At 39.9% G+C, this 133,649-nt stretch overlaps 3 protein-coding genes across 7 annotated transcripts; 1 reads left to right on the forward strand and 2 right to left on the reverse strand.

The window, feature by feature from the left end:
- Window positions 1-610: 610 nt before the first annotated feature.
- QRSL1 (glutaminyl-tRNA amidotransferase subunit QRSL1) lies at window positions 611-14,698 on the reverse strand. Of its 2 annotated transcripts, XM_080389830.1 has the most exons (11): window positions 14,572-14,698; window positions 14,218-14,377; window positions 12,967-13,065; window positions 11,457-11,553; window positions 9,556-9,732; window positions 7,097-7,272; window positions 6,853-6,965; window positions 5,141-5,333; window positions 4,635-4,752; window positions 1,522-1,727; window positions 611-1,038 (listed from the first exon to the last, which is right to left on the reverse strand). In XM_080389830.1, exons 1-11 carry the CDS (start codon window positions 14,593-14,595, stop codon window positions 827-829), a joined length of 1,575 nt encoding a protein of 524 aa, XP_080245956.1. In that variant the 5' UTR covers window positions 14,596-14,698; the 3' UTR covers window positions 611-826. The 2 variants fall into 2 exon arrangements, with proteins under 2 accessions (XP_080245956.1, XP_080245957.1); XM_080389831.1 differs by lacking the exon at window positions 9,556-9,732.
- A 25-nt stretch (window positions 14,699-14,723) lies between these two features.
- RTN4IP1 (reticulon 4 interacting protein 1) lies at window positions 14,724-39,257 on the forward strand. 4 transcript variants are annotated; one of them, XM_080389832.1, is made up of 9 exons: window positions 14,724-15,108; window positions 16,676-16,827; window positions 17,612-17,680; window positions 17,936-18,060; window positions 23,241-23,289; window positions 24,806-24,942; window positions 27,183-27,366; window positions 28,734-28,826; window positions 39,124-39,257. In XM_080389832.1, the coding sequence occupies exons 1-9, from the start codon at window positions 14,862-14,864 to the stop codon at window positions 39,238-39,240; spliced, it is 1,173 nt and encodes a 390-aa protein (XP_080245958.1). In that variant the 5' UTR covers window positions 14,724-14,861; the 3' UTR covers window positions 39,241-39,257. The 4 variants fall into 4 exon arrangements, with proteins under 4 accessions (XP_080245958.1, XP_080245960.1, XP_080245959.1 ...); XM_080389834.1 differs by lacking the exon at window positions 39,124-39,257 and adding an exon at window positions 29,565-39,117; XM_080389833.1 differs by lacking the exon at window positions 39,124-39,257 and adding an exon at window positions 29,489-29,539.
- Window positions 39,258-39,386: 129 nt separating this feature from the next.
- CRYBG1 (crystallin beta-gamma domain containing 1) lies at window positions 39,387-85,252 on the reverse strand. Its single transcript, XM_080389837.1, has 22 exons — window positions 85,233-85,252; window positions 82,697-84,183; window positions 75,618-77,082; window positions 75,356-75,532; window positions 72,782-72,829; window positions 72,550-72,668; window positions 71,034-71,196; window positions 69,924-70,063; window positions 66,025-66,151; window positions 65,674-65,709; window positions 65,131-65,273; window positions 64,751-64,877; window positions 64,514-64,659; window positions 58,091-58,217; window positions 57,868-57,900; window positions 56,022-56,131; window positions 55,636-55,765; window positions 51,760-51,899; window positions 49,285-49,408; window positions 47,937-48,095; window positions 44,932-45,094; window positions 39,387-42,101 (listed from the first exon to the last, which is right to left on the reverse strand). The coding sequence occupies exons 2-22, from the start codon at window positions 83,443-83,445 to the stop codon at window positions 42,013-42,015; spliced, it is 4,515 nt and encodes a 1,504-aa protein (XP_080245963.1). The 5' UTR covers window positions 83,446-84,183; window positions 85,233-85,252; the 3' UTR covers window positions 39,387-42,012.
- Between the last annotated feature and the right edge of the window lie 48,397 nt (window positions 85,253-133,649).

Here is a 133,649-nt window from a genome sequence, read left to right on the forward strand (position 1 = left end):
CAAGGCCTTTCATGTGTCTCCAGGAATACTCTCCACAGTCCAAATTTTATCGCAAACTCTGGGCAAAAGACACAGACCTTTACTTTTAGAAACAGTAAGCGGTGGATGTGACTGCACATCAGAGAGCAGGTATTCCAACATGGATAACCTCACTGACAGCTCTGGTCAGCAAGCTGATGCAAGACAGGATGCGCACAGTGACATGATTAGAGGAAGAAGAAAGTAACTACTCAAGGACTACTAGACATCATCATTCTTACAATGGATGTAACCAGAATAATCTGCACGATGTGTAAACCTGAAGGTTATTTCACCTTCTGCATGAGTTTGCTAGAAGTAGGGATTTACTTATTTTAAAAATTAATTATCTATACAGTTATTCCCTTGTTTCCTTTTGTATATACCTGTTGGTGAACAGATCCTTGATACCTTTGTTCCATTAGAGCTTGTCTGGTTGTTTCCATTACAAAAGTCTACGCTCCAGAAGGAAACCAAGCCCTTTGGCAACTATGCAATTTTCACACAAAAGTTCAGGTTAGTTGTTTAATGGGCCAGATACCTTACACACCCTCTGGGAATGGAAAAAAAGCAGCTCCGCAGGCATAAGATATACAATTTCAACTTGCTGTTTTTAATGTCAGTTAAAAATGGTTCTTAATAACACAGACATGTTTAGTTAATGATTCACTTTGCCTTAATTACACAGTAACAAGCTGTCATGATTCCATCCTAAAATGGATTATTTCTGCAAAAGAGAGTTAACAGCAGGAATATTTTTAGACCGACCCCATAGGTTTCTTGCTTTAGCTGACTAGCAAGTCTCACGTTACGAAAAAGAAGCAGATTTCTGATGCTGAACAACATCGTGGTCATGCCTCTTTACTACTTCTAGCTGGATCATTGGGAATTTTACTTGTTTTTCAAACCATCTGGCTACAGTGAGAAGCTGCTTCTCCTGGAATGAACGTCCAATGAACTGAAGCCCAACTGGCAAACCCCTCTCTGAAAGAGCTGTAGGAACATTTATGGCTGGCAGTCCTGAAAGAAAGATACAAATGCAAAGATAATACATTAAATAAATCCAGTTGGAGTAATTTCTGTAGCAATTCTAAGAGAACCAGAAAATAAATTCTGTAGAGGAAAAAAGACAAGTTATTTTAACTAGAGTCAATGAACTAAGGATACTGCTAGCTGATCACAAGAAATCAGAGTGATTTAAGGAGCCAGCGTCCTCTGAATAGCTAATCAGCTCTCCTTAGAAAAATTACTTTGGTCTCTGGAACTTGAGCAGATTCATCTTACCTGCAGTCCGCACTCAGTTCCAATGTGCCCCACTTTAAAATCTAGTCTTACATTCTAAAGAATTTAATAAACTATCCTTATACCTGGCTATTACTGTGAGACTTACAACACAGGGGTGAAATATCTTGATTTTAAAGAAGAGGTTAAATAGCTGAAGGGAATTGACATTAAAAATGACTAGGCAGGGGAAAACATAGATGAATTCCTGTCCCTACTCACCAGCCATGTTTGCAGCCTGTGTTAGGATGTCATCTTGTGCGCTGCGGGTTCTGTTGTCTTCTTTGATGAATTCCATGTATGGTACTGCATCACTCAGAGTGGTAGGAGTGAGTAAAATATCAACACCGCTCCTGAAAACCTTCACAAAGTCATTGGCAATGAGACGTCTGACTTTCTGTGCTTTAATAAAATAATTCTCATAGTTCCTAGAAAGAAATATGGACATGAGGGCCTGACATTTAATTCCAAAACGACAGAACTTAATTTCTCTAGTTACTGTAGAAAATACAAGCCCAGTATTCCTTTTGGTTAAAAGCCTAACACCGGTACTTGAGTTTTTGATAAACCAGAAGCTTAGTCATCAAGCATGGTGTTTATGCTCTCACAGCAATGAAGCTGTTGGAGAAGGAAGAAATGAGGGCACACTGCTGGAGAAAGGTGAAGGGAAAACAAAATCCTAGTTTACAATGATTAACTAAAAAATCAAAACAACAATTTTATGACCATTCTGAAACTGTGTATTGAATTTCACTGCTGGGCAGCACAGCAAAGCCTAGAAACAATACAGAACTCAGGAGGCCTGGAAAATAGGCATTAATCATTTAGGATTCAATCCAGCAAGATACTTACAGCACGTGAAAAAGTCCCACCATCTACAGGGCTCCAGATGGACTTAAAGCTATCCATGTGTTTGTATAGTATTCTACAGAGAAGTATGCTAAAGACCTTATCTTTCTTGAACTTTTTTTTTCTCATGTAAACAAGTGGTCTATGGATTTCTAAACTGTCTTTACACAACTGGGAAGCAGAAACAAATTAGTCAGCTTTATGTCTATTGTTCCTTTTAACTTCATATGCAGAACTGGTAAAAGTGGAATCCTTAAATTCAGAGAAGTTCAGTTTCAAAAGTAATTGCCACCTAAAACCACAGCTATGCTACATGCCAGAGTGTTTGTTGATAAAATGTAGATAAAAACTGCCCAAAAGCCACTTTGTTAGAGCAATCTAAAGATTTGTTTCTGAAAAACTGCAGTGAAAATAGTTACAATTAATAGACAGCAGATTCAAGTTAAGAAGTCATATCATGATAATTTGCCCTTTTTCTACAACAGTTTCTGAAATCATTCTGTTAACTTTAGAAAGTCCCTAAGCACCACATCTACATGTCTTTTAAATACCTCCAGGGATGGTGACTCAACAACTGCCCCGGCGCAGCCTGTTCCAATGCTTGACAACCCTTTCAGTGCAGAATTTTTTTCCTAATATCCAATCTAAACCTCCCCTGGCACAACCTGAGGCCATTCCTCTTGTTACTTGGCAGAAGAGACCAACACCCAACCTCCTACAGCCTCCTTTCAGGCAGTTGTATAGAGTGCTAAGATCCCCCTGAGCCTCCTTTTCTCCCGGCTAAACAACCCCAGTTCCCTCAGCTGCTCCTCATAAGACTTTCTCTCCAGACCCTTCCCCAGCCCCGTTGCCCGTCTCTGGACACGCTCCAGCACCTCCACGTCCCTCTTGCAGCGAGGGGCCCAAAACTGAACACAGGATTCGAGGTGCAGCCTCACCAGTGCCCAGTACAGGGGCACGGTCACTGCCCCAGTCCTGCTGGCCACGCTGTCTCAGATACAAGCCGGGATGCTGGTGGCCTCCTTGGCCACCTGGGCACCCTGCTGGGTTCAGCTGGCTGCTGACCAGCACCCCCAGGTCCTTTCCCCTGGGCACTTCCCAGCCACCCTTCCCCCAGCCTGTAGCGCTGCGTGGGGCTGGTGTGACCCAAGGGCAGGACCCGGCACTGAGCCTGGTTGAACCTCATGCAACTGGCCTGGGCCCATCGGTCCAGCCTGCCCAGCTCCCTCTGCAGAGCCTGCCTGCCCTCAGGCAGATAGATCAGTGCTTCCACCCAACTTGGTGCCGTCTGCAAACCTACTGAGGGTGCACTTGATCCTCTTTTCCAGATCATTCATAAAGATATTAAACACAACTTCCTGAACAACCACCTAGTTATTTTACAGATTACAAAAGCAAGATAAAAATAATCTGTAAAATGCAACATTTGCAGGAGACACAGATGGCTTTACTATTTATTCTAAGAATGCTTTTTGAACCCTGTGTTCTGTTCTTCAAAAGTAATTTACTGCGGACAAGAACAGGACTCTCCTGTTCAATCTTGATGGAAGCCAATTGTATATTCCTTTACAGAAGAGTGAACTACATGAATTTTAAAGCAGCTTTAGGAAAGCCGATCTGGACAGCTGTAACCAGAAGGAGCACACTTGGCAGGAATATCAGCATTCCATAAAAGCTGGTTGTTTCATACTGACTGATAACATTCCTGTCCCCTAAAGCAACTAGAAGTCACATCTGACGAATACTCCAGCAGACAGAGCTCTTTCTGTAGTGCACTTGCATTAAGACTGATGGCACAATTAATATTTCTGTTAGCATCTGAACAAATCAAGACAGAGAAACCCAGCACTTTTACTACCATAAATTAGGACTGTTGGACAAGGACTGAAAAATAAGGGAAAAAAGGTAAAATTGATCCATGCACCAGCCTCTCTACACAAGCTGGATAAAAACCTGTCTTCTGTAAAGACATCAGTTCAGTACCTTTGCCAGGGCCTTCCTTTCCCTGTATACTGAGGCAAAGAGCTGTAAGTTAATTTAATTGCCATATCTTCTGTCCTTCTCTAGAAGACCTCACTAGAATGCATCAGTAGTTTTTCTATGCAGTTCTAATGGAATTAACAGCTACAGAACTTTGAAAACTACAGCAGTAATGGCTTCAGTATGATTTCAATGTCATACCATAGGACAGATTTTTCCTTAATTCAACTAATAGGCGCCAATAACACCCTGGTAGGAGGAAAAAAAAATCACTATGTCCTTTTATTTATTTAATTTAGGAGGCTCACTGGTAAGACTAACGGAAAACACTATCATTCATTACTAGCAGTTCACTAGGTATTATATAGCTAAAGCAATAATAATAAATACAAGTAGCTACTAGTGTAAGGATGAATATTTTTTTCATGTCACCGTGAATAATTAATCACCATTTGCTTAAAGAATTGTTAACTTGACAAATTTAAGTTTAAAGATGTTCTGCTTACTGTTTCAACAAGAAATAGTTTCCTGACAGAATTCTTCCTCTCACAACATCATTAAAGCCTTCTCGTCGTGTTGCAGCATACATACTTTCTGTGGACTTGTTCATGTCAGAACGGTGTCCTGAAAAGAAAAAGCACTTTGGAAATTAATACTTTTTCTAATCCTTAAGATTTTACAACATAAGGTAGTGTTATACATAGTAATACAATAAGCCACTGTTTGCTCAGTTTGATATACTACCATTCCAGAACAAAGCATATGATTCATATTTTATTATAGATATATAAACAGATTTTAAGCCCAGACAGTCCTGTGTCTAGAAGTGAAATATATTACAGTATATATTTATTTACTCATTTTTCTTGGACAGCGTTTTTACTTCATCCATCTTGAAGAAAGAACACGAAGCATTCAACCATAAAGAGCGTATCTATTAAAACTAATACTTTTTAATGGCATCCAGCAATGTCTCTATTGTCCGAGAAAAAAGTTTTTTCAAAGGCCTTACCATATTCCAGTCCATCAAACCTGGCCATATTTGATGCCACTTCTGCTGCGCACAGCACATGATAGCAGACAATTGAGTAACGAGTGTGTGGTAGACTCACTTCAATTACTTTAGCACCTGCACTCTTAAAGAGGTCAGCAGCCTTTGACCAGACAGCCAGAATTTCACTAGAAAGACCTGGTGCATGATATTCCTCAGAGAAAAACAAAAAAGGGAGTGATTTTACATACTGATTTACTTACAATGGCAACCAAAACACAAATACTCCTTGCTAAAAAATACACTGAAACTATCACCTCACCACTATATGATTTAAAGTACTTACTAAAGCTTCTTGCATCTACTAAATATTATTCAATCAAACAGTATTAAATTAACAGGATTCAGTCTTCTTAAGAATATTATGTTCATCTCAGTAGAATCACCCCACATATTGCAGCCCACAGAATTTCAGCAGTTTCTTCCCAAGGAGGAATTGCCCAATTATTTACTTATTTGTCTATTCATGGAGACTGTGATGCACTGCTCTGCAGTTTGTGGGTAGAAACTCTTCAGGTTTAAATCCTAATACTAGGGCTGCTGTGAGCAGGAAAGATAAAAAGATATTAGGGCCACTGCATACCAGTGGCAACTGGCTTGCCTCAGTGAAACAAACAAACCAACCCACCGAAGAACTACAATCAAGGGGTTGGGACAAGACTTAGATAGCTCTTAAACAGGAACATAGCTTAAGTTAAAGATATTCTATTAAAATTTTCTATTTTTGAGGATACTTGCTTTACTTTTAACCCACAGTATCAGGGTCATAATACTAATTCCTGAGTAATTATGACCCATGTTTAATATATGCACGTATCTGTTTAAGATAATCTGTAGCAGTAGAGAACAACTGTCCAAAGGATATGAATAATTAACCAATACCACTATTTTAGCTTTATCAACATCTAAACAATATGCAGCTATTAATTTTCTAGGCATACAATTTTTGCATTTCACAGATCCCGAATAATTGCTCAGTGGACATCTGTTTACCAAATTAAATCTTTTAATATACCTGTTCTAACACAGGTTCAAATACTGAGAATCAAACCAACAAATGTTATTCACATTGTCTCTTTGAAGGCAGAGCATTTACTAAATTAAAGATAGGCTGAAGTCCCAAATTTTGTGCCTAAATTGCAAGTATCCTTACAAACATGATTGAATTGTATACATCAGAAGCCAGATTAGAGTTGTCTTTCAATCCTTATCAGAGCTTTGTGAATTACAGCTCCTTCTGCTACTCAACTGCTTTTAAAATTCTGCTTTGTGTTAACACAGTGCCATTTAGTCAAGTATCTCAAAGCACTGCACAAACCAATACTAACGTCACTGTGTGAGACGGCACTAAAAGCAACTTGGTTTGAGGTTATACAGGTGACTGATGAAAAAGTAACAGAAGGAACCAAGAACTGAAGTTCCCCATTTGCCTTGGAACTTCCCAGTAGAGCTTCCCACAATAATGACAAAATGTTTCAGATGAAGCATTAGCATGTGCTTGCCTGCACAGGCAACAGAGCACATACGGCTCTTTTCCAGGAGCTGCTTTGTACTGTCTTCACTGTTTTAAATCATGAGAGACTACAAGGTGGTGAGCAAGACACAAATATTTTTTTGTTAGGTATCCTATTTGCCATTCCTGTCCACAATTATTGACAGTATGTAAATGTTACCTTTGGAATTCCTATCGAGAGCTTGCTGATGTCAGTCAAATTGGGTAGTTCAAATGGCTTAAAGCTGTCCTGAATTGTGGTAGAGTCTTTAGGATCATGTCCAGCAAGCAAACCTGAAATTTGACATGACATGTAAAGAACAGCAAAATATACACTGGGTATTCTGGGTAGCCAGAATTCAGTTTGGTTTTAGGTAATGTAAACAAAGGTATGCTGTATACAAAGACATATGAAGTAGTAATACCTAACACAACTGCTGCATCATCCACACATCTGGTTAGGATTCCTGGCACATCCATAGAGTTCACTAGGGGAATGAGACCATGGCGAGAAATCAGTCCATATGTTGGCTTTAAACCTACTAGACCACAATGAGCAGCAGGGTTTCGGGTAGATCCTCCTGTGTCTGACCCTAAGGCTCTACGGTTTCAAAAGGATTATCAATTAGTAATTCAGAACTTATCCAAATAATAAAAATTTACAGCTTTAAGATGCACGGATTTAAAAATGCGTGAATTCTTCCAGATTAGAAGTCATAATCACACAGCCTAAATTTCAGTCTGCTCCCTATGTCTGCTATTTTTTATCTGTTCTCTTACTTTTCTTAGTGTCTCCGCACTAGCCATCAGGAAAGCCCAGTTCTCTTCACAAAGCAGAAGTAGACAGGTAGAATTTCAGCCATCTGAACATGGCCCTAAATACCTACTTCTGCCTTCTCTGTTGGTCTGTTCCAGTACTGTGGATTCCAAAAGATACACCTCATGTGATTTAGTGTATGATTTTCAGACATCGCTGTCGTAGTCATTCAGCAGCTAATACGCTATGAAGCAGCATCTTTCAATAGACAATCAGTGACACAGTACACTTCTTGCCCCTAAGAAGAGGGCACACTTTTCAAAGTCTAGGATGTTTTTCCTGCTTCCAAACCTACAAAGCATAGCATCAGAACTCCCAGCTTACAGCAGCTTAGGTGCAATTTTAGGCCATTTTTAAATATTTTTTTTACTTTTTTTTATTCTTTCACAGGTGAAACCTTGTTCTTTCTAAATTGAAATTTCTATTACAAAAATTGTAATGGAATTGGAAATTCGTATTGCAATGAAATCCACTCTTCTAGTTCTTAATAATTTTAACTTCAAGCACCATTTAAAAAATAAAACGGCTTTCATCTAAATCTTTGCCAAAAACAAATTACACTTCAGGAGGAGGTATAACTTTTATTGAAGTGGTTATGTGACTTTTCCCATAGGCATCTGTTTCTGAGATGGCTGAACCAATTCAATTGACTTTGCTGAAGTGGAATTTTTTCAGAGCTTTTGTGTTGATATAAAAGATCCTCAATTTTGTAGCATTTCTGTACATCCAAATTTCAAACTGAAAAGACAAAGACTGGCAGCATTCCTGATGCCTGAAAGAAACTAATAGAGTGGATATACAATAGGTTATAAGCAATAAAATAGCTGGACAAAAAAACCTCCATGATCTGACAAAGTGCTGAGCAGTGCAAAATGAGAGTTCAGCATGCCCAGCAACATAAGAGAAGGTGCCAGACCCTATCAGGATCAGCCCATTCTGGCTCAGGACAAGGACCAGCAGTCCTTGGGAATGGCTGCATCGAGTTCATTTTCAACAGTATTAAAATGTTGAGTAAACTACATCTTAGCAAAGGGCAATGAGATGAAGAGAGGTATCATTTAAAAAAAACATAAAATAAACTGGGTCTTGTATATAAAGACATTTTTTTAAAAAAGCTGTAATCAACATTAGCAAAAAATATTTCCACAATAAAATAGACACTTACAATATAGTCAATGGGTAAATGAGAACACAGTAACTAAAAAGCATTCTTAAACACCTTCCAGTTAAGAGCACAACTGAAATCATCTTCTATAAAATATGTTCCACTATGCAGCTCTAAAAACTGTATAAAATTAAAGGTGTAAAGTTTTAAGGATCAGATTTCTTTTAACAGTTGGATGGGAAGATAATATAGATAACCGATTTGTTAAATAGCATTTGCTAGTTCATGCAGATAATGATTATTGTAAAAAAAATATCTGCCTTTTTAAAATCACTTTAAAAAAACTCAAACACACCCCCCCCCCCAAACTAAAACTGTCTTCTAACTTTTTAAAGCAGACAAGTCTGTAAGTATCTGAGTAGTATCTGTGCATCCTTCTGTTAAGTCAGGGATTTGAAAGCTTTCAGATCCCAAATCTCATGTATTAATTACTACATAACTCTGCTATAAAAACAAAGGAGGGGAGGAAAGATTATTATACTGTTACAAATTAAGGGATCTCCTCATTTGCTCAATTACATTTTCAGCATGTATTTGTGTCATGCACTTTCTGAGGAAGATGATGTGTCACAAAACCCATGTTAATTTTAAGAGAGTATGTGAGAATAATAATAAAACTGTCATTCCTTTATTGCCATTACCATTTTAATTCACCCAGCACAAAGTGGTTGTATCACTATGATGAATAACACTCAAAATTAATAAGCCTAAATTTGTCTACGTGGATTAATCCTGGCTTCATCATATGCCACGAAAAAACTAGGGATGCCGAAATAAATTCTTGCATGCCAGTGCAAATAACCCTCCTGGTTCAAACTAAATTATGAGAAAATTATAAAATTAAAACTTTTCAACATATTTGGAGATATTTAATAAAAAAGCAATTTTTTAAAGCCTCTTACGCAAAACATGTGAAAGATGACACAGCAGCCGCACTGCCTCCTGAGCTCCCTCCTGTTATTACCCAGTTAGACTCTTCGTCCTCAGAATCGGATTTTGGAACAGATTTTTCCTTGTACTGTCTTGAATAACTCCAGGGATTTCTGACTGGTCCAAATACCCCATCTGTACTCCCAGATCTAAGGTAGTCAGACAGGACAAATACAGACACAAGCGACAGATGACACACTGCATTCACCAAGCTTTTTTCTTTATCCAATTCCTCATCCTTCATCATAGCAAATTCAATTTCAGCTTAAAGAGACTGCTGTATATAAATCCTTGTGCAGCCAACTTCAACAACGTTACATGGAACTGTAAAGTCTAAAAGATCTTCACAAAGGATCTGAACTCATACCTCTTTCTGTTCCTCTGTGTCTAATTCCACTGAAAAGAACATAATCACAAAAATATAAACCTCATTTAAGCTATGTAACAGTAAACCCGAACATCTGCTTCAAAAGAAACATCTTCTGGTTTCCTAACCCTGCATTTGGAAAAAGCAAAAGATGACCACAGTCTTGCGGAAAACCATGCTGCTAAAGGTGGGGGGGAAAGCCCCACAATAGCAGGAACAAGCACTTCTCTGTAAATAACACACTATTACTCACTCTGTAGCCCTCTCCTGAGGCCACAGGTTGCTGGTTCAGACTGTTACACTGACTTCTCAGAAACTGGTTTCAGTCAGATGCCACCAGAAGCAGGGGTGGGGGGTACCTTCCTTCTTCTTCACAACCTCCACCCCATGTTCCCCCTGACTCCAGGGGGGCAGTGTTATTATAGCCAAAAGATCAGTGGGCAGTTGACACAGCAGTTGAAAACTAACCTTATTGAGGCATCATCACTTTAGAGCTGGATTCACACCCTGATCAAGCACATGGAGCAGCCATGTTGGTGCTAGCATAAGAGACCATGCAAACACACAGACCAGAGGCCAGTAGTGGGATAAGCTTTTGTAGGAGAATCCTGCACTTTAATTAGCTTAGACTAGTTGTAATACTGCATAATCAGCTCTTTCCCAGCTCCTCCTTCAAAGAGTGTCTCTGACACACTATTTACTTTACCCAAAACAATACAGTCAAAGTATTTCCACCCCATCCACATGAATTCCCAGTCAAACCTCTGTCTTCAGTTTAGGTAAAATAAAAACAAAACCAAAACACAACACTTATTGTTTCTCATAGGTAACTAAAGTCTCAGACATTCCTTTCCAGATCCAGCATTTGTGGTGACAAAGATGCCTATCCCTAACTGCCCAGTGCTGTTCCTTGCTATAGGTTGGCTGCCTTCACTGATTTCCTAAGGAATCAATTTGTGAGAGTATTTTCTATCAAGCTCCTGACAAAAAGTCACCAACATTAGCTTAAGCAATTTAAAGTGTTACTTTACATTAGCCTGTTTGCAGCAAGTCAGGGAGCACTCATACAAATTAGTCCAGTGGCTGACCGGCAGAGGTGGTAACTGCCATCAGGAGCATGATAATAATTAACTAAGTGCAAAAACCACCAGTGAGGAGAGAGAAAAAGGCAGCAATTAACTGGTGTTGTAACCAATTCTAGTAACAAGCTACTGGATCTGGAAGAAGTCTGCTCCGTCTCGGCCTTCTGCAAAGGCTGTACTGCTTCTTCCCCCTCAAACACAGCTATAGTTGAACACAGTTTTTGCAAAACTCAGCATTTGTATCATTTAGACAACAGTATAAATGCTCAGGGAGAAATTAATGCAACTTTATATGATCTTCATGGGTAAGTATTCATTATTTCCTAACCTCTGAAAAAGACGAGTTAAGGATTACAGGTAAATTGGAACAGATGGTGTGTATTTAATGTGCAATCACACATTAAAAATAATAAGTATCACTCACCCCATTGCAAATTCATCTAGGTTTGTTTTTCCTAAAAGCACAGCTCCCTGATCCATTAATTTCTGAACTACTGTAGCATTGTAAGGAGAAACATAACCTGAAAACAATCACAACAATTATAAGTGAGTGGTGAGATACAGTTGATTTTTACAAGTAGCTACTCTGAACACTTCAAAGTTGTCGTTCACAGTATCAAAGTTTTCCTTCAAAATAACATGAGTAACTTCCAAAATTTAGCAAAAGTCAATCAAATGCTGTTTTGTTTGCAATGCCTTTTTCTTCTCTCCACAACTTAGAACCCAGTAATTCTGGATTATACGTATCTAGAGTGTGGAGCTAAGATTTCACATACCCAAGTTACCGGAAGGGTAGCATTCAGCTAATTTGCAGAAACTATCTAAAATCAGAATTGAGAAAGAGCTCCTTTCTGTGAAGTGCTAAACTATCTTGAATTATCTCCTCTTATCATGAGATAAAGGAGCATACGGTTAACCACAAGCTGAAATAGTAACTGGCTATTCTACAGTAAACATGTGCACCGTTGACCACTTAGACCTTACATAAACTAGAATGAGAACCATGACACTCACATGAGATCCTAGGCAGCAACCAGTTCCTTTTGTGAATATTGACAGGGGTTTCTGCACCCCCAACCTCAACAGGAACAAGACATCATCACTCCTAAGTCTCTCAGCCACAACAGTGCAATCAATCACAATGGGTCTGAGAATGTGCTTTACTGAAAAGCATCTCAGGTAATGTAACACTTTTTAAAATGGCAAAGCCATATTTCTTTTCTTCTGCTGTTAAAAAAAAACCACAATCAGATTATGGGTCTGCTAATTTACTTGAGCTATCGCTATCTTCCACAAAACTTTTCAATTTCACTTTGTACACAACAAAACAGTTACAAGGAGTATTTTCTACTTTTGCTTATACCCTGAAAACTTTCTAACACCTTGTAAATGCTCATGGCGTGTTAAGACAAACAACGAGCTTAGGAAATCTCAAAAAATTTAAAAAGCCTTATAGAACATATTTGTTTATCAGGTACGTGGAGAAAATAATTGTTAATGTCTACTCTTCCTACAGCCATATGAAAAAAATACTTAAGTCAACAATTACCAACAGAACAAATAAAAAAAAAGAAAAAGAAAAAAATGTATTTGGATTTTGCTAGACAAGCACTGACTGCTCTCCTGTAGAACTAAAAGTAACATGAAGCAAAATGAGAACTATAGAACAATTCTATTCTAGTATATAGGCTATAATAAACATCACATTGGTAACAGCATGTAACTATGAATAAAGGAGATAATGTGCTTGTAACAAGAAAAAGATGCATCTGTAATACCAGGATGAGCTTGGCAGAAATTAGACAAACATATTTTCGCATCTCATTTTTTGAAAATATTTAGATTTCTGGAAAACTCCACTCCATAAACTCTCTGAAGAAAGAAGCAAGAGCTCTAAAATCAGATCTGATTTTACTTTAAAAGCTCTACTGTACCTTTTAGCATGTTTGAAGCACATGTTGTCTCAATGCCAGCTGTATTAAAGTTGTCCTTTACTGCAATAGGAATTCCATCTAAAACACCCAGCGGCTGACCTGCATGAGGAATTTTTGCAAAGACAACAGAGATTAAAACAAAGATATATGTACAGTCTTATCAATTACACTTTATTTTATTTGTCCCTTTGGGTGTTTTTGGAAACAAGAATGCTATCCACTTAGTATTTGACGGTTGTCTGTCACATTTTCAAGAACCATCTTCCATTCTAACTAGCATTGAGCATTCTGCCAAACCAGACCAGGCCTCGCAAAGCAGAGCTCTGCAAACCGTGTCTAAGCCTGCAAGACAGGCAGCTGCTTTCATATAGGTTAGCTATCCCAAAGGAGTGCTTACCTTTTCAAATGTGACCATGTAATGCTTATTTCAGCCATAGGTGCTGCCTAAATCTACTCCATCCGTAGGCTGGGAGCCATAAATTCTGCCTACCTGACATACACAGTAGATACAATCTAAAAAAATAACTGAAGCAGAGAAAATCTTCCCTAAGTGATCGATTATCCACCATCCAGCCAAAAAAAAAAAAAAAAAAAAAAAAAAAATTAAATTAAAAGGCCTGTGTCAGGAAACAAAACACTCCGGGTGGCAATTTTCATAAGCTGCCAGAGGACAGCAAGTGTCACCCAGAAAGGAAAAAAAAACATACCTCGTTAGGTGAAAACTTCCCTTTTCTGGGAAAGCAAAGGAAAATGAGGACAATCAGCCTCTAAATGCTGTAGATAACAGGACTGAATGCTGTTCTGTTCACCAACTAATAACTGTGATTAACAATGTTGTTTTATTTTCATTTGCTTGCTTAATTGAAACCTGATAGGCTGCACCAGGTGTTTGCCTATCCCAGCCAACAGGCCTGCAAAAGGCCACTGCGTCTTCCCGATCCCAGTAACTGCTGGCTACCAATTCGAAATAAATTGGGAGAGAAGAGACAACCCACAGCCACGACATCGTTCAAGAAGCACAGACCGTATTTAATCTGCAGTACCTGGTTTGGTTCAGGTCTTTGCCTCTGATTTTTGACCTGAATATGCTACTGGGTGCCAAGCACACACCATGGGCATGCACCCACGGGAGCCTCAACCCCCTCACCCCCCAGCAGCACACAGCTACCCGGAAAGGAAAATGGGATTCATCTAACACAAAGCGTTCCTCCACGACGCCTTTTTGGGGACTAGTATTAATTACAAACGTACCTCTGCTGTATCGTTTCTCTGATTCTTCAGCCTGCTTCAAAGCGGCTTCTTCCGCCACGGTAATATAAGCATTCAGAAACTTGGTGCTTTTGATAAGGGAGAGGCACCGCCAGCAGAGCTCCGTCGGACTGACACGTCCTTCCTTCAGCGCTGCCGAAACCTGCAAGCGCATCCCCCCCTGTTAAAGCAGCCAGGTGACAGAGCCCGCTTCGCGCGTCGAGGTGACAAAGCGCCATCCCCGGGCTCCGGGGAGCGGGGACGAGAAGGGACAGACAGACACCCGGCGGGCCCGCTCGCCCCGGCCGCCATACCAGCCCGCGCCGCGGCGGCTCGCCAGCGGCTGGCACCGCTCACCTCGCGGAGAGAGGCGCGCAGCATGGCGCCCCGCTTCCCGCCGCCTCACGCTCGCCGGCCCGCTACGGGCTGGGCGCCGCCATCTTGCCGCAACACCGAGCGGCACCATTGGCAGGGCCGCCAAGAAAGCGGCCGGCCATTGGCTGGGGGCGCCTGCGGGGCGAGGGCGGAGGGCAGGCAGCGCCGGCCGGGCCGGGCCTCCGGGGCTGAGCGCGGAGGCGAGCGGGAGCGCCGCGTCCCGGGCTGTTCCCGCGGGCGCCGGCTGCGCGGCCCGGCCCGGCTGCCCGGCCATGCTGTCGCGGGGGGCGGTGAGCGGGCGGGCGCTGCGCGGGGCTGTCGGGTCGCCGCCGTCCCGCGGCCTCCGCGCCTCTCCGCGGGCGCCCTCCGCCATGCCCTCTTGGGTCATAGACCGGTACGGCCCTAACGACGTGCTGCGGTTCACCAGGAACATGGTGTTCCCCACCATAAACTTCCCGAACGAGGTTATCATTAAGGTTCACGCTGCGAGCCTGAACCCCATCGACCTTAGCATGAGAAGTAAGTGCCGAGGCCGAGCGGACGGGGCTCGCCTGGCGCGATGGCAGGGGGTGCGTGGGCTGAGGCGCCCACAGGGCACCGGCCTCCGCCACGGGACAGGCGACGCCAGCGGCGTGCCCCGGTGGGCACCTCGGCAGGGTCCAGAGGGCCGCTTCAAAGCACCTGCTGCCCCGAGCCCTGTGGGAAACCGCCTTCTCGAAACTATTTTTTTCAGGTTCTTAGGGAAGAATGGTACAAAAGCCATTGCCTTTCTGAAGGCGAGTATGTGTGTTGCAGGGCTAAGCTTTTAACCTGAGTGACTAAGTGCCGGCCTCCGCAGGCTTGCAGCTCGCAGGTCAGCTTCCTTTTGCGAGTAGTACAGCCGTAGGTGGCGGGGGTATTTCCTGACCTTCTACCCCATCCCCACCATCTGGGTGGTGGCACTCTCTGGACCAAGAGCCTAGCTCTTCCAAAGTGTCACATTCCACCTCCTCCCACCCCCCAGGAGGTGCTGGATTTCCCTCTGAGGTGGATGGGGCTGAAGGTCAAAGTTGCCACAAAGTCGACACGAGCAACATAATCCAAACCATGTTGTTAATTGACGTGCCCTTTCTTCCTGAATTGGCATCTGGGTACCTGATGCCATCTTGTCCAGGAAATCTGTATTTTTCAGTGACTTGTATTTGACACCTTTAATCATTTTTTTCCTTGGTTTCAAGGTTTGGAACACAAGAAAAAGTTGTAGAAGACCTTATATTTCATGTTGAGAAGTGGTCTTGCATGTCAAACCAGATTCAGTAGCATATGCAGAGGTATCTGCAGGAAGCCTGCTGACAGAGCCATAATTTATGGTTTTGGTCTCTAATAAATGGATTTAAAAAAAAATCTTGGTGTATAGTTGGGGTTTGATTATGGGACATCTGCTATCTGAGGATTGCTGTTGAGCAACCCACTTGTACTGCTGGGCTTTAACTACTGTTTTGAGTCAGTGTAAAAGTATTTGGAAGAAACTACATTTTCATCCTGCTTTTGTGTCTGTTTCTTCTCAGTATTAAAGTGCTTTCTGGCATAGTAGGGCACCAAGGCAGACTTGTCAGGCATACATGCCTGAACATAGACTGGTTTTAGGCCGAGCAGAGTTACTAGATGGGCAATTCTGACAGCAGCATTTAGCTATTACTTGGGAGATGTGCCTTCGTATGTTTTACAATGATGTTCACATTGCTTTTTACAGTATTTTATTTGGAAAGACAAATTGAAAGCTTGGATGACTTTTGAATTTGTAGTCATGTGATGCTGTTGGAAAATGGAGCATATTTAGCATTTCCAGTGGACTTCTTAGAATTTCTGACAGTGTTATCACATACTAAATGTTTTCCTAATGGAGAGTTATTTCATGGACAAATAAGCCAGAATAAGATTTGCTCTTTATTTGTAAAATCTGTAAAAGTATGAAATATTGCAGATTTTTTGCATGCTTAAGTTACAACAGAAGTGAGGCATATTAAGTAAACACAATGCTTCTAATTGGAATTATCCAGTTAATAATGAACGCTCAGTATGGTATGTCATGCTTCATGTTTTGCAGGTGGTTATGGTGCAACTGCATTAAATATGAAGCGGGATCCCCTGAAACTCAAAAGCATGGATACTGAATTTCCACTAACACTTGGTCGAGATGTCTCTGGTGTTGTTATGGAATGTGGACTGAATGTGTCTTATTTCAAACCCGGAGATGAGGTGATATCACCAATCTCTTTTTTTTTTTTTTTTCTAAAGTGTATAGTTACAATGTACTATGAGATGTTCATCTTTCATTTTCCTCTTTAGATTTTTTTTTTTTAATATTATTGAACTCTGAATGAGGCCTATCTGGCAGTAAATTCCTAGAATACTTTCTTCTGTACCTTTTTTCTCTGAAAAACATGGTCTCTTCCAGACCTCCTTCTACAAGTTAATTTCCCTTCTGTTTTTTTAGGTTTCTGTCCCTTTCAGTGGTGGCAAGGGAGTACTGTATTTATTTATAAGTGCATATTCAAAATGCTGCTTCATTTTTGACTGAAGATAGAATTCTAACAGGAAGGGATTAGTTGGGTTTTTTTCTTGTGTAACTTAGGATAGGAACTGTGGCATCCACTTTGTGAGTCCCCACATAAATCATGATGATGTCTGCTTTCACGTTTACCAATAGCTTTCACATTTTGCCAGTTCTAGTACAGTAAATCTGATTTTCTCCCTGCCTCATCCCCTCCAGTCTGGGCTTTCCTGTCATGGAAGTATTTTGGGGTTATTGAAAAATTATGTCTTATACACAGTATGGTACAGTTTATTTACATAGTTCTGCAGTCCATTTGGTCTTGTGATGTTTTTTCGTAAACAGTAAGCTAAAACTGGTTTCTGATAAACCATAGTGAAGACTTCTGCAAATTGAGAAAAAGATTCCTGTAATGAAGAAAACTTTTTGTGTAGGTACAATCATGCAGAAAGTCACAAAAATTGATAGTTGTTTTCTGTTTGGTTTTAGGTGTGGGCAGCAATTCCTCCATGGAAACAGGGTACTCTGTCAGAATTTGTGGTAGCTAGTGGAAACGAGGTAAACATTCAAAAAATGTGGTGGACAGAAAACCAAAATTGTAAAGAGTGGCATTTGTTTTCTTTAATGTCTAAGTAACTGTTTATTTCTTAGTGCTTGAATTGTTTTAGACTCCAGCTAGTTATTAAAATAGTCATTAAAATTAAAATTGAAAATGTGGAATACACAATCTGCAATTCAGTAAAGCTTGTCTAGATATTTCAGTGTCACATAGGATCTTCCATGTGACTTAGATATGATTGATTTTATTTTCAGGTGTCTTTCAAGCCAAAGTGTCTCAGTCACACAGAAGCTGCCTCCTTGCCATATGTAGGTCTCACAGCATGGTCTGCAGTTAACCAAGTTGGAGGACTAAACCAAAGTAATTGTAGTGGGAAAAGGTAAGTAAATAGTTCTTGTGCTAAAACTTAAGTGTTTCGTTTTTATACTGACTACCTGCTTCTAAGACATGTCCAGCAGTGATGAGGACTGTTATACCATGACATTCACAAAATCAGCTGGCCTGAAGGTATTAGGTTCAATCTATACAACTGCTGAGAGAGAAGCTTCTTTAGAGGGAGCCTCTGACGAGGACCCTAACTGAAGTAAGTGTACCTAGTCACTTGCTGCTTGCTTCCTCTATATAGCGACTATATAGAGGTAGCCCAATGTATATCTAATGCATGGGACTGTATAAAGAATGTACGGATGGTATCTAGGAATTCATAGCGAGTTTGCCTTTTTGCCTACTAGGACAGGTATCCAAATATAATACCCTCTCTGAGTTATTCTGGCAACTCACAAAAAGCCCTCTCAACCACGGAGGTGTGGTTCATTCAGTTCCTGCATGTGCGGGCTATTTGGAACAGACTGGTTTTCCAGCTTTTTTTTTTAAAAAAAAAGAGCAGGTGACTGGGTCCCATTTGACCTGTAGGCCAGAACTTTGATGGGATCAGGAATGCAGAAGAGAAGAGGGAAACATGCAAGACCAGCAGCCAAATCAAATAGAAAAATTGGCTTTGTTTATCAGCCTGTTAATCTGACAATGGCAGATGGAGGGCAGAAGAGGAAAAATGCATTGAAAGATTGGAGCAGATACCATTTTTGTTCTGATAATTGAAATTTGCACTTACTTTGGCCTTTGAATGTTTGTGTAAATAGCAAAGTGTTCAGAATGGAAAGAAAGGCAAAAGTGAGAATACCGGAATTGAAAAATAATCATTAAAATTACGATGCTGCACTAAAAATTTAGGTCATAAAGTAACTATTGGACAGTAGGAATCCAGGTGCCTGACCTCTTATCTTGGATGTACCTGTTGTAATGCAACACATTGCAAAGGACAGTAGATTTATTGAAATTCTTCACCCGCATCTTCGAAAGGTATTTGAGTGAGTGGTGGTTCATACATCATGGTAAATTCCATCATAAAAATATCAAGTAATTGTTGGTTTTAAAGAGAAACGATGTTTTGAGAAAATGAAATTGCAAAATTTAAACCAGTTTCAAAGAGTTGTCATTGAAATTAACTTCCAGCTAGTGATAAAATTCTTGATACATTGCCTGCCTTTTTATTTTTCAGTTTTAGACTATTTTTATTATCTTAACTTTCACATGTAAATAGAATTAACCTGAAGATACATGTTGGTAGGCTAGTGTTGTTTAAAGTATCTTCCCAATCTTCAGGTAAGTGTTTAGATTGTTAAAAGTTAAATTCAAACTGCATTTATATTGTGTCTTTACACTTAACTTTTATGTTCCCAATAAATATTTAATTACTCTGTCAGAAAAAAAAAAATTAATGTACTTGTAAAATTATGGTGTTTCCCATCTAGAAGTTTTGAATTGTAAAAACGGCAGAGAATGACTTACATGATGGTAGCTTTTTTCCCCTGAAAAATTTTTTTGTAGGAAAATACGTAAAATACATTGAAGAGGCTGTGCAAAGGTATATTCTGTGAACTTTACATTACTCTCTCAGAGCAACAATTTCAAAATACAAGAATTTTTGTAATGTTTCTTAATTTCTTGAAATAATTTAATGTTTGCTAGAAAGTTACCTACATACGTGATTTTATGTTGATCTTTTTGTCTCCTGTAGGTGTGTATAAATAGCTATGTAGAAGGGTGCATATACACACAAGAGTATGTCTTACTTTGAAACAGCAGCTGTATTCCTTGATGAAAGCTACTTCACTGACACTTTATTGCAGTGTTAAGACATCTTAGAAATAGCGAGATTTTTCTGTTAGTGTGTATTGTTTTCTTTGCCTCTTTTAAGATGGATGGGTGGGCTAACCAGAAAATCTCATGAACAGTCCAACATCTGAGTGTATGTTTAATTGCTAAGAGTATCTGTTGCATCTGCACGCACTTTCACAGATTTTATTTTTACAAGTTACCAGAAGTGTGCTCCCATTGTTCGTGATGTCTCCTGCTTCACTGGCTCCAGTTGTTTCTCCATAACTTTTATCCTATACCGCTATTTATGTTGATATTCTTGCACAAGCTAAAAGTGAATATTCTTGTTATCCAAAATGTTCAGAATGACTCTGTTGTTTTGAAGTTCCCTGTGGACAATACCTGGAGAGCTTCTTATATGTGCCCGTGTCCTGTTTCAGTAGAAAGAGGGGCTGTGCTTGTTCAACAGTAGCTGTTAAATATCTCGCTTGCTGTATTCACAAAAAACATGATAAAACCAAACCTGACAATTTGAGGAGTTCTTGAAAATGTTTAATATTAAGTAAAGGTGGTTTATATAAATGCAGTCAATATTTTATACGTTTAAGTATGCTGGGGAGAGATGCTGGATCCTGTTACTGTAAGCTATGAAATGTACACTCCTGGTTTATATTGTTTCAATGAAAATTTGAATGATATAATACCCCAAGAAAATATTTTTCTTCAAAGTGTGTGTGTTATTTCATCATTTTATCTGTTGAGAAGTACGAAGTGAGTGTAGGTTGTAAAGCTTCTTGATAGGGTAAATGCTTCTTGATACAGGAATAAATCTCAAGGACTTTTCATTGGCATAATCAAATGGAATGAGTTTTATATATATATATAATTGAGACATTCAGTAAGTGTAATATTTTTTATTTACAATGTAGCAGAATGACTGGAAATTGTTAGTTGTTTATAATCTGGAGAAAATATTAGTCCTAGATCTGTACATCCACTCCCTACCCCCTGTGTCTTTTGTGGGGTGGACACACAGCTGAAACAAGTCCTGACCCTCTGTTGCTGGTTTCTGACCACACCATAGTTTGAAGCAGGGCCCAGGGACAAGGGCTAAACTCTCAAATCCCATGGTATGCTCATCTGGAGAGATCTGCTGACTGATCATTTGAACTGCTAGAGCCTCAGATGGGGCTTGGTGAGTGCTGGCTTGAATTATGTGCCTCTGTCAGACAGGAGCAAAAGCCTGCGGTATGAACGTTTGTTTTGTTCTTTTGAGAGAATTGGTTCTCTTGGATCTCTGTTCACATCAAATAATTCATTAGTTTGTTCCCTTGTGCACACGCTTGTGTTAGTTTACTCCTGAGCTCACCTTTGCAGTGAAACAGTAGTTTCTCTGATATGTTTTCTCCTGGCTGTGTTTTCCCGAGGCAATGCAAATAAAACTGCCTGCTTTGGCACTTTCCACCATACGTGGTCCTTCGTTACTGTTCTAACAGGTTCTGCACCTTCAAACGCTTCCCCACTTCCTTGTGTTGTGCCAAACAACATGTCTTGCTGTCCTCAGTGCTGTAAAAATGCTCATCTGTTGAGCTGTGGCACATGGATCTCTGCTTCAGAGGCAAACTGTGTCTGCACAGAAAAGCTTACTTGAAGACACAACGTATGGAGAGAGTTTCAATAAGTAGAAGGTTTGATAGAAAATAGCCCATGTATAACATAGGAACAAATCAAATCTAGAAAATATTTCCACCTGAAGAATCTCAAGGGCTTTTGTTGAAAGAGAAAAGAAAAAGTCCTAGCCAAGCAGCTCCCCAGAACTGGAGATGGTACCTAAATCCCTGAGCAAAACATTTTAAAATGACAGCTTTCTCCAAAATTTGTAGTGGAATAAATGCCATTTGAGCAAGGAGTGAAATTGGAAAGGCGGTTTGACAAGATTTTTTTGAAAGGATTTGGTTGTGACTGTGCTTTGTAAGCATAAAGATGGGCTTAACCTAGTATCTTGAGTGTGGCATCCCTGCGCCTTTTCAAGTATAATAAAATCTAAATATGAATGTTTCTTCAGGCATCTGTTGTTAGAAGCATGGTTCTGAGGATATGTGTGTTTTGGCAGATTTAAAAGCTGCAGGCATTGTGGTTTCACATTCTTAATCTGAATTTTGTGGCTTGGATCAGTGAAATAAGGAGGGAATAGAATCTGATCAGTTACCAAAGAGGAAGCATTTTAAAATGGATACTGTGACCAAAGCCAAGTCTCTTAGGTTACTTCAAAGAACTTTTTTAAACTGAGGTTCCAGAATGTGTATTATAATTTTGCCCTGTTAAAAGCAATTTCCTTCAACATCCAGCACAGTGAGATTTAAAACAGGAACATCACCAGCTTCTGAAGATACTGAAATTTTTCTGGCAAACGGAAGTTCTGAGAAACATGATGTTCTCCAATCCTATGCCAAGACTTCATCTTGGATCTTCCTTTTGTCCCAGAATTAGCAAATGAGTTCAAAGTCCAAGCCCTTTTTGTAATTTCAGCAGTGAGGCTTTCTTACTAATTTACTTTCTGAAGTATCCAGATGAAAATTTTGAATAGCAATTAAGCTGCTAGCAGTAAGGTTCTCACACAACTAAACTTGCAATCATTTTTACGAAATTTAGGATAGTGTGTTCAGTTAAAATAAAATCTCACTTGCTAGTATTTCACTTTCTTGCTTGTGTGCCAGTTTGTTTCCACAACCTGGCATTTATAGGGTCTTGTTGAGATGTGTGAACTAGAAAAAAATCTTCTGCCTTTTTTCTAAAGAAAAAACCAGATACGTTAATTTAATAGAACTTGTTTACAGTGAGGCTACTTCATCGCGTTTTTATCTTTCTTTTAGATAAATATGATGCAATATGGGAAAATTATGTTCCATATATTCTGAAGTTCTGAATCTCCCTAGTGATGGTAAACTATTTTTTTCTCTTAGATAACACCAATTTGTGTAAAGTGTTGGTGAATCCAATTTTTTTCTTTTAGAGATATGACACTGGAGTCTGGGAGGTGGAGTCTCTTAACTGATTTTGTCCCAAACTAAGCAATTAAGTTTGGGGAAATGAGGACAGAGGGGTTTGGGTGATAAAGGTTACTGCCTGACAGTTCCACTGCCTGGATTAGTGGAAAGCACATGCAAGGAAGTCTCTTTGACTGTGCTGTGATTACACTCTTGGGACAGGAAGCGTGATCAGCAATGTTAAGTCACATTATTGGCTATCTGAAGAGTTAACCTCTAAGTAACATGGAATGATAAATACGGTCTTTTGCTTGAAATAATTGGGTGTCAGATGTGTATAGGAAGCATTAGAATACATAGTTACTGTAGAGTTTATTTAAAGAACTATTTAATATATCTTAATTTTTTCTTACAGAGTATTAATATTAGGAGCTTCAGGAGGCGTTGGTACATTTGCTATACAGGTAATATAAACCAGCATGCTGAGGATTCATCTTCAAATTATTCTATGTAAAAGAAAAAAATGGAAGGGGATTGAGGGAAGGAATAGTGAAATAGCAAGTTACTGATTGGTCTGTCTGATATTTCCAGAAGTGAAGTATTTTCAGTCTTACTGCTTTTTATTTATTACATTGTATTAGTTTAAAGTAGGAAGCAGGTACTTAGAAAGAAACAAATTGTGAGCATAGGTGGTGAAAGATTGCATTTAACCATTTGGGTGAAGGAAATCTCCGATAGGTGTAACTTGAAGTGTGTAGCCTGTTTTCCTTATCCTTTCAGTCAGCTCTGCTGCATAAATATGAAAAGAACTTGGTGTATGAGTAGAAAAACTGATAGCGAATGTATCATTACCTAACGGTTGTAGGTGGTCAAATGATAAGAGAGGCAGCAAGCTTTTATGTGCAGTGTATGTAAAGCACAGTGGCTTAGATTAATTTTCCCTCACGGTCTTTGCCCTGCTGCCCTTTTGTCTGTCTTCACTCCAGTAGTTCTAAACTTTGGAGAGTCAACATGCTCTTTGAGTGATCCATTAATTGTGGACTGTCCTCTTTTCATGCTGTCATTTAATTTGGGTATTTTGTTTCTAATCAGTGTTGTCTCATGCTGAAACATGTTTCTCTTGAGAATATGAAAAAAATATAGAAGTTGTGTGATTGCGTCACTGTGTTTCATGTTACTAGACCATAAATGTAGTGGTTTTAAACAGACTTAGGGGAGAATTTTTAGTGGTATGCTATTTGCCTGAACCTTGATAAAGCAGGTGACTAAATTAGATCAGTATGAAAGGCTGACCAGGCACTGACTAGTTGCGATTTCTACTTGATTAATCCTGAGTAAACTAATTAATCTGGAATAAATGTAAATAAAGATTACTGTAAATGAAAAATGATATTACAGAAAAGATAAATAACTAGCAAAAATCCTTTACTTTGGTATAGCTTTTGGAGTAGGAGATAACCTCATGTTCTCCCTGTGATAAATCAAAGATGACTTCCTCCTTTTTCTTGTTATTAATATTTAAGCTATTTACAGTGAGACAGATATATGAAATACTTCATGAGCAGGTATTTAAAAATATTTAATGGTTGATCTAGTGACGGTTTTGTAGATGGGTAATTTGGACAGTACCTCTTGGTATATATTTAGCTTGCAGATTTAGATGGCAAACTGAATATTTTATTTGAAGGCTTATTTATCCTGAGACCTGATATCTGTAAGTGGCATTAAAAACCCACCCTCCTTCCTCCACGCCAACTCCTCCCTCCCCAAAAACTCCTTAAAAGTTGATAAATTGTAACCCTTGTTTGTCAGTGGCATGTGTGACAAGTTACCCTATGTTGGAGCACTGTCTCCCCGCTCCTTACTAAAGGTGCTTATTTATTATATAACTATGACGATGCTTTGGCTTTTTAAGTTGTTCTTAATGTTTCACTATATTTTAAACTTCGGACTTCTTTTGTTTTTTATACTTGTTTTTAGCTAGTGAAGGCCTGGGGTGCTCATGTGACAGCAGTTTGTTCTCATGATGCCAGCACACTGATGAAAAAGCTTGGAGCAGATGATGTGATTGATTACAAATCTGGAAATCTGGAACAGCAACTTAAAACATTACCCTTGTACGTGTTCGTGTTGCTTAATACTGAGATGAAGGAGTTGGCGGTCAGACCTTTTGCCTTTTCATTGCTTGATTTCAGTCTATCAGAACTCCCTTTTTTTTCCTTTCTTTTTTAATTTTTCTTTTTTGGTCCCGTCCTGTGTGTGTCTCCCCGCTCCCTGTTTGCTAAAGCTAGACTTTGTAAAGCAAATTCATCCCAGCCCTTTTTGAATGCGATTTGCCAAGTGAGTATCCAAATCACAGATGTCACTGTAAGACTAAGCCGGTTAATTGGGCTTGTGGAAGCAAGCTCACTTTCACGTGCTTCTCTTCAATGACTGTGATTTGAACGTTTTGTCCACTTCCATCAAAGGATCTTGGAGCCTTTACAAAGCATGAGTAAGTTAAAATAAGTCTCAGAAAATCCTGTGTGAGGTTAGTAAATAGTACAGTTGACCTTCTAGAGGGAAGAACTATGTTATGAAGCAGTTAAACAATGTGCCTGAAGGTCTTTAGCCACTGTGAACTCAACTGGAGTAAATTTCTGTAACACTGAGTATGGTTGCCTCTGATAAACAGTCGCGCTTATCTTGTCACAGCAGTTATGTTTAAACTAGCTTGGGGGGGTACTGTAGAACTGAAGTCTTTTTTACTTTTGTAATCTTTCCATCTCTTTAAACTTAGTTTACCATGACTTGTATTTGAATATGGTATTTACACTGGTCTTTTTAGCTAGATTGAGTTAACTTTCTGGGAGGGGAAATAGAAGCTGTTCAGTCTATGAAAGAATCTGACTGATAACTGTGCTAAGAAGGCTGTTTAACTATCCTGTGATCATCATCAGGCCTGAGGTCAGCTGTGAGGGTACTGGTAATGTCTGCGTGGGCAGGATGTGCAGTAACTAACTTAATAGTTTGCAAGCAGTGCTAAATTTGCCTTGTGCAATTCAAAACCTTAAATGCTAAAGGCCCATTCTAGCAAGTGACTTTTTAGGAGATACAGCAGCACTGTCCTAGGGTGCAGTTTTATGATATAGCTAAGCTGATCAGTCAGGTGTACTGAGAGTGATGTTCCTACTTCCCTCCTCTTTTCAGTTGTACTGACTCTTCAGACCCTATAGTGAGTTACTTTTTCCTGGAGCATTAATTTTCATTATTTTAGTTTCTCTTGTTGGCAGCTAAATGTTAGGTTGACTGAACTTTAACATGAAGCCACATCCTTAGAGGATGGGTAGGAAAACTGTCTTTACAGAGAGAAGAACTTTTCTATTTAATTTGCATAAAGTATTTTCCCTCTTGTTTGTAGGTTATTTAGATAGTTGTATGTGTATATACATATCTGTTGCAATCTGGAGATTGCTGGAAGTGTACAGATCAAAATGAGAATGAGCTGTGCATCTGACAGAATAGGTGCATAGCTCTCTGTTGCCCTATTCAGCCTTTACAGGCTTACGTCCTGGGATAATGGGAATGAATGCTGAAACTCTGCTGGGATAAAGAAAACGAATGCTGAAACAGTGGCTCGTTGCCAGAGGCTACATGTACTTATTCCATGGAGGGAAGGTTTTAGACCTTTTGCATTATTGGGTTCTATGTTGAACAGGTAGATGCAAAGAAAAGAGCTGTCAGTAGAGGTGAAGTGGCCCCAAAACAAATAAGATGGTAAAAAAAAAACTTTTTAGAAGTACATGTTTAGAATTGGGTCTCAGAAAAGATGCAAGAAGATAAATGTTAGTAGAGTAATTTATTTGTGTAACTTTGGCCACTGGAACTAACTTTCACATGAGTACAGCATGTACAGGAGATGTTCCTAGTCAGGGTGTGAGTCCAGACTACTACTGACATGCACATTGTTCAATGCTAGGACCAGACCTCAGGATGGTTCCAGTAGTCTCAGTGGGAAGGCTGAAGAGAGAGAGCTCTAGGTAGCTTTAAGCAAGTGGAGAATGTAGTTGGGTGTCTCAGACTGCGTTTTGCAGTTTAAGTTATCTAAATAGCCTGTGACTGCTGTGCCATGAATGGGCAATAACCTGTAACTCTCATTGTATAATAAAGCTGGGATTTAGCTGGTCTTGGAATAAAGCTGGGATTTAGCTGGTCTTGGGACTTTCTTGCCACTGTCCTGCAGGGAGATTGTTTTATTGCATTGCGGTGACATGTAAAAATGTGAACTTGTAGCCAGTTTCTGATATGAATTAGCTTAATTATGATGAAATTATTTTTCCCATATCGTGATTTTAAACCTGTGTTTGCATGTCTGCAGATTTGATTTCATCCTAGATAATGTTGGTGGATCCACTGAGAATTGGGCTCTAGATCTCCTGAAGAAATGGTCAGGAGCAACATACGTTACCTTAGTGACACCTTTCCTGATCAATATGGACAAACTTGGAGTGGCAGATGGCATGTTACAAACAGGAGTCACTGTTGGTTCCAAAACCGTAAAGGTATTTGACAAAATCCTACATACTTTAATATTATGTAGTACTCTAGTAGCTTCCTTCGTGGCTTGGATGATAGTCGTGCGGCTCATGTAGAGGCATCCTGGTGTATTTTCCTCATACATTAAGTATACTTCAGATGCATTTTTATTCTTCCCTTCTTTCTTGCACTGAAAAAAAATATGTGTTGGGGTTGTGCTGATGGGCGTATGTGGTAGTCTGGGGTGCTGTGCTTTGAAGTTTTTATTCCTTATTGTGCTTTTCATTGTGGCCTTTTCCATATGGCCTCCCTAGTGAGTCCTGCTGACAGCTCGTGTTTCATAGTAAGCAGAGCAAATCCCTGCCTCATTGAAGTGAGGGTAATTTTGCTACTTGCTTTAGGCTGGTCAGCCTTTCTCTCAAAACATCGTTCCATGACTGATTCTCTTCATCCTATTCCAGCACAAGAGAGTAATAGAAGTGGTTGAGGGTGGCTGGAAAGTCTTTCATCTCTTTCATGTTCATGTGTCTGGATGGTGATACTGATTTTTCTGGTTTTCGTGAGTGGATCTTAAAATGTTCTGCCAGTGGCCAGATCAGTGAGGCTTTTTAGAACTTTTCTTTTTCTTCTCTCAACACGTGTACTTGCTGTCCAGATGAATGCTTTTCAAGCAGTTGCTATGGTATTCCTGTAATGGCATGGTTGAATGAGATTCTAAGTCCTGCACCAATACTTTCAAAGGAAAGCTTGAAAACAAAATGAAAAGGTTGGGAAGAAATAATGCGATACTGTTTCTCAGTGTGCATGTTTCCATGATGAGGAACGTTGTATGCCATGCATTAAAAATAATCTCTCTCTGGCAGATGATGGCTCTTATTCCTGTAATGACTTACCTAGAGGAGGGGCTCTTGACTTGTGCTTGTGAGATCTTCCCAAAATGCTTTTCATGTAAGCTGCCACCTGTCATTGGACGGTGATGACTTTGGAAGATGTGATGGTGGAAAATTTAATCACTGACACTGAGGTGGAAGGTTCTAAATGTCACATTGCTGGGTTTATTTCACCTCCTTTGTGAATGTGTGTAAACATGTAACACCGTTTCCCTCTTATGTAACAAATAATGCTGTTTCTAGCTGAGGAGGCAGGTGTTTGTTTTCTCAAGAAACTGACTTGTGCAATTGGACACAAAATTCACCCTGATCCTATTGTGGTAATACAACATCCTTGTCTGTACATATAATCCATGCTTAGGTGACATTTTTTCCCAGACGTTAGCATATAATTTCCATGTCTTTTCCTTTAAGTTACTTCTCTAGTGTTTCTGATATTAATTTAAGTTCCCTTTCCAGTTTTGTCTTATAATTTTTTAATATATTTGTGATTTTTCTTGCAGCATCTCTTTAAAGGAGTCCATTATCGGTGGGCATTTTTTATGCCAAGTGGTCCAAGTTTGGATGAAATAGCAGAACTAGTTGATTCTGGAAAGGTATGTCAGTAATGGTTATTTGGGTATTTGTGCTGAAGGAGGTGCTGTTTTAAGTCAAAAATGGTGTAGTTCACAGTTAGGGAGTAAAATGTTATGAGAGTCACAGTGAGGAAAACTACTGAAGAATTGACTTGCTCCAGCTTCTAACTTCTGCCTTTTGCATGGAATTTAGGAGTTTGTAATCCTTAAGACTGTTCTGCCTTCTCCCTCTCCATCCTACCTGTTTCTAGAAACAAAGCTTACTAAGTTATGAGGAAAGAATGTCCAGTGGTAGTTTATTTTTGCCAGTGGAAATTATTTAGCATGAACTCTGGTGTTGAAAATTGTATGTTTTAAGAGGCCTTACTTGTTTCATTTGGTCAGATGGAACATGACTGTGTATCTGCACATGCAAACTTGCTTAGCCTGGATGATCAGGAGTCCTGCCCGTAATTGTGCACAGAACTAGAATGTTTAGGTTTGCAGGTCACAGATGATCTGCATTGGTAGAGCGGTGACAAGAATCTTGTGGTTTGTTATTTCAGTGCTTCAGAGCATAGTGTTTGTGCTAGTTCAGCACAGTGACTTGGAATATTGTGAGTGTTTCTAAGCTTTCGGGGAATCTCAAGTGGACTTGGGGAAAGGCATGAAGTGACAGGTTACTGTTTTTCTGATCTTTTCAGATTTATGAGCTTGTTACAAAATATGTGCAAGAGTGAGCAGCTGATTGCCTGTTTATTGGATTGTGTGGTGCTGTAGGTCCTGGCAGTGTCCTCTTCTGGATAATTTCATGTTGCCAAAATTCCCAGAGTAGAGAATATGGACAACTGCTGTTCATCTTTCTATGTGGTACCGAAACAGAAGAGGAAGCAGAGTCTGCCATGACTGCTAGTAATTCCAGTATGTGAACTGTCAGGCCATCTGTGCTCTAAATTTGTGCGTATTAGTAAAATGTAGATCTCTCTGAGTGGTGTTCCCCTTTTTTGCTATGCATTGTGTTCCAGAGTTTGGAGAAGAGTAAATAAATTGTTGTCATACTTAAGGCCTAATTGCTTCTATTTGCCACCTCAGTGATGCTATCAGAATAAAAATCTTCCTGAGTTCAGCCACTCCTATTCCTCTGTCATAACCAGTGTGCCGCTGACACAGCCAGTGGGAAGTCTGTGTTTCCTAAAAAGTTACCTGCTCATAAACAGAGGCTGCAGCAGCATGAGCTGTGGTGAAGTGTGATCCTGGTTAGAGCTTTGCACCACTCTGCTTTGCATTATGTCCAGTGCTGTAGGCGTTATACCATGGTCAAGAAAGAAACCCTAGAAGATGGTCCTCATTCTGTGATGCCATCCAATCACTCTGCTAAAATCTACTTTTTAAAGAAACAGAAATGCCTTTATTTTTGTTCTTGCCATTTGTCCTGATTTTTAGCCAGACACAGCTTATTTTCTGTTCTGCTTCTACCTTGTATGCAAAACAAATGCAGAATATGTCCACAAAAGCCTCTCGGGAAGCACCTGCTTATGCAATAGAGAGAGGGCTTAGTTGCTGTTCTTTGCCTAATAATCTGGACAGGTGAACTGTAATGCCATTTAAAATGTATGTCATACATATATGAATGTCCTGATGTACTTCTTGTTGTAAGATGATCATAGGACAAAGGTGTTTGCTTGGTCTTGAATTTTCTGTGCAAAAACAAGTCATAATGGCAGACTTGTTTATCTGCATAGTCATTATTCTAGCAGCATTTTACTTTATTTTGTAAAATGTAAACACCCATGCTATCATCAGTATTTTATAACACCAGGTGTGTTCCATTTAGACAGATGTTAACAAGAATATGACCTTTATTGTCTAGACACAAGAGTTCTTCTAAATGGACAGGTCATCTATTCAGAAGAGTAGGTGTTTGGGAAAAAAGTCAGGAGAAAATTACTGGAGGAAGTGTATCATAATTTCCCTTAGCTAAGTGAAAAGAAATGTTTATGTTTTGAATGGGAGAGAATAAGTGAGAAGTAAAAAACACAGAGCAGTAAAAGTATAGCAAGAAGACTCGGGGAGGCTAGCAAAGGGAGCTCATGTAGCTGAACTCAGTTTTGAGTGAATACAGTTTTGAATAATGCAGATTTCGTTATTTTGAAATTTCAGTGAATTGTCTTTTCTGTTACAGGTATTTTAATTTTGAGATTGTATGAAGTGTGAATAGGAAAGCAATTGGAGGTCTCCAGAAATTGAAAGTCTTTTTTCAGAAAAGTGTAAATCATGAGGGGGGATTTAAATAAAGGAAATTAAAAGGAGCTGATGGTTTAAAGAAATGATGTTACAGTAAGTGAAGCTTTGAAGAGCACACCCCTGAAGCACTTACAAATTGTATCGATTTGCCAGTGTTTTTTCTTTTAGTCCTTTTGCACCAACACAGATTTTCAGTTCATCATTTTCCTTTGCAAAAGCAAAATGATTCTCAGTCCTTCAGTGGATAAAGAATGAGCAAAAAGGGAATTTTGGTTAAAGACACTGGGTTTTCACATGGATGATCTTTGTAACAAGGGATAGAGATTTACAAAATGGCAGCTATGAGGAGTTCTTTTAACAGCCTTTTTTCATGGGGAGGAGAAGGAGAGGATTTGATGAGCTGGTAGCACAGGGAAGGAAACTAATTTTCCTTTTGTAATTTGCCTGCACATCAGCTTAGTTCTGGGGATTGTAAAACTATTTTCAGTATGAGCTGTTTTCTCTGCCTTGCGACTGTGCATCTTGCAAAGAGACTATTGTGAGACTAAGGGGCTGGGAGGCTGCTGCAGCAGTAGTGGGCATGGAGAAAGTCAAGTATTTCCTTGTCAAATTTTAGAGATGCTGGCTACTTTCTAAACTGCCGGGAAGTCCCTGTTGTGGGTTCAACTCCAGTTAATTACAAGCCAGTAAGGACTGGCTTTACCTGAGCTCCACCAAATTGGCTGGTGAAGCACATGTCAGAAGCAGGGGATCTCTTTCCATGGCAGAACGTTCCTGGTGAATTACAAGGTTTTCATCTTAGGACAACTGAAATCAACAGAGCCTTCAGTTCAGGACACAGGTCTGCTGGCACACTGTTTGCTGAAGCATCGTCACTGGTCTCTGCTGCCTGCATCATCACTGCAAGGCTAGTTAAGAATTGGTTTGATGTATTTGTGGTCAGTGTTGTGGATTGAACATTGAGAGTCTTGGGTTTTGCTGCTCGCTTAACGTTTTCCTCCTTTCTAAGGTTCTGCCATTTAGTCCTTGGTGAAAATATACCAGACTCATGTAACTACATATATTTGTAGAAAGCCTTTAACATATAACTGAGCATTTACTTTGCCTTTTAGAAAGCCTGATGGAGGAGGACAGGCTCAAAAGACTCAGTGTGATAAGGGGGAGCACTAAGTATGTTGTACATTTCTGCTGGACTATGATAGGATGTGGGTTAACATGCTGCCGTACAGAAATGTGAAATTTTCATTTTAAATCAGTGCTATTTAAATGCAGTGCAGGTGCGTGTGTGCAGTATTTCTGGTGGCTTAATACTCTTTCCTTCAGAGCTGAGTTGCATCAGGTGGGCTGATGGCTGAAAGTTGATTTTGCAGAAGGAAGGCTAAAGGACAAGTAGTCTCCGGCCATGAAATGAATAGATCATTCTCTGTGTTGTTTGCTTTCTAGATAAATCTTACAGCACAGGCATACGTAAGAACAATTGCATGCCTATATGAATGTAATTTTTGTGTAGTGTTGATTACACATTTTGCTGAAGACGCTAGATTCTTTGGACTTAGCACCTGCTGTTGTGCTTTGGAGGACAGGATGCTGACTGTTCTTTGGCCCTGCTGCTGTCTTCCTGTGCAGTGCTGTACAAATCACATAACCTTTTGCTACTGTAATTTCTCTATCTACTAATGAGGGCTAATGCCCTTTATCTGCCTTTGGTGGTTTGCTCTGAGATACCCTGTCAAAATGTGGAATTCACTTGTTTTCTATTGCCAGTCTTTGCTATTTCACAAGTAAATAACACAAATGGATATGGTAATCCACTTTGACATTACTTGGGTTTTGAGTTGTTTGGGTGGCCATGATTTAAGATGGCTTTACATTCCTCCTGCTAGCATAGGTTATCACAGCTTTTTCACTCTGTATCCTAACTCCTGTGTATTGATTGGCTTCCAATTCATCTTGTTACAGTTCTGCAAGTAACTTCTTCCCTGGCCCTTGTTGCACAATTGTTGCAGATTTCTTTCATCTGTATGAATATTAAACAGCTAATGTAAAGTATATGGAGTCCTTGAATGTTCTCCAAATCTGGCATCTCTACATGTGGCCGTCTCTGCAGTAGTTCCAGTCTTTGTCTTTATGGCTATGCTAAGGTATCTTGAGGTACTTGAGGTGACTTGCCCTTGGGTGGTGCCAGCTTTTATTCTGCCTGTCTGAAAAAGGACCCTAGCATAGTGATTCTGTGCTTAAATGTCTAAATTGACTAGGGATCAGTCCTTCTCCCCACTCTCTTTAGTCACTCACACTTGTTCCAGCGACTGTCTTTCTCCATGCTAAATTGCAAAGCTTGCACTTTTTTTTAATTTTTAATTTTGTGTTTTCTTGTTGCGGTGCTTTTGCTTGCCAGGTTGGTTGGCTGGAACCCAGAGATGTTGATCAAGGAGAGGTTGCCAAAAGCTCTGTTCAGTCCTTTCTCTTCCAAAAGGAACCTCTATCTGCATTTTGTCATGGCCACCAAAAAAATCACCACTGTGATTTTTATTAAAACACATCTGCTCCTCTTCCTCCAGGACACAGTAGCTTGCTTATGCTCTTTATGAAAGTGCTATGTGATTATATCATAAAGCGTCTGTGAAGATGACTAATGGGAATTTTGCATACCGTGGGGTGATAGGGTTTGTATATGTAAATTCACATAAACCACAATGAGGTCTGGAAAATTTTCATCATATACCAGGTACTTAATCAAATGTGTTTCCTCAGCCTGATGTAATTGCATATTCTATAGAAAATCAGTCCTAGTGTTCTGAGCGCTAGTCCACTAGTGTAGGATGGAATTATGTTATGTCCAGCACAGTGGTGAAATGTGGGGACAAGACAGCCCTTGTCTTTTTTGAATTTGATTTGCTGAGACCTGGGGAGATGCAGGTCATTCATCTGTTCTTCTAATATATATGTAGTATATTTATACGTAATATGCTTTCATACATAAATATATTTACATATATATATATATATATACATAACTGTACTAAAGTTTGTTCTGTCTTAATTTTATGGTAGCATTGCCCCAGGTTGCTTTAATTACCAGCATAAATATCAGGACAACTACTGTAAACGTGACAGCTAAGGGATTCCAGAAGAATTGCTCTTTCCTTTAGTTAATAGTTTTTCAGCATGGTTAGTAGGTAACTAAACCCAGGATCTTCCTCATTTCTACTCATTTAAGCTTGGTCTAGGTTAGCACACACTATGATTCTGGTCTCGTTCCAGTTTCTTACTGCTCTTCATTGTGTTCTGTAGAAGCTGTTAATTAATGAACTAGAGATATTATTTTAAAGCTGCTTCTACACTCCAGACCATAGCCTGATAGCCTGCTTAACTGGGATTTATCTTGTAGCATTTTAATAACTGTAGATGATACTCATGAGTTCCTGTGGGCTGCTGTTAGAAGCTTGATGTAAAATTATGAACCTTGGCTTGGAAAACAAACAAAACCTGGTAATACAGTTGTTGTTAAGATGAGTGTGGGAGCAGACCCCAGGACACATGCCTTCCATTCCCGTGTCTTGATGCAGGACCATTCATCTTACGGCTGTATGAGACTGGACCATTTTTACTTCTGTAGGCGCTTTAGCCAGAAATACCATGTACCTGATGTCTTTTGAATGTGCTCTTAGATGAAAGTGCCTATTTTCTGAAATAATAGCTTAATCAAAAGCATAGTACTGTATAGTTGCAAAGCTACCCATACAACATGGGACCAGAGCCAGCTGTTCCAGGAGGTAAGAACTTTAATCTTTGTCTTCAGTGAGGGTTGACTGTAGAACTTAATGTTGGCAAGCAGTATGAAGCTCAGCATACGCTGTAGCATGCCATTTTAAGGGGAAGGAAGGATGAAGGAAGGAGTGGGATTAAGACCCAAAGAGCATAGAACTTGAGTGCAGAAGAGAAGGAGATGCTCAGCTAGATATTCAGAAGAAATGACAGAAGCAGCAGTGTCCCAAACCAGCATTTTTTTCCATGAGATGGCAATAAAGTACAGTGTGTTTAGTATCAGGACAGGGACTATTCTTTGTAACGACTTCTGTTCAAGTCTCTTGTTGTCATTGAAGGGAGACTCACTGAAGGCCAAAGGAGAGTATCAAGCTCTGCATTTGTGCTCATACACTGCATCTGGGCGTGGGTGGTAATTGCTGGAGGAAGACATCTAACTCAGCTAGTGCAAATGGCAAGCAGGTCTTTCCCATCACGACAAGCCCTCAAGAGGATTTTGGTATCTGGTGGAGCACGTCACAACTTTTGTTCTGTGCATATGCAAGTATCTTTTCCAAAGCACGTACACGAGCCATGAGCAGACTTGTGGCTGCTTACCGAGGTGTAGGTAGGGTGTGTGCAGTGGGAGGCAGCAGCTGGGTGGGAGGCACTCGGCAAAGCAAGGCTGCCCGGCGGTTTTGACACCGCCATCCTTTACAAACCTGGGGGAGAGCCAATGCACTGTCATTGCCCTTGGAGTGGTAGGACTGTTTCTTTTTGCTTTGAAGTAGGCTTGCTCTGAGGGCCTCTGAGGTTTGGTTGTCTCTCTCCGGAGGATTTCAAGGCTCTAGCTCTCCCTCCAGCGGCAGGAAGCACTCCTCACTCAGCAGAGTGACTTGTTGCTAATAAACGGTCAAAGCCCATCCTCATTCATGTTTTCTTGCTTGTCCCCTTCCTGATAAATTCAGACTGTGTCCTTGCTACCACAGAAGTGGGGACTGCGAAGGGTGGTCTAGAATTTGCCATTAGCGGGAGGGTGTTCCTGCTGACCAGTCAACTCCTGCCCGTGCCTGCTCACTGCCTGCTGCGTTCAAAGCTGGATTGGCTGGGATACCACTTCTGTGCGCTATGTAGGATGGCCTTAATCAGCATCAGCAATTACTCTTTTTATTTTTCCAAACACACGAGTTCATTTCAAGAGACCTGAGATTCATTTCTATAGTATGACCTGCATCGGAGAGAATGAAGAGGAAGAAAATACCTTTCAGGCCCAATCTGTTTTCAGATAAACATTTCAATGCGCGCGCGTGTGTGTGTAATCCTTTCTCTCCCTGACTTTAGTTTAATCCCTTTTCCCTGAACAAATAGGTGTCCTCTGGCAAGGAACTGATGCGTGGTTGTAAATAGGCAGTGTTTTTATTATCCAGTTAATCTCCATTTATTATCACACATTCAACAAACAGCAGACGCTCCCCTACTTGTTTGTCTGTTCACAGGAAGAAATTTTATCTTAGTCAGTGGATTATGGTAAAGGCTGAGTGAATCACTGTGCTGCAACACGGTCAGCCCTTTCAGGGTTAGTCAAACAATGGGACTGACCAGCCAGCCAGATAAAATGTTTAATGCTCTAGATTTTCAGGATCATCAATTTAGTATTCATGTCTCTCTATAGCACTGCCTAAAGCCAGTGTTTAAATGGAGCTAGAGGTTACATCAATGTAGCAGATGGGCTTTGAGTGTGTGGTGGCTGCAATACACATGGTGTTTTTAACTGCGAGGCTGAATTTGGGGTGCCTCTGAATCCCTGTGTCACCAATTTTCAAATGCGATGCTTTGAACTTTACCTAATAGGCTGAGGACATAACATACCTCATTCTGTCAGAGTTATAAGCTGCAATCTACAATAAATGACTGCAGGTAGCAGAACACTGAAGTGTCCTGCTCTGTTTTTTCTCAGTTGCTGTATGTGTTTGAAATTAACTTCTGCCTTTCCCCGGAATCCCTTGTGCTTCACATCCCTTGTGCTGCTGCACTGCTTTCTTCCCCGAATACCTTTCCCCCCTCCCAGCCCCTTGCCCTGCTAGGGTCATGTGTCCATGCTCCAGCAGGCTGCTGGGGGGTTTTCCCTTTATTTTCTCCTTACGTACAAAGCTGTGCTTCAGTGAACTGCTATTAACAGTAAGTACTTGTACAAGTGTTGCTCTTGTGTTTGGCTCAACAAGGTTACCGAATTTTTCCCCAAGCTTCTGCTGTGAAAGCAAGGGCTGGTCTTCCTCAGAACAGTCACTGCTGATCAGCAGCATGTTCCTCCTGCTGGTAAGTCACAGCAGCTGCAGTTTACCCAAAGCTATTGTCTTACTCGTTTTTGCTGTCCTGGGTCCATGTCCCTGACTTTGCTGATGCCCGAGACATTTCCATTCTCTGCTGGATGCTGACCAAACATGATTTTGTCTTGATCGTTCATGCCCAACGTTTCTTCCCTAGTTGAGCAGCAGAAAGGTTACACGGGATCTTTGTGGCTTCTCTAGTGCATTACTACTCAGTTTGCTAAAGGTTTGTTAACAGAGATTGTCCTGGTAGAACAAGGAAAAGAATTTACCCAGCCTTGTACCCCACAGCATGGCAAGTTTGAGGCACATAGTGAATATATTTATTTGCACACTTTGGCTTATTCTGAGTTTTTCTCTGGAGGGGATTCACTCCTCCCTACTTTTCTGCCATGTAAAGTTTCACACTACTGCTGAGCTTGTGTTGACAAAAAAAACCAGGAGGCTCTAGTGACAAGATGAGGAGGCACTGCAGTGTAACAGATTATTGATGCCTTGGGTTACCGTTAGATAAGCAAAATCTAGTTATTGTAGTGCAATGAGTAGACTTCAAGGTAAGGCACTGTGTATGAATAAAGAGAAAATTCAGAGCACTGAGAAAAAGATGTACATAAGCACGGACAACCACCAGACTGCGTTTGTTGTGCTGTTGGGGAGGATGCTGGGTGGTCAGTGCTGCTGCTTGGAAGGTGCGTATGAAAACCTTTCCTTGGTAATGCTGCACATTCACCTTTTAAGCAGCATGTCTGAATACCCACCCCTTGCCTTGCGGTGAAAAGCAAGCAAGCCGTTCGAGAGATGGCACTGTTCTGATGCTGGCGAATTGTTGGTATCCTTATTGCTGTTGGTGTTCCTTTTCCATGTAGCAAGGTGCATGTCTTACCAGGAGAGGGCGGTTGGTTACTAGTTCTGGAGCATTCAACAACAGTGTGCATGCTAGTAGCTCGGGGAGGGGGGGGGGGGGAAGCCTGAAGATACTTTTCCTGTAACAAAACCAGCAAGGATCCTTTTCGAGCACAGCAGATAGGGTGTTTGGATCTTTGTTATTTCAAATCTTCATCACTGCAAGAGCTAGCTGCAGACTCAGCTACTGTTAATATTTTGCTCCGATCACTGGGCTGTGTTAGCGGATCCAACGAAGGAGACCAACCTCAGGGCAGGCAGGAGCTTTGGGAGGTCTCTCTGTACACAGATTTTATACTGGCCTTTGCAAGGCTGACTCAAAACTTGACAGTAGGCAAGTATTTTCCAGAAGCAACTAGGATTTATTTTGCCTCAGTGTACAGACAATGCTGTCTATAAAGAAAATGCTCATAGGGTTTTCAGGCTCCTTAATAATGGGTAGACTGAGTAGAGTAGTTTCACCTTCATTATTAGAAATTAAAATAATCTAGAAGGCTACTCTGCTATTTTAGCGTTAATTTTGTAGTCGATGCAAGATGGGCTTAATCATGTATGCCTGTTGGGATACACAGTGGCTGAATTTTCAAGTGTGTCTAAATGGTTCAGCAACAAATGTTTGTGGACTTTTTTTGTACTTCATTTGTGGCCAAGTCTTTTAAGGATACAGAGGCATGTACTGATGCACTAGAATCATGAGCACCTTTAAAACATCTGACCTTTTGAAAATCCTTGGGTTTAACAAGAAAACCAGCAGAGAAAGACGAGGGGAAAAAAAATGTTCTTTCTTTTCCCCAGCATATCGCTCTCAACAACAAAGTTGAACCACAGTGTCAGCTTTTAAAGGGACTTACAGCCTTACATGGTAACTTTATTGTTAAGAGTCCCAGGTGAGGGCTCTAATTGTGCTAGTAGAGGTGTTTCAAAACTTGGGCAAAGAGCAGCACAAAGTCTTTCAGGGACCTTCTGCATGCAGGAAAAAAGTTAAAAGCTAGCAACTACCTCATTTGGCAACTTCTGCCGTAAATACTATATAGAAACATCCCCCCTTTCTTCATACAGCTTCTAAGAGTGAAGAAGATACATTATTTTATTCCTAATATGACACTTTCTTTATTCTGTAGATTCAACCAGTTATCGATCAAGTCTTCTCTTTTTCTGAAGTTCCAAAGGCCTTTCTGAAATTGGAAGGAGGACATGCACGTGGGAAAACAGTGATTGATGTAATTAGTAAAAAATAAAGTATCTCTAATCATTATTCTGCTCACATCAGTCCTTTACTGGTAAATTACACTTGAACATGAGTTGGTACATAGCAACTATTTCTTCTTTAAAAGCTCACACAGGATGCAAAATTTTAAAAAAAAATGTTTTAGAAGAGCCTTTTTGATTCCTTCATACTCTGCCTGTTAGTAACTGTTAGTATGCCGACAAGAAATATTAATGTCCCTTAGGTGTTTCGATACTAAGAATGTAGTTGTGACTTTTGCGGAACACTCCTCACTCTTGGGTAGGAGGAACAGCCAGCAGCATTGGAGCTTTTGTTTTCTGGATGTTTTAGCTAAGTCCTCAGAGGGTGAGACACACTGTCCATATACCCTCTGACTAAATTTTAAGTGTCCATATGAACCTTCTGCTGTCCTTTTTCCTTGGCCTTTCCTTGTTCTGTTCACCTTAATTATATATATATATTAATTTTTTATATATATATATAAAAATAATCTAGTTCATTCTCAGAACCTATAAACTTTTCCTGTACTAAGCAGTCACATTGCTGCCTCAAGACTGGTGCCGTAATCTTGATATGGCAAATCTCTCATGGCATAACTAATCTGAGTAGAAGCATGGAACAAAATCAGTCTGTAACTGATGATTAGCCCAACTTCTGGCACAGATTCAGCTGACTACAGCATTTTGCAGGTAGGCTAGTCTTGATTTTGTCAGTTATCAGGAGACTGTTCCTGCCATGCCCACCGTCACTGCCGGTGGCAGTGAAGTGCTGGAGGGGGTATGTGTCTGTTGGTCTGCTTTTAAACCTACCTTTTTGCCAGATGGGCTATGGCCTGACTTCCTCTACCATTTTCCAGGTAGATAGAAGGAAAATGGTAACGTCTTAATTAAGAACTGCACATTTACTGTGGTGCAGCTGTGGGGATAGAAAAACTCTGCCATGCAGTGCTCCCACCAGGGGACAGAAGCAGCAACCACTTGAACTGTGGCCCCACATACAAACGCACCGAACGCGTGCTTGTATCGGAAAAGCATCCATTCTTCAGAGCCTGCAGCTATTCCATACCACGTATTTGCTCCTCATTAGCTAGCTATCGCAGAGGAATTCCAGACAGAGAAGAGCACAAGGCAGAAGTAAAACTCACCATAAGATGTCAGCTTTCTACCTTTTAAAAACAATTTCAATAAAAAGTTACCTAACTTAAATTTATTTGTAAAATGCTATTTATATATAGCAAGAGCACATCATATGACAAAGTACCACTGTTTGGAACCAATAACAACACATTTTCTATGAAGAACTAAAAGCAGCACATTTCAGAGCAACAAAACTTCCATGTCTGTACAAAAGGAAAATTAGTAAGGCACTTCCTCTAGGGTGGTAACAATAAAAGCACCAGTATCCTTTGAGGCAATACAATAGTAATGAAAATGTTAAACAGACTTACTATGCAAGACAAAGGCCTGGATGCTCGAGGAGCAGCTTGTATTAACACTGGTCTAAGCCAGAACAAAACACAGCAGCATAGTACAAGACTTTGTATTTTACCTTTCTGCCAACATTATTAAGGAAAACTAAGAAAACCAGTTTAAGAGCAGGGCAACAGAAGAACCTCCTGCAGTCATTATTATGTCTTCAAGCCCTTTACTAAACCACTAACTCTTACTTTGAATGGGCATAGCCCTCATGACTGGGCACGTATCCATGCTTGGCTGTGCCCCTTCCTGGAGCAGTCCGACACGTCTGCCCGCGGCAGCCAGCAGCCCACCGCAGACGTGGCCCTTGGACATCACCAGAAATATCTGGGAGCCTGGCTTTCTCCACGGTAAGCCCAACAGGCAGTGGCTGAAAAAACTTAGTAACACAGTGCTTAGGTGCTGTTGCAGTCATCTTTAGTGATACTTTCCCTAAGAATTCTTGTTGTCTGTATGATTTTAGAGTTCAGGAAGACTATACTTACTGGAACTGTTTTAAAAGGTAAAAATTTGACTTGGCAAAGATGTAAAATACCCGTAACTCAAAAAGTTAGGAAGCCTAGAAAACGGACAAGTTCTTCACATTCCGATGCATCCTTTTGCCAGCCCTCTTTTTCTAACAACCATCTACTAATTTACATCTTCTCTACATGAGAAAATACAGATTTTTTTTTTCTTAATTTAGGACTTACTATATTAGCATACTAACTATATTTGAAGTCATATGTTAAAAATTCTTTGGATGTGCTGTGTGCTAGCAGTCTTTAAACTTTCAGTAAACGTAAGTTTGTTCCAGTGAAACAAATATATTAATTTCTAATAGTGAATACGTCTCTATACTACAGTCCATAGGTCCAAGTTGCTATACCCACATACACACTGCAGTCTTGTCCTTGATAAAATAAGCTTTTGTTATTTTTTTAACCCTTCTCTCAGTTAAACAAGAAAACTTTCAAAAATAATTTAAAATTATGCTTACTGACTATTCTGGATTAACTACTCACTGCCACAACTGTAACTCCACAGAGTCTCTCAAACCTTTAGTTCTTCCACTGTAGCCCAAGGCATACGACCACTCCATCTCACATTTGAGTTGTGATGATAAAAAAAGGTTTGAGAGATACTCAAGTTTTTATAGGGTTAATAATCTTAGGCAGAGGTGAAATCATTCTGTTGCTTGTTCTCTTTGAGATTGCAAAGAAAAGACAAAACTCTCATTGTTGATCCTTTGTCCTTCAGAGATGGCAGTGCCATTTTTAGTGTTTTGAGTAGTGGCTAACTGAAACCTCATCTTTTCTTGTTTGGGTTTATACAACCAGTGGTTCCCAACACTGCGTTAACTTTTCTTCGTTGACTGTGTTGACAACAACATGGTCACGATCATATTGCGCGCCCCCTGTAAAGAAAAAATTCAGAGTGTAGATTATCTTTGAAATAAGAGACATGTACTCTAAGTTTCAGGGCAACTCTACTAAGTGTTGGAGTTGAGTGTCTCTTCTCAAGGCACTGAAAAGACAAACACATTTTCATCATTGCTTTGCTTACTTTTGGAGTTACTTTTGAAACAAGGAAGCCTGCCTGCTCCTCTCCATCCCTTCAGTAATTCAGTACCTTGGCTTTTTCAGCCTGGATGGAAAGGAAGGAAACACTGCAATACAGGCAGGTGCAGCTCCTTTAAGACTGTCACTTCCCAAAAGTCCCACTTTACTATTCAGTTTTCCCTCAACAGTTGGTCACTTCACTCTAAAGATGATGTTTACACAATGAAATAAGTCCTGTTGTTAACACAACACGGGCGTGACCACACCAAGGACAAGGTCTGGTACTTGTTTACTCTCTTTTATTATAATCCTCTATTTTGAACAGCTGCATCAGAAGTCAGCGCACACAGATTATCACCCATGTTCAGCTGTTTCCCCTGGCAGTTGAACACACCTGAACGCAAAATATAACCCTTTCTTAAAGGGGCTTAATTTACTCACGTGATGCAATGCCAAACATGGTCCCATAGAAGAGCACCATTAGTATTCTGACTTAAGAAACTTGGAAACAAAGAAACATTCAACTAGAGCTGAAAGTCAGAACTGGCATTTTTGTCTCAGATCCAGTACATACCACAAAGGTGTGGGACAACATGCATCTCATGTATTACGACGCACCTGCAATAGCAGGTAGTATTCCCACTGGAAGCAGCCACCTGAGCCAGCCACTTACAGAGAGCACCAGGATACTCCTACAGACGCCGTCGTTCATTCTACACCCCTATAGCCTCATCCTCCCTGAATGAGCAGAAGACATGCCTGGCAGCTGAAAGCTTACCATGGGTGTAACAAATACAGGTTGTGGATCTCGGAAAGAAACGTGCCAAGCATCTGAACCTCTGCATGGGCAGGCACATTTAAGAGCAACTCTCTTGTACTGAGGAAATGCTGTCTCAAGTACCTAGCTGTTCTCTGCTGCAGTAATTTGAGGGAGGCTTTCTGGTGCCACTGCCCTAAACTAGAAAGGTCTATGACAAAGTTAACACCTACATGATTTCTCTCCTTGCCATCACCAGGCAGTTACTAAAAAGAAGCAGATACGCAGCAGAAATACTTGCCAAGTTCTTCAGAAAGAAGGCAAAAAGAAGGGAATACAAGATCAAATGCTCCCACAGGAAAAAACCCAACACCTGATCAGCAGCAACAAAAATAACATTAGCTACATAGCTCAGTTATCACAGCGAGTGCAAGAAGTGTTTTGTAAGCAATGTCTGATAGAATGTAAACATATTATAATGGAAAAGGATGGGATTTTTTCCAGTGGAAGAAGAAACTATTTGATAGAATGGTGCTCTGGACAAGGCTTTGAGCTACACCAGTATATCCACAAGGTGGCACTGGTAACTGCGCAGTTGAACAACTGCATTAATTTGCTGAAGAATTCATTAATGCTCAATCTGTGGTCAAGAATGGATCGGCAGAATTAGCAGAAACAGGTAATGTTCCTGCTAGGCTTTCTCAAGTAAAAGCTAAGTGGTCCTACTCTTTCATATTTACCATACAGATTTACTTTTTTTTAAACTACGAATGCATCTATACTTTTATCACCCGACCTATCCATTGTAAAGTTCTTCAATTATAAGTGCGGCATACATAATTGCTTTTAACATGATTAACTGAAGACAAAGCAGTGTAACAGTATTTCTGCTCGTTTCATGCAACTGAGAACTGACTTCAGAAAAAGGTATGCAGAGTCATCATGACTAAAGACTCCCTTGAACTGGAGTCTTTTTGATAATTGTATAATGAATCATCACTAGCTTTTTATTGCAGTAAAGAGAATTTGTGACTATTTGTGCCAGTGTTTTATTATGGGCAGATATTTGATAACCCTTTTCTCACAGTTCTGACAGTCCTGTCCTCCTTACTTGTCAAGTGCTGACTGTTGACTCTGGTATTTTTCCTTTTTTAATTTTTTTTTTAAATTGCTGTAATTAATGTCACAGCATTAATGCAAAATTAAAACAGCTAAAAAAATTAAGAGCTATAGAAAATTATTACTCCTCCCACCTGAAAATGCAGTATTATATAAGAACATCCAATTATGCTAATTTTGCTAGTCATTCCATTTGTTGCTTTTTCAGACCTACTATGAAACTAAGAACAAAATTCAGAAACAGTATCTACATGAATCAAATTGCTGTGACAAAAACTGTAAAACATGCATCAGACTTTAGGCTGCTATGGCAGAAACGCATGTTCCAAATAAAGGTACACCATTAAAGAATAAAAAACTTTTTGCTTCTGATTACATCAGTGTACAGGCCTGCCTCTGCTTTCCTAATATCCTTTGACTATTGCATCTACAATTACTATATAAGAAAATTTGCTCTATACAAATTAAAGTTAATGAGAAGCTAGGTCTTTCTTGCTTCAGCATTTAAAATAATTATATTCACATCACCCAGTGCCACGTAAAATTAACTGAGGATATCTACAGTGAGTGGACACTGGGAATACAAGATAAGCAAGTACTGTGAGTTACTACACTCCATGTAGGAAAAATGAAATTAAGTCCTAGGGCCTGTATAATTCAGAAGGTCAGACTAGCTAATCGGGTCTTTTTTGATTCTAGATTAAAGTAACTATAACACCATCCTTAATTTATAGGCACATTTAGTGCCTATCCCACTGTAAATAGCATGTAATTAAGACACAATGTAATGAGATAACACATTTGCTTACCTTTGATATCTAAAACCAGCTTGGGTTTCATCTTGCTATAAATCCTGCCATCAGGACTAATATGCCAATATTGTTTCTCTTCATTCCGTTCAAATGAAAGACCGAGTTTAGAGCCAGGAGTTATAAGATTTCCAACAATTGTCAAGCAGCAATCCTCTGCCATCTGTATCATCAGAAAGGCAACAAGCTATTATCAAATTTTTTTTACTTATAGTAGCCACTGTTTTTTATCAGATATAAGAGAAGTCAGCAGGTGAGAACAGAATCTAGGAACTTCTTTCCCTAAAGGAACATATTTTTGCCCCAAGCTCAAGACTACTTACTTTTCTTTTGTTTCTGTTTCTGCTGACACTCTCCACTGCAGAAGAACATGAAACTAACCATGCTGTATCAGATCAAGAGGTACAATTAGCACCTGCTTCTAGCAGTGACCAATAACAGATGCCATGGAAGATCACATTCACTCTGCTCTTGTATGCAGTACGTTCCTGGTCTACAGCAACTTCCAGCCCAGAGACTTTTCCATGCAGAGCTAATACCTTTAATACTTGGACAATTTCTGTCCCATACGTGAATTTGTTAGTTCCTGTGCACTGAGATCAATGTAATCCTTTTACATGAACATGCTTCTGTATCATAACCCTTCTGTGGCAAGCAGCTCCAAATCTTAACTACTACTGTTATTAAAAAAAAATAATTTGATAGGTGACTACTGGTTTTATTTGATGCTCTCCTCACCCCCTTCCCCTCCCTTTTTTTAAGGGATGTCTTGTCCATGCTGTTTGCAGAGACTTCAATCATATCGTCCCTCAAACTGCCCCCTTTGCAGGCTAAAAAGTCATAGCTATTTTGTCTCTTCCTTGCTTAGAAGCCCTCCATCTCTGCGCATCTTTTTTTTGCTCTTTATTCGATTCTAGTTTTGCATTAACCTTTTGAGATGAAGGACATAACTGGACAGTATCGAGTGTATGAATTTCACAGAGTATCACAACAATACTTTCTTCTTGATTCTATATTCTTTTCCTACTAACTTGTATTACTTGACTTCAAAACTCTGCAAGTGTCTCTATGGTTAAAAGAAGTGGCAAAAAGCAAGCTTACTTGAAAAGAATATTAAGCTGTATTAGTAGTAAGTTACAGTAATTATGCTACGTGAACAGTGATTTTTAATAGATCACCATAAGCTGCCTTGTAACTTCTGAATGGACTTCAGCGGCAGATTACACACCCGTCTGCCATTGTTGATATGGCCCTGAACTATTATATATATAGTTTTGAAAAAGTGGTACTTCTTACTGTCATAACCTAGAACTGAAGTAAGTTGATTTAGTTCTGCAGTTCTGAAATCCTCTTCTGTACCTAAAAACATTCTCTAGCAGGGCTTGGAAGACTCAAAGCTTACACATTAGGTCCACTAGGCCACTACTTCACCCATCTCCAAGAAACTTATGAAGAGTGAGGGGACCTGAATTAATATCTGCTACTCATATCCGCTTCTCGCAAAATGAGCAGAATAACTTTAATATCCTGCTCACTGATTATCCCATCTATCTGAAACAGCTCTTCCTTGAAAACCTCAGGCAAACCTCAAGGTACCATGACTTAGTGAGGTGACCTAAGCTTACAGAAAGAAAGGTGCAAGTTCCTCCAATGACCTGTGTCTGCCTACATGCATGTACCTACTCACCCATGAGCTTAATTTTCTTCTTAAAATGTGGTGAAAACCAATTTTTTGTGCAAAATACATTTACTGCCATTCAACAAAAAGATGGCAGAGTTCTGTAAGGTTTCAGTCATTTAAGATCAATGTTGCCAGCTTGCACTCCGCACTAAGCTACCTGGCTGCTATACAGCATGGGCTGTGTATTTTCTGTGCACAGAAAAACTGATTTATGAGGATAAAAACCAAGAGCATTTATATAAAATAGTACCATACTGTCTCCATGTGAACACTTTCCATGAAATGCTTGAGAGGCACTGTCAAGACAGAAGTCTTTTGTATGCAATATTAAAGCTTTTAGCTTACTTTGCATCATTTTGCTGTCTGCATAAATCCCTTTTACTACTGCCTGTGTCCTGTAAACATGTCCAAACAATGCCTTAGCTTATTAACAGTAAGGTTCTTCCCTCCAGCATAGATGACATAGTTATAAACGGCTCCTTTGAAGTTACACAATCCTATAGAAAAAGTTCACGTGATTCTTTAATACTGTTAAACGGCTTGACTGCAAAGTAACTTAATTTTCCTTGGCCAGCATCCCTGCCTAGGACTGTTCATGCTTAGACATAATGAACTGTGCATACCTCTGCTCACCTCAATGACAACTCACGTATCATTAATTTTATGGACTGTGAGAAAAGTAGTACTTCATTTGGAAACTTGTATGGAGAAACAGAAAAGGGATGAATTTGAAAAATACAGAGGGGATAAAAAACAAAACAAAACAAATAAACAGATCAACAACAACAAAAGAGAAGAGTAGGAATTTAAGTTTGCCTGAATGCAGAAGAGGATATAACCTACATCACACTAACTGACCTACCACGAGGTATTCCTAGTTCAAAACATTATCAGGGTCTGCATTTTAAGAGGTCTCCCCTGCTTTGACGCTTTTGTGATATTTTCACTGTGGAGAAAGAGGGCATGAACGCAGAAGGAGCTCATGAAGAGGCAAGACTATGATCTTCTGGTGTTGACTATACTTATGAAGCTACTATTCTTTAGGGAAGAAGTAAATCTTAACTAAAATCTCTCAAAATTTCAATTACATCAAAAAAGGTATCATACAACTAGTTTATATCACCTGAAAAAGCCAGACTTTGATTAAAAAAAAACCCAAAACAAAACAAAAAAAAAACCTCAAAAACCAACTCCCTACAAAAAAATTACATTACAGCTGAAATAGAATAAGCCTATAAGATAAGATGATACAGTAGGAATTGAATTCTGAAAACCCTACTAGTTGAGAGGAAAAGAGCAAAATCACATTGAACTTGAACCTCACCCGGCACTTTATGAATCCATCCTGATAAACCCAGATTTGATCATCTGAGTCTGTGTCTTCTGCAACCTGTATTCTGAGAAGATTCAGATTATCCAAGTTTCCATCAGCTGACATGAATTTTCCCGTTTCCTTGTTTCGAAGCCTGAAGTACACACGTTTCTGCAGAAAACAACAGAACTCTAACCACAGTCTCAGTGCAGAATGCATCTTGCTCTAGTTAACTTCAGAGCAGTTATTGTTCAGTGCAAAACCCTGTGCCTCCCTCTTTCTTTCAGGAAGCTTAACTTTTGTACTTTAGAATTTAACTGCAAAGTTCATAAATATCTAGGACAAGCCAAGCTTTGAGAACTCGCCATTCTGCATGGAGAGTTTTAGGTTTTCCTGTGCACTGAGATCAGCACACAGTGGAAAGCTATGCATTTTTAATTCAGAGCAGCACTAACTTCTCCCTGCTACCTTCCTGTATAGATGCTTTTAGCTTGCATCAAGGGTGCACTTGTGCAGTGCTGCTTATTTCACTGGCAGCAAGTATTACACTGCACATTCGTGCTGTGGCTTGTTAGACGTTAACACTTCTGTTTAGACAAGTTTCAGCTGGGGCAGTCAAAATGCATTATTCCTAACTGCTTAAGGCTATACAAAGACAACGCTATGACAGCAAGCAAATGCGTTTGGTTACAGGCACAAGTAACCCGTGAATTAGAAAAAGTTGTTTCCTCTACAAAAAATGGCTCAGTGAGAACTCAAATGTTAAAGCTCACAGGACTGCTGCTGCAGCACTGGAGCAAATCACATGGTCTTTATTTAGAGAACAAAATGAAAAGGACACTGCGAGAGTAAGTTTTGCATTAGATTTGCAAATTATTCTTCCAAGTAATAAGCAAGGAAGGACCTTCCCCCTACATCAACACAAAATCACTACTAATTGAAGTATCCAGTTTTGTTGACCGATTTTCTTGTTGTTCCACAAACAATGCAGACAGTAGAGACAGGATGCCAGTAACCAGTTTGGGTGCTCATTATAAAACAACTTAAAATAATTTATATATAGTAGTTATAGCCGTTATTGGTTAAAGTAATTTAGCCATTCCTTATATGCTGTCTTCTATGCTGGTTTAAAGTATGCTTAATGAACAGTTCAAGCAGTGGAATTGCAAAGCCACACAGCATAATCAAACAGCTTTTATTACAAGCAAAACCATAGAATAATTTCTTTACACAACTGCCATTGCTGAAGCTTGTAACATGCATCAGGACTGTAACATTGCTTTCAACTGTGTAATATCCCCCCAACCCCATTACAAAATATAAATTAGTACTTGACAATCTCATCTCAGAGCCTACTCACCTGCAGTAAAGGCCTCAGAGAACCTATCTGACAATAGCCACTCGCTTTATACCAATCTGGAATTTCATTCGGTGACAGCAACATCTGACGCCCCCTGTAATTACTATGCTCATAAATTATCCATCTATGAGAAAAAAAGGAAGACAGAAAAAAAAAAAGACAGAATGCTTTTACTGCCAAATCCTGCTTCAGAATCAATAAACGAGTTTAATAAAAAACCTGTCCCACACAGTATTAGTGTTTAGCTTTGGAAAGCCAATTACCTTCTTTTAAACAAGTCTTCAAAACTAATAAAATCATGTCCTGATTTAGATCAACCACATTAAAATGAATACACTGGAGTTCACTTTTTAAAGTCCTGTTACTTAAAAATTACAATCTGAATGAAACAAAGCATTTTCTTGTCTTAAAGGCAGAACCCAACTTTTAAATATCATGTTTTCAGCAGGTACTGTGACTCCCCAGGGAGTATGTATGTATATGCTACATATGCCGTATATGCTAGATAGCTGCATGTGCAGAACCAGGAGTTCTGTGTCTCTCAGTCTGGACACCCCTGACCCACATAGGACAGAACTACCAGGGACGCAGATTGCAACAAGCAAATACTGGAACTGCAACAGGATGAAGTTCTCTAGGGTATTTTGATAAGAGGTTTTATTTCAGAACACCTCTGTTCTTCCCAAATACCGGAGGGCAGGGGGAGAACAGAGAGAGAAAGAATAAACATGCAGAACAAATTCTTTTGGCGTTCCCTAGCACCTAACCAACCAGGCTTACAATCACATTGAGGGCAACATGTCAGAACCTGACTTCTGCTCTCTACTACCGGTACAGGCAGTGAATTACAACTAGAGTTTGAAATAAGAGTACAATACAGTCCAATTTGTTGAGTTTTCTCATACTAAATTTACTGGGATTGTCCAATAGCCGTAGGTTTTTGAGTACATGACCAGTCAATATGCACATTTTCCTGTTACCTCTGTTCCTCTGATTTGTCAGCAGACACCTATATTCAGAAGAGGCACACTCACCTTAATTTTGGTGCTTTATCACAGCCTAATACACATCTATCCCCAGGTATGAAATTAAGAGCATTCTAAATGGATGTCTCTCAGCAAAGGAAGATGAAAACCCCTTCAATAAGGGAGGCAGTAGGGGCAAGGACACTGAAACCTGTATTTTGACACAGTTCAGCAGCTGACACTGCTATTAGGAAATGAGAATTTTCATATCATACTCTATACATTTCCAATGATCAAACAGAAAAAAACATATATATTAATTGGACAGGAAACACAAATAATTCACAACTCCATTACCTGGAATCACGCTAACCCTGTTCTTGGCAAAGTAGTAAGGTGATGTTTGACTTTATGTTATTTCATGTTATGGAAAGGGAGAATCAACTATATGGTAGTTGTGGTGAAAGATACTGAAATCTCAGGAGACTTAAGAATACAGAGCATGTACCTCTTCTTATGACCTTTATGTTTCAAACTTCAGTTCAGTGTGCTAAGGAAACCCTTTGACCAGCTTTTATCCGGGTGGGGGAAAATGGTTTTCTGTACAGATCTGGTATTGGCTATCCACTTGAGGGCAGTCTTAAGTTATTCAACAGCATCTCTCTAGTGCACACCTTGGACTTTTCCCTCTTCAAAAGAACATGTTTAAATGCAAAGCAACAGTAGCATGGATCTATAGTTAAAAAAAGTCACATTCTTCCAGTCAGGAAAAAACATACACTTGAGACAAGTATCTTGGAGGTAAACAGGAAAAACACAGAAAGAGAAATTTAACATATCTGCTGGAACACTGGAAGAAGACAGCACAGTAGCTCTCAAAATGCTTCCAGACAAGTTTTTAAACTTCATCACAGACTGTTTTTTTACATGACCTTCAAAAGTAAATTTAGAGAACACAACTGCTCAGCTCAAAACAGCTAATGAATTTAACTGCTAGATTTACAACCAAGAGTTTGACCCGATTCCTGAAGTAAAAGAGATTATTACTAATACCAAAAGAGGCCAGATCATGATCTGACTGCACCACTGTGTCCGTAGCATGTAGGTAAAAGGATGAACATGAAGACTTATTAAAACATTCTGAACTTATGACACAGATAACACACTGATTTATGACTGAGACCTAAATCAAGAGCACAGAAGTTAGTTTTAAGGGTGCTATGCAAGCTGGCTTTTATAATATGGCATGAGAGAAGACACCAGTTTCCCTGCCAGCTTTATTGAAATCAATTTCAAATTCTAGCACAGGGCACCGGTAAGTGGTAACACACTGAAACAGGATGTGAAAAGGTTCTATAAGAACAAAAGGTTCTATAAGAACAAACTCCACTAATGCACTGCACACGTTATGATATTCTAATTTTATACTCTTTGGTTTCTGTTGTCTGTAATTTTTCTACTACAAATAAGTACATCATTCTAAAACATCAAAAAGTGATTTTAAACTCACATGCCGCCAAGGACTTGAACTGAAGCTATTCGAGGACTGTATCCCAGGAAATGGAGATTTAAGATTTCTGTGCTGAACTCTATTTTCTTTCCTTGGAAACCCACCTTCTCAAAAAGAGCTATGCATGGTTCAGACAGCTCCTGCAAAAGGAAGGTAAGCACTTTTATAGGATGTTAGAACTCCAGATGGTGACTGTGTACATCATTACTCCACACAGCCTTTTTATTTAAGAGGTTTCTTCTTGATGTAATATCAAAGACCCTCAATAATGTTTTTGTTCTGCAACAGGTGACTTAAATTCAAAAAGCAAAAAAAAGCCCTTATACAAAACACACAAGGAATCCTGTATGGAACATAAAACTTAATCTTAAGGCACACACAAATCTCTCTGTGCTTGATTCTTACATAGTATTTTAGGTATGTTTTAAAATACATTTTAATTAATACCATCTCTTTCTTCCATTGCACTAAATCCCACTCATTGTAGGAATTTTCATCTTCACAGCTGAAGACACAGTAAGATAATAATGATTTCTACAGCTTCAAACGATGACAGCTTTGTCAGCACTGCTTATCACTTACTGCTCTCATTTTTAATTCTTATAGTAGTTTATGGCAACACCTCTGACTAGAGAAAAGCTTCAAGATTCATACTTCTGAATTCTGAATAATTCTGAGGAGAAATTCATGACTCAAGCAAAAACTCCAACATCTGATGTAGGGAGATGATTCTTCTCCCTCTCTGCCAAAACACTTCTGGTGTCAAAAGGGATTCTGCCCACATGAAGCTCCCCGTAACACTGAATCAATTTTAAATGGCTTCTGGATAACGAACTTTGGACTTTTTTCCATGCGGCAAGGTATCTTTAGTGGACTAGAAATAACCTCTCATAATTAAGGCCTTCTCCTGGAAGCTCAGAGGTAAGGGTTTGAAATCCCTTGGGGTAAAGTCAATTAAGCCCGAGTGTCCTGATGTTACAGTTTACGCTCATAGACAGAAATGACCCTGCCACTCCCTTTCTCACAAGTCTTCCAGCAACGACTGCATAAAGCCAATGCCATAGCTAAAGAGCTCCTTCCTGCTGGCATGTGTTCAGCACACTGAAAACACATCAACTGGATCGGGAACGCCCGGCATGACGCAGTCTCAACAGACTCCCACCTGGCCTCAGGCATGGAAACAGGCCCTCCAAGGCAGAGGTGGCTCCATACACGCATGGCAGCGGGTATCTGTGCTTCCAAGTGACTTTGTTAGGCAAGACCTCATGTCTACCTATTTCTAGACAGCGCTTAAATTCCTCTTTAATCTCCCTTTAGATGTTTAAGGGCCCGGATGATAACACTGTGTAAGTGTCACCATTATCTCTGCAACAGTCCAGATTATTGCACAGCAGCTGAGCTATGCTTCCTGATCATACCTATGCTACTAGGTTGTGGAAAATGTCAGGAGAGGCCTTTCAGCTTACTCCAAACTCAGAGTATGCTGACTCCCACCATGAAAGGCTAACACCAGTTAGACTGTCACGTGACATCACGGGTAGAGCCCGACAGAACAGTCCCACCATCACAATGTCCTGGTGTCTCTGACCCCTCTGCTACAGACCTGCACCCGCACTCTGAGACATGCAACTGGTCAGGCAGCTGCCCTTGAACCATATGCAATGCTTCAGAAATAATCTACTTACGAAGAAAACACACAGACAGAAAAGGAAATCCTTCAATCTTGTGCCACACCTTCCACTCCAGGCATTTTTTTTACATTCCGCAGCAACACTGTTATATAAAACGTTCCTCATAGAGGGAAGCGTAAGGTCAGCTCAGAAGTTTCAGTATTTCACAGGTACTGCACTGTACGAAACTGGTGCTCCTGTATATCTACATTTAGGTATTTCACAGAGTCACTCATTAAAAAGAAGTATTTTCAACAGGACTGTTCAAGCATAAACCATATTTACACGTGTTTTTATAGTATGTTCAGGAAAAAAGAACATGTAGCAAATTCAAGAAGGAAAAATGCTACTTTCTATCTGCAGCACAACCATGTGGACCATGCAAAGCAAGCAGAATCAAGCAAAGATACAGTGATATTAAAAAAAAAACCAACAAACTGAACCCTTAGGCTTATGATCAAAAGCCCTTTTAACTTTCACTTCTGTTTATCAAACATCCCTTTCATTTCCTTTTTTTATGGTCCCTTAGAAATGGATCCCTGCAAAGGAGAGTTAAACTAGGTAAGTATAGTAACGTGACATACTAAAACAGCAAAGGTGCTTCTTGTATAGAAATGCCACAGAAAAATCACAAGTCAAGTTTGGGAATGGGCAGATGGTGGCGAGGAATTAAGATTGGCACTGCCAAAAAAAACAGTCCCAAAAGAAATCTGACAGGTGAAGTCAGTATCTAGAATAATAAAGTTCAATCTTTTGTAAGATTATGAAAAATGAACAGTATAATATGATAGTTTCTACCTAACTTCTTATTCTCTGTATTCTGGTTTGCTAATAAACTGCTGAGCAAAGCAACCCTTTTTCCTCTTCTCCAGAGGCAGCAAGCCTCTGAAGGAGGAAGCAGCAGCACGTGACTTGGAGACAGATGCAGCTCCATGCTAACATCTAAACTGTGATAAATTGTAGGGCTAGAACAAGTTTCAGAAGTTGTAAGAACTTAAAGAGGCACAGAACTGGCATTTGGTTGTTTTAACACAACAGTCCCTGTCACAAATCTTAAGTATTCTAAAAGTAAGCTGATCCTTCCAGTTTGAAAAAAAGAAAACATCTTAAACCCAAGCACTCAATACCAATATGTACAAAAAAGCCTACTTTAATTCATAGTGATGCCCCACCAAGCTTGGCTAGAAACACTTCCATTGTTTTTAATAGGATCTCTACTGGACAGCAAAAGAATCCAGAGGGCAGACATACTTGCTTCAGACCTTTGTTTACACTGTACATCAAAATGCTCCAGATGCATGAAAGACGATGACACATTTTCTCCTTCATCAACTGCTACATCACTGACAGGTTACCAAAATTACAGAGGAGCGCAATAAAGTTGCCAAATTCAAAAACAGAGATCCAATAGTGTACTCAAAATGAGTACCACCTCTTCACATTGCTGTAAGTTCCCGGATTCTTGACCACATTTTTCTAGTAATTACTTTGATCTTAAAAGATATTTGCAGATTCCGTAAGTGATCCATCATAATGATTGGTTATAGGCTTGAGCAAACTTGTTCCTTGCCACAGATGAGTTACAAAATATGTAAATGTTGTTTCATTTGTATCCACCACACATAACAACAACACAAGCTGATTTTGCCAAATGGCATTGGGTGTTGCTTTACTTCATCCAGAAGGGTGCATTATTTTGTGATTAACTCAAACTGCATTTCCCTGATGATAGCAACAGTGTTTTATAATTACATGTATTTCATGCAAAGTTGCTTAGTTAACTCTGCTTTTTAATATGCATAAAAAGCCCAAGGTCCACAGTACAGATATTTCTTCACACTGTCCTACTGACATTTCTTAACCCAGTCTAAGTGGTCTCTCCTACTGGGAAATGAAGAGTTTATCTGACACATGTTTGACACTTTTTACGGAAGTCCTTTTATAAGCTGTTAAGAACAGTGATCCCAGGCAGCTGCTTCTGTGATATCCCCTCCTTCACAACAACAGCACAGAGGTCAAAAAACCCAAACTGCAGCTAGGCCGTTTAACTGCTACCACACAGGGGAAAAAAAAAAAACAACAAACAAACCAAAATCAAAACCCCTCCTCTGTTGTCTGCGCATCCCCAGCTTTTTTACTGTTGCAAAAAAATGGGGAAGTCAGAGTCATCAGCATACTTTACAATATTTCTAATAGCTTTACTTACAATATTTATAATCTGTAAAGATTTAAGAACTGCTTGGGGTGAACAACCCATTGCCGTCAGATCAGGATAGATTCCTTCTTCTAACACATACTGGTTACCGCAGAAGTCTTCTTGATCATACACTATGCAGCTGCAGGAAGAAAAAGAAATAGCCTAGAATTCCGTGCAAGTAAAATGATGCTAGTGTTTCTCAGTCTTTAGCAAGAGGCACCGACAGAAACATTAGTTACAATGTTTTGTCCTGACAGGATAAAGATTGATGGGTAAACTGCATAGTATTGTTCTCCTTAAGTCCCCGAAACCACTTCAGTTGTTAGAAAACTGGTTACTTTTTTAGAACTTCTACCATTTCAGTGATTTTGCAACAATCAATCAATATAACTTACCTGCCATCTAAAATTTTTGAAGACTTCACAGCAAATGAATCAATACATCTTGTGTTTTTTTCAAGTATTTGGCAGTTACCCTTGAATTCAGGCTCTGAAAATAACTGGACCTTTAAAAAGTTATAAACATATTTTAAAACAATTCATTCTTCAACGTTCAGTACATGTCTCTACCACTACTTCTATAATTAAGATTAAAATATACTTGAAACACCCAGAGTTCCTCGGTTACATATCTTTTTTGTTATCTATTCAGTGCTGCAATCCTTATTCAAGAAAGCAAGGTAACAATACCAAAATTTCTGGCTGTAAATCACTCGGTAAGGTACAAAACGACGGAGACAAAAACAAACAGAGACAGCTCCTTGGACTATATATGGCAGAAGATTTTTGAATTCCCACAGAATGGCGAGAACAGGCACATCTTTAGTGAAGGGCTATAAATGGTTTTGGTTTAGATTAATCCATTTAATCTCCAAAATACATACTCTTCCCACTAAATGAAAACTGCCTGACTCCCAGAACATAATGGGACATAATCCTGGCCAAGTACTCAGCATGCCAACAGGCATTGGTATGTACTCCCCAGGCTTGATGGGCTTTATGTGCCTGTTACAGCCACAGATGGAGTCACATCAGTTCTTTCTCTGCTGGGAGGATAAGAGAGGATACATCACCCAGAGTCTTTTGTCCTTGTTAAGAAGAAAAAAATTTCTAAGCAGCAAACCTGCTCATTTGGTTAGAGGGTAATTAACCCTGATCACACAGAAGTCATCCACATTATCACATGCCTACCAGCTTTATTCACTCTTAACAGAGACACGAGTGTGGGCACGTACAGCATTCTCCGAAGAGGAACGCGCTGACGGGGGATGCACTCTGTTGACTACAAGCCATTACTTTGTTTCCTTTGGATAAGGTCTTAATAGGCCCATAGTATATAGATGCAAATAATTTTTCATGCACGCAGCTGAAAATAAGCAGCCTTGAGATTTTTATTTCCCATAGTTTATATATTATACCTACACAGGCGATGCTAGTGAGGCATGCTACTAACCAAGAATAGAAAATGAAACATCTAAGACTTTTCTCCCTAGTTTTTAGTTCCATAACATACTCACCATTTTGACTGAAATGAAAATAAAACTTTGTACAGGGATAAACATGAAAAGGTTTACAATTAGGAAAGGATGAAAAAAGCCACCCGTTAGCCTCACTGTTAAAACTACATATTTGTACTTGCACACAGGAGACAGTCCAACGTAAAAATATTAGCTCACTGCATGGACAAGTTCTCCCTGTCATTTCCTTCTCTTAGTTATTTACAAAGATGGCATTAACTTTTAAGCACAACCCAGCATTATTTGTGAGTGAATAAGATTCCCTTAACTACAAAAACCACTAGCAGAACTGTTAAGCAAAGATCTGGGTTCGAAAGAAATTACATCACAACTGTGTCATAAACAATATCTATTGTAGAGCCCCTGCCTCAGCAACAGAATCCAGGTACCTGCACCTCTGCGTAGAGGGCTGTGGCCTTCAGCTCCTCAGAACTGTCACCAATACCCCAGAACAGCTCATCTGCTGAACCAAAACATTGCCTGTGCCCTGAGAAAGCTCTGATGGCAGCTGTGTATTAAAGCCCATTCTCCTTGGGCCTTAATGTGCTTTACTTAAGAGGTTTGGAAATCAGCCTTCCTTCACCTCAGTTCTCATTCTTTTGTCTGACTACATCTGACATGATATGCAAGTATCTGGTGTTACACTAGGCAAAAAGCTGTTCATCTTTCTTCATACATGTTACAGACATGACACAGTATTTCATTCACTTAGACAAGTATCTTACCTTGACTTTACCCCTTTCACTTCCAACAATATCCTGCAAAAGTTTGGAGGGGAGGAAAAAAAAAAGGAAAAAATATTTTAAACAGTAATAAAGTAGCAAACATACAAAAGTTTACTATTAATTATTGTTTAAAGTATGTAAATAAACTGAATTTGATAGAAAAAGTATAGCTCCAAGTTACTCCAGAGAAGCTTTCAAAACAAGTATAAAATGAACTTCTTACCATAATGATGGGCTGAACTGAAGATATTTTGCAATTCTTCCCCCCCCATGCCTCAATGCTGGGATATAGCCCTTTAGCCAGTATATACTGCTCCCCCGTAAACTCAGGATTCTCATAAGCCACCCACCTAAGAGAGACAGAAGAAAAGGGCAATGGGTAGAAGTCACACTACTTTTCCAAAACACAGATGTGTATTTCATTACTGTCTTAATGTAAGAACATAGAAAAAAAATTCTCCCCTCAAGTGCCAAACTACAAGGCTATTAAAACCCTGAAAAAAACATAGTGTATCTGATACTCCAAAGGCCATGCAAATTTCACTTCCTTTCACCCTGCTATGTTGAAACGAATCAGAGTGAATTAGCTAAAGCAGACCACAAGTTAAAGTACATCATCTGCTAGATACTCTAAAAGCTGACTTCAGTAAGAATATTACGAGATGTTTCACAGTTCTATTATTTTATCTAGATAAGTTCTTTTCAAGAAAAACAGACAGATATCAGAATGCAATTTTTTTGGATAAAACTAACTTTCAGAGTCATCTGGGCAGTGAAGATAGTAATACTGATTTTTAATATTGCCTGTACCTACAGTTCAGTTGTGTTCAAGCAAACCCCAACAGAAAGCTGAGCTGCAACAACAGGCATATATGCTAATGAGAGCAGGCTGTTCTCTGCTAGGAATCACAGACATCAGCAGGAAGAACATCCTTGAAAGCTAAGTATTGAAACCATCACAGATTTGACCAGATTTATGTATTTAAATTCAAAGCCATTACTATAACTACTCAGTCAGATACCATGCTTGACACAGGTCACAAACTCAGATTTCTGCATCAAGGCCAAAATTTCTGTCTCAGTCAGAATATGCCTTTTTTGAAAGACCCTGAACTTTTGAGATGCACAGAAAAGCAACCAAATCACTACATACCTCTCCAACACTCAATCACCCCTGCAGCACTTTATTTCTAGTCTGAAGTATCCATTGTCAGCTAGTCTTGCTAAGCATAGTCTAATAAACCATCTATTACGGCATTCTTCTAACCCTTGCTCTGCGCTGAAAGCCCAGATAATGCATTCCCACACAGGCACTACCTTTGGTTTTGTGAGAACCTACATAACTTCTGTTGCCTTTCACTGCTAGATTTCCCAAATTTTCCCATCATTATATTTTGGCTCTTTTTCAAACTCCTTTTTTCTTTTTTTTTTGTTCGTTTGTTCGGGGGTTTTTTGAGTAGCAGTATTAGAACCAGCCACAGTAACAGCTGAGTTCCATTGGTTACATTTACGTAAGGATCAGGACATCTTGCTGGTCCCTGGTTCTACAAGATAATCTTCTACTCGCCAACAACCAGCTTTTAATTTTAGCCAATGCGTTGCATAAGGAGTGTATGCTAGGTTATGCCAGAACCAACTTTCAGTACAGTCTTCTTAATGTAGTTAAGAGTGTCAACACAAACAAAAAATTTCACATCATAAAGCAGTAAAACGATATGGAATTTAAAATGTGCAGTGGAGGCTAACTTTCACCATGTAAATTCACCATAAAATGATCTCTGTGTCGAGCAACTGGATTCTGTTAAACTTATTCCAAAACCAAATACCAGAATCTCTGCAGATACAAGCGGGATTACTTCAAACTGCAATAAAGCTGCATCAACATGTATGTGCTGAGAGGATGAACTTTTTATTATTTGTCCATGGCAAACACTCATGCAGTGATTTGCATTTATCACTGTTCACATCTCTTGGTTTGCCTCAGATATTATCAATTATTCTAACCTGTTATGCACTAATTACTTAAGGCATATTTCAAGGCACATTTCAAAATCACCTCATAGCAATTCATCAAAGAGACATTGGTATGTACAATAAATTGAGCAGACAGTTCAAATGTCTCAGGTGTGTCTATACCTGTATGCCACATATACCAGAAGCTGTGAAAATGAGGTTTTCTTAACCAATTTCTTCAGCAGACATTCACTAGATTTTTCAGTGCACAAATGCTAGGGTACAACTACTGTGCATGACAGTTTAACTTCATTGACATCTATGCAAACAAGCATTTCTGATATTAAGTGAATGATAAAACATGGCAGATGCCTCCTAAGAATCTCTCAATAGCAGTTATTTCATTTCTCCCATCTAATAAGAAGCCGAATACAGAAGTAATCGACTCATTTGCATATGTTTATGTTGAAATCATTGGGATTTAAGTAAGTAAGTACCACTCTCCCATGCAAGTTAGCCCATGCAGTTAAGAGAGCTTCTAGAGTCAGGGCTTGCTGGTGAAATACTTGCGCTTTTCCACTTCATTCAGAAGTCCCTACAAGCTGCTGAGAGTAGTAACATCATCAAGGACAGGCAGCTGAATTCAGTACCAGATAAACCTGTCAGACCTCAAAAGACTATCCTTAGGAAGGAGCACTGCCTTAATCCAGCTTCTGACCTAACAGAAAGGCCCGGAGAGCAAGACATCACCTCCATATCTGAGAAGGAGAGTCAGTAACCAGGCACCACAAAAACTGAAGTACTGCTCTGCCACATGGCAGCAACCACCCTGCCCTACATGGAGCCAGTTCTCTTAACAGTTTTTGTAGAACCCAGCTCTACAAATTGCCTGAGCAACAGCCTCACCCAGGTTGCTGGTAGGGTGGTGCTGGAGACCTTTACTCCTCTGCACCATCCAAGCCCCTGGAACCAAAGATGCTGAGAAAAGTGTCATTTATGTATTGTTAATATTATTACACACACAGTATCTTTCCCCAGAGTCTTCTATATATGATGTCTAGGAAGCACAGCTCCAAACAGTGTCTGAAAGTACAATCAAGAATCCAAATGCAGATAACTTGCCAGAAATTATCTTTGCCCATGGTTAGCCCGTGACTCATCTTACCTAACTTTATCTTTCATAACATTGGCCATTTCTCTTCACATTTGCTATTTCTAACGTTAGCTGAGAGGGGTAATCCCCATTTTTGCATTGATCAGACTCATTTTAGACAGGACGGATTACCTACATCCTAGAAGGACCTTCTCTCTCAACTAAAAGAAATGGCAACACCTTCATTAAACTAAATGCCATAGCTGTAAACAGAAAGTTTTCAGGCACAGCAGCACTCCTTCAGGTCTGAAATAGAATCCATAATCTTTAAAGTTTAAAGACTACATGGAGTCAATGAGTTTAAATTGGCCCATACATACTAAGCAGATAGACCACGAGGGGCCAGGAAGTTAAGTGGCATTTGCAGATTTGTAGCACGATGAACAGAGGAGGATGAAGTAATAAAACTCTGTTTCTAGGAAAGAGAGAAAACAGGTTCTTTATCATACCCTTTTGTGCTTGTGATTCCTAGTATCCCAGAGACCTGCAAACTTTAATTTTGCGACTCCTTGAAAAGGTTTTTTTGATGTCAGTTCAGCTCAGTTCAGAAAGGGAGGGAAGCAGAAGCTTTGTCCCAAATGTTTTCCCATGGGGCACGCAAGGGCTCTTGCCCTTTTCAGCTCCCAGTGGAGGTTTGTTCTTGTACCTCAGGCCTCCTTAGTTTCATGCATGTTACCTTCCTAAGTGCATCTAGATTAAATTTACTGCATTCTGGCTCCTGTATATGAGCTATTCATCACCTAATGATTTCCTTAATATCACTATCCATATGTACACTAGAAGCAGCCAAATCTGCTCTGTAGACTAATTACTTGAAAATTAGGGGAAAACCAGGCTGATTACAGGACCACAGTAAAACAAACGCCTACGTAAAAAAGATTTGGAAAAGTTCTTCCACCAAGTTCAAAAAGTATCAAATGAAAGACAAGAGTTTTTTCAGTATTTTTGGCTAAAGTTTCATGAGTTTATGAATAAAGAAAAGGCACATTTCAAATATGCAGTTTCTGTGATTTTGATCACTATTAAATGTAAGCTTCGGGAGTTTTTTAAGCAGAGATGAAATCAAAATTGTACAACAGTTGATTTTGGTACTTGCTTAAACCTGTAAAGGGTGTTACCCGTTGCTAGTAAATACTTCCATTTTCCGCCACTTAAAATTCTGCCAATTTGGAAGTAAAGATCAAACCCTACTTAGAAGAAAGGCCTCTCCTATTTTCAGGCAGTCTGCATTGCTTTCTCTCACTTCAATGGCACAATAATAAAATATCCTGGATTTTATGCTTGGCTGGTCTTTGAAGAACACTCAAACATTTTAATTTTTAAAACTGTCAACCCTCATCACCTTAGGACTTTTTTGGGGGTTGTGTCTTAAAAATGGATTTAGCAAAGAAGTTAAAATACTGCTTGGAAATATCCTTCAGAAACACAACAGCTGAAAATTTTAATGCAGCTAGTGTGCAATTACCCCAAAATGGACTATTCAGTCCCCAAAGGCAGAGCTGGGCTGTCTTCAGCATACAGTTTAGAGTTGCAGTTCAGCTTAGAACTTGTCCAGTAGTATCTGTACACTGCAGTGTCAGGCTTTGTTTCCTTTGATATACCCTTTAAATTATGAAGCAATGAAATTATGTGGGAAATACAGATCATCTGTTATCTGTTACTGCTGTAACTGCTTACCCCAGATACCTGTAGTTAAACAATTGCTATGAAGGGTTTTATATTTTTGACTTTTTCTTTCTTTTTAATGAAGTATTTTCAATATGATACCAGGAAGGTTACTTTGAAATATTATGACAAGCTGTTACTGATTCTGTCACAGTTCACTATGACATCATCTACACTACAGTCTAACCAGCTCAGGAAATTGCTCAATGGATTATTCATCACTTTTAAGACTCATATCTTGCAAGAAAAAGATAGAAAACCTTTTCATCTGAACTGTTACTTAACACTTCAAATAAAGCACTGTATTACCAAGCACAATTTAACATGAATCATTCAGCCTTTCTAGCACATTAGCAAGAACACCACCACAAAACCCCCAAACACTTACAACTTCTTTGAAAACAAAAGGGTCCTACAAGACTGTTAAGAGCTGAGTGCTAGTCACCTGTTATGAACAATGCACCTACATTTTTATAAAAGCTTATCACTACAAATTACATCTTTAAGAGACTACAAGGTGAGATTACAGGGCAGTAGCAGAGTCTGTGGGAAAAGAGTTTTGTTTGTAATGACTTCTAGCCACCTTTACCACCAGAGTATTAGAGTCACTCTTAATCACTGGAATATGCAAACTCAAGTACAATTCCTATCTCAGCTGCAAGACACATTTACTAGACCAACTACACAAAGGGCATGATAGGTAACCCACAATTTATTTTCCAACCTTCAGAGGTGACTCTTTCCCATGAATCTCCCTTGCGTATTACAGAAGACAAAAGAGCACGGGTGGCTTCAGAGGTCACAAGGCGGAAAAAAACCTGCTGTCACACCTGTGACATATGCTGTATATTCATATACAAATTATATATATTATTATATATATATATATTCATATATATACTATGCTGTATATTCATATACAAACTAAAAGCGTTCCTCTGGAACGCACTGAGCTTGCTTCTGCAACCTTTATCCAGACAAAACTAGCAAGGATGTAGCACAGAAAACACAGAGAAAGATTTAGGGGTGTCTCTGGGTAAAGGAGAGCTTTCAGCAAGTCACCTGCAAACCAGAGAGGGAGAGAGACAGTACCTCTCATAATTTTGTCTATTTGGAGACATGATTGCTAATACTTGTTTCTGTTTCCAAAATGCTTTGATGCAGTCTGCAAGGCTGTGTAACTGATGTACTGAACAAATCAAACAGCAGTCTATCAGCTTATTGACTGTGTGTGACAACATACGTGGTACAAAAGAGTGAGAGTTGTTAATGGCCATGCTAACACAAAGTTTTGGGAACGACTGCGTTCAAAAAAAACTAAAAAAAGCCCCACCATGATACTAAAACACTATTAACCTATAGGATTCACTATAGTGTTACTTTTTAGAACAGTTAGTATCCTTAATACCAGAATGTATTAGTGAGCATAGGAAGAGTTATCTCCATTTTACACACAACTGAGAGAAAGCAAGGAATTTACCTCTGGCCAAACACAAGAAGCCTGGAAATTAGTGTCAAACCTGAGAATTAGTTCCATAACAGTTTTGTTGTTAAAATGCTTTAAAAAACCCGTAAAAATACAGCCATGAGAACAAGCTATTTCTACCTCTGCAATGAAACACCCTCTCATACTTTCCTACTTTGTGTAACATTAAGTCTATATTTTCTGGCACCATCTGATCTTATTGTGAAAAGAAAACCAATTTACTACACATATTCACAAACATTTTACTTTTAATATTCTGCAGTCAAGGGCAGAACATTTTATCTGAAGACTCCACACAGGCATTAGAAGTCAGAATGCTGAAAAATACCATCAAATTCTGAAAATAACAGCACATTTAAAATTAACAGGTAATTATAAGTATCACTTACACGCCACTTAGCACATTTATAGACTGCGTCCTCAGCCCATACCCCGTGTCTTTCAGATTGGAAATAATTCCTAACACATTAATATTGGAACCCTTTGATCCAAAGTCTTTTTCACTGTACATTATCATATGGGAGCTTGTGAAATCCTGTTAAAAGAAAGAGAAACATCATAAGGAAAATGCAACATGACATCTTAATGCACTCAGGAGATGACTACTACCTGTTCTTGGAACTTACACCAACAATTGGTCGCAGTGACTGCAACTCTTCATCATAGCCTCCCCAGTCTGTCCAATCCCGATATGCTCCTTCTTCCAGCAAGTACTGATGGCCTTCAAATCCAGGCTTCTCATAAGCGACCCAACTAAACAACAACAACAACAGTCTGCATGTGAAAACGGACAACAGCCACTCTGTGTTGTTATGGAGGAGATACATATGTGTGAAATTTGTTCTTTTTCTGTATTTGCAAATTTAACCCAGGCTTCTATCTAAACCCAAAACCCAGGAAAACAGAGAAAATAAATGGGTACTGAATTTGTCCACTGCAATTTCCAGCCTATGGAGTTAATACTTCAGCAGAAGGGGAAATATTGCTGATGTTCTCCCACACTTACATTCCTCCCAGTACTTTCATGGATCCCACTGATGTAAGTGGAAGGCTTGTTTTTTCTTCTGACTCCTTGTCATCAAGCATAAAGATCTCCGATTCTATTTCCACATGTCTCCCTTCAAAGAAAGGCTTCTCATAAATGATTACCTGCAGCAGAAATGAAGTAAAAGAAAAGTTACAGAGAGCATGATAAATTCTGACAACAGACAGTTTCTTTTGCATGGGCACATAAAGTAGAAGGCAATATTATGGAAATAATGAGTGGGATGTCTCTGTTTTCTTAAAGAGGTCTTTCCCTTAGAGATGCAACATGAGGGCCTGAATGTTCATTACCCACCTGCATTATCCAGATAGATATTCATACTGTCATATATGTAAGTGATGGATGCATAAATGTGACAGAAATTGCAGTTTCATAGTCATATACAGCAGGATCAGCTGCTAAACCATCAGTAGCTGGTACATAGTCAAGATATATTTATCTACCCAAGTGTACCTCATGTGTTATAAAATAACTTTGGACAATCAAATAAATATTGACTTTTACCTTTGGCTCTCCACTGAATTCAACTTTGCGACCACCCTGAAAAAAAAAAAAAAAAAAAAAAAAAAATTAAGTTGTCTATACTTATAGGCAACTGTAAGAATCATCAGCTCTTCACAAAGACAGAATTAAGATGAAACCTTCCTTGAAGAACACAAGTGAAAACAAAAAGGCAGATTAAAACCAGAAATGGATGCAATCAAATGTTGAAAGAGACAAGTATTTTACAGACTAAAAATTCTGTTTTTCAAAGAGTTACATTTTTTTGAGTCTTGAAATATCTAGCCACTTTAACACAACATTTCTACACATAAACATGGGTAATGTAACTTGCAAGTAATAACAGTATTTTACCATTTTCAAGGGCCTCATGGACCTAATGTAGGCTTCCTTCTTCTCCCAGAATGCTAAATTTGGATATTCACCAGGCTCCAACATTAAAGGAACTCCCTGGAAACCAGGTTCTTCATAAATTAGCCATCTAAAGGGCAGGGGAGGGTGGGGAGAAGGAAAGGAAAAGATAAAAACCTCATAACATTTCTGAACAGTAAAGAATAAGACAATATGCCTACTTTAGGAAAGACAACACTGTACCCTTAATAAAACTTTGCTTCTTTACAATTGCCAGCTACAAGCTGGCATATGGGCAAAATTCAGTGCCTGTGCAGGAACTGCCAATAACAGATGTGTTTTGTTTGAACAGGCTGAAAAAAAATAATTATCAGTACAATGAACAGACAGTTAAGAATTTGATTCTCTCTTATCTGAAGGCAACTCAAGTTTTGACTCAAGTTTCAAGACTTAAGGTTATTCTGTATTATTTTTAGAGTAGTTATAAAATACGCAGAATCAATTTTCAAGAACTTAAAAGATCTCTACTAACCTAGGCATGAATTTGTTGCAAAAACTGTTCAACACAAAGTTCTAAACTTGTGTTATACATAGAAAAACCTGACAACTCCTTAGAAATCTATTTCCTCATGGTTTGTATCTGCTAATAAATCTGCTTTGAAAGACATAATTTTAAAAATTCCTGATTGGGACAGCAACAGTAGTTTTTCAAAGCTTTTTCAAGAAAATCTTAGCCAGTAATCACTGGGAACAAAGAAACATAGTGCTGATCTTTGCATAAGGATGGCGATGTATTTCTTCCAGTTAAATTTACTGATCTCTCAGAAGTTCAGCATGGAGCAGTATTAAACAAACAGTAAACTGGAACACTATGCAGCCAACCCTTCAATCATGTAAGGATCATAACGTATCAATCTGGCGATATCAGAAAGACTTTAAAATAATCCAGCACTCTGTTATGCTTAAAAGGCCGATTCCAAGCTGATGCAAACTGGCACAAGTTGGTATAGCTTCACCACAGACATAGGGTTCCAGGAAACAAACAAGGAGCTTACGTTTTATTGCTGTCTATAGCTCAATGTTTGATACGTTGTGTCCTACCACTCAGTAGGCCCCCAACTTACGGCCAGTCACAAGTGGTGTTTCCCAGGGCTAAGTACTGGGGTCAGTTCTGTTTAATGTCTTCATCAATGATCTGGACAAGGGGACCAAGTGCACCCTGAGTAGGTTTGCAGACAGCACCGAGTTGAGCGGGATGTTGATCTGCTGAGGGCAGGCAGGCTCTGCAGAGGGAGCTGGGCAGGCTGGACCGATGGGCCCAGGCCAGTTGCATGAGGTTCAACCAGGCTCAGTGCCGGGTCCTGCCCTTGGGTCACACCAGCCCCACGCAGCGCTACAGGCTGGGGGAAGGGTGGCTGGGAAGTGCCCGGGGGAAAGGACCTGGGGGTGCTGGTCAGCAGCCAGCTGAACCCAGCAGGGTGCCCAGGTGGCCAAGGAGGCCACCAGCATCCCGGCTTGTATCTGAGACAGCGTGGCCAGCAGGACTGGGGCAGTGACCGTCCCCCTGTACTGGGCACTGGTGAGGCTGCACCTCGAATCCTGTGTTCAGTTTTGGGCCCCTCGCTGCAAGAGGGACGTGGAGGTGCTGGAGCGTGTCCAAAGAAGGGCAACGGGGCTGGTGAAGCATCTACAAAGCAAGTCTCACGAGGAGCAGCTGAGGGAACTGGGGTTGTTTAGCCCAGAGAAAAAGCACCTCAGGTGGACCTTGTTGCTCTCTACAGCTACCTGAAAGGAGGCTGTAGTGAGGCTGGGTGCTGGTCTCTTCTCCCAAGTAACAAGTGACAAGACAAGAGGAAACGGCCTTAAGTTGTGCCATGGAAGGTTTAGATTGGATATTAGGAAAAAAAAAATATCATGGAAAGGGTTGTCAGGCATTGGAACTGGCTCCCCAAGGAAGTGGTGGAGTCACCATCCCTGGAGGTATTTAAAAGGCGTGTAGATACGGTGCTTAGGGACATGGTTTAGTGATGGACTTGGCAGTCCTGGGTTAACAGTTGGACTGGATGATCTTAAAGGCCTTTTCCAACCTAAATAATTCTGTGTTTCTAACTTCCTTGCAAAAATTTAAACATATGGAAGATGAAGGAGAAAGTACAATCTGAAGATAAAGGTGCGTTGACTCATTTTCATTGGCAGCTTTTAGTAAACAACAATTAAGCATGAACACTGGGAAACTTCAACAAGATACAACCACACCTGCATGGCAAGGTGACTCAGAATCAGAGCTTCCCTCAACTGCCAATAGCGAACTATGCCATGCCTGTAAACTAATGGAAAGAAAAACCCCTCCAGCATGCAAAAAAGTAGCACCAATTTACTGAATTTCTCGTGCAAGCAATTGGCAGAAACAACTTCTTTCTACACTGGACTAATGAACTGACATCTGAGAAAGATTATTTTTCAACTGTCTAGTTTGCTTCCTAGTGCAAATACGAGTCTGCCTTTCCTCAAGGGATCCAAATGCAACACAGAGAAATGAAGACTAAGACTTTACACAGATTTAGTGCAAAAAATGTTGTCACACTGATGCAAAAATAAGGAGCAGTCTGAAGCGTGAGAGATGTGCGCTGGCTCTGCTTTCTTACAAAAAAATTGTAATTTCACTATTCACAGAATGCTTTTAAGTGAGGGACAGAAATGAAGTGGAGAAGTAGATGAAGTCAATTAGTAATCAACCTCTAAATAACTGACCTGATTTCATTACTCTTGGCAGACATGTAATTTGCATTAAGCTTGTAGTTCAACAGAAATAACCTCCTGTCAGAGAACCAACTGCCTGGACATCTTAAAATTTCCTTATATACCCGAGTGCTTAACTTTTTCCTTGAATCAAGGTGTAAAGATTTAATCAGATAAAATACCCTTTACCTAACAACTAAAATGCCTCATTTATCATCTGGCATATTTGAATACGTCTTTGCAGTGGTATATAACACTTGTCTTTAGTTGGGCAGGTTTTGATAGTTAAATAGACTATTTGCAGCAAGGCAAATGCCATCATCAGTGCTGAAACACAACACGGCCAACAGGTAACAACCGAGGTCTGCACACCCTGTGAAGTGTTCTGCAGGACCCAACATCACTGAAAAGCAATTCCACTCTTGCTTTCTCTGAAAGCGGCCTCCATCTTGTACATACTTTTCCTAGTATCACTTTGAGGCATATTTTCAGTACCAATTTACAAGTTTGTTTATTAAGTTATCAAAACTACCAATTGTACAATGTCTGGATTTTACTTACAAGTCTCTTTTCTCATAAAAGCTTGCTTAGTTCATGGCATACATTAGACTCCTAACTCAGATGGCTAGGTATTTTCAGGTGACATAAACAGGTATGTCCTAAACATCACCACAAACACACTGATTAAAATGCACTGTGAAATACAAGAATGCTTTCCAGAGTCCGCACGTGACACCAACTGTTATTTTGTAACACAAGGGCTTGCAAATTTTCTTCTTCTGGTACAAAGATGTAAAGTTTAGAGGAAAGCAAGCAGGAAATGTGGTCTTGTAACAGTTCATCCCCAAACTCTCATGATGTTTGCTTGAATGAGAAAGAGCAGGAGAGGCTAACTCATTCCTTTGCTACAAATATACAAGGGTTACTCTGTCTTTACTATATGCAAGCAGGAGAAAACTGGCTTTAACAAATCATTTTAAGAGGTCAGCCTCTCCAAGGGTGGAAGCATTACAGTGAGGTACTAATGCTACTGTCAACAAATACTTCCAAAATACAGGACTAGAATTAACATAAGCTTGCTTGCATGTCTGATAGGTGTAACAAATCGTTTAAAACAAATTCCTTTCATAGCAGTACATGTTCATGCAGAACTACGCACTTACATGCCCCAGTGTACTTTGATAGAACAAGTCTTCTGAGTGGCGCCGAACACTCCTGTTTCTTCAGTGTCGTCAAAAAAGGAAGTCACGATTCCTAACCCTTCAGGTTCTGTATACAAATCAATTCGGCAAACCCTGTAATCCTGAAAAATGAAGATTGCCATAATCACTTAATCTGTGCTGTGAGTTCTGTAATTAATGTGGATAACTAAATCAGTTTTGAAACACCTGGTTATTTTAAATTGCTTCTCCCCCTTGTCAATTACTACTGCTATTAGATGCCTATAATAAAAGTATAACTAGGCCAGTTTGCCTGTCTCTGGACCAAGACAGTCAGCCAATCTCTAATCAGCATTTACATTGTTTACTTTCTGCCATCCAGGCAGGAATGCATCTTCCTTCATCAGTTAACATCTCCTCTAGCAAATTAAATCCGAAGAAAATACCAAGCAAGCCATTCTTGAAGAGAACTGCAATTTAAGCAAGAATTGTAGTTACAAGCAATATATATTCCTCCTTTTTCTTTTCCTAGTCAAATTACTTTATAGTTATGTTTGTTTTGGCAACCTGCAAAGGTAACTACTTAATAGTAGGTTAAAAGTGCACGTAGGAAGGCTGTTCCACCACGTGTGAAACTCCATGGTAAGTTTCCACATACAGGGCTATTTTTTTGAGTATCAAAGGAGGTTTGGTGTTTGACACTGAAGTTTAAGTGTAAATTTGGTTTATATTAAAAAAAAGAAAAAGTCACAGATGTCTTCTGCAAATCTGAATCTATGGAATTACTGATGGTTTTCTGGGATGTTTTTCCTGAGAGACTGACCAGGCTAAAAAGAATATGCTGTACATAGCACTTTGGAGGCTATTCTAATAATAAACACTAAGTTTTCTTCTTGCCCTATCCTTCCAGTGCATGCTACCATAATCCCCACTGTGCAAAAGTCCCCACATTTATTTTGTGTATAAAGAAAAAATTCAACACAGAAGATTGTTTCATGCATTTACAACTCATGTTACACTTGTGTTGTAATACACCAATCACACTTTTTATCAGTATAGAACACCACCAAGCATTAAAGATCTATACAAATTTTCTTCACTTCTATTACTTGCCTTAACAACATGTCTTATTGAACCAATCACTGCAGGCTTTAGAGATTTGCATTCCATTTGCTCTTCAGAAGTACCTGCACCCCAAATATCTGGGAGTTCCAGCTCTCCTTCTTCCAGGGGAATAGAGGGACCTTCAAAATTTGGTTTCTCATAGAGTATCCAGCTTAAAATAAAAAAAAATCTCATTTTTAATGGTGCTTTATCAAGTGTGAATTGCAAAAATCATGCTCCCATTTAACAAATCCTTTCATAAGAAATATTATTTCCAGACCCTTCCTGCCACCCCAGTACAGCTTATTTGCCCAGTACTGCTGATACAAGCCATTTCTGGTCTCTGTGATACTTTTAAAAACAATGGTAAAAACAAATATGCCTACCACTGACTTTGTAATTTCATCCAAAACTCCTCCACCTTTTTAAATTGATGATTTGGGGCAGCAAGACTACTGTCTGTGAATACCAGACTTTTGCATGAGATACCGATCAGAACCAATTTGTAGGCCAGAAAATGTTGACACTGCAGACTGTTGTGTCATGTACAAACAGACATGCTACTTGGATCCTGTGAACAGCAGCCTAAAGTTTCACAGGGGCTTGTACAGATGTGCCAAAGGATGATAAGACTGCTCAGAAGACAAGCACAACTTTAACAGCAGGTTTGAATATATCACTAGATGAAAACTATATCCATGTGCAAATACAACCCACCCTCTGCTCCAAGCTCTCAGCTGAAAAGGGGAAAAAACCACCCAGTCCCCTAGTCCATGTTAAAAAAAGAAGACCTGGTTCACACAGATCAAAAGATTTTCATTCCAGTTTTCTGAAGCTAAACAGCAATCAGTGTGCTTCCCAGTACCTCCTGCTGCAGCTAGCCCTTTTTTCCTGCAGCTTACTATCAGATCACTACTTTTGAGAACCTGTTTGACTGTATCACAGCCCGGCCACAACTTAACTTGCCACGCTATCCAAACTAATAATGGCTGTTCTCGTAATACTATGAAGAAAGTAGGAGATTAACTTGTTTTGACTTACTCTTAGGCAATATAGCTTTTAGAGAAAAATTCCCTCTGGACTTATCAGAGAAAGAGTCAACCATCTCTACACCACCACCTTATACCTCTGGACACGGAATTAATCTTCTGCATCCAAATCCATGTCAGACATGGCTTTAAAATCCTTTGCTAGCCTTTTAGCCCAATCCAAATACTTTGCAAGAACCCATAAAGGGGAGAGGAGTCAAAGGGCAGTGTAGCTGGACAGAATCTGTCATTTCATCCCATGCCTATGCCTGGTGAAATGTTGCAGCCCTCTAGATCTTAACACTCACTCAATTTGTCAGTAAAGTAAGTTTCCCAGCCCAGAATTTCCTATTGTGGAGGAAAAATGCCATGTTCTTGCTCAATGTCTACTTTACATTGCCAGTTTGCAAGACAGACTTACTGTCAACTACATGCTGGTTCTGTTTCAAAAGATTTTTGGATAGACCAATAACAAAGAGTAAAAATCAATCTCTTACCACCCTCTGATGACTTTAACTAAAATCGTTGGTGACAGAACCCAAGAACTGCAATCCAGAATATCATGGAAAACTTCGATACCGTTTTTTTGATAGTCTGATTCACAGTATATCACCAGCTGTGTTAAAAAAACAAAACAAGAAAAAACCACAAACACCAATAACATATAATTCTATCTTGGTATGCTTTAAACATAGAGAAGAACAGTAAAGATAATAAAATTGATCTTACCTTGCCAGGTCTGGGATTGATTTTACTTTGTCCATTTCTTGAAAGTGCCTAATAGTGGGGAGAGGAAAGTAACAAAAAAACCCACAAATCAAAAATGTATTCAATGAAGATGCTCAGCTACAAAAACTGAGCTAGTAAAACAAAATAAATATTAGTCTGAACAGTAAAAAGCTGGTAACACTTCAACTACACCTATTTACTGTTTTGATTCCTTCTTCCTCCTGAAGAAGAGTATCTTGCCACAAATGTACAAATTTACACACTTTTTTTTTTTTTAATCCCAAATTATTATTTCACTGAAGCCAATTAGCCTCAGATTTGAAATGCTTTAAAATCCTTCTGATCAGCTTCCTACAAATTCCAGGAGTTTCAAACCAAGTGACTACTTTAAAACCTGGCATTATGAAGTACATGCTCTACAATGATAAAGATATTAATGAAGGTTTAAATGTCTAGTAACCACAAAGCATGCAGTAATTTTGAAGGAATATATGAAAAGACTGAGGAGGGATGATGGCATATCCATGTATGAACTAACTAGCATAATCAATTTTGTGCTGAACACCTCCTAACAAGATAGGTTTCTTCAAAAAACACCAGACACTCTGCATTAAGTGATAGACTAAAAACGTGGAGAACAAATAAAACACATTGAGGTACACAAAATCTAAAACAATGCTGAAGTCAGTGATAAATTTTATGATATAGAATATATGGAAAAGTTGTGGTTGTATCACTTCATCTTAAAACAAATAAAGCAAGCACTGCAATTATGTGTTTGGTTTCCTAGCAAGGACAGGAGTACCCATTCTGGGACAAGGTCCCGCTCTTCTAGGAACTATTCTAACGAACAACAAAAACCCCCAGACAGGTCCTGCCTCTAAATAGGTTGCAGCCTAAGATAACCAGCAACATGTGCATGGAACTAATTAGAACGTATTAGTCAGCACAGAGGGCAGGTAGTGGTCTCAAAACAGAGTTCCTAACCACCATCAGATTTCTGTAGCATCATCAAGATGTGTTGAAGCATGACTGGTTTTTTAGCCTGTGCTTCAATTCCAGTTAGAACTTGCTCTGTGTTTTAAGGAATTACAAAGTCATTGTTTTGGGCTGCCCTTACTTTTTTCCTTCACACTACCCATTAGCCATCGCATCATCATTTTCTTAGTCAGTGGAAGATGCACAGTAGGTATACATCATACAAACATTTCCAGTTCCTGTCTAACTTGAGCAAGACAATTCCGAGTCAGCAACAGTGCTACAGAAATCCTGGAACCCTTTGGAACCTAACAGGCTTCTCTCAACAGTGAGCTTATATGTGTACATACACCCTTGCCATATCAGGCCTCCATACTCTACTGAAAAATTGAAACCCACTCAGGAGCAACAGTTTAAGTAGCAAAAAAAAAAAAAAAAAAAATTAGTACTATTCATTTAGCTTTAAACTCAAGATTTCAAAACCCAAGCAGGACCATCCCGAGTAAGAAAGCCTTTCTAACTGGCAGTGTAAGTCTACACTACTGCAAACAACCCCCCTAACTTTTATCCCCACACTAAAACATTTCTCATGAAAGACAAATCTACATCCTCAAAATTACAAGATACCATGGATGATTTCCTTCTGCAATGTGAAGAAGAAAGATTATTTCTACTACTCCTCCACTCCCTTCTAGTAGAACTGTAACAGCAGATAACCATTAGCTTTGGAAGAGTATTTCACAAACTTTTTTATATGCTGCTTCAATTCCACAGTTCACATTAATGTAGTTATTAAACTCTGGAGAACCTATTTCTTCCCACGGTTCTTAGATCTCAGGATTATAATTTTCCTCTCAGGTAACAGCATCATCGGTTCATCATTTTGAAAACAGAAATCACAAAGTTCTCCCACATTAGGGTAAAGTTGCCTCAAAGGGAAAACGTAAGTCTGCCTTCACTCATGATGAATAGATGCTCCTAATCAGCCAAAGGAATCGCCACCCTCTACTGTAGCAGCACTTTCAAAAATTACTATTCTGCAGTTCTTAACATATTATTTAAGAATATGTATGTTCTATCAAATGCACGGGAATACTGGGAACAAAAAGAGAGGGCTAAAAAAGAAAAGCTTGTCCTGTTACTCATTTAACAGTGTAATGGCTGAGTGTCTTGCTGGAAGAGGAGAGAGGTTAGTGTCAATAGAAGAAGCAGGCATCAGCTTTCTGAAGTTCACAGAAAACACTCTACTAATTTACAATAAAAAATAAAATTTACATGTTTACATGAGATCCGTTTCAAAATAATACAAAATCAAGTATGAAGACTTATTCAAACATACACTTCCATATTTGTGAATAATCTCAAAACAAGGGCAGCATGAAGAAACATAATCATGTTAATAGATGCCATCTCATTTTCACGTGTAGCCGACATCAGGTGAAACTGATACCACACCTACATTCACCTCCATGTATTTACAATCTATGCATGTCCCTAAGAAGGGAAACAAAACAACACAATGTATGCACATCATCTATAGAAAATAAAAAAAGCTGGATAACTTTCCAGGCAGATTTTTACCAACACAGTACTTACATCCACATCTAATAAACCAGCGGGGACATTTGATTCATATCTGCTTGTCCCCAGCCAGCTGGAAAAACTTTTCTCAGGGTTCCCATAACTGGGCATTTGTAAACTTAGTTCTTTTTTTGCACTATCTGCTTGCATATACTTCTCCACAAAACTTGGAAACTTGACATCTGAAAGAGACTGAATTGCAAAATCAAAATTAACAGTCATTCAGCAGATCGATAACATTTTACATGGTTGCATTTCATGAATGATGTTTAATTACCTCAGATTTTTGAGGCATGCTGAATGGCCCAGAAACATCCTGTTGTAAAGGAGGCATCCCCGAGGAATCAGTTGTAAAAGCTGTTGCAGTGTTATTCACTGAAGTGACAGAGGGATTAAAAACCTTTTCTTTAGATGTAGAAGACAGCAAGCTTGAGAAGAGAGAGCTTTTTTCAAGCCGGGATCTCTTAATTTCACCATCTGTACCATCAATGTTCTCCTTTCCATTTATTTCTTGAGTAAAGGCAGGTTCCTCTCTATTACATGACTGCAGGGCTTTGAATATGATACTTTGCTCTGTTGAGGCACGCTTGGGCCTGACTCTGGCTATTGTTTCCAGGCTTTGCATCTTAATTTGCTGGGCTGGTAACAGATCCTGTGTTTTGTCCCTCCTCAGTCCCAAACCAAAAGTAAACACACTAGGATCAAATACTTTCTCTAAGTTGTCTTCATGAATGGGAGGCATTGCAAAGTGGGGTGCTGGGGACTTGGGAAGCTTCGACCTCTTCTTTTTCTGGGGTAAACAAACTGAGCTGTCCAGGTTTTTTATTGTTTCAGCAAACTTCTTCATGTCAGATGGGGAATCAAAAATGCTATCATCCTCAGCAGATCCATTACAGGTTTTGCTGGGGCTCTTTTGTGTATTGATAATGTGCTCTGATGCCAATATGCCATCTTGACTGCTGTCATCATACTGTGGTGCTGCAAAGCTCAGATCTCCCGGCTTTGCCTTTTTATCTCTATTTTCCATCTTGCTAAATTCTGACCTAGAAACCTGATGGGATGGTAAAGGATATTTATCATCATTGCAAGGTGATAAAACATCTGTGTTTGGCAGCATCTTTTCTTCATTTCTGTGGAATTCTGAGCTTGCGTTATTTCTTTTGTAGGAAGTATCTTGAGTATTTTCAGTTCTACTGGGCAAGTGCAAAGGCAGTTTAAAAGGTGGACTTTCTTTTTTAGCTGTGTTTAATTCTGGATCAGGTTGCTTCACTGAGACACTACCAGCATCATTTTTGCTGCTTTGGTTAAAAAGGGATATTGCAGCTTTTACTTTAAGTTCTGTTGTCTTCCCAACATCCTCAGAAGAGGCAGAGCCTTCTTCATTTTTGCCTTTTAATTCTGCAGTGCTTTCTTTCTCTGATGTGCCATTTTCAAGTAACTTCTGGCGACTGCTTTGCCTATTTAACGTTTTATCAGGCTGATCGCTTTCCTTAGGTTGTTTTCCAAATTTCAGCTTTGCTCTGCCAACAAATGTGCTTGGTACAGTACTGTTTTTTGAAGCAGGGATGTCAGTAGGCCTCTGGCTCTGGTTAGCACATTTATTTTCAAACAAGGAAATTTTGTTGGCAATGTTGCTGTTAGTTTTATTAACTGGTTTTTCAAGAGTTTCCTGCTCACCTTCTAAACTGTCTTGATTCATAGGTGCTTTAAAATTCAGCTCTACATTCTTCAGTTTGGCTGGACTACAGGAAGCAAAGTGATACAGAGTTACATCTTTAATTAATCTTAAAAAGACTTGTAAACAATTTTCAAAACAAGAGTATGTAGCATTACAATGAAATTTTCCAGTCATATTAAATTTAAAATTTTGTATCTCAAAAGGAATTAAATAAAAAAGGAGTAACTATATGAACAACCAAAAAAAATTAGACACTAAATAAGGAGAATATATTTCAAACATGTATGTAGTTCTGTAATGCTCAGTAAAACAAAAAACAGAGGCCTACAACATGTGCAGTTGAGGCAGAGAGCTTAACTAGGCATGACTGACAGACATTAAAATTTAATAGTGAATAGGCAGAATAAATTACACGCATGCAATTCCCTACAGAGTTTAGGAAACAAATCCCAATTCATTAAGGTGATAATGAGTTGGTTAACATTTGAATGTACCTCTCCCACAAGTTTTGAAGACAGCTGCCCAGATCCTTCGAAGCCCTTACACTGCAGAAGCAACCTCAAATCTAGTGAAAGACCTCTTCTGGCCTCATTAGTACTGGTGGAAAAGCAAACTGCCCCCAGTCACTGCACCATCACTTGGCTAAGCAAACACTGCATGTGAGGACTCTCCCATTTCCTTCAGGGAAAGTCAGCTAACAATTAAAATTGTGTAAACTAAACCTGCTAATTTTACAAGAATTGAATTAGGAAACACTTACAGGAACTTCTCCATCAGAGTGGATAGAGAAAGCATGTACAAGTACATAGCACACAGTACTCATGTACTATGGCAGAAGGCTGATGACATGCAGCCGTGGGTTTTAAGCCTCCTTCCTCTGAATACCTCCATCCAGGAAAAAGCATTTGTCCATATCACTTGCTACTGCAGGAACAGTATGAACAGCGGTGAAGATGCAGGGCATTTGTCTTCAAGATTTATCAGTCAGATAAGGAGCGTCAAGGACACCACCATCACCTCAAAGGCAGACCTGTTCTCCAAAGAGCAATCTGGAGACACTCTGCAGTGGCAGCACAGACGGAAACTGCACTACATGAAGACTGATGATGGCAGGAGATAAAAAACTAGCTTGCAGCAACAATCTCCAAAGCCTCAAATGCTCTATCAATCAATGGATGGTTCTGGTATTTAAGTGCTTTCTTCTTTTTTTATCTACACAAACTGTTCACCAAGCACTCAGGCAGCTCTTTAGCTCAAGAAAAAAAGCGTGAGATACGAGTTAATATGAACAACCTAAAAACTGAGATCACTCCTTTCTCCTCCTTCTCCTCAGACCCATCCCAAGCATACTAAAGCAAGACTCTCCATTGAACAAGCTTCTTTTCTTGGGAAAAGCATGAAGAACAAACTTACTGAAATAACAGAAGGAACCCAATATTAGCTGCTTAAGAATCTACACAGTAAGCAACTATTAAACATCACCATGTCTTTTTGGAAAAGAATTCCCGTCAGCACTCATGGTAACTACCAGCCTGCTCATGTCGGTTCACATAAGGCCCTTACGAAGAACACACGATCAATAAAAAAGGAAATAGTAAACTTAAGAACAACTGCCCATACTTCAGATAGATGCTAATCAAACACACTTGGAAAATTTAAGTCCAGAGAAAGGAAAAAATTATTCCTGAAAGGGGGAAGGTAGGGAGGGAACTACCACAAAACATAAATATATTTAGACACTACTTTTCATCTGCAGTACAACTGTTTTTCCTAACCTTTTGGAAGTTAAATTATTCTATGACTCTTTTGGATGGTTGCAAGGGACGTCTAAAGATCAGCTAGTCCAACTTCCTGCTCAAAACAGGGATAGCTTCAAAGCTAGATCAAGCTGCTGAAAGCTTTGTCTGACCAAGTTCTGTGTATCTCCAAGGGTCAAGATTTCACAACCTTACTAGGGAAGTGTTACAGCAGGTCAGTCAGCATCACTGTGAATTATTTTTGCCTTATACCCCATTGAAACTTCACTGTTGCAACCTGCAACCATGGCTATTGTCCCTTCACTGCACACCTCGGGGACAAATCTGGCTCTACCTTTTCTGTAATACCTCTGTAGGTAGTGAGAGGTGATTGAGGTCTACCCATATCCTTCTCAGTTGAAGAAATCAAGCTGCTTCAGCTTCTCCTCGTACATGGTATGCTCTAGTGCCATCACCTTCTTAATGGCTCCCCACTGCATTCATTCCACTTTGTGAACATCTCTCTTGTACCAGAAGAGAGTTGGAATAGGAGGGAGAGGTACAACTTGATACAATGCCACAGACGCAGACTCTTGAGCACCAAACAGTATCTGCTTTGACCTGCTGGCTATGCTCCTGGCAACATGGCCCAGCATAGGTCTAGCCTTCATCTGCTACAAGGATGCACTACTGACACATGCTGAATTTGCTGTTCACCAGGACCCTTCATGTCCCTTTCAGATCAGCAAAGGATATTGATTCCTCTCCTTCCACCTGTATTTTCAAGAGGTATCACTAACAGCCTAGTTATCTCAACAGACTCATTTCCATACCATCATTTTGTCACTTGCACTACTACATGCATTTCAACATAACACATAACATTATCTTCCTAATAAAATCTGTCTCTCCCTGTATGCCTTGTCACAAGCAAGTTTAATGGTTAACACTGATAGTTATCAGCCATGCCTAAAACCTGTTTTAAATGAACACCTAACACCTCACAAGCCCAGTTTCAAGCTTTGCAAATTTACGCAGAAACAACCACTTTAGCATTTTGTATTTTACATTCTGTGGTATTTCTGCACAGCAGCAGTAGCAGCAAGAACAGCTGACACCAAAGAGCAATAGAAAGCTCAGCCCTGGAGCTCCATCCACTACAGCTGGCCTCCTCTAACTAGTCTTTTCATTACACCTTTTTCCATGCTAAGAAATACTGATTTTAAATGCAGCCAAAAGATATGTCTTAGTGCAAGAACCGAGTTTCAAAGCTTGTTTAAAAGTAGACGTTGTTTGAGCATCCTTTAAGTCTCCCCTCTGGTATGGGGGGAAAGCACTGAAAGATGGATTCACTTAACAGTGCAAATGCTTTCTTACAAACAGCCCAGTGTGACTGATTCCTACTACCCATTGCTGATCTGCAATGCCAGGAACAAGCAGGCACAAGAGAAATACTGATGTCCTTCTCTTCAGCTACACCTTGCAGCTAACCTGTGGGAGCAAGCAGTTAAACCTCTTCTAACGAGTCATAAATGGAAGGTGAGTCACATAGTTGAAGCATACTGTCCAAAGCATGTCAAGCACGTAACTGATGCCAAAAAACGTTGATGCCAAAACATCAGATTGAGGTGAGCAAAGAAAAATGGCATGTTAACAGAGCAGAATAATTCAACAAGTGGGCATAAATGCAAAGACAACTACAAAACCATGTCTGAACATCAAATCTGACAACTGAAGCCAAGTTTTGCTCTAAGCACATCAAAGTAACTACTGCCTGAGGTTTCATTTACTGATTAAGATGTACCATCAACCTCAGTTTAGTCTCAAACCTGATAGGTTTTCCCTTTCAAGAGCAAGAAGTATCCTGTGACTTCCAAGTTCCAGTACACAGACATAAAAGAAGAAAAGACAGAAAACACTATCATTACTTGCAGAGAACCAGCAAAACCAACTTCTTTTAAAACTGTTTCTAAAGAAACTTGATTCCCAGAATTGGCACAATGTCATTAGTAAGAGACAGTATGCATTTTTAAGTTGTAACTACTTTGATTATACAAAATCCATCTTATAGGAGGCAAACAAGTCTGTGAGTAAATGACTGTTTTTCAGTCTGAAAGGGATTGATGTGGATTATCTAACAATAATTTTTCAACTTTTGAAAATGGAAAAGTTATCTGTTCTCTAGTTCAAAGCAGTAACAAGAGAACAAAAACCAATACCATCTTCTAGTAATGGCACCATCTTTCACTTTCCCATTTTACAGCAGCTTAATCCACATCCAGGTTTACCGTTCATGTGTTCTGATGAATGACTACAAATTTTACCAGGTAATCTGACCATATCAGTTCGTCTGGCTCAAGAAACTGTAGTGCTGTGCAGTGACAGCTATCAGATGCATCAGGAACTTTGCATGCAACACAGAAGTCCCCACCCAGGGCTAAAGTTCCTATTGCAGCAGCAACGCCAAGACACAGTGCACCACACACCCCATAAAATGAGGTAAAATAGAACAAGCTGTTTATTCATTAAAATAAAATCTGTCAGAAAAGATACTTGTCTATGAGCACAGCAGAAGATAATTCACTGTACAGCAAGCCAAGGGGATACCCAGAAAAATGAAATTCAGCTACGCAGGCATTTATAACTTGATCATCGCTAATGACAGTAACACAAAGAGAAAAATATGAAAGCTACCTTTCCTTTGAAGTTGTGAACATACAAAACTTCACAATTTAAGATTTGTAATCTATACTGCCAGACAGCAAAGCATCACCACGTACAAAAATACCACAATTTAACTTTCAGTATTATGCGGTTTTAATTCAGTTACAAACGAACAAACTCTATGTAGAGTATTACAAATCACGCAAAGGAAATTGTTCCAAATGCTCCTGTGCTTCTCCGATGTGGGAAGCATAACTGAAAACACAGATGTTTCTTAAGCCATAATGTTGAACCTTCACATCCCTGTAACACGACTGCACAGCAATTATGAACATGTGGTGTACCTCAGGTGGACCTACAGGATTCAATGTACTCTTCTCACGTATAAATGAACGTACCAGAATGAGGAAAGCAATAGTGCGTAGTACATAGCTGTGACAATCAAACAGCGGAAGTAACAAATGTCATAAAGTGATTTACTGTAGAAAAGAACATAATAGAATCCAGGAAATCAATTGCTGGACTCATACTAGTCATTACAGTGGAATTTATAAATATATCCACTTTATAATCCTAAGGAAACCACTGATCTCCTCTGTTTGACTGATGACAATTTCTTTGAGTTTAAAACCAAATCCTGCAAACTAATATATGCACAATTCTGCAAATTCCTGATGTTATTCACACACATAAAAATTTATAAGTGATTCATCCTAAACATACAATAGCAACTATACATACTGACATTTCTGGAGTCTGATCTATCATATCATTTGATGGATCAAGTTCTACCTTGTGTCCTACATGTCTTCACAAAGTAACCAGCAGAACTTACGTTGTTTCAAAGAACAACTTGATCATTTTCCTTATTCTGAGATTTTCACATACAAAACCTTCAACCGCATCCTCAGCTGGTTACAGACAGCAAAACTACACTAAGGTCAGTAACAGCCAAGCTAATCTGAGCAATAACTGGGGCCCTGACACTGATGACAGAGCAGCTTCTATTTATGTTAAATTATTCCATATAATGGAACTGACACAAAGAAATTCTCTATCCACAAAAAAAAATGGAAAAAATTAATTTTCTAACACATGTAAACTACCGTGTTTGTTGTGTTAACTGTAATTATGATATTTTTTTTTTAAAAAGCAGTTCTTAATTGAAAATAATCTAGATAGAGAAGAGAGAGATAGCTAGTGTTCCTATAGAATCCTAAATAGAGATACAGGCAAAATCGCAGCCACAGGGATAAGGTAAGCTGATTTGTTACTCACAGGCTAATCTTTGTTGTGACTGTTCTGGAAGCATCCGAACTCTTCAGCTTCAAGCTGTCTAAATCAGAATTTGTCTGTTTCTCAGCTGACGTACACAGGTCTCCATTTTTAATCCCATCAGTACGCAAGAAAGCTCTTCCGTCTGAACCATTGCCGTGCTTTACTGCTTTGGTCTCATTTCTGCCTTCAGTAAACACCAAGGCAGCGTCTTCTGTCTTAGCAGCCAAAGATTTGGGAGACTCCAAGCTGTCTTCCCCAAAAGCCACAGGTATAGCTCCCTTTTCCACAGAAGTTCTTTTTGTCACTGGGTTACTCTCTGGTGATGCTAAAGGTTGCCTTTTTGAAGAGTAATCTTTTCCCTGACCCTTCAAACCAGTAGGGGAAATGGGGACAGAATCCGACTGATTCTTTTTGTATGATCTTCTCCTTGCAGGGGTTGCATTTGAGATCTGCTGCTTGCCTTTGTCAGCTTCAGTTTTAGATGCCCCTTTGTGAGCAGATCCAACTCTTAGATCCTGATTATTACTTGGGGAAGAGGAATTCCTTTCAGGAGTCTGCTGAGGAGTCTTCACTTTTCTTTCTGAGTTTATTATCTTGTCTGAAAACACCTCAGAAGGGACATCATCCTCAAAAACAGATTCTTCTCTTGAAGCAGTCTCAGCCTGGTTTCTTTCTCCATTTGGAATGTCACTAGATGACTGCGATTTTCTCCTTTTCCCGGATCTTTTATTAGCAGATTTTTTATCCATCGTGTCTGAGTCACTACAGTTTTCTTCGGATGTAACAGTCACAGGTTCATTAAGGAGTTCATCTGTTTTTCTTAGATAGATATCAACTGTTAACACTCTAGCAGAATGAGTGCGTTCATTCACTGCAGATTCCAACTCGTATGGCAAATCCTTTGGTTTTGCATGCCCAGGCTCCTCAGACACCCACGTGTTCACAAGCTGCTTGTGGCTTAAGATACTTTTTTCTAAGTCTTCACTAGGCAACTTTCTCAAGGTTTTTATGAAATCTGGAGTTGTGGAATTATTTATATCTGTGATGGATTCTTTCTCCAGTTCCAGGGTTTCCACATTCAGGCTACTCTCAAAGAAAGAGTTTTTAATGGTTTCACTACTGCTGCTCCAGTCTGCTGACCACTCACTGTCAGAAGAGACTCCTCTGCTATTCCATTCTGAAATGGTATCACGATACAGTGGTCCTACTTCCCCACTGAAATTATATTCCTGCGTCTCACAAACAGCACTGATGTTTCTCACTTGGTTTTGTACTTGAGGAGCTTCGTGTCCTTCCTTTACGTGCCTACAATATATCGGCTGCGCTCTGGGGGGGGAAACTGACCTCTCCCCTTTCCGATGTGAAGCGTGTTCTAGTGAACTTTTGACATTTTTCCTTTTCCCTGTACCAAACAGATTTCCAAGTCTTTCCAAAACTGGTTTCTTTTTATTGTCTTCTCTGGAAGAATCTGGAAATTGTGAAGTGGACTACAAAAACCAAACAAACAAACATACATTTGGTTAATGTCGAAATTGTTTCTATAATACATTTGTTTGTATTAGCACCACCTATAAATTAAAAGGACACAGCGAAGGGAAACAAAACAGTGTATTGAACAACACAAGCTCTCAAAAAAGAACCAGAAAAACAAAATCCTCAAAGAACAGTATAAATCCCAAGATCCTTCTGTATGTTTTTGCCTGTTTGTTTACAAGTATGCTCATGTTGCCTTACAATATACCAACACCGTATGCCCCCAATCTCAAACTTCTGCAGTTAGTTAACGTCACCCAAAATAATACAAGAAAGCATCCCGGCATCTGCGAGACTGGGAACAAACGGTTGGTCAAAACTTCCCTCACAAAATGCAAGAGTGGGGAGTTTAACTTTCCTCTCCACACTGGCTGAGTTAGTTTTGACACTTGCACCGGGAGAAAATAGCTTCAAAGGTGTAAGTTGTATTACAAGTCATACATTTCTCATTAATGAGGTTCAATAAATACTTGGGCTTGTTTTGGGCTAGAAAACCCAGAACTATACAGAGCCACTGCATCACTCAATGAGCTTTACTGGGTCAAACGCTGCCGTGGATTACTCCTACCGAAGTTTTTCCCTTACAACTTCTAATTAACATGGTAAACAGGAAACACGCAACAGCACTGCCGAGTATACATGCATATTTGCATTTTAATATATTAGCACTTTTCACATGCCGGTACGATGAATACTTGTTTTGAGATGTCCATTTCAAAACACCGCGAGTATTTCCTACTTCGGCGGACCTGACCTGCCGAGGGGAGCGGGTTCCCCGCGGCAGCACGGGGGCTGTTGCGGCGCGTTTTAAACATAGTTTATTCGCTGCACACGCCGCGACCGCCCGCCGGCGCCCGAGCGGCTCTCCCCGCGCCCCGCGGCGCTGCAGCACGCGCGCCCCCCGCGGCCGCCCCGGCCCTCCCGCCGCCTCCTTCCCCGCGGGGAGCGCTACGGGATCACCCCGCCGCCGCCCAGCCCCGCGCCGCCACGGCCCCCGCGCTACCGGGAGGGTGAAGCCCGCCGAGGCTGCCGCCGTCCTCCCCCGTCCCGGGACGGGATGAGCAGGAGGAAGAAGCCGCGGCGGACTTTACCCGCCCCCAGCCGCGCCGCATCCTCGCCCGGCTCCGCAGGTGCAGGCGCGGCAGCCTCGCCTCACGTCCCCCACGCCCTGCCACTCACCGCCCGGCCCGGCGCGGATCGGCGGCCCCTGCGCGGAGCTGCCCCGCACGCCGCTACCCCGGCGCCAGCTGTCTGGGCGCTCCGCCTCGGCCCGCCCCCGCACCGCGCCTCCTCCCGCCCCCTGCCGCCGCTCTACCTGGCCGGGCCACCTCCCTCGGCCGCGGAGGGAGGGGCGGTGGCCTCGTACCGGCCCTCAGCGAGGGCGAAGGCCGAGGGGCAGCGGAAAGTGCGGTAAAGCGGGCGCCCTCGGCCACGGGCGAGGCCTTCGAAGGGGCGGCGGAGCGCGAGTGGGCGCCGCATCCCGTACGTGCCCCAGCGGCCCGCGCCGCGGCGGGTTCCTTGTTACCGAAGGCAAAGCGCCGCCCCGGGCGAACCCGACGGACTTTGACGTCGAGGGAGAAGTACCGCGGGTTGAACGCGGGCGGCTCACGCCGCCGCGGCAGCTGGCTGGAGCGAGGGCTGCCCGGCGCGAACCCGCGCCCGGACCCGGGGAGGGCCAGCGCTCTCCCTCCGCCCCGGCGAGGGGACGGGGCGGCGTGGGCCAGGGCCTCGCTCGCCTCCGCCCGCTACGAGGGGCTGCGCGCGTACCCGCTGCCAGGGGTGCGGCCTCGCCGCCGCCCGCGAGGAGGGGTGTGGGGGGGGGGCGGCGGCGGCCCGGTCTACCCCCGATCCCGGCCGCGCGGAGGTGCCGAGCCCTAGCAAGGCGCCGGGAGTAGGCGTCGCTCCCCCCAGCCCCGCGGCAGTACCTGCCCGGGTAGGCATGCTGGGGCCGGCACCGCCTGGCGGCTGGGGCCCTTGTGGCAGACCTCGGTTCAAAGCCCTGCGGGGCGATGAACCCTCATTTTCCACCGCGGAGCGCGGGGGCCGGCGGGCGCGGCTGCCTGCGCCTGCCGCCTCGGCCTGTGCCTGCCGCGCCGCCCGCGGGCCGGCCCCCGGCTGCAGGGGCCCCAGGTGGCGCCCCCCGCCTGCCCGCGGCCGGGGCGGCGTGAGAATGACTCCGCGGCCTAATGGTGCCGGCGCTCTCCCCGGGCGCTCAATTAGTATTTAATGCTTAATGGATGCTAAACTAGTCCTCTTCTAATTAACGCTTAATTACTTATATGAAGTGGAACAGCTTCAACAGGAAGGACTACGCAGGTCTCACTTCGGCGCTTCTGACGGCCGTGTGCGGGGGCGGGAGAGGCACCAGGTCAACCCGCCAGCAGCTAGCCAGGAGGCCTGGCCTGCAGCATGTCTGGCCCTCTAGCTATTGAAGAAAATTAGTTTTTTTAATCCTCTCGCTTCCTCCTCCGGTGAAAAAGTGTTAAGTTAGTTATTTTTCCTTCAACAACTGACTAAACTTGGCTTCTGTTCTAAAACTCCCCCAAACGCAAGCTGTGAAATGGCCTTGGCTTCAGGCAAGCCCCACAGAGCCTGTTTAATGCTGGTGAAACGGTGTGCAGCAGCGAGGCTTGCCCAAACACATGAAAAAACAGAAAACCTGAACTGGGGAATATGTAGAGTTAGCTTATACTGCAACCAAAAACCCATGGGACCCCATGTCTTTCCCTACCTTGCTGACCTGTGTTGCTTATACAATGATAAGCCACTGTACCACCAACGAAGCCTGGTGGTTGCACATACAATATTTCCCCAGCAGCTTTCAAGCAGGCAAGTCTGTGATCGTGACCTTGAGCTTAAGTTCTTGGGTTGTTGGGGTGGTTTTTTTTTAAAGATAGTGAAATAATCTGCAAATGAGAACATCTGATGTTTGTGTTTTCCCTCCCTTCTACAACTTCTTTCAACCAGTAGAACCAAAACACTCAATTAAATAAAAAGCAACATTGAGGGCTGTGTTGAGTTCATACAGCTCAGACAGTTAAAGTGCTTTAGTGATAACAAAAACAACTATAAATTTCCCTATCAGATGCGACAACCATGAGTAATGCACCCCAATTACTATCTAATTTCTTTATTCTGTGTATGTATTGCCAGTACTAACTAATTATAAGGAGATAGTAGAGGAGACAGTAATGAACACTGCTATCTAAAAAAAAGGCAAAAATATGAAATTTTTAGGAACACTTAAAGCAAGCCGATAAGGAATGAGTGGCACTAATTTTTCTGAAAATTCATAATAACTACAAATGCGAGGAGGTTGTCTATATTGTTAATATTAAAACCTGGTGAAATGCCAAAGTAGGGGAAATTTAATTTCATTATGGTGTCAACCTGCATATTAATATTTGGATGTAAAATAGTCGTCAGTCCTCTAAATTAGTTAGGATTACATTATCAACCTGACAGTCATTATACACTTGCAGTCAAGCTTTGGGTTTGCAAGATTACTCTTGAAAAAATTAGTTATTTGAACTGTGGATCTGGATTTCTGTCTTCCCAGCAACTGATTTTCATAAAGTCCATGGGAACTTAATTATCTTTGAGACGTCTCCCCCTTTCAAACATAAACTGTCCAACAAGTTCAAAAGGTGTTGGATGGAAGAGAGGAGGGACAGCCAGCCAGTCCAGTCACATAAGCCTTGTTTCTTCAGGGAACAAGGATAAAGATTTTTTCTTGATCTTGAAATAGCTGCCCTATGTAAACTGTTTTGAAGTAATTTCTTCATACAAAGTACCTTAATTATATACGGCTCTTTTCAAAACACATAAAAGGCCAGGTACTTGCCCTGAAGAGCTTGTATTTTAACTCAGATAAATGTAGGTGAGCCAGTATTGCCAGTGCAAGAGGGCACAGAGACTGAGCTTCTCAAGAGCCTTCAAAGTGGGGCCCAGCCTGACAGCACAGTACAGGAATGCTTGACTTCCAGAACAGAGCACTGAGATGTTTGATTTTCAGAAGGCACGAACTATCCTTACTCTGCGGATCAAGTTTCTTCAGTGTGTTTCTGCTCCAGCATTCCTACCCTTGAGATGTTAGCCATTTCAGAAATCCCTGATCAAAGGCATTGGCAACTGAAAAAAACCCCAGAGGACATGCCTATCCATTCCTTGGACAGCATGGAGGACATCCATTCAAGTACACTGCATGAATCTTTAAAGTGGTGTTCTAATCTGCAAGCAAAATGCCGCCTTCTTAACCAAGAAATGTAAATCCTGTTTGTATTTATATTCATACCTGTTTATGTTAGCATTAAAATATTTCCTCTGTTTTTGGCTGGGTTTTTTTCTCATTAGCTAATGTAAGTTGCCACAGCCAAACCCCTAATTTAACAACGTAATTAAACGTGTCCTTTGCTGGTCTCCAGTGGAGAGGGAGCATAAGCTACTGTGATTTGTTGGATCAGAACTTCAGGCTGTGTCTCAAGGGATCAATTGGATGTTATTTTCTTAGATTAGTTCATCTGAGTCAGTTGAACATGACTGAAAACACTTCTTAAGAGCACACATTATAGAAAAAACTAGTATTTTTACTAGTCATTAGCAACTTTGTGGTAACTAATAGGTGGTAATATCTAGTGTGGACTGTAATTTAAACATTTACTTGCTAACATATGATCACCTTTGGGGGGGAAAAAAGCAAAAATATTTAGTCAAGACTAAGTCTGAGCTTGTGTCGTTCACTAGAAGGTCATGAATAACTGGATTTCAAGTAACATGTAAACCTCTGAGACCCTTCTGTCTTAGAACAATGTAGGACCCTTCTAAGCTCATGCTGGAACGCCAGTAACTTTGGGTATCTTTAAACGACAGTATTATTAATTCTCACAACCATGAGAAACAGAAAGCCTCAGAGTTCTAGCAGTCACATGATATCCAAAAAAAGTGCATTAGCCAAAAACATTTAAATAAATAAACTACTACTCTTCAGGCTGTAGCATTCTGCAGCGACTGAGACTCAAATACCCAACGCTAGTAGTGCCAGGCTTTGTTAGGCTGAAAATTCATTTGGAGTATTGCTGGCACAATGTGCTGTAAAAACAATAGTGGGAAAACCAGAAGGAAGGATGTACAAATCAAAGCTAAGAGAGAAAAGTCTGAGAAGCACAAGACCTGCTCAAGTCCCTTTTTCAAGTCCTACAGAGAGAAGATTTCATACCGCGGTACTACAGGTGAGTGCCCTAACTACTGGCAGAGAGAGAGAGAAGGAATTTTAAACTGAAATAAAGGCTTGCTGCTTTTGCTTGTGTTCTTATTTAAAAAGCGTGGGGGAAATACTATACTTTACAAAATGTTTGACCTGAAACATTTTTTTGTGTGTGTGTGTGTGTGTGATTCACTGAAGGGAAAAAAGCAGTTATATTTCAATTTAACCTAAACTATTTTCAAACTTAACCAGTTGCCTTGCCATCAGCCAACTAGATCTGAATTACTTCAATTCACTGTAATAATTTTTTCTTGTTTATGCTGACCCTTCACAAAGCCACAAAAGAGGAGTTACTATTATGAAAAGTATAACTTATGTTACTTTAACCCACACAGTCTTCTTCCAAATACCAAGAGTCTGGCATATGTGCATTAAATTCTTTTGGCATTTCTTTCAAACGTATCAGATTTCAGGTTGACAGTGGCACAGAAAGAAATACACTTTACATTTAACAAGTCCACTCTGGCACGGAGTTCACTCCCTGCCCCGTCTAGCTATTCGCCTGTTACACTTACAGAGGACATAAACAGCAATAGCCGGATTTAAAACAATTTCAGCTTTACCTGAGCTCTGCATACGAGGAATGTAGTTATCTAGATTGGGGAACTTACCTGAATAACCAAGGAGTTATAAATGTGAGACTGTTGAGCAGACTGAAGTGAAACAAATAAATCTTCTTAATAGTAATATTTTTTCCACAAACTGTTTATATTTTCTATTTTCTACTAAGTCCAGATATTTTAGCAAAGCAGTTCATCTCTTCAAGAGAACAAGACCTATCTGTTTCCAATGTACTTTTTCACTGTTAAACTAAATTTTTAGTTCAAATGTGAACTGAAAATTGACCATTTTGCAACAGCATATAGACTAACGAGAATACTGAGCCTGCATGTTTAACTGATTTTTCTTAAAGGAAATAATCAGTTCAAGAAACATAGATGTAAGTATAAATCCCACAGTATTTCTTCAGTGCCAAACAGCGATTTAGATATTGGAAGTATATAAAAAAAAAAAACAGCAAAACTGAAAGAAGCGAATAATGCAAAGGCAAATAAATAGAAATCTTTCAAAAAAGCTCAGGAAAGACAAAGAAGCATAAATAAAAGTCGAACAGATCCTTACATGAGTATTTAGGAAAGGAGGTTGATAAAAAAGAACAGGCATGTCAGAAAAGGCATGCCTGCTCCCATCTCCTCTTCCCCAGAGCTAGTTATTTCCATATACTAAAATCTTTACCCCCTCCCCTTCTGTCAACAGTAGCATCTGTCAGTTAAAGAGACGCTCTATAAAACTAATGGAGATCAGTTGATTTTATGATTTTAAAAATTAAATGTGTATGAACCCAAAGATCTCTGGTGGGTTTCAAGAGGGAAAAAAAGAGAGTGCTGTTTGCCTTACCATGATGATGATAATTCTTTTTGCTGTTTACAGAAGAATATACAAACTATGGTGTGTGAGATGCAGTCCTGTGTGTCATTAACCAAACCCTTTTTCTTAGCAATCCTCCCACGCTTTAACCCCTTCTTTCTTCTGGCGGCACGCAGTTAAAAACAAGCAAAAAAAGGAAGCAGTATCTGACTTGAGCCTTTCCAACTGATAAAGTCATTTGGCAGACAAATTATAACTATGAAAGGGACTCAATTAGAGGATAGGAGAAAGAGCTGCAGAAGGGTGGCAGCAACTCTTCAGTAAGCACCTCTACAGAAGCAGAGAACCTGTTGCAAGTAACTATGAAGTTAGTGTTGGGCAAATGCCTTAAGTGCATTAATTAACATGCAATACTAGAACGCAGATATGCAACAGCAGGAAAAAAATATACCACACACGTTGGTTCTCACAAACTTGATTACTGTTTTCTGATCCACATTTAAGATGGCTAAAGAAAAAGTCACTTGTGCCTTTATTCAGTAAGAGGATGATTTATACAGCCATCCTTGGTTCTTTGCCTTCCCGAGTCGGTATATTAAATCTGTGTTTTTCTAGTGACTCGTGGTAAAATGACACTAGACAGGGACTTGAAAAGGCAGAAAAGAAGCAGCACCAAAAGTATTTGGTATTATTCAATGGAGCAGGTATTATTCAATACTGAAGAACTGAAAGAATATTCAAACTCTCCTGAACTTGGAAGACTTCCAGAAATAAAGTTATATGCAAAAAATAGCATTAACATAAGTCATTGTACTTAACTCTTTGTGTTTCAATATAAGAAAAAGTGAGAAAGTTTGAGAGGAGTTAGCCTCACATCTCTGCGTTTAGGATTTCAAGTCTTGCTGTTGGATCAGAGCTGTGTCATTAGATAATCTACTCAGTGCAGAGATCCAGCAAGACATCACCTCTTTTCAAGTAAAGGGTGAAAATAAACATGTATTTGCTGTGATGTCTTCTAAGAGACAGGAACTTGAAAGTACTTTTTCTCTTAAGCAATAGAGGATAAGTGACAAAAGCATTCTGGATGGGAAGAGAGGGGCTTCAAGTCTTTTAGGTCTCCCAAACCAGAAGCCACAACTATTAAATGTAACGTCTTTCCTTTTTTTCAATTCTGAATGCAATTCAGAATGATAAAGAATCTGTTACATAAGTGGTTTTACATTTACTAGGTCTCCTAGGTTGGTAGGTCTCTCTTCTATTTTGTAGGAGCATACAGTGTCCTGTCACTAACTCTTAAGTGGTGCATATTGGTAAGTATAGATTTAACATAAGTTGTCTAACTTAGATCTATAGCTCACTGTAATACTTCCCAGTTCCTTTTAGATTAAGTACTTATGTATAATTACTGGAGACAGGAAAGAGTATTCTTTTGCTGCACACCTGAGCATGTCTGTAGGACAGATTAAGCTATAAACCTCTGGAAATCAGCTTGTTCTTAGGCACTATCAGTCTTGTTCTCTTCCCCTTGCTTTCACACAAAACTGGTGGTGTCAATAGGAGCTCCACAGCCTTGAAAGTATGTGACATTTGAAAACAACTTGCAGCATTTCAGAGCACATGCAAGAGTTTCATAAAAGCATCAGCAAATTCCCAGAGCAACCCAAAATCAGGTACTATGACAAAGACAGATGGTTTTCACCAATACTACTGAGCTTACAGCCAAACAAAAACTGCTGGTTAGGTAGCTAAAAATGCACAAGTGACAACTCATTGTTTTCCATTCTGTATTGTTCTCGCCTAAGAAAATGCATTTTAAGTAGCAATCTGAATTTATTTCTTTGCTAAGCACTTAGACACAGTAACACTGATATATATTCCCAGAAAAGAAATTACACACACTGAAAACACTTATGAAAGCAGACTGTAGAAACTGTATTAAAACCGTCAAACTCATTGTAACCCTTGGATCTCATTCCAGATACTCTAATCTGTCTCCTCAAGACTGTTTATATGTTTTTACATTAAATGATTATAGGACAAAAAGGAAATAATCCTAAGGAGCCACAAACATTACTAGCCTTTGCAAATATGGTACTGATGTGGCTACTCTGTGCTGGCTAACTGAGCTGGCTCCTGGGCTACCTTGGGCATCTCTAAATGATTCTACAGGTAGCTCAAAAGCAAGGCAGGATTTCTAATAGACTCCTGTGTCCAGTCTTTCCTGTTAGCTAGCTCTAAGTGCTTAGCTGACGAAGGATATAGATCGCCTCACTCTCTTCTTGCACTAGGTAGGAAACCTAGGTCCTTACCTGCAGTTTTAATTCAGTCTAGGGAAAATATGCCTAGGAGTTAAACTAACTGGAGTACTTGGTTTAGTCCTCCAGTGGCTCTAGCTCTAGATACCTAGAAGTAACTGATTATGTCATTTGAAATTTAGAAAACTGGGGTTCTTTTCATTGGGTAAAGCAGATAGTCTGATATGATAAATGGAAAACTAAAAGCCTTTTGGTAAAACTTTAACTAAAAGCCTTGAACATGCAGACTTTCTCCAGGTCAGGCACAGTGGAAGACTGCCTGTCACAGGCATACAGGGCAAAAGGGAGAAAGCCATCCTTCTGAGCATTGTGCTGTTAATGTGAGGCTGCAAAACTGCAAAAGAATAAAGACAAGGCGCAAATTGGACTGCTAATCTGACCAAAGCCAAAATGCATAAACAACAAAGTGAACTGCATGTTTGACACGGTTGCTTTGGGAAGTTGATGTGATGGTCCTGAAACAGGAAAAAATTACTATATGTTTATGACGCTGAAAACCATTTAGTAGATGAAAAATTGTAATATTTAATCAAAGCGTATTTAAATATGAAATTAATGGAATCTCTCTTCTCCATGGAAGTTCTCATTAAATAGATAAAAATAGTGCAATGTAAATTCTATGACACATTATGCCAGGGTACCATCTGGTACCTTTAAACAAACAGAACCTTTCAACTGAAATGTGTCTCAAGTCAGCCCCAGTATGAAGGCACCCAACATAGCACCTGCTTTGGAAAATTTGGGCTTGATAGTCTATGTGCTTCAAAGAGCCCTTCTGTAAAATGTATAAAGTGTTTATACCCCTTGATAACTTCTTTGATGTAAAGATTTTTCATCATGTACAGATGAAAAGTAAGGAACTATTATTACTAAAATACCTTATCCTGATTTTATAAAAATGGCTGGACATCTCGATTTTACATTTGAATTACCATGTTATAATTTAGCATTTATTCTAAATAACAGTGTTCACCTAAGGCTCCCAGAATTCCCTCAAACTAATTATTACAATTATTATTACAGAGAATTGCCTTATTATTAATTAGAATAAACTTTATAAAACCAGTACAGAGAAGATAGGAATGACTCAAGACCCACTAGTTCCCTGCAGTACAGCGGGCAAAAATTAAATCAAGTGGAACAGTCCTGCAAACTCTTTGCTCTTAATCCCACGATTACATCAGTGTCATCTAATACCATTAAGCAAGAGAAACTTCTAAGAGAAAATGTTTTAATGAAATGCATTTACATTCTTAGGTGTGTTTATTTTAGGCTCTGAACAGAACTAATTAGTATATAAAACATTAAAATAAACAATAGTGTCTGTCCAGAAAAGATATATGATTACTTCTGAATAAAAAGGGAGATGTGTGTTTTCCTGCTGTTACAGGTATATTATTACAGACATGTTGCATTATCCTACTGGGCACCCAGACTACTAAATATTAGCCACTAAAGAGATATAACTACAACAGCATTTGAATCTCACTACTATTACTAGTGGATAATTGGCTGAAAGTTCAGATTCTTACCTGGTATTCTTAAAAACAAATTCGGATCTTACCTCTAAAAATATATTTTGTTGATTAACAATGATGCAACAGGGAACTGGATCAAACTGGATGAAACTCTACTGTTCAGAGATACCAGTATTTCCAGGAAATGTCAAGAAATACACAGTATTATTGATTCTGCACTTGGATTTCTGAATAAGACATTAGTTTGGTCATAGGCCAATCCAACATACTCTAGGATTGGCTTTGGTGTCTGTGGCTTAGAATAAGAGACATTACGAAAGTACTTTTAAAACTAACCCTTAAAAGCATCATGATTAAATACAGTTTTAACTACAATAGTTCTAGTGTTGGGCTCAAATTATTTTAGATCCTTTCTAAATAAAATATGCCAAAACTACTCCATTAGCAACTCTTGGGGACCACTTTGCATAAGTTTATTATTCGTCATTGCTTGAGAATATAGGAGGGAGCTGGCTGTCTACCATTAAAATGTGGTAGATGACAAGTGCTTCCTGTACATAGAAGGCAGGTATGTGTTTTCTCCTGTTCCTACTCTACCACTTCCCTCCCACATCTTGGCACCTGGTGGGAAGGAGGTGGGAAGACAAACCTCTCCTACTCTGCATCTTTTTCCTCTAGCTACCTATCTTTTTTGTCTGCAAGTGTCTCTGTCTTTTGTTTCTGCTGCAGCTTTTCAGCTTTCCCAGTCAGCCGTGTGATGAACCTGACAAGTCTCTTCAGCTTCCCAGCTGCGCACAAGGCCCTGAACAGCAGCCAGCAACAAGCAGGGTGAGCTTCTGTTTCACTGGGTGGCCACTTAGAAGAAAACCCTCACAAACATTCTTTTTCATGTTTGGAAAGTGGTTTTCTTTTTCAGGTCCAAGAGTCAGCAATTTATCTGATAAAAATTAAGTCTCACATGCCAAAGAAAAAACATACCCTCAGCATTCCCAGAAGCAAAACAATCATAACTCCCTGGAGAAGAGGGAAGGGGAATATCCAGCACTACCACTTCTAAAATCACATTTCTCTGGATGAAATACAAAAAAGTAAACAGATCTCAATGTTCTTTTTATCTAAATTCTTGTTGCTAAACATTATGGTGTAGTTTGTTCACATTTTTTCAGGCTTTTCAAAAGCTACACTTCTCAATCCCTATTTTCCTCCTAGACAATTACAATTACTCTCTTTTTTAGAAATATGCCCTAGAAATCAAACTGGTAAAAGGAAAAAAAAAAGGGGGGGGGGCAAGAATTGGGGATCTGTAAAGATGGGAGAGGAGGCTGTATTTTTATTTGCGTGTCATAAGGTTTCGTTTAGGGGAAATTACAGAGTCAAGTTCCATTATAAAGAAAGCAATGTTTGTAGAACAAAACACTATATTATATTTAAATCTTTAGAATTTAATTATCTAAACAACTTAGATATTGTTTGCATCCACAACAAACTCAAAACTTGTCTGTTGAAATGCTACCCACTGCGATTTTGAAAATTACAGAACAATGCTAGTCTGTAGGAATGGTAGATTTCTTTTAGAATGTCTAAATCTTACTCAAACAGTAGTTTAGGCAATTCTTCATTAAAGTGAGCCACGCTTTGCTTGTGCAGATCTTGAGCCACGGCAGATCGAGTGCTTGTTTTAAAGGGATAGGTGAAGGAGCATTCCAGCTTATTCATTGTAATTGAGTTCTCAAGAGAATAGAACCAGAAGGATGAAGCTTTTCATGACTATTCTTTGTGAACCCATTATTATACTGCAGCTGGAACTACAGAGCAATAGACTAGATATATATATAGATATATATACATGCATTCCTAATTGTCATATTCATTACAAAGCATATAAAGTGGCAAAAGTCTGGTCAGGAGGAATGAACTATTACTAAAAGCTTTGTGTCGTAACCTTCTCAGATCTGAGGGTGCACAGGTGTACTGTGCATATGCTGAGCCACCTGGTCACATAGCATGGCAAAATGGAAATGGAGTCACACCCAAGGAGAGAGTACAGCCAGCTGCCAAGGTCCTGAAAACCATTCCAACACATTGCACAAGCGTGGAAGTGGTACCAAAAAAAAGCGTGATGCAAAACAGGCTATAGCATTCTGCCGTGCAGATCACTGCGCAGTAGCCTAGCGTGGAGGCCAGAAACAAAGCCCTGGTGATTCAAAGAGCAACTTCACAGGAGTGTACTCACCAAGGGAAAGAGAAGGGAGGAGTATGCCCTTTGGGAAGAAGGCAGTAAAGCGCCTGGTGTCATCCTCAGTGAGGTATACAGTAGCATGAGCAACACCAGTGAAATGTTGAAATGCTATGTAGCTATGTGTTTGGCATGATGATACACAGAGGTGGGGCAGATAAAGGATGGCCACTGATAACACTGGACAGCCTGGTGCACACTCCCATGTCACCATTACCAGACCCATTATGTACTGTCCATGCTTGACCATTGACAACAGAACTCTGTCCTGGTTTCAGCTGGGATAGAGTTAATTTTCTTCTTACAAGCTGGTGCAGTGCTGTGCTTTGGATTTGGCATGAGAACAATGGTGACAGCACACCGATGGGTTCGGTTGCTGCTGGGTGATGTTTATACTAAGTCCAGGACTTTTCAGTTTCTCAGGCCCTACCAGCAAGGGGGCTGGAGGGGCACAAGAAATTGGGAGGGGACACAGCCAAGACAGCTGACCCAAACTAGCCAAAGGGATATTCCATACCAATGAATGTCATACTCAGTATGTAAACTGGGGGGAGGTGGCTGGGGCCTGCCGATCGATGCTCAGGGACTGGCTGGGCATCGGTCAGCAGGTGGTGCACAACTGAATTGTGCATCACTTGGTTTTTTTCCCCTTCCCTTTGGATTTTATTCCTTTCCCCTTCTCTCTCCTTTTCATTACAATTGTTGTTGTTATTATATTTTATTTCCATTATTAAATTGTTCTTATCTCAAACCTCAAGTTTTACCTCTTTCCCAGTTCTCCTCCCCACCCTGGGAAGCGGGGTGGAGGTGGGGGTTGCAGGGTGGTAGGGTTGTGGGGTGTGTGTGTGTGTGTGTAGGAGGGGAGTGAGTGGCTGACTGTGTGGTACTTAGCTGCCAGCTGGGGTTAACCCATAACAACCTCCTTAATACTTTGCAATGCATCGATGGTTCATTGCCCTCCTTGGGCAATGCCACACAGACTATGTGACTATCCACATTATCTCACTCATGCAAAGCGCAGTATTGTGCCAGTTTGATAGATCTTTTATTTTGTCACTGCTTGGGAGACACTAGATTATTTGGCAGCCCAGCTCTGAAGACCTCGGCACTATCACATTCCTGCACCATTGCTCACATGACTGTATTTTAAGTCATCACTAACCCTCTTAAAGAGAAACACATTTTCACCTACTGCATCCTCGAAATTTGTTCACAGTATTACATGAAGCATGCAATAATTAAGATTAAATTAAATTCCAAACATAGCTCAACATGAAGACTATGCGGAAGGCAAGCCCAGTGTAAAGTTGGACGTGGCCTTTTTATAATACTCCTGCATCAAGGCAAATGTGTTGAACTGCTTGGAAGAAGAGTCCTCCAAGTGACATCTGTCTTAAGTTGCCAGCCAAGAGTAAATAAATGTAAGCTGTCTGACACATGTTACAGTTTGGTTGTTTTTTTTAAACTGCCTGTAAAAAACCCCAACAATCTCCTCAATAAACTTTGTGAGTACTTGAAAGATGTCTACCAGAATAAGAATTTACTGGTATTCCTACATTGCCTTCAAATTTATTTTATATTCTAAAGGGGTGGAGGGAACCTTCTTGACTCAGTGCATCTATTGTGATCTTGAATGCCAGCGTTAAGACTACAAGACAGATTCCGCTTGCACCAATATTCCAGGAGCTATATTCTTTCTATGAACATGCGAAGTAACTCCATGACATGTTCCCTCCTGCCTTTTGCACTTCTCTAAGGCCCATGTTAGCTGTCAGCTGTAGTCCTGTACGTCTGCAATCAACCACAGCTTAAATGCTCTTGTGCTCAACTCCTCACCAAAAAGCAGCAGAAATACAAGACAGATGTTTTCAGGGTCTCTCTGAACCAGCCAAAAGAACTGGACATAATCTAGCTATTATTCATAGGAAATAGGAGAGTTGGTGTCTTCAGCCAGGTTGGAAATAGCAGAATGAAAACCTTTTTAAGTTAATAGTGAATTGAATTTGTGGTTCAAATGGGGATAAGAGGAATAATGAGCTGGGAATATGGAAAAAAGCGGACTGACAAGGAAACTGCAATGATGCCATCGGTCTAGTCAGCATAATGGTATTTTAGTAAGCAGAGAAGTAATTCTGTTGAGCAATACTCAGAGAGGTTCTGTCATGGATAGCTGAGAACCTCTCCTGTGCTGTAATTAGCCATAAATTTCCAGACATTTTGGAAGATAAGAGGAAGAGCAAGTCTTAGTGAGCTGTGTTACAAAGCCAAATCATAACAAGATAGTTTTATAGTGGACCTCTTGTCTGAGCTTTTTGACATTGGGACTTCTCAGAATTTTGGTTTCTGCCTACACAGTAAGTACAGCTGTGCATGTATAGCTGCTGGATTCTTCTGTCTTCATTATTAACAAATGCAGTTGAATTGAGGGTACCTGGCATTTCCTTCTATGAAAGAATCAGTTTTGTATCCAGAGCATCTCTGCTGCAATGCTATGATGCTTGCTGTGTCCTGGGAAATCTGGGCATAATAATGCTTAACCAAAGGTACAATATCCTTATAGATACTCTTAACTCAGGAATTCTTAATTGTGTTGTGTGCCTCAGACAGATCAGCCATGTTAATTCTATTACATAAAATTCTATTACAAATGACCTACTCTTCTGGGGATGCAATTACCAGAATCGTCGTTCTTCAACCAGAGACATAAAATATACCAGACTTACAGCAAAATCCTCAAAAAGCATAAACCTTATACTAGGTAAAAAGCACTTAAATGACAGAAACAGCTTATTCTGTCTTCTGAGCACTTACATTTTTGGGTTTGCTTTCTTTCCTATCTTCTGTGAATTTAATCTGTAAACTAAACAATTAGTTCTTCATGCTTTGGTGTTTTGGCTTGCTTTGGGGTTTTTTTGCTTGCTTTAGTTCAATCTTTTTGATCTGTCCTCTCTGGTATCCCTCCTGACCCCTCTCTCTCCTCCTATCAAGGCCTTAACAAAAAACAGATACAGATAAAGCAATGGACGTGCAATTATCATATCCCAAAAGCAAAAGTCCTTGATGTACACAAGTTCATATTACCTTTATCTTTTTCTTTAAAGCAAACACGGTATCTTAAGTTCTGCCAGCCCAATGGTGACCTATAATTACAGATGGCTGTCCCACTGTCCTGATTCAGCATTCCTACAGGTAAAACAGTACCCATGCACTACTAAAAGTAAATTGCTTCTGTATGGGCTCTGCTACTTCTGTAGTTTTTAGTGTCAATGTTCACAAATATTTATATTAAAAGATGGCACCGTAAGTTACTAAAACTGAAAGAATTACAAAAACGTAGTTCAGTCCACTGTTATTTAGTGCTGTTGTTTAGGAAGAGCTGGCCTACATGTGGGTTTTTCCTAGCAGGTGGTATTACACAAAGACTATCTGTGTGTGCTGGTGCCAGCTTTGCTTTGTTTCCATGATTCTGAGCACTCCTTTCTGTCAAATATACTTATGGTAGTCAACATTGCCTTTATGTCTCTGTAGATCGTAATCTTAAATATTTTCTCAATGGAAAATGCTTTGATAGAACCTATCTTCAAGTTACACCCCCTGTACTTTGTGGGTTTTAGCATTTTGCCTTATCATTTCAGGTTACTGCTTTACGGCACTAATCACCAAATACTGGGGACAAGTAATTTAAGATACAGTGGCTTCTCAGAGCACAAGCATTTGTGGAGACATCACTATGACTTAAACGGTCAGCATTTAAATTCTGTCCCAGTTCTGTGCCTTCTGGCTTCCATAATGATCCAGTCCTATTTAAATTCTGTTTGCTTCTTATTGGTTGTGGTGTTGCTGTGTTTTTATGAATTCCATATTTATCAACTAAGTAATTCTGAAAGAATATTTCAGTATTAATCATCTCAAACTATTGCAAAACATAGCATGACTCAGAGATAAACATCCTATAAAAACTCTGAAAGTTTAAAGGACGGAGCAAATTAAATATTTACTAAGTGTATAAATCCTTTGTCAACCATATAAGAAATGCTGGCATGGCCAGGACGAAATGAGGCACTCTTTGTCCCTTCCCACATCTCTCCACCCTACTCAACTTGTTTGGTTTGAAAATTTGATTACTTCCCTACCCACCCCCCTCAAATTTCAAAGTAGAGACCTCACTGTTCTTCTACTAACATAATTTCTTGCCCAAATTACAGCATGGTTACAGCCCAAGAATAGGAACAAATTGCATAGATAGGATAAAAGGAAAAAAAAACCACCTCAGACTATTACAGTGTTCTCATGTTTTCCTAGACATTTTAAACCATTATAAGGAATTACTGTGCTGGCCAGCACACTAATATCCTATTAAAATCCATATTAAAAGCCATACAGACCATGAATAATGTAGCTATTCTCAGTGTTGTCAAAGAGCTCTCATGTGATCCATGCTTCATCACATTTGATCTTTTTCCATTCTCTTCAATTCATACACATACCTCAGGACAGCAATCCCAAATCCACAGCTTATGGATAACACCCCCCCAGACTCTCTTCACTTCATACAGACATTTGAATATATACCCATACATACATATCTGTATACATGTAGATATATAAATGTAAATAGAATTCCTGTATATATTCTAGCCTATAAAAATTTCCATTGCTCTATTTTTTGATTGATCTAAATGGAAGAAGTGTTTTTTATCCAGAATTCCCATAAATTAGTGCACTAGAGGCACACAGCACATAGCTGACTCTCACAAGTCGACCTGGCTATTCAAAGAGGTTAAAAGTCATGCTTTAAAATTTAAAACATGGGAAGCTACTTGCTTCTCTGCAGGAATGACAGTGGGGAGGAACGTGATTAAAAAGCAGCTCTGCCAGAGTGAGCACAAACATGACTAATCGAAAGGGAAGCAGTGAGTGCCAGTTTTTTGTGGGGATTAATCAAGGGACTTTGAGTCTATCTAGTAACAAGGGGGAATTCCTAGTAGAAAAAAGAAGAAAGAAAAGAAAGAAAAAAGGAAAGGAGAATGACTCAACTTGTTAAGCCCGGGAGGGAGGTAGAAAGCATGACCATTATTTCTGGGAAACAGGTTACACTCGTGGGAGGAGGGTGACTGGAAGCACTGCACAGCAGCAATGAACCGCCCGTGCTGAACACACGCTGTCAGGGGTGCCCACAGCCCAGCTCGAGTGACCCCTGCCATACTTCTCACATAAGGAATGACAGTAAATTTGCCAGGTAAAGAACACTATAGTTATACTGAGGAAGAGGGAGAAAAAAACAAACCAACAGGTCAAAGTGCATTATTTTATACAAAAGTTGAGGATAAGCGTAGCTAAGCAGATAGGAACTCTGGCAAGAACCCGGATGTCCAGCACAGCACTGTGCAGGATTCCTCCCATCACCACCCCCTTTTTTTTTTCTTCCAGGTAATACAATAAAACTTTGTACAGCTGCCACATTTAATTAGCTGGAAAGCTATAACCTATTCCAAACACTTGAGGACCTATCCAGATTTTAAAAGCAAACACAACAAAACCAAGAACGAGGCCCCCCACTCTGCCCCACCTGGGCCCCTCTGAGGTGGCTGCCTTGCTAACCTGCCCTCCACCTCCAAAGAAAAAACTCCAACCGCGTCAGATAATTTCCCCCTCTCACCCTTTCCCCCTTCAGTCTTTGCACAAGGCAGGTTAGTGCTCTCCTGAAACCGATTTTTTGCCTTCTCCTTTGAGAAAACCCACACCAGCAAACACTCTCGCCCCCTGCGTGACTCATTTCATAGGGCTTTGGCTACAAGGTTTTGTTTAGCTTTCTGATTCCAAGCTGGAGATGGGTGCCTCCTCTTCTTTCAGTCTGAAGTTTTGGGAGGAGAACGGTTAACCACTGAAAGGCCTTATCTATTAAAAATTGTGGTGAACCTTAAGGCAAAGACTTGTCCTCCTTAGGGCAGGCTCACTGCACCTACCCACAAACTCGTAATTTTGTTGTCTGTTACTTTGGAAAGTGGCTGGCCCGCTTTCTCACTTACTAGGTATTGGAAGTTTATCAAATGAGAGTATAAAATGCTTTGTTTCTACCATTTAAACATCACTGTGGGAGGTGATTTTGTAACGCCATGGGATCCCAAATAGACTTTAGGTTTTGTTATTACTTGAGAAAATAAAGCATTGTAAGGAGAAGCAGTACAAGAACCTGGGCTGTATGTCTTGCTAACATTTCTCCGAGTAAGGCAGAAATGAAGTTAAAGAAGCAGACAAGGAATTGTAAGCTGAAAACATCCTAGACCTTGATAAGCTATCATCTTGAAATTTGGGTTAAAAGAGCAGAGGGAATTAGGGATCTGAATATCTGCTGTCTCAGGAATACGGCAAAGGCAGTGATAGAATAAACTCATTTAATCCAGTAATTTGACACAGAATCAAAATGGGCTTCTACAGCCACACCTGGGTGTTAGAAGTACTCCACCCAGTTTCCCTAGTTAAATATTCATGTCACAGAACTCAATCTTTGTGTGAAAGGTAGTGGCTGTGTTAGGTAGCAAGTAGGTGTGAGAACTCTTATCTAGATGGAGAATCCTGAGAAACCTTTAGTCAGTTACCAGGTTATAGGTCTGAAAATATGACTAATCAACAGCTGAATATAAGAAGAGAGACAGCATTACAGCACATAGATAGGACTTAGGGAAAAACTGTTTAGACCTAAGTATCTCACACGGGATATTGAAGTCTAGATTTTTTGTGATCATTACTCCTAGAGCACAGGAAATGTATAAATAATGAAAGATTAAGAACTCTTTTCATTCACTCATTTTACTATCAGCAGAAGCCAATCTAATTCGCAATTGTTCTCTGCAGGAATAAATGCCTTTCAGCTTAACTATATGGAAAGCTATCAGCTATTGGTCTTTAACTATGTAATTTAAGGTCATTTGAGTTTGCCATATTGCAGGTAGGACTGCTTCTCAGTTGGTATTACAATTTTGTCTCTATGGAAGCTGTATGACTCAAAATATACATTTATTTGTGAGCTGGTCCTCAAATGGAATTATTATTTATTTGAAAAGAACGGAATGCAGTTTTTTTCTTCATTCATAGTGAGAATACTGGCCACATTGTTTTATTAATTAAACAGTCTTAGAGATATATTAAAAGTCATAAAATTATGGCCACGGCTATCTACTTAATGTAGTATAGATTATATGACAGCTCAAATAATCTTCAGTGTGGATCTGCACAGACATTCTAAATATGAACAGGAATCTAATCAAGCTATTTTGCCTTCGTTTGCAAACAAACTCAGACATCAAATACTACTCCTGTTTAGCTCCACTGAGCAAAACTGGATTGTGCAAATATAACCAGGGATGCAATGCATTATTTGGGAAAGAGAAAAGGCAAAGGAATAAGCTGAGTTTTAGAAATCTAGAAATAGAGTATTTGCAGAACTGAATTATTTCTGGGTGTTTTTTAGTGTTTAATAGTGTGTTACCAAACTTCTACTTGCCAAAATACGAGAAGAGAAAGTGCTAACTTTCATTTTCATTAAAAAACTGTTTTTCATGTTAAACTGTACAGCACTAGAAGAGTCAAACAAATGAAATGTATATTTACATTTGTATAATTTATTAATTTCTCATAGAGCTAGTTACCTCCAGTGATTTAATAAACATATGCTAAGTATATATTTGATAAGAGCACTTTAAAATCTCTCTTTCATTGTTATATCGCTGATATTTTCAGTTGTTCAAATCAGAAGCTTTCAATAAAACAAAGTGATAAATCTCAGATGGCCTTGCAAAGGGAAAAAAATGTGGAAATCTTTGTACAGAACTAGAAGTGCATCTGAATCAGCATCAGAGGTTATTTGATGAGAAAACTATATTGACATAGAAGGATGTTGCTTTTTCCCTCAAACAATGATGTAGTGAGAGGAAATGTTTTTGCCTTATAATTTGGGCCATATAACATTTACTCACTGAGCAACACTATCAAACAAGTGATATTAAACTTCTTTTTAATTTCCTGCTGGTTTACCACCAAACAAAAAGAGAGAGAAATAAGGTTTCACTTTATATCAAGAACAGTTTCTATGAAGTACAGGAATAAGTAAAATGAAGATTTGTTGAACAATCCTGGAAGAAGATGAAAGGAGAAGAACAGGGTATGTTATGATAAAAGTTTATTATACACTAGTTAATTGGGTGGAAAGAATGGAGCAAAGACTGGTTTTTGATCAAGCAAGGGAAACATCCAAAAGGACAAAACCTGACGGCTTTAATTACTCCTTGAAATTAATTATTTATTTTTTTTTCCCCCTGTTGGAAAAGAAATACAAGACAGAGACAGTCCAACAAGTTCTTGGAATATGCTGGGGACAGCTTTTTCTTCAGAAGGTGAAGAAAACCATTAAGGGAGTGGCTATTTTAGATCTTCTGCTGACTAGTAGGCATGAGCTGGCTGAGAGTGGAAGGGAATTTAGGTGAAAGTGAACTCCACCATTTAATGACCACTACTACAAAAAGAAAAGAGAAAGCAGCAAAATAAAATTACTTTTGTTTTCCCCAAAAATGTTAACAAGCTCCAGAGACTGATAAGCAAGGTTTCTTAGGAGGACTGCTTAATTAAAAAAAGAATGCAGGAGAGCTTGTCTTAGTCATTGCTGGAGTCAGCTCTTAATTATCCATGGTAAAGGGAATAACCTGAATTAGGCAAAAACAGAGGATAATACAAATTAAGACTGTGTAAATTAGCCTGCAAGACTCTACTTAGTACATTCACCTTTGAAAGGCTTATGAACAGATTTCCATAGAGAGAACAGGAACGGAGTGGAGCCTGGTGCAAACAGCTTATGTTCTGTCATGCACCATTTTCTACTGCTCTCTCACAAAAAATGCTGAGGGAAGGCTTCATTAAATCCCAATCCTCATAAGCCATCTGTCATCAGCAGGTGAACCTGTATTATTACACACATTGGCAGATTATCCCAATACAGAAGAAACCGCTGAATTCACACACACCGCACGATTTCCTTGATTTTTATGATTTATCTAACAATCAGACCTTTGCGCCATACATCAAAATATAAAATGATATGGCCGGCTCTGATATTCTTGTAGATGCTTCATTTAAAGGTTTTTAAATGTTCTTAGTACAAATGGATTGGTTCCAGGTTAGAGGAATGACACCCCAACAGTTTAACTTACTGTAAGTATGAACAATTTATTCCAAAAGAACAAAATGCCAACTCAGAGCTCACTAAGTAACAGCTGAATTCTGCCATTCTTAAATTTCTACTGAAAAAGTCAAACATCTACTTGCTTTTCTAAGAGAAGTCCTTGCAAGGAGTTAATACAAAACTCCATCCAAGACAGCAGTAGGGTGAACTGTAATTTTTTCTGTTGGAAAGCCAATTCCCCAGCTAGCTCTACTGCAACAGAAGTGTCATCCCATCACAGTACTGCACCATCTTGCTGTTTCATAACTGTGAAGAACTGAGCTCTTTTTGTAGGCACATTTCTACAGTATCAATAGACCTAAGATGCTGGATGAGACCACAAGGGATGTTTGGGGTTTATATTACTTGCGTATTCAAGGAAAGACCAATGAGTCTTTTCAAAAGGCTTCATATAGAAATTAGTAGATGAGATTTGCTGGCTTGAGAAAAGTAGGCAATAAATTTATTTATTGTAAAGACAGAATATTTTAAGCCCTCCTCAAATATATTCAGATGAGTATTAGTTCCACAACCAAGAAAAAAACAACTTTTTCAATTACTGGCCTGCCAGGTACTTTTGTTAACGTGGAAAAAAAGTCTCTCTTCATGGAAAGATTACAATAAAGACAAGAATGGCATTGCACAACATTGTCTGCAATCTGAAATTAAGTTCTCACATTAAAACAGAAGTAATTAGCATTTTCCCTAGCTTGCTTCCATGCAGTAATACTGCTGCCAAGCAGATGAGTAACACTACATGAGGTAAATGAACACTAGAAAACAAATGTGTAGCCATTTCTCCTTCTCTGGAATGAAATTTAAACATAGAAAACAGTACAGGTTAAGTGAGAAACTGTAAAAGTGTAGGTGCTGTTCCTTTATTATTTTCACTTATATATATTTTATGAACAAAAAGAAAAAAGCCATATGGTCTGCGAGAGCATGTGGAAGATCTCCTCGAGCCATTTCCGTTGTTGGCTCTTCATGCCAGCTATAGTCATTATGTACCTTCCTTATTTCCGTGTATGATACTCATTTGAAAATTTTCCAATACTTCAAACACAGGTATTTTAAAGGAAGATTACAATTATACCTAATGTTAAATTCTTTTCTCGAAATAGTCATCTTCTTTATGATATGTGTAAGTGTGTGTGTATATGTATATATATATTTTTATGTAAATGCACATATTTCATTTTTCCTTACCTTTCTAAGTGCTGCTGGTAGTGAGGCAGTAGACATTGATAGCTCTGGAAGAACATAAGAGTGTGGACAGATTACTGACGGTATTTGGTCTTCTTGAACAGTGTAGCGTCTGCCAGGTATATCATAGTACCTGAAAGGAGAGTAAACATTGTTCAATTAATACATCCTAGCCAAACAAAGTCTGAGCTAGTATCTGCTGTATTTCTCAACAAAAGACACTAAGCTGTTTTCTCCTGTTGTAGTGGTTCCAGGCCTCTGGTATTTCTAAAATTTACAGCTTGCTTTTAGCCAACTACTTGCTCCTCTTATTAGACATTAATTTGTCCCACCTGCTCTAGCTACCTGAAACTCTTAACTTGTCAGCTTTTTCCTGATAACAAAACAACCAAAACCCAAATACAATATTCAACAGGATAACCACATCAGAGCCACAAGGCAGAAAAATTAGTCGTCTTATCTTAACGTTACTCCACCTCTACAGACACAGCAGATTACAACATTTGAGGTTTACAGTTCCACGTTATATCACGTTCCGTTTACCTTCCTTCTGGAAGCTGTCTCAGAAAAGAATTGGTTGAATTCTCAAAACAGAAGTTCATTTATTGGGAAGACGCTGTCACAATGAAAGTGCATACAATCTTTAAAACAATACATTAATTTTTAGCAAGTCAGTCCTAAAGCTTAACAGACATAATTTTGCTTATGTTTATTCTGCAGTGTCAGTTTTGAAACTCTGAATCCAAAGAACATGGAACAGTCTCTTCCCAAGAGAGAAATAAAACAGTAAAGATTGACCAACTTATATCTCTTTAATTTCACTGTCTTCAAAATCAAAGTAGCAGGAATACAGAATTCCCTGAAGATACGATTTCATAAAAAAGCTTGACAAAAATGACATTTTATATATTCAGTCCTTTAGATGATTAAACAATTAATTAGAATCCAGCTTTTTTAAAAATTGTTATTTTAATTTCAAAATTGGGCTGTGTTTTTCATGGGATCATAGGAAAATTCAGGTTGGAAGGAACCCCAGGAGGTCTCTGGTCCAACATCCTGCCTGAAGTCAGGTCAGTGGTGGCATATAAGCACCAGGTTGCTCAGGGCTTTAACCAGTCAGCCTTGGAAACATGCAAGGATAGAGAAATCACAACCTCTCCGGGCAATGATGAAATTGTCTGAATCTCTCCTTTCTCAATTTTTGCCTTCGGTCTCTTGTCCTCCCACCATGCACCACTGTGAAAGGTCTGAGTCTATCTTGTTGGTGACCTCCTCACATGTACTGGCGGGCCTCCAGGCCCCTCATCACCCCCCAAGCTGCCTCTTCCCCCAGACTGAACAAGCCCTAATTCTCCATCCTCTCTTCACAAGGCAAGTGCAGCCTCATAGGCAACCCCTGACAGATCTAACAAACTCACCCCACTTTGAAACACTGAGAGATCTTTAGGCAGAAAATACCCTCACCAAATGTTTTGCTTTCAGAAAAAAAAAGTCTCAAAATTGTCTTGCTTTGTTTTGTCCTTAAAATATGCATATTTTCCATTTCAGCTGGATCAAAACTCCCTCTCCCATAGGCTTCTTTTCCAGATTCATCCCAAAGTCCCAAATCCAGCTCTGTTTGTACAGCTTTAGTTGCAAATTCAGTTTTATAACTGACTGCCATATAGAGTTTTCAAAGAGTAAATAAGGGAACAGAAAAGCCTCAGGCACATTTATAGAGGTGTTCCATTTATTGCATAATTGTGGTGAAAGTGTTTTGACATTTTAACACATACCCCAATAAACGTGCAATTATTTTGTTTATTTACCTATTTCTAAGGAAGAAACTGCATTGCTCTCAATAGCTGGTTACTGTCTCCAAGCCATAGCTGACTTTGAGCTGTCCATCTTGATTTTCGTTTTCTGCCTCCACAAATTTAGGTTGCTTTTAGGGTGGTTCGACACACATTGCATATGAGAGAATTCAAAAGTCATGTTAACCAGCTGCTCACCTAGTTGAGTGATCCTCTTGCACCCTGCCCTACCTAATGTATATACTGGAGGCCTCTGTAAAACTGCTCAAGGGAGCAAGAGTAGACTGAGGACTTACCAACTCAGTGACTCAGCAGCAGAACAAGTGGCATAGTATTGAGCCAGAGATGGGGAAGGCGCTTGGTTGAAGTCCAGGTAAGAAGTTTGGGTAAGAAGGAGGAAAGTAACGGCACATCATGGGAAGTGGATGGAAGAGCTGTCACGTGTTGAGGTGATACCAACACTCTGCAAGAGGCCACTATTCTCAATGGCATTGCTGGGCTGGTGCCAAGCATCTGTACCCCAAGTGCTATATAATGAACGTATGTCAGAAAACAACATGCCAATGATCCCACAAGACAAAATGCCAAAAGGAGGAAGCTCTGCGAGCAAATGCTTCCTAAGTAGGAAGTCATGATGTTTCCCCAGGATCCCCTGCGTCCTGCTGCAGAAGGGGGCTGTGCTGGTCCCTAGGCGAGCCAGCAACATCCATCTGGGAGGCACCTGCTGGCTCCCCTCCAGCGATGGTGGCAGGGTCCCGCCCAGCACCCTCACACCCATGGGCCCACTCCTGATGGGCCATCAGTCCCTGAGACACCATTAGACCTTAGGGTGCTGGCAGGTCCATGGTGCCGTAGCCAGGAAGCTGCTGCTTTCAGAGGATAGTGAAGCAGCACTGTTTCTTTCAGACAGCTTTTTTTAAAGGATGCAGTTCTGTGCCAAAAGCTGGAGCTGACAGAAGCAGCATGAAAAGTTTCAACCTGAAGACAGCGTGCCGGAAAACAGCTAACTCCAGATTTCCAAACAGGTGAGAAGAGGCACTCTTTGAATTTCTTCATGGTTTAAGGTCTATCCTCCCAGCAATCTGCTGATGAGCTGAGCTCACCAGAGCCTCCCAAAAGCTTTACTTTATGGCACCAGGCAGTTTTCCAGGGAAACACTGCGGTACGCTTCCTGCCTGAAGGCATGGGCATGCACGCAAGCTCCCTGGGGCAGGCCGGGGTGTGAAGGCACAGCGCCGCACCTCCTCTGCTCCAGCTGCCCAGCCAAATCCTCTCCTTGCAGCCCAAATGCGAAGCAGCTCACCCCAACCCACTGCAGACAAACTCACCGTGGGGCAAGGGCAGGCAGGTGGACAGTTACCCTAGAGGAGCTGACGCACTGTCAACCCACACCCTTGCTTTCTTCACCCGGGCTTGTTTGTGTAACCATACCCACTCGCCCAGAGCTCCAAGGGCCTGGGGAAAAAGGGTGCTTGCAACACGCTAGGCATGTTATGAAACCCTCCCAGACGTTTTGCAAGGCCCATCAATTGTCAGAGGCACTTGGAGCTTTGTCTGCGAATTTTTAAATCAGGAAAAATGGTGGGTTGAATATTTTATGATAGTTTATTATTTGTAACATGTTTGGCTACTAAATGGTACAACTAATTACATCAAAAATGCTCAGAGTATGTTCACCTGGTCCACAAAAATGCTCAGAGTATGTTCACCTGGTCCACAGCAATGTGCATCTGGCATGCTGTGGTGGTTTAACCCCAGCCAGCAACTAAGGCCCACACAGCTGCTCACTCACTCGCCCTTGGTGGGATGGGGGAGAGGATCACAAGAGTAGAAGTGAGAAAACTCATGGGCTGAGATAAAGACATTTCAATAGGTAAAGCAAAAGCCACATGCAAGCAGAGCAAAACCAGGAATCCATTCACCACTTCCCATCAGCGGGCAGGTGATCAGCCATCTCCAGGAAAGGAGGGCTCTATCATGCATAATGGTTACTTGGGAAGACAAACACCATCACTCCTCACAATGGTCCCCCCTTCCTTCTTCTTCCTCCAGTTTTATATGCTGAGCATCATGTCATACGGTATGGAATATCCCTTTGGCCAGCTGGGTTCAGCTGTCCCAGCTGTGTCCCCTCCCACCTCTGTGTACATCCCGAGCCCCCTCACTGGTGGGGGTGGGTGAGAGGCAGAAAAGGCCTTGGCTCTGTGTCAGCGCTGCTCAGCAAGAACAAAAACATGCCTGTATTATCAACACTGTTTCCAGCACAAATCCAAAACACAGCCCCATACTACCCACTATGAAGAAAATTCACTCAGCCAAAACCAGCACAGGTGTTTTCATATAGCTAATGAAAATCATAACCAGTTTTACAGTGAAGCAAAGGAAGAGCACATAGGACGCCTTGGAAATTACCAAGCTTTTGAAGAGAGCATGAAGCACTAAAAGGAGGAAGAAGTTCTGTATGCATACATCTTCTCTTTACCAGTACAGAGATACTGGTTCACAGCTGAACTACTCAGTGGAAAAGGAAAACATTAGATAGGAATTAAACTAGGGAGTCTCCTTCTCTGGAAGCATTCAAAACCCACCAAGATGCAATTCTTTGAATGCTCTCTTAATGCTGCAGACCACACACCTTGGCCCTACCCCTTGTACCTGCCCATGCCTAAGTCCCTCATAGCGGCACAATGCTATCCTATTAACCGTCTTAAGGTATTATCTTAAAATATGAGAATTACAAATCATTTTGAAGGGAATTAACCTGAAGACAAAAATATATGCAAACACTAAGACAGGACCAATAAGCAAACAACTCAGAAATCTGAGAAAGAAGATAAAAGGATATTGCCATATATTTTAAACCAACAATGCTTACTAAATTGGCATCCTTACAATTTTACAGCTATGGCTTCCCTCATAATCCATCATATTCAGCCTGATACCCATCTCCAGTCTGCTTTTTTCGAAACAGCCTTCAGTCTGTACCTGGTAAATGGTTCTTGCATATTAATTCCCGTTTTCAATCAACACTTTTACACAGGATGAGATCATTTTTTTAAAAAGAGAGGCATGTATGAGCAAGAGCAACTTAATTAAAACGGGAAGACATTTTGTTTGTTTATTCAGATCCTCTGCACAGTCTCCCCCCTCCCACGCCATATCAGCACTTGAATTTTTCCCTGGGACCAGTAAATATCAATTTGATCAGCAGAATGTCTGTGCTAAAGGCTTACTGCAAAACACAGAACAACATTAAGAGCAGTAAGGGGCTGTTCCCTAGCTCGCCCACGACCTTGGTGCTCATGACTATTACAGGTACACCTATGCTGTCAAATAATTTACCTCCCTGGATCATTCCCTGGTCCTGGTCCCCTTGTCAGCCATACTGCACATGCATCACTTTGTGCTTGAGCTCTCCTCTGGAGGAAACCGACTTCCCTCCAAGGAAAAGTTGAGGCACAGCTCTATGGATGGACTGCCCTATGGATGGCAGAGCAATGATGGGACTACACCAGCTTTGGCTCCTCCTGCCCTACACCATCTGAGCTAGCCTCCTGCCCTCAGACACCCCCTGTATGCCCCACACCACACCCCACAGCATGCCTTTGGCATAATGCTATAAAAACACCAGTCTTGCAGGCAGCAAAGCAGCCCTCACATTACCTCAGACACTTTGAACTGAAGCCACAAAAATATAATTATGGTCTTAGAGCCACAGGGGCATCGGACCCAGGTCAAGTGTTAGGTAGCACAAACACAGCCAGTTCAGTCTAGAGGTGTAAGAGGTATGGATGTATATATATAAGGATCGCTCCCTGGGGCAGATCCTTTAGCAATGTAGGCTCTATTTCAAACAAGTTTTTTTGGTTTTTTTATTGTGCGTTATTTCAGTTGCTGTAGTTCCAGTCTTAATATATTTTGAGCTTTTCAAACAGGCTGCTCTGGGCTGAAGTTTTCCATACAAAGCTACTGCTTGTTATTCCTTCTGTCATCTCTTCCACAAAACCAGTATGTGGACTTCCTGAACAGTCTGCAGCAAGTGATGTACCACATTTACATCACGTCTTCCCACTGCCTCAGCAGTCCCATTACTGTATCCCTGGTTACAGAAGATGAGCCAAATTCAGCTTCTACACAAAGTGGTTTGTTACACTGGGGTAACTAAATAGCTCTTGTACATACCCACGTACCCACACAGGTTTCAAGGAGTGAAAAGCTGGAGCAGACACACACATCCTTGAAGGGTCATGTGCTTTGGACAATGCTGTTGTATGACTTTCTGCTGCGGGAGTGACAGGGTGTACGTGTGTGCTTTTTACAGGAAAACCGAGCATCTCAAACTCTGTCCAGGCCTGGGACTAATGAGTGGCTCTGAGCTCCTCCTGGGGCATAGCCTCAAGAAGTGGTGGGAAGGAACGCACCCTCTTGTGCCAGCACCCTGCCATCTAATGGCCAGGCTTCAGATTCACAGGTGAATCAAGTTTTACCTTTCTGCCTCCACCTTTCTAGATCCTAGAGATAGAAAAGTCTGTTTAAACTACCGTAGGTCACATCTTGTTAGGGCAGATGTATTCCTACTGGCTTGCTTCAAAGTGTTTTGTCATACATCTTAATAACAGGGTTAATACCTCACCTAAAAGTACCCTTTGTTATAGTTACTCCACTGCCTTACTATGTTAGCCTAAATAATTCCTTTCTTTGTTTGGCAAATTCACACCATTTAAATATTTGCAGACTTCAGCTGTATCTTTCACTCAACCATTATTTAGCATAATCTTCCCTGAATTCCTGTGTTCTCCTCTCTGTTCCCTTCTGACAACACCTCTCTGGCAAAGATGCATCCAGAGCTGGACACATTCCTGTCCTAGTCATACCAAAAATCACGAAGAGCAGGTCTGCTGCCTTGTTGCTTTGTTCCACGATACATTTGCACACACAAAGACTGCATGGAGCTTTTTCTGAGCCACTTCAACACCACAAACTTGTCATACTTGTCCACTGCCATACCTACATGTATTTGTTTTTTCAGCCCTACTACCTTCCCAGTACAATATATTAATTTCAGGTTATTAAATGTATTTGTTTGCATTTAGCAGTTTGTTGAAGCTCTGAGCAACTGCTCATGAGATGAAATGGTTTCAAGCTTCTAGCTTTCTTGTGTTTCAAATAGCATGCAATTGGACATAGTACCGTCATTAGTCCTTCAAAACATGTTTTCCTGAGTCCCAATACAGATACACAGTGCTGCTCTGTAGCCAAATGTAGCTAAAGTGAATCGAAGCAGCTTCTGGTTTCTTATTCCAAGTGACCCTTTTCCATTTTGCAAACTGAAAACCTCATGCTGTCATAGAAATGATTGCAGTTATTCATGATGTTTAAAGTTAACTTCTTTAGCACCTCTACTAACTGGGCAATAAACCCAATACAGACGCTTCAGACTGAGAATAGCTGCATTTGAATTACAAGGTTGTATCTCCTAGATAATCTGGGAACTTAGTAACTAATGGGTTTAGCTGCACCAGAAACTCAGCCATTATATAGCTAGTCAAGGTCTTCCTGAATAGTAGTGTACAACTTGAACTACATCAGGCCCGTCCCAGATGCTCATCACATTTCACCCTTTAGCCTCCCAAAAATCTCAACTAAGGAATTTAATCACTCTAATAGATTTAATTTTGTATCTTGCTGGCATCATAAGTATCTTCACAGCAACTCCACTTTCTCCCTTTTTATGTCTACAAACCAGATGATTATCATTCTGTATTAATGTTGCTATGAGGAGACGCATGATAAATTTCAGTTAACACCTACCACAAACAATCACTTCTCTTTACTTGTACTTCTAGCTCTTGCCTGCATAGGAAAAAAGCCGCTCCAATAAACCCAACAAAAATAGCACTTCGGTTTGGTACAAAATTTCTTGAACATATACCAATACACTTTCTAAAATGTGGTTTCAAAGGAGGAACGCATTATGTCATTTGATTACTTGGAGACTATTTGAATTAACTGAAGCTCTTTTTTATTCTGTAATTTGAACAATGTTATCAGTCACTACTTTTTGAGAAACTGAACCCCATGTGCTGATCATGAAGTCTAAAAAAAAGAAAATTATTAAAATATTATTGTAAGATGCCCTCCTTCGAGCGTGCCTTTTTTTTTTTTTTTCCTTGCATTTTCTTTTAGTCAGAAAAACTCATTATTACCATCTGGCCACTGGGTGGCACCTCTACATAGATGCCAGATGTGCCCCAACAAACCCGTGTCACCTGTGATAACCACTCCATCCCTCTCACAGCCAACTGTTGACACTACATCAGCTCCGTGTGTGCAGCCATGTTTGGCAGACAGCTACAATTTATTACTAAAAACTGACTTCGCAAAATATTCCTGATTTTTTCCACTGTATTTTTTCTGCTCCTAATTTTTGGGGAAAATGAAGCTGTGTAAAGAAACCTGTCAGTGGAAACCCAATTCTTTGAATACATGTAAGAATTGGCACCTTTTGAGAGCATCTGATGTTTTACTGACAGCTGTGCCAGAACATAACGAACTTTGTTGCTTTTAGAGTAATATAAAATACACCATGTCTGAACATTGCAGTAGCATCCAGCGAGCCCGAGTGAAGTCAAATTCCAGTTCTGGTGGGCAATGAACAAGTACACACTAGTAACATCCTCACCCCCAAAGATCATTTGTAACTATGCTGCACTGGACTATCTTACTGAGTGTAAAGCAAATCTTGATATTTATATTGTGGCCTAGCTTTAAAGCATCGTATAAACAATAATCATCACAGTGACTTACCTAACAAAGGTAGTATCTCATTTTATGTAGTAAGAAGCTCAAAGAACCAGATGAAGCTGTTTGACGGAGGAGACAGAAAGCCAGCATCACTCATTCCTTTAAACACATGATGCTTTTCTTCCTTTGTTCATACTGACTCACCATGACTTGATGAACAGAAATATCATGTTACCACATAATTTTGCTACTTTCTGTAGCTACATCGAGAGATATGGAAAGGTGTTTACAAATTCAGGGACATGAAAATAGTTCTGAACATACAGACTCACACTTGCAATATTCCCCTCCACTGCTCTTTTATGTAAGTATTAGCATTTGGTTCAAAGTGGTAGTAGGAAAAAAATTAGCAAAGTTTGTGCTCTTTGCTCTTTAAAGTTTGTTGTGAGCATCTAGTAATCTGCCTTAGACTGAATTTCCACTTTGAAGAAGTTCTAGTTCATCTGGGTATCTCTAAACAATGCAATTCCAGCAGCAAGTAGAAAAGTCTTTAATTCTTTCTTAGGAAAAAAAGTTTCTGCACACAAGAAGGGGTGAAACAGGTTTGCATACACCAACACAAGCCTCTCAAGGTCCCACCAGCCAAATGGGGAAAGCCCATGCAGGATAGGTACAGAGGCAGCAGGGAGGGATGCACTAGCTAAATGTACCTGAACACTAGGTCCTATGGCAGGGCCATATCTCGTCATAAATGACAACAGCACCAGACTGTGCCTGGGGACCACAGCCTACAGGAAGGTCCTTTTCAGCGTGAGATCCAGAAGATTACACAGCCTTTCAGCAGCCTAATACTCTGGCTCTTCCCTGCTCTAGCCTCTCCTGCACCCAGTGGGCCAGCAAGGAGACCCCTGTGCAGATCCATGAGCTAAACAGCACACATGGAGGTGAACCCCCAGCAGCACAGCCTGAAAGAGTGAAGAAAGAACCAAATGAATGAGATGCATGCAGGACTTGTGAGGTTTGGCTGCTGCTGCATAAACTCATCAATTTACCTATTCATCAAAATCTTCATAAACCACACCCTGCAATTACAGCAAAGGAACTCACCTAAAGTGAGTTGATTTCATGGGCTAAATTAGCCCACTGTCTAGAACAAAGACAACCAACTAGTGTAGTACCAGCCGGTTTACATTCACGTCAATTATGCTGAGCCTAATTGAAACTCAGGCTTTTGGCAACAAAGCACTGAGCCACCTTTTGCTCAGAAAATAACAGTGTGACTTATATTCAATGGAGATTTGTGATTACAAATTGCATTAATATAATTTTATTATGCCATTTCTGAGTATCAACAATCTAAATAGCTCAGAAACCTATAAATCAGTTACAAACATGCTGCAGAAAAAAAAAAAAAAGTGTTTTTTTAAATGTGGCACTATAGAGACACCAGTTAAGAATGTAGACTTGGATATTTAGCTTTGAATAGTGGCCATTAAAATTTTACTGAGCTTTAAGTAGAAAGGAAGAACAATTTATTACAATGATTGAGCAACTGTTTTTTGATGCCATGAATGGAAAACTGAATTAAAATTATATATTCAGTAAGAAGTAATAGGAAAGCATGAAGTTAGGCTGAGGTAAGTCAGCTCATGTAATGTCAGATGTTTTGTTGCTTCCAGACTTAATAATGGACTGTGTAATTTCAGGTTTCAAATAATGATAACTTTATTGCAAAACATATTAATATGGATTTTCTCATTTGCCTCAAAACATGCACCTGCAGAGATCTTAATATAAATCCTAACATTTTACTATTTTGGTTTAAGAAACCACTAATTACTCTCAATCAAATTCTCTGCATATTTCTATATGGAACATCTGAGTGAAATTTGAATCATGTCTTAAAGGATTATAATACTCAATCACAATTTATGAATGTGTTCAACGGGCCAGGTCCATGACTCTCATGTCTTAGAGCAAACATTCTTCACCTTATATGTGCATGTACAGTCGTACTTATGAAAAAAAAATTAACATGTTTTAACACAGGCATATTTTAAGACACAACTTCTTAAAATCTATTTTAATACTTCCTATGGCTTTTCAAGTCATGAATCCAGCAGAAAAATGGTGCAGGGATGTCTTGGAAATTATTAAGCCTTTCAACAGGAGAACAATGGAGAAGGTAAAAAGGCAACTCAAAACCAATATATATCAATTGCAGTAACAGATGTGACATAAAAAGTGGTTTTCTCACAAACCCTAGCATAGCACCAACCTGAGATACCATTTCACAATACATTCTGTAGCCCTACAGATCAACGCTCTTCATTCTTACATTCTTTTAAGAGCAATTAATACAGATATTTAAATTGTCAAAAGTTACACAGAATAAAAACATGGATGTGGATGGGCTTTCTTCATACCTCCACAGAGTCAGGCTTTCTGCCAGCTTGAACAGACTCCGTAACATCAATTTATACTAAGAAGTGCTTCTTTGAAGCCCAATTGGCTTCTTAGGAAGGACTAGCTTACAGAGCAAGTAGTAGCAGACTTCAGGACTCCTGCTGGATATAACCTTACTGGCAAGGCAGCCTACCTGCATCTCTGCATCTTAACTCTACAGAGCCAGAAGATCACAGGCTTCACTTTCAGAGTTTGTTTTCCTTCACCTTTTGAGGAATGAGAGGTTGTCTCCTGACAGTACTTTTGCCTCTTGTCAAACCCATTTACCGCTCCCCTCTTTCCCCTCCTCTTTTCCACAGTTATTAAAAATGATCTTGCCGGCAGTGAGAGAAGATAAAAGGAAGGATGTAAAAAACAGAAGAGGGGTAAATGAAAAATGAAAATGAGATGCTCTTGGGAAAGGAGGTGCAGACAAACCAGAGAGGATATTTTTTTTAACTGGGACACTGACAACCCAGTTAATTTTGTGTAAGGCTTTGTTATTTAAAGTTATGAGCATTTTGTTACAATGCAGTACACTTACTTAATGCTGTTTCCACTTTGCTCATTAACAGCTTTCTTCTGGATTACTAAACTACAAGGCCTTCAACTATTGGTTATGAACAGCTCATCTTCCAGCCTCAATGCTTGTTCATCCTAGAATGCTTAAATGCCTCCTGAACAGGAAATACCTTCAAGTTAATTATATTAAATGTCTGGGATGGAGCCTGCCAAGTGGTTCTGAACACAGAAAAGCAGGCAGACTCTTTGTAATGAGTAAAACCAATGTTCCTATAATGAGATCATTATATTAAAAGAAAAATCCCAAGAAAAACCTAAGTTTTTAACTTTGAGGAAGCTGGTTAAGACAAACTATTTCTCTCTCTTGCCCTGATCTGGGCACCTCTATAAAAGAAATACATTTATCTTGTTGCTTACATTTAACAAACATATAGCCAGAGCAGAGATGGCTAATCTCAATGCACATACACTTCTGAGTGAAAACATGTTTGATTTGTCCACCGTGAGCATCAACTTTCAGCCACACCTACTCTTCTGATTGGGCCAAGTCTATTATTAATGACAGCTCCCTCGCCATGTGACAAGCAAATTTACACATAGTCCTCCTTACCTTTGATTACAGATGTCGTCTGTAAGATTACTATGGTTGTGTTTGAAGCTGAATTAAGAAAAACTTCGGGAGTGAACTTGCTTGTACTAGCCTACAGCTATATCATCACATCTTCTTATGTCTGCCTGACCTGGTCAGTACCTAGCAGGAGCAGCCTCCACAGTGTTTGCTGAAGGAAGTCATTTTCATCTCAGTAAGTGTCGTGCTTCAGTTCTCTGTCATCAAGAAATGCATTATCTTGGTACAGCACCAAGTGACAAACTATATTGCTCAAGTGTGCATGCGTACTATCTTAGTGATTCTGATGCTTTATGCGCTCTCAGCGTGTAAGCTCCTGAAAGCTCCTAGTCCTAAAAAGATCACGTGACCATTTTATAACAAATAAAGAAACAAAAGCACCACATAGGAAGTTTTCTGGTGTTCCTTTGGAGCCAAGGAATTTATACCATCCTACTATCTCAGTAGGTTAGGCAGCTCAGCTTGGATCTGGGTCTTACGCAAGACGTCTAATTGACAGTTGAGTGCAAAGAGTAATTAAGTAAACATCTGGAATCACACAAAATAAGTCTACTACAATTTCAATCACATTTGAATTTTAAAGCAGTTCACACATTAAACTTTATCCTAAAGCATCATTTGGTACAGATGTATTATGAGTTTTGGACTTTACACACGAAATGCAAGTCATTCTGGTGCCAGTTCAAAGACTGACTTAAGTCATCTACAACGTCCTATTTACAATAGCTTACTACAGAGTCATCTGCCAGCAACTCTGTAGTTACCTGCTAAAACCTTATATTTTAATTTCTGCATTTGCCTACTTTCAACCCTCTAAGGGCTACAACCTGTTTAACAAGGCATTTATCTTTTCATTTGTGACCCAGATGGGGCAACTCCTTTGTAAGGCACAAAGAAATTAGAATCTCCCACAGATAAATCCTCAGGATCTGGGGGCAAAACATTTTTGGTAGTCAGTTTTACACAGCAAAGTATTTAGTCTCGATGATTCTTCAAAGCATGACATAACCCCCTCCTTTCTTAAAAAAAGTCTCCCAGTCAAAGAAGCCACAGATTCCTTTCCAAAACCCTAAGGAATCTCAAAAAAGTGCAAGAGTGCATAACTAAAGTAATCAACGTTCTGTTATTCGAAGTGATTATGCAAGGGAAAAGAGAGCAAGCACTCATGATTTTGTTACATATTACATACACAGTGAAACAAGTGACAATTTTAAAATCTTTGGAATCAGTCTCCAAATCCAGACCTTCAAGCATTCTAAAGGCCTCCTCCAGGCTGCTGTGTGCAGTAAATGCACATTTGAAAATACAGTTAACCTGGCAAAAGACCTTTAGGGCTGCAAAGTTTCTTCCTGCAAAGATACAGACTCTTGAAACCTCTGTCAAGAGATATTAATTATCCATAATGCAGAACTGTATTTTTTTTCTTTGTATGAGATAATATGCACTTCAAAAAAGCCAAGGATCAGGAAGAGGACACTAAGGATGACAAATAATTCCTAAATATTTGAAGTTTATTTTCAAGATAGATAATTTTACTAGTTTAAATGTTGAAAATTGCTAAATTATAGATGTAAAAATAAAACGGCATGATTTTGCTGGAGTACCATAAAGAAATGATCTTACTAGAAGACTTGATCTGAACTCTGTTTCCATCAGAAGGCAGCACTGTAGCCTGGTTCGTAAGGCTGTTAGTTACAAATCTTTCACATAAAAATGTAAATGGAACATATCATTTTCTATTAATGTTGCCATAAATTAATGGGGGAAAACAAGAGCTACAGAAATAAAAGGACACTGAGGTCTTGGTTTCCCTAATTAAAGCTACTTCAACATGATTTTAGTAAGTCAGGTCTCACTAATTAACACGTGCAATAACATTTTTAGGAACTTCAGAACAACAGTGGCTGGACCTGCAAGCAAGACTCTATCATTCCCAGGCAATGCTCTTTGGGGTAAGTCCAGTTGTACAAAATAACTTACACAAGCATGTCTAATACTTTCATCCCTTAAAGATGTGTCACAAGACTAATGAAAATGGAGGAAATAAACACTGATCAAGCTTTACAAATCTCAGCATAAAAATCTAGAATTAGCAACTTTCATTTTACACACTCGTCTCACTGCGAAACCAGCTTGTTCATGTTATTTTCTTACCATATAAATCTGTGTAACTTATTACTCCAAATCCCTTTTTATCCTGCCAGTATTGATGTTTGATCAGAAGTCACAACATATGTTAAAATGCAATGTCAGTCTCCTAAAATAAAAGGTACAGCCACGGTATAGCCAAATACCTGTCTATGTTAATTGGCATAATACAAATTAATAAAAGCAGTTAGTGTCAATGATGCAGAAGAAGAGACAGAAGCCCTCAGCTAGTAGATAAATACAGGAAAGGGCAAAACAAACATTATGTTACACTCTGTGCTGTTTATAGCTTAATTCTATGTCCTTAGTCATTCTTTTTTAAAGCTCTACTAGGCGATATTTAAGAGTTGGCTCAAAAAGTAGTTTTGCTACAGAAACCTTGGCAGGCACGTAGAAGGCTATGTCTGTTAAAAGGCTCTGCTCATCCTTAGAAGGCATGCAGTTTTCATTAAAGAAAAGCTTCAGTTCCCCTTTGGTTTTGTAAGCTGTATGCAGCGGTATTTCTGCACCCCAGTTTGTACACAAGTACAAAAAAACAAACAAATGCCCTGAAAAGCCTGAGCAGACTGAACCCTAGACCGCAATAACAGAAGATGCTAGATGACTGAAGGGTTTTGTTTTACAGCTAGCTTTTGAAACTAGAAGCGCCTCTCTTCCTCAACCCTCACCTTCATTATTAAATTGTAATTTGGGCTAGATTAAAGGACAGTGGAGCAGCATAAAAGGAGGGGTGGAAAGCTAACCAAAATAAGCACGTTTGTAAAGGCACTTAGGGAGACCAAAGATTATTGTGCAGATGAAAATAATGACACTGTTTCAGGCATATGAGACATACAGAAATCAGAGTGGAAGAAGTAAAAAACTTCTGCAAGTATGAGAGATGAGAAAGGTACTTTAAGAAAGGAAAAAGGGGGGTGAGGACTTCTTTAACAATCAACAGAAGAAGGTCTCTTCAAGCCATTTTTTAACCATGTATTTCTTGCTCGTGGAGAAAATGGAAAGCAGTTTTAGGAAAAATGAATTTGTATAAACAATTAAAAAATTGTCTGTTACTGATTCAAGCTTTTGTAATTTCTTATTTTATCTTGCATACGTGCTATGTAGCCACCATGTACAAACTCTGACACAACTATTAAGCAATACAATGTAATCAACAGGTAAACAGCACTGAAGACAAAAAAGAGGGTGTAAGAGGTAAAATCTAGTATTATTTGCACTGTAATTATGCTGAGAATCTTTGGAATCTCACTGTGGTAGGTTCTGTCCCAAAAAGTGGGTATGTCCAGTAAGTGGCAAGGGAGAAAATACAATTATGCTGAAACATCTGCAATTATCATAACAGTTACAGAACAGCAGCTGCTTCATCACGTTTATCATCACCAAGACCCAACATCTGATAGGCAAGACTTGTGGCAGGAGGCATCAACACCAGGTAGCAGCAGGTGTGAACATCAAAGCCAACTGATAGGATTGTGAGCAAGTTCCTCAGAGTCATCCAAGATACACACAACAGATGTACCTCTATGGTCTTTCAAATCAAGATCACGGGACAATAGTGACAGTCATCCAAAGTTGATGGCATTTCTAGTAACCTCCAGGATAACGTATAAATGATAGCACTTCATTATTAGCCAAGTAATGATGCAGGACAGCAGGGAATGTCACATTATAGTAAGGTATGTTCAGTTACTTGTTTGGACATAGATTTGTGTTCAAATTCATGCTTACATGAATTAACAAACAGGTAAGTTCAAGTCATAAAAAACAGTCTACAGAGTCTACAAGGGGAAAAGAAAACTACACAATAGAAAGTTAAGGAGAGTGAAATGACGTTAGATGTGAAAACCTGCATCTTATTAAAGCATTAAAAAGACCATATTTAATTTATTTTGTAAATAAAGCTGGGAAAAATTTTCTCTAATTATGCAACAGAGTAAATACTGGGCAAAATTAGTCTTTTCTGTCTTCCCTAGGCAATCTTATTAAGCTCTGAAGTGTAGGACATACTTTTTCTTACTGTAAGCTTACTAACTACAAATGTTATAATTTGTAAAAATTATCCAGAACTTTGTTTAAACCAAGATGCAGCATTTGGCCTCATGTGCACCCCAGGCAGTTCCAAGAGTTTTCAAAATGCAATGTCATTTTTTCTTCCTTTAAAAAAACCCACCCTTAAATTTCCTTTAATAATTTGGTGATTATTTTATTAAAGACTCTGTGTGAGTTTTAAATATAAATAAAACAATACCGCTTGTCATATTTCTAAAACAGAAATTAATGTCTTCACCTCTTTTTGGTAACTTGGGTTATTTCATAGTGACCTTTCTGATCTTGAAATCACAGCTATTTTATTTTTCTCAGTCTTCCAGAGTATGTATTTGCATAAATCTCATCACACAACTAATTATCATGGTTCTTTCACTGACCTTTCAGTCCAGTCATGCATTTAGTAAGACAATTCACAAATTGATATAATAAATACTTCAGTGGACAACAAATCACTAACTATGGGTAAGTACCTAAGAGCATGTACTGGGCCTGGCTGGAATGGAGTTAATTTTCTTTACAGCATCCCATATGGTGCTGTATTTTAGATCTGTGACCAAAACAGGTAACGACGATGTTTCAACTATTTGCTGAACAGTGCTTGCACAAAGCTAAGTCTTTATGCATTCTCAGGTTACCCCGGCAGCAAGTAGGCTGGGAGTGAGCAGCCGACCCAAACCGATCAAAGGGATATTCCATACCATGTAATGTCAGGCTCAGCAATACAAACTCTGGTTTGGTGATGGGGGGGATGTCTTTCCAAAGTAGCTGCTGCTCAGAGACTCTCTGGGCATTGGTCTGCTCGTAGGAGCTGGTGAGTGTGCATCACTTGGGAATTTTTTTCTCTTCTCCTTTGCTTATGAAACTATCTTTATCTTGACCCGTGAGTTTTTGCTTGCTTTTGAGCTTCCAGTTGTCTCCCCAGTCCCGCTGGTGAGGCTGGGGGCGGCACGCGTGTGTGTGTGTGTGTGTGTGTGTGTGTGTGTGAGTGAGTGAGTGAGTGAGTGAGTGAGTGAGTGACTGAGTGACTGAGTGAGTGACTGAGTGAGGGGCTGGTGGGTGTTTAATTGATGGCCAGGGTCAACCCATCACAGAGTGAAATCCTTTTTGTGGGGCTTCACAATAACTTGTCCTCAGGAGATTACATATGTTCAGAGGCCTATTTGTGAAATGTGTAATATTTTTTGGTTATCATGCATAAACATGCATTGATCCATTTTACTTTACTATGCCATCATGTTGCACTATTTCTTTTACTTAAAGCAAAAAGATCGTTTTAATTCAACCCTGTGTGACTCTTATATACAGAAAAAAAGAAGCTACAAGAGTTAAATCAGTACTGGTCATATGCATCCTCCACAGAAGTACACACACCATAAATACTCAGACTTGACAAGCTTTTTGTATGTTCTTTATACATAGCTTACTGTTCTTCACACCAATGTCATAAAGGGCAAAGCATGCCCAAAATTTCACTTTCTTCATGAGCATGTGATCCCAGGTTGCCTTATCTGTAGATGCAGAAGGTGCCCGTGGCCAACACATTTTCAGGAAAGCTAAACAGCACGTTAAAAAAAATCCTTTCTTCTATTTGTGGTTGTTCACAGTCACACACATGAATAATTATGAAGGACTAATCAGTCAGCTCAGAAGTAGGAAGTAAAAGGGAGACTTCAAGGACTATTTTGCTGAACATGCTGTCAAATTTGGATGCCCTCTGAAACCATGTGGTACTTTATGAATGTAAGACTGTAAAACTGTCCTTTGGAACTATTAAGTGAAATTAATTTCTATTAACTATTAACCGAAATAATCAGTTTCTGACCATGCTGGAGGCGCTACTTCCAGAGCCCTGGCAGCCTTGGTCAGTTCGACAAATCCAACATCCAGAGGTCACTTGTTTATAGGCACACACACTGTTTCCAAGGCTGTTTGCTGAACTTCCAACAATACTGGCTGGTTCTCTGATGTGGTGATATGTTGCCACTCCATCACATCTTAGACCTTAACACTCTGAAATCTTCTCACTTGTAGAGTGCTCCCCTACAGACAACCACTTCATCTTGAAAGAATGAGCTGAGAACAGAAACTCTATCACCTGTGAAATCAGTCACTGTCTTTGAAACATTTTCTTGCCCTGGGGACTGCTCCTGGGTGGATGCAGGGCTGAACGGTCTCTCATTGGACCACGCTGTCCACCTCAAACACCCTGCATCTCTCGCCTGTCTCAGAAACCATCTTTTCTTTCCAGGACCCACGCACATTGGCATGACAGAGAATATTTACATCCATCACATCCTCCTAGATTCCTGCAAATGGCGAAGAGTCATACAGAAAGGCAACACCCTTCCTCCACAACGGTAACCTTGGTGCCAAAGGCAACAGGACCATCATAGGAATTGAATGCTTTCAGCAATGCAGTTTCAAGTCCTGGAGCATTAGTCAGTGTTACCTGCTGTTCAGATGCGCTGACGTATCCTGGGTTCTCTGTCAAACATAACCTGGCACCCTGGGTTGTGCCAACACTGGTGCTGAATGCCACAGTGGTAACAAGAACCAGGTAACAAGATGCCACAGGGAGGATCAGTGCCCAAACTGTTTCTTTATTGTCATTTGCTTGTGATTCAGCCCTGGAAGAGAAGCAGAGGGCACGGGCAGTACCACAGCACCTGTTCCTCACCCAGGCACTCTGGAAGCAGGTCACCAACATCAGAAGCTGCATGAGCACTACTGGAAAATATTCATGGTTCCAGTTTTGGGAGGTGCTCACTCCTCCTCCAGATGCCCCTGATCACTGCCTTGTTTGTTCATGGGTCCTTCTTCAGCTCTGTGAAACCTGCGACAAAGGACCTAAACTCATGGACCCTGGCTCATATAAACTATCGAAAACTGAAGTTAAAAGCTCCCCAAGAACCAGAAACTTGCACTAAGGCTGGGGAGTGACTGAAATGCATGAAGACATTTCACCCTTTGTTCCTCTGATATGAAGCACAAGTGGCAGCAGCAGATCTATGGATACCTGTGACAATGCTAGATTAGAAAGTCCTTATGTTTGAGCACAGTAACCACACACATCCACACCTGAACACGAATGAGGATTGCTCAAGAGCAGAACAGTCTATTTAGGATACATGTCTATTTAGGATACATGTGCAAAGAAATAAACGGTTCTGCAAAATCCTCTTTCTGATGAGCTGTTCATGGTAATCATTTCTCTCTTTTCGACCAATTTCTAACATCTCCTTTAAAAACCTGACCCTAAAATTCAGAAAACAGCACAATCAAAGACTCTCCAAAGTTCCAGTGTTTTCAGGCTAAAATTACAAGGAACAGCGAGGCAAGCAAGGGCAACCCAGGGAAGATGTAAGAAATGCTAAATCACGTAACTCTGTCCACATTTCAGTATGCACCTAAATAGTACTTAGTTTTATGACAGTCAATATCCTTTATTTCACAGCTGTTTCCCCTGACACTCTTTATTTACATTATAAAATCAAGTTTAGTATTACCAAGTAATTCAGTGTGGGAATATTTTAGTTTTATGAATGGCATCCAGACCATCATATAAAGTGAGAGTTTTTTTAAAACAAAGTGATACTTTAATACTGCCAACACTACTAAAGTTTACTGAGAGAGAGGAATATACCCACAGACTTCAAAAGGAGAGCTGGATGTTGTGCTGCCTGAGAAACATGGAAAATGTGACTGGAGAGGTAAAGGCCACTGCATGTGTTCTTCCCACAAACTGAGTAAGATGCTACTTGGAAGAGGGTTCGAAACTCTTTTCAAAGGTAGAAATGACTCAACCACTAGATGGAATATTACACACACCCCCAGAAAAAAACACCAAAAAGCACCAAATAAAAAACACCTACCCTTGGAGAAGCACCCTGATTGCTTTTGAAAGTAAAAACAGTAAGCACCATGACCTGCTACTGCCAACACGTGGCTGGTCACACCTCCTTCATGAGATGACATGAACACCTGATTTGTCATCAGCAGCAAAACTGATTTATAAACATCTTCAAGTGTAGTGGACATCCTGCCAGTAAGAAAATGCAGTCAGTAAACTAAAATAGTATATGTTATGATGAAAACAAGTATTACGTGTTGCATATAAAAATAATTTAGCTATTATTCATTTATATCCAATAAATCTACTCTACACACCTATGCTGCAATATAGGCTGTGAATCAGTGAGTCCTACAGAAGTACAAAAAAATGTATTTCATAATGATGACAGGAATAGATCACATGGTGGACAGTCTGGGGAATATTATGTCCAGAAGAACTGAAGGAATTGCATGTTGGTAAAAAATAAGCAGTACTATTGATGAGAGAGAAATCTGTCTTAGTTACAGAGAAGCAGAATCAGGAAATAAATGTTAAAGTCCATCAACTCCATCAGTGTTTCTGTGGATCAAAGTCAGAACTGATACCTCTCACTGTGGAAAGAAAAGAGCACAGGATAATAGCTCATCAGTTTGACAGCTGTCCCAGGCTATGAGTGGATGATTCAGCTTCAACTGGAAATGCATATCCAATCCATCACCGGAAGAGAAGGAATTCTATAGAAGAGCAGGAACAGAGAATTTCTGGACTTCGATAAATCTTATGAACCACAAAGAAACCAATTATCAAAATGTGGAGTCTTCAGAGAGTAAAGGACTTGCTTTAAAGTGGATGCAGAAAAAGCACTACTTCTGCAGAAAACAGTAACAGGGGAAAAAACACTAACAGAAGAATGACAACAAAGAAATATGCCAAAGGCTGGCAAATAACTCTGATCTAACTTAGAAGAGATTAGACATGTCCAAACAGGTATACAGAGGTTTCTTTTTCTTTTAAAACCAAATAAAACTAAACTGCAGAGTACAGCAGCTCTATAGTTGTAGTAGCAGAGTACAGGAACACACCAGAACTGCAATGATATTAAGGAATCACCCTGATCATACTTCATAAAATCACCAAAAAATCACCAAAAAGATGGAGAACAATTCCAAAGAAAACAACTGCTAAATAAACCTAGGAAGACAAACTAGGCAAAGAAAACAGGCAGCCAGCAGTGAGAAGGATTCAGATGCCTTTCTAACAGTAGTAAAACACCCCTCATGCACTAATTGTATTTTGTAGTTTTAAAAGAAACTTGCCAGAATATTAAAACATAAATACCCATCACAAAAATCTGATTACATCAGGTGACACTACGTCATCAAAAATACTGTTGTGCTCAATATTTGAATTGCTAGAGCTCATTTAGACACAGAATTTGATATTTTAAAGTTGCCAGTTTTGCCGGATACTTTCTGTTCAATTCCTCCTTGGCAGTCACAGTGAGCACCCCTGTAACATGTAATCGTCACTCAAATACCTCCGTGTAAGCCCTGAGCTATTATTATTACTCCCTCCAATGCTGCCCCACTGGTTTAGCAGCTAGTGGGACATTTTCCCAGCACCAGCAGCCTGCCAGTTCCTGACCTGATGGGCTCACGCACAGCTTCTTAGCACTGTATGCTAAAGTGGGAAGAAAAGAGATATAATATAGCCCATTAAAGCTAGGTTCATCTAGGATGCAGAGCATTTGTAAAAATACTCAGGCCTAAATTACTACACAGTTTCACATACTAGTAAACATTTATAATTGAGGTCACTTGTTTTCAAATTAGAAGTCTTACCATCACATTGTATTTAGTATTCACAGATAAAAAGGGACTTTTCATGTCACAAAAAAGACTATAGAGTTTGTCATCTGACTAGATTTGCTTCTGTCAAAAAGTAGTTACATTTTGAAGTATGTGCTTTTTTATTATTTATTTATAAGACATTCTTAGCACACCGTCACACATGTAAAAATTGCTCAGGATAAGACTCTTATTTGTTTTGAACTTGTTTGTGAAAGTTACACATTTTCTAAACTCTGCTTTGACCCAAACATAGTATAATTGTGCTAACAAATACTTCTTGAAAGTCAAGATGAGAAGTCAGCTATCTTAACAGAAAAAGTTGCTTTTAGACTTCCGGGTTTTTTTGTTCATTTTATTAACTGTAATGAGCCAGTAGAGAGTACTGGTTTTTTCGCTATCCATTTTTTTCCTTTTGTAGTGAATTATAGTGAAACCATGAAATCTCTCCCACGGAATTTAGCTTACTCATAAATTTATCTTGTACAAAATGCTAAAAATCATGCATTAAAACTATTAGCTCTACCCTACCTCAAAGGCTGTATATAGTAAAGATTTCTATTTGTCCCAAGCAAGGAAGTTATGATCCAGATCTTATTAAAGAACTGGTTAGTTCAACTACCCATCGCTCCAAGCCACAGATACGTGGCCCAAGATAGTGCTAACAATGAGACAGACTTCACATGAACAACTGTAGAACTCTGGCTGCCTTTGGATTTCTACTCTATCGACAGAGATTCAGGTTTCTTAGAACTTTAAAGACGAGCTTTTTCCTGAAAACATCAGCACGTTTTATCCCAAATAGAGAAGAGCCTCCCCGAAGCCCTGACTATGCTCAATTTCTGACAAATGTGACAGGAACAGGTATCGAGCTGTTCAGTGGGAACCAAGCAGCCAATTTCATGTGAATAGACTTACCACTTGGAGGACTGTCACCTATATTGTATTTAAAATACAGCCCTGTGGAATGTTGATAGGTCTCTCAGCCTCTTTTTTAATTCTTCATGTCATACACACCCTTTAAATTACACAAGGGTTATAAATCTGATGCGTTCCACTCTGAAATTGCAAATGGTATGTATTCACTCAGAGCTTTTGAAAGGCGACAACTTTTTTTCAGTCTTTTGTGCTGTTATTTATTATTTGCATATAGAAGCCATAGTCAAAATCAGACTCAATTATTCTAGACATTTGATAAACACACAACCCAAGGCCACCGCAGCCTGGGAGAGATTACTCAGTAAACTAACGACACAGACAAAAGGTGTGAGAAATAGATTTCTTACTGCCTAAACTGAGGACAGACAAGGTTGCCTCCCACTGAATAAGTTCGGGAATCCAGCCCCAAATCAGAAGAAACCCATGAGGTTAATTCAGAACACGTCCACACGGTAGAGTGAGGCAGACGTCTGTGTTCCATGTGTCCCAGTTTACATGAGCCAGGTAAAAAGCAGTTCCAGCTCACAAGCCGTGTCACTAAGCTAGGTGCTGTGCCTGCACATTGCTCCTTCCAGGCTGAGCATGTGAGCTTATTCTCAGTGCTGTAAAACCCCAACCAGCGCCAGCGCTCAACCTGCCTCTCTGCAGGATGTGACAGTGTGAGCTGCTGTGCCCCTGCTAGCCACACTAGCCCCTCCGTGCTGCTTCCACACAGGAGGTACCCTGCTCCTAGACAACTTTTAACCCAGGAAGACTGAACATGTACAAATCCACGCAACCTAGTCTGCACAGGTAAGAATACAGAGTTAACACCACAGGTAACATGAGGGCTGCCATTTCAGCACTTCCACTAAGTTATCTACAGTGTTACTGTCAAACATATTTAGAAAAAAACAAGCTGGACAATTTCTTCCTCTTCATCAAGTATGTAGATATCCTTCAAATAGAAAGAGCGTAAGGTAGATACCCGTTCATTTTGATTCCTGTTTTCTCCCCTACTGTTTCAGCTTTTTCACACATCTAAGGGTGGTCACAAAGATGCTTCAACAGAGGACAACAGGTAAGTTTCAGCATGAATCTACAGGTGTCCTCCCTATACTGTGGAGTATGAATTATTTGTACTTTATCTGCAAATGGGTAATCATGGGTGAATCATCAGAACACTCTCCTTGAAGACTGAGATGGCACTATAATGTTACAGACTTTTATTAGTAATCATACGGTTTGGGTTTATGCCAAACGTGCTTATACCGTTCCAAAATTCTAAATATACATTCTCTCACAAGAATTACTGGTTTCTCACTAAATGATTCATAAATTGCACAGGATTCCCAGCCAAGGGCAGCAAAACATGTGTAGCACTGCTAATCACAGAGTACCTCCCTGACTGTTGTGGAATGTCCACTGTGAAATCCCAACTGATGGTTTCAAGGAATTAAAATTATGGAAACCAAAACAACCAGATCAGAAAAACCTTCTGCAAGTCAGAGAATAAGAAAATATATACACTCCCCCCCAAAATCCACAGAATCACAATGACACTTGCAACTACCTTGTACTTCTCAGTGCCGAGACTCTACAAGTCCTTAGTTTTCACATTATTCTACTACCAGACATTATCAGCAGTGTGCCCTTGTGGCAATGAAGGCTACACGTACATCTCCAGTAGAAAAAAAAAGTGTGCAAAATGGCTTGAATACAGAGAAGGACTACCAAGATGCTTAGGGCTGGGGTACGAGGTACAAGGAGCAGCTGGTAGAGTAGAAGCTGGTGAAGTAAGAGGCCAACCTCTCCTCAGACGTGCACAGGGACAAGAGGAGAGAGATACAAGTTGCAGCGTGAGAAATTCTGATTAGGCCTGTGGACAGATGTTCACAGTCTTCACACAGAAATTGTGGAGTCTCTCCATACAGATATTCAACACTTGACAAAGACCTGAGCAACGCAATCTAAATTTGGGCCGGGATCTAACATTGCCATCGGCTCTGCTTTCAGTAGAGAGTCAGCCAAAATGACCTCCAGAGGTTTCTTACAACCTAAACCAACTTATTTTGTATCTGCGGTATAATGAGGAGAGCATTCTGCTAGTTTCCTACCAGGAAAAAACATACAACCTTCCCACTTCTGAAAAAAACAGCCTCTTCTCATGAGTCCACTTTGGAGTTTCTCTCCCACTTTCTTTTAACAAGAAGTCATCTATGACTGCACGAGCCCTGACAGACTCTGTTGTGGCACCTGTTCCTGGCCACAGAAAAAGGGACAAATGGGAAATGACGGTTTCCAGCAGGCCATGCAACTTAAAACATTTTCTGCTTGGCTGTTTATAGCCTGATCAAGCTCTGTGAGTCTGGGCACTGATCCTCACTGATGTGGATGGCATCAAACCTGACCTACAGCCTTGCCTCAACAGCAGCACCACAGCCGTGGCACCAGCAACAGTTCAAAATACTCCAGAGACAACATAACAGTAGCTTACAAAGATGAAACAGCAACCATAAAAATGTTGGTTAAAGGATGCACTGAGGCCCCTCTGCCCGCCTAGAGTTCTTAAAGTACTCGTGGAGTGACTCTTAAGAGTACATGGAGAACTGTCATCCACGTAAGGTATCCTAACTAAGCAAGTGCAGAATTTTTTTGTTGAAACAGCAGTTGTACTTCTGGTGTTGGACTCTACCTGAAACATTGGATTTGGGGAATTCATTAAACATGACCATTTCACAGATCTTCATAGCTCAGAACATTCTTTTAAAATTTGTTTTGGTTTACTTTATAACTGTAAACTCTAGATGAATAAGGGATTCCCATAGCAAAACCTACTATTTTATCCAACTAATATTCTTTCATTTTCATATCAGAATTTCCAAGTACAGTTCCCCAGTGAGGCTAATGGAAAAATGACAGTACTTCTGCATGCTTGGGAACGAAGAATATAGACAGTAATATGGAAGATGATAATTTATTTTCTTTAAATGATTACTATGCTTGTTTTTGCAGAGGGCACCAAAAGAGATGACTAATCCCTTATACTGATCAGTCTTTGCCTATCTTTCCCTTCTTCTCAAGGGAGCACCAAATGATGAAATATTTGATGATAGATTGTGTTAGCTCACAGTATGTGGCCACATGAACAAACATGTGTGAGAAGGTAAACTGTACAGCAGAAAGTTTGCTAGGTTTAAGAAGTGACTAATATAAGAATAGTATATACAAAGACACACTATTATCAGATGTATTACATGCACACAAACCATAGATTACTTTTTTCCCTGTCTGTTTTGAAAGCTGATGAATGGATTTTTTTTTCCCCTTACACAGGAACCTCTGATTATAGAACAGGTCCTTATGTTTTTATTCTATTTCAAAATGCAAGCTGCCAAAGGAACTGCCTAGTGTTAA

Source organism: Falco punctatus (genome assembly GCF_963210335.1).
Source record: "Falco punctatus genome assembly, chromosome: 5".
Lineage (NCBI taxonomy): Eukaryota > Metazoa > Chordata > Aves > Falconiformes > Falconidae > Falco > Falco punctatus.

What these genes read in the sequence shown, in the direction of transcription:
- QRSL1 (XM_080389830.1), bottom strand. Translation starts at nt 14,595, where the DNA reads ATGCTGCGCGCCTCTCTCCGCGAG. An exon ending in CTAGATGAATTTGCAATGGG is followed by an intron (nt 9,733 to 11,456) that starts GTGAGTGATACT and finishes TGACTACCTTAG; the next exon opens with ATCTGGGAGTACAGATGGGG. An exon ending in TCTCGATAGGAATTCCAAAG is followed by an intron (nt 5,334 to 6,852) that starts GTAACATTTACA and finishes TTTTTCTCTGAG; the next exon opens with GAATATCATGCACCAGGTCT.
- RTN4IP1 (XM_080389832.1), top strand. Translation starts at nt 14,862, where the DNA reads ATGCTGTCGCGGGGGGCGGTGAGCGGGCGGGCGCTGCGCGGGGCTGTC. An exon ending in ATTTCAAACCCGGAGATGAG is followed by an intron (nt 16,828 to 17,611) that starts GTGATATCACCA and finishes GTTTGGTTTTAG; the next exon opens with GTGTGGGCAGCAATTCCTCC. An exon ending in TTGGTACATTTGCTATACAG is followed by an intron (nt 23,290 to 24,805) that starts GTAATATAAACC and finishes ACTTGTTTTTAG; the next exon opens with CTAGTGAAGGCCTGGGGTGC.
- CRYBG1 (XM_080389837.1), bottom strand. Translation starts at nt 83,445, where the DNA reads ATGGATAAAAAATCTGCTAATAAAAGATCCGGGAAAAGGAGAAAATCG. An exon ending in GTCACAACAAAGATTAGCCT is followed by an intron (nt 77,083 to 82,696) that starts GTGAGTAACAAA and finishes TGCTTCCTGTAG; the next exon opens with TCCAGCCAAACTGAAGAATG. An exon ending in GTTAAAGTCATCAGAGGGTG is followed by an intron (nt 71,197 to 72,549) that starts GTAAGAGATTGA and finishes TTTTATTTTAAG; the next exon opens with CTGGATACTCTATGAGAAAC.